We start from the raw sequence: 144179 nt of genomic DNA on the forward strand, positions 1-144179 counted from the left end.
AGAGCGCCGGTGGAAGTAAGCCAAGAGAACAGAAGGGTGGAAAGCTACAGTAGCTAAAGGAGGCGAGAATCCCCCCTCCTTCAATAGCTCTGGCCTTGTCAGATATGGTTATGCTTATTGGAGACACAGGCGAGGGGGGTCACTGCACCAGCATGCCTCAGAACATCATCGCGCCTGGGCAATGATAAGAATAGTGCACTGAATCATAGCTTACAGTGCAGTTATGTGTATGGATGATGCATGGTGGATGAATCGAAGATAACGCCAGGAAATTGGATGGGCCGGACACAGTTACACTTCTTCTCAGCGCAGGGTGTGTGTGTGTGTGTCGGGGGGGGGCACTATTATTCAAGGCTCAAGGATCCTTGGAAGGCAGAATTACACGTAAGAGGGGTTTAGGTTTCCTTTATTTGCTTCCTCTCCTCATTTTAGTGATTTCGAAACTTCAAGGTCTTCAAAGCTGTGGGTGTAAAGATGCTAAAGCTACGACTAAGTGCATTGTTTAGTCTATAACAGGAGTCTGTCTCCATTTTAAAATGAATGTGAATCAGTGTGCCATCATCTACAAAGCCCGCTTCAGCTGTGTTCCTCTCCACATTCTGCGAAGAAAGGAAGCAATTACCAACCAATCAGAGGCTGAATAAGGCAGGCCTTCAAGGAATGCAGATGGTGAATAAATCCATCGTTTTCGTAAAAGCATTAAAACTACCGTAAATAACAGGCTGCGCACCTGCTAATGGCTGTGAACGAGGTCATTGGTCATGCGTATGGGAGGGCACTTTAACATTTCCAAAGGTATCTTTTGCACACTTACTGCTAGTCTGCAATTGTTAAGCTACCGCATGCCCATGGTAGCACCAGAGCATAAGATTCCTAGTCTATCATATGAGGAAATAGTGAAAAACGGCAATTAGTACTTCACACAAAACCCATGTGACCGTGAACAACTGCTTATGTCCAGCCAAAACCCAAAGATATCTCATTAACAGTGATATTAAATAGAGAGGAACAGCAAATCTTACCGTTTGAGAAGCATGAACCAAAAAAATATTTGGCAGTTTTTGCGGTCCAACTAATTTTAAAGGATATGACAGATGTTTTTCTATAAGTGTTCAAATTGTGTGTAGTGCCGTAAAAAGTCCCACAACACAATAAAGACAGTAATGTACGACGGCGTATTAGGGCCAAGTATGAAAATAATAATAATGACGGACCCGGGGGAGGGGGGTAATATTAAGAGAAAAAAGTCGCAGATTTATGAGATTAACAAGTAGCAAATCTACGAGAAAAGCTATTTTTTTTTCTCAAAATATTACTCCCTTCACATGGGTCTGTATTTTTTATTTTTTTCCTCTAATACGCCGTCTCAGTGCCCATGCCAGTGTCTGAATCAATTATAATGTATAATATTGTTTAGAAAAGTAAATGAGGGAGTGTTTGCAGCCTAAATTCACCAATGTGTCTTTATACTTTTTGACTTCTTAACTTTTTCATGTAGCTGTCCTTCCAGGTCCAGGTCTGTCCTGCTTAGGACAGAAATGTTTAAAAGAGGGTCACACATTTTATTTTTAACACTATTTTCAGCAGCAGATGAATGCGAATTTGTCACGGTAGCATTTACATATATCAGCAGGACCGTGTGGGGGGTCGACTCAAAATAAACTGCAGTTCCACTGTGCATGATAATAAAAGAAAATGTCACCTAGCAACAGTGTGGCACATTGATGTGCAGCTCTGTGGCGCAGAGGGAATAGATGTATCAGACCACACAGACAACACGTCAGGAGGGTTAATTCAGTATTGGTGTTTGTCTTTCTACAGGACTTGTTGACAGTAAGAAAAAAAACCTCCAACACGACCCTTTAAACCAACAACTATCAAACTTCATTATGTGTAAATCAACAAGCACTAAATACATGTGACGTCTGATGAAGGTCGCCGCTCTGAAGACCAAAATAGCCTCTTGTTACTGACTTGTCACAGCAGGTAAAGCAGAAAGCGCAGGTGTAACGGAAGTGTTGCAGTAAGTCATGCCAGTGATGCAGCATGCGCGATAAAAAGACCTTGGAAATGGAACACCTCACTGGAATGAAGCCTTTATTAAGGTTATTAATTACACCTGTGCTTTTCCTGCCAGGACGTAAAACTGTCTGCAGTGAAAAAGGTCTCATCATTGACTTCGATCTTGGGTATTGGATGTTTTGGCTCACATTTCAAGCTGAGCCCTTAAGTCCTGCTTTTGAGAGACCCTGACTGTGACAGGCTGCTGCCCACCTGTCCCCCCCTGGAGCTGTGATTTACCGTGATTTAAGATTTCAGAACAACAAGCAAAGGGCAAATCAACAGTTATGAACCCACTTGAAAACATTAGCTTTTCATCCATTTTCTCACAGTACTCCATCCCATCTCCTCCCATCCCCATCCCCCCTCACTCCCTCTTTCACACCCTAATCGTTGAGACTTACAGAAAAATCAATTTCCACTACCCAGTGGAGAGGCCCAATGTTTCACCACTGTGTCTGATTGATGACGTGCAGATGCCATCTCACACCCTGCTGCCTTTTATAGCAGCTCTGAGTTGGTCGCCATTCAGCGCATTTTTATGGCAAATAATAACAGGAGATGTAATAGCTATTCCCCCTGGAGAGTAAATCTGAGCAGGGAGACAAGAGGATGGCCCGCCCAGACAGCTGGAGGACAGTCCCACATCAACAAGTTACTTAGGCTGAATGATTGGGTACATGGCTCTGAAGGGCTCGGGGCAATTCAACAATCAGACGTGAAGGCTGTTTCTGAGACCGCCGGCGTCCAATCTGAGCATTCACTTCTTAAGGTGACAACAAAGTCCACCACTTTAATACTGCAGAGAGGCCAGCTACTGATCTACGCTCAGGGACCCCTTTATCAGCTACACCTCAGCACTCCAGGCTGTCTCCACAAAGCCATTGACCACACATGGACGTGTGTTATCGAGGTGCATGCTAGGCGGTTGGTATTGTTGTTAAGATAGTCACCCTCCTGAGATTTTCACACATCCTCAGAAATTGATGTACAATAAAGCATTCCTTCACTGTCTGCTCTGTAAGACATATCTGAGGATGACCCGAGGCAGGAAACCAACAGGAAGGCCACACCTGCTCAAACAACAGCTCAGTGAAACACAGACTCAGATCTGTAAATAACAAGACCAGCCTCACCTTTACTACAGGGAAAGGGCAGAAGTCAGTTGAAGACCAACCAGCTCAAAAGAAGTATTAACAGATGAGGCTACAGTGGCATCATGACCAACAGAGTGCTCATCTGAAGGTTACAGCGGTCTAAACAGCAGTTCACTAAAGTAGACACGCTGGAATTAGTGGGTTCATTTGTTAAGGCTTAAAGATGTGATCAGTAAGATTTTCATCTAGTTAACACCGCTGACAGTGGCTGGTGTGCCGGTGGAGCCTGGTCGCCGCGTTTTGCTGCGTTTCATTGTAATTAGGCAACTTCTGTGTCAGGCTTGTAGTAAGGGCAGAAGTGTAAAAGGAACATGTGTGTGTATGGATTTAAGAGGGTAACATATAGGGGAGGGACTGGAAATAGAGAGGTGAATGTGTGTCGATAAAGTTTACAAAAGAGCAAAAAAAATAGCAACAATGAACGTGACAAGATGGAGGGTTCTGAAAGAACAGGCTTGCCTGCATTTACATCTTACTGCCAAAGAGGCCGCTAGAAACAAGCTATCTCAGATCTTACGGATTTAGAAAGATGAATGAGCAGCCGATAGCATGGGTGTTTATCACTCCCACAGATATGATGCGGTGTGGCCCTTCTCTACCGCTTAGTTTGCACAGTAGGCTGTTATCTGCTATTGTGTTGGTAAGCTGGACCACACATCCACGTCGCTCTCATCTGCTCTACAACACTAAATACAATCTTCTCCTAAAACCAACTGTAGTTTTGTACCCAGCAAAGTAACATTAGTTTTGTTTGAATTCAATGGGAGTGTTAAAAAGGGTCTTGACCAAGCTAAAAGGTGACCGTTACTACATACATTATGTGAATGGATGATTATAGCCTTCTGAACTTACTGGTAGGTGAGGCAGGCTTCTTCTAACCCATATCTATGAGGTTGATAACCACTGAATACGGCCGTTCAGGGGAGTGATTATGTAGCGAAAAGTTGCATTCAGTTACAGAGGCTGATGGACCAAAGGCTAGCCTGGAAGGGACGTCAGGATTTTGCTACTCTCCTCCTCTCCTCTATTTTGCCACAAACGAATCTACCTACTTACCAACCAACACCACCTTTCTGCAATAATACACTAATCAATCTCAGTTTGCCACTTGCTGCCGTCCCTGTTTTAATCCCCTGAACCAGCATGAGAAATCAGGGTAGCGAAGGAGCCTTGTTCCCCCTGGGAGCAAGGCACAAAATCTCCAGCTACCCTACAGATGCTCTAAGGGAAAAAAGGACTCGCTCTCAGTGCAAGTACCTTGGTTAAAAGAACAGATTACAGATTATTGGAAATGTCTTACCAAACAACCTCAGTTTGGTGTGTTGCAGCCAGTTGCGTGGCAGCTCTGTGTCACAGGTCCACACACAGAGCCCGGTGGCGTGGGCAGTGCTTTCTTGGCACATATGATGCCCATTAACAATATTGCTGGAATGTCACAGTGTACCTGAGCCTCGCTGCTAATCTTGTGCAACCACTTTAGTTTTAAAAGGAAGCGATGAGACTTTGGTCCACTACACCAACCTGCACCGTCTTTGTAAACAAGAAATCTTATTATTATACTGTATTTTATTATGTGTTTGCGTGGGGGTATCTATGTATATATGGGTCATCTATTGACTTGAATTATATGTAACATAAAATAGCTATCTACCTGTATGGAGTCATCAGGATTACTGATATTACTATTAATATCAGTAACAACAGTGATATCAATCCATCACTGTATATAATAACTCTCTCACCTCTGCCTGACAGAGAACTCTGGTCTCTCTACAGTTTTGTTGTATTTATTATTATTATTATTATTGTTATAGTATATTTTGCATATTTTGTTGTATATATTATTATTGTTTATAGCACACTGTACATTTTATATATACACTATGTATATATTGGATTCTATTTATGTTATGTACAAAGTGTTTATTTGCTGACTCACTACTGCTGCTGTTACAAAATAATTTCCCAGTCTGGGATCATTAAAGTCATTCTATTCTATTAATCTGACATTGTCATCATTGTATATAGTTATTAATGCAGTTACTATTACCACTATTATCATTATTATAGTTTCCTTTATTTAGATTTCTTGATTTATTTTTCTTTAATGTATTATTGTTATTTTGATTATCATTTGATAATTGATCACCATGAACTATGCTAACTACTGTCATTGTTAAAAATATCACAACTATTACTATACTGACTGGCACTTTACCCCCTTTTTTGTTTTTCTAGATAATAACTTTGAGATGTCGTGATTTAAGATGTCATAATGATGTTAATATGTTGGTGGTGTTTAAAATGGCAATGAAATAACAATAATAATATCTTCTTTTATCCAAATAACTTAGTTATGGCTATGTTATAATCACATTAAGTAATTTTGTTATGATGAATACTATCATGAATACTATCAATTATACTATTACTGTTGTCAGGACTATTATCCACTTACTATTGGCGTTATCACTATAAATACAATGTTACATCATATAATACTGTCACACATGTATACTGCACCACACTGACACCAGGAAAAATCAATGGTATTAGGTTAGTGATGTTTTAAATTTTGTTTATACATAAATGATGTCCTCTTCCTCCTGGATTTCACACACACACACACACACACACACACACACACACACACACACACACACACACACACACACACACACACACACACACACACACACACACACACACACACACACACACACACACACGTTTTTTCTGGGTGGGGGGGGGGGGGTTTGTTATCTCCAATGTGAACATGTTACCTCATGTCCCCAGATGACGTCTTTCCCTTGTTTTATCCTGTACCGTCGCACTTAAATCACTCAAATAAAAAATAAGACATCTTAACACCTCAAAGACTTAATGTCCTACTTAAAATGGACTTCACAGTTTTTAAGGACGACACTATTAAATGCTCTTAGGTCTTACTGCTTTTTTACAAGACTGAATAACAGCTCATGTAGAAGCTCCGTCTCTGCTTGATGCTTCCGCTCATTATCGATTACCTGATTTATTAAAAAATAAGGAGTGAGCCTTCCCACGCACACATACTGCTTAGTCTTAGCTGCTGATGTTTACTTGCTTAGACTGGGTGTGAAAATGTGTAGGAAAAGTATCAGCTGAAGGCATCTGTCTCCTATCTCTCTCTGCAATCCAATAATGCTGAAATGCAATAGAAATGTCAAATTGGATAGCGTCAGTCGCTGCGACGGGCACTGCAACTGCACCTACAGTAAGACAAACAACGCTTTAACAACCTTTATTTATCCGGGGAAAGGTTTCGCTGAGCGTGCAGTGTCTCACTGAGCACTTTCACACAGTCCCATGCACTCACACCTGGGAGCTGCCTGTCACACACAAATGCAACCTGCCGAGCAGCCCCAGCTGATGCAAATACAATGTTAAGGTCACTTTCGGTCTGACAGTCCAATAACTGCATCAGGTTTGTAATATTATCGGTCATTTGGTGCTGTCCTCTGCCTGTGTTACTGCAGTATTGGATGACTCAACTAAGACTGTAACCTCCCCATGACCTGCCACATTTCTGGGAATACAGACGGTGGTAACATGCGGGTGGGAGGAAATGCTGGTCGTCACCGGGGTCCCACTAGAACCAAATAGTTTTTTAGAACGCTTGCATTAGTGTGTGTGTGTGCTGTCGGACTGAGTAAACTGTCACCATAGCTAAAAAGGAATGAGGCAAAATACAAATCAGCCCAAGAATTGTCCTTTAAGATGCACTGCCAGCAATTGCGACTGGATGCTGGATCCAAAAATCGATGAAACCGATTCAAAAAGTACCCGTTTTATTTTTCCGAGTGCAGGGTATTTCTCATTAGCATGCGTGCAACAGCATCCAGATACCTGCAGTGACATCCTTCAATACAACAGCTTATACTCCACTATCACAAACTAGCGATCATCTCCACTATATTTTACCATAACAGTGATTTCAAGTCTCTTTTTTTGTTTATTGCGCATTGTACTGGGGGAGGAGAGGGACTTTTGAAATATCTCAAAATCTTTGGTTAATATAAGAGAACTATCTGCGTGCTCAGATACTAGATTCTTTCTTTCCTTACCATTAGAACTTAATAACATACATTTGCATTGCAGTTACAATATATGTTCTATTTCAAAGCAAGGAACATTGGAGGAAAAATGATTACCTATGATATTTTGTGTAAAAATATCTTTGCAGAAATACACAGTAAGTAAGGCGGTTGAGATGGGACCTAAATGATGTTGTCAGGTGTGTTCAGTTGAACATGGTGAACTGAAACAGGAAGCTGTACTCACCAGTTAGATAATCTACGTCTTTGGTTTCAACCATCACAGACCTGCAGAGTTGGACAATGAGCATATTGTGTGCCATTTGCTGATGTCACTGGGTATTAAAGTTGTCATTTTTCAAACACTTAAGTACTCAATGGCACCAACATGCAAGACGGCCGCCCAGTGCGGCTCTAAGTTGGAACTGGCCCAGTTTCTCATAGTGTCCCTCTTTTGCCTGCTTCTATTTATGTTTAGGCACGATTACAGTAACTACAACACGTCTTAAAGAAAATCTTCAATACGTTTCCGACCTCTGAGAAACATAAACAGGCAGGGTAAACATGGCGAAAGTTGGCCGGTGAATGTGTTTGAAGCGTCCTTAGAGACCAGCAGATCTCAGGCGAGCTAAACTGCTGTCAAGTTCATCGACAGCGGCTTTACACCACAGTGCACAAAGACAGCCCGAGTCCTGGCTGCAGGCTCCCGCTTTAAACAAGTCCAGAGCTTGCTATCGAACTCCTCTGGTCGTCAATATCGCCTCTGTCTCTCTTCACAGCTGTTAGCCATGGCAGAGAAAAGAGTTGGAGGGGGGTTTTGTGTAGTTGGAGAGACAAAGAGTTCTCATAACCAGGGGGAGGCAGAGGACTATTTAGTTTCAGAGAGTTTCTTTGTGAATAAGTCAAGAAGGAGACACTATCCAGCACCCTGCACATTCTTCACTCATGCTGGACTCTTTCTAACTGCAGCTCCAGCTCTGCTCCTTCACACCTTTACCAGAGCTATACATTTTCATGACACTTCATTAGATCCAGTGTGCAGCCACCAGGCAGACTCAAAGACCAGTGCTCCGTCCCACACCGCCTGTGATCCCTAAAGGGAGAATGAATTGTATTACTTTGAATTTCCTCACACCGTCGGCCTAAAGGGAACTCTGGTAGTTTTACAAATGGAGGCTGCATACCTGCTTTCAGACGCTGGTGGGAGAGAATCACTGGTGTTGATAAGGTTGCACAATACCATCATTTTAAACGTTGATATAATCATAGTTAAACCCAGGTACCTTTTAATGCCAGGGCAAAAGGAAAAAAATGTTCTAGGCACAGAAAATAGGATTATTGTTAGAACCTGCACACAGTGCTTTGTACAGACAAAAATGAACTTAACACGCAACAGTTGATTTTCCATCCGTGCAGCCTTGAGTTGAAAATCTGTATGTATTTTTTTTGAATAGCTTTGGTACTTTGAATAATATTATTCAATGTTGTTATCATACCACTTTAAACACATGGTTTTGACAACAAAGAATCAGTACTTTTGATAACCTTAGGTGAAGGCTACTACCTCTTTTATGGGAACTGTGGTTGTACATAAAGCGAACTAGACTCACAATGACCTTTATTTGTGAGTGATGTTTGAATATTAATGATTCGGGTAATTCAATGCTTTTACAAAAAATCTTTTCTATCCCGAGTGTGCTTTGGTTTGTGTGACTACACTCCAGACATGATGAGTGCTGGATAGAGCACTTAAGGGATCGCTCGAGGTCGGGGGAAGCTAAAGACGATGCATGGAAGTGGAATGACATCCAGAGGGGAGCTCTTGTGGAGGAATACAAGCTCAAAGATGGAGGAAACGCTAACAGGAGAGAGAAACAGGCCTGTGTCCCAGCAGGGGAGAGCATACTTGTGAATGTGTTGCTGTATCTCATCATTCCTCATGTCTTGGCTCAAGGTGCCGGGCCTGGGCGGCCTCATGTGACAACCTTAAAGGCTGATGGAGCATGAACCGCTGCATCCCCAGCCTCTGCTGCCAAGCCCTCTCCTTCCCTCATTTAAGGGCATTGTCTCCCAGTGAGTGTCATTTGTCACCATTGACTTGCTCCATGCAGAGACGCGTGCCGTTTGCCTGTGGCCCAGGCCCATTTCCACAGTTGGTAAACAGCTAAATCTCTCTCCCAATCAATGCAGCCTGTTTAACTTGAGCTATTGACTCACCTGCCTCAACAGACTTGAGAGGCTGAAAAATACAAACAAATTAGACGAGTGAGAAAGAACAACAGGAACGGCGATGCAGACTATGAAAAGTCACATTCTGAATAATGAGCTTGTGGCGTCAGGAGAGAAGAAAGGGACAGAACGGAGGGAAAGGAAGCAGGAGAATGAAAACAGAGGAGGAATGGATCAATATGAACAGATAATCACCAGGCCTCTGTCCCAATGTGTAAAGAGTGTGACATTGCAGAGGTGGGCACGGCAGGGAAGAGATCAATGGGCTGCTTTTTGTTGATCCGTAATCCTTAACTATCTATAAGTAATTAACCTTCACAGGAGAATGCTGGGCAAAAAAATAAATAGAGGAATGAAAGGGGGAATAGCAATGAGTACAAGTAGAACAGAAGCTACCTTGCACTGACCAGATAACAGCACAGAAAACCAAATTAATAGCCGTCTTCACTGCCGCCTCTGATATCTGCTAAATCTGATAGTTTTTTTTCTGTCAGAGGCTGCATTCACTGTGAATGGCTGCATCTCCCTGTAGTCCTACGATGAGGATCAATATAGAGCAGCTGCTGTTGGAACAAGCCATCCTATCTCAATTTGGGAGCAGATGTGCAAAATCCAAAGTGTTTCTGTGTTTTGTTCTGGTGTTAGATGAGAATCCAGTCTCATCTCATCCTCTCTGGCCTGATGAGTGCCTCCTCTCTCAAAGTATTTCCTGAAAAGATGGAGAAGGATCTTATTAGTCAGAGTCAGAGTGCCCTCTGTGGGCACATGAAGAAACACAAGGGGAGAGTTACACCCCTTACTTTTTTGTGTGGCTTTTTATGCCTTTATTTGACGGGGCAGCTGAAGGTTGATAGGAAATGGGGGAGAGAGAGAGAGAGGCAGAGAGAGGAGGCGACGTGCAGCGAAGGGCCGCAGGTCGGAGTCAAACCTGAGCTGCTGCAGCGAGGACTTCATCCCATGCCTTTTAACAGCAGGTGCGACCAAATGAACAGCATGTACTGTCGAATGAACACAGTGCGATCATAGTGGTATCTGTACAGGATTTAATGGCACACAGATGCCCATACAGTACATTATGATCATCTTAAATCCAATGTTACTTCTATCATTTCATGAGTAAACTTCAAAAAATGTTTAAGTTAATTAAAGGCGTAACCATGTTTGTCACATTAATACACAATGACACAACAGACTGGTGGGTTTTTCATACAGTGTGTGTAGTAAGAAATGTCATAAGTTATAACAATACGATTGCCGTGGAAAGCTTTTAGCAAGTGATCATGATGTTAAAAGCAGAGACGACGGTAAAAAAATGAGCTTTTTCGGATACTTTTCTCATAAACTTAGAACATGCCAGTGGAAAATTGTGTAATTCTACAACAATAATAAAACTGTTTCTTCTCAAAGGCTCTGCACTTCGTAGAGTCGAGTGCTTCTTCTCGGTTTGCCAGTGAGAAAAAGTGTCAAGTGTAAGTTCGTCTGCTGGAAACGGTTCTTCACCAGAATGGACACCTGAAGACAGAAAAAGTAATAATTCACTTAAGTCAAGCCTCGATGGCTGTCTCACTCCGCTTCATCTGTGATGTAGTAATACATTCTGAAATGTGGGGAAACCACAGCATGATGTGTGGACGGGGTTACTACAAACAAGCACCATATAAAAGCTGACATGACTGTACTTCCTGTGACGTATGCAATCTACTTTCACCATAATTTTGTTTGGCTCAGTCAACAGTTTTACGGTGGATTTCTGCTGCTCTGATTAAATCCGGAGGCAGAAAATACCAAACTGTCTGGCAAAAATTAAAAGCAAGCTCAAGCAGCAGTACTAACCATCCGATGTAGCACTGGCACAGGTTTTCATGTGACGTGGCTTGCTTGATGAGGAGCTCCACTTGTGTTGGCACGTCCAGTGTCTCATCGTGAGAGAAGTCTCGACCTGCGGGGGACAAACTCATCAAAGCACTAGACCTTTACCGGGAAGTTCAATCCGGTATGCCTTCTGTTTCAAGGACTTTAAACAGTGATGCTGAGGTACTTTTAGGACTGTTCAAGACCATTTCTCTACAGGAAGGAGGCGAGTTAACCTTCAGTATAATAATGGGACTAAAGAAACATCTGACATTTTTCTGTGCAGCATTTCTGCACTTAAGCATAGCGCTTTTTTGAGCAACTGAATAAAAAACAGAGAAAGAAAAGCCCCAGAATCCTCTACAATGTACTTATTTCACAATAAAGAGCTTTGGTTACATGGTAATTTACGATTTGTCAATTTACATTTGACCTGAGGAATTTTAACAAAGCTTAAAAGATATCTGTAGCCCATATCCTGCAGAAACATCTAGGGAAAAATATAATAAATAGCTGAACACTGAAAACACACAGCAGCTTTTTGTAGTACTACATCTATTTATTTAATGGTGTATTCGATTGGGAAGAATACAATATACACAGAAATGTACTATCACATGCAAGTATCATGGTGTTTAGAGTGGATGCTAGTTTGCAGCACCTGTCTCTCGAAGGGCCATTTATGAATCTATAAGTAGATCGTGCTTCTTGTGTGCTGCAGGACTCACCTGTGAGTTTGTCTCTCACTCTGTTGATAATCTGAATGGCTTTCTTGTTGAGGGCCTCGGGTTGTACCAAGCCATCTCCAACTAAACAACACACAAACGAGCTGCCATCAGCGATCACTAACAACTTGAGAAAAAGCAAGTGCAAGTGCTCTCTCCACGTCGAACCTCTTTCTGCAGCTCAAATCAAAGTCCCTTACAATAGCACAGCAGTTGCACCAATCATTCATGACTGCAGGAGAGCTCGCTATTGTAGTGGTAAAACAAGTGGAGAAATACTAGAATAATCCATGGATGACTCACTGAAGGAGTGGATGGACTCAGGCACTGTGGTCCCTGGTTTCTTGTGTGTGGTCTCTCCAAGGTCTATTCCCTCAAGAGCCTCTGCAGAGGAGACCGCACAGTCACAGGTTTAAACATGTTCAGACACTATTAAGCAGACCTTTCTACGGTTTGTAGCGTAGACTCACCCACTGACTGTCCCGCGGTGTACGAGTCTGTCCTGGTGCGGGAACGCTTGTTGCCTTTGGTGTTTGCTGTGGGTGAAACAGGACAGGTGAGTCTTTTCTTCCTTGACATCACAATTACCATATTTTATTTTTCTACCACACTGGAAGCAGCAGCAGCAGCATCGTTCTGACCTTTTCAAATGCAGAAGAATGAAGCAATATTCTGACCTTTACAAGAAGTTAAGACTATTCACTGGGAAACACTGATGTTACTACAAACAAAATCAATTTTGAGACTTTGGTCTATTAATCTTCCATAACATGTCTTATTTCAGATTAGTGGAAAGAAAATATTCATTGTACTACGCTTCTACACTTCCTCGTCTATTTGTGTCTGTCGATATCTCCTAGATTTACGAAAAACGTAATTTTTGAGGAATGGGAGGTTTTGCTGACAGTTTGAGAATCTAATGTTGTTACAAGATTTAGTCACAAGCTCTTTTTAATGCTTTTCATGGGTTAAAACTTTATAAAAACCCACACAGAGATGTAAAGATTCACCAATAGCACTGATTTATGAAGAAAAATAAAAATGACGAGTATACGAGGTTTCCGTCAGACAGCGAAGAATTTTAACTTATAATAAAAGAAAAATATTGTCTTAATGTTAGCAACCAACTGGGGAGGTTTCATGGTGATATCTATTGGTTAAACATTGAACTGTATTCACCTGGAGATCCTAATGGGGTGCAGATCATTCAGAAAGTGGTTACAGTAATGTAAAGGAAGGAAGAAAGAAATTGGGAGAAAACACTAATGGGCTTCTATCTAATGCACCCTGCAGTCCTTGTGCGTAAGTCAGAAACCATCAACAGTTAACAAACAGACCATTCGGGCACCAAATGGTGGTTTTATAATCACATTTTCACAAGGATTTTTGTAAAACAATTTCCTGCTTTTTATTAATTGAATTTAAACACAAATTCCTGGATCATTTTTATTTCTTCAAACAAATCCTGACCCATCATGGATAATATAAGTGATGAATTCTACCGTTGCTGACGCCAGGTCTTGCTTAAAGCAACCTTGACGATATGAGTAGAGCGAACGCCAGAGAAATTCATTCACTTGAATTTAACCATCGACCTTTAGATGTCTACACCGCTTCTTTAAGCGTTTGGTCAATTTCTCTCCCAAATACGAGTCAAATAGATTTCCGTTTGACTCCTGAGACAGCCCTTCAGTGTTTTAGCCCTTTCTCATTAAACTTAATGCTCCAAACTCTCAACCACCTCAAAAAAAGCTGTTTCTACTATAAGTGGAGTCATTTGCACTGACCATATATATTTTTCTAGGTTAACAAGGGTTCCCACACCTTTTCCAAGATCAAATTCAAGCACTTTCAAGGTGCATTTTTAAGCTTTTCCAGCACCTTACAGCTGTGGGCAATTACATATTTCAACAAATACATACATGTTGAAAACTATTATTTTTTTAATCACATTAAAAGAGATGGCATTATGCTACAAACCACTAAAATTGTGTTTTGTAATGCATTGAAATGAATGCAACTCCTATGCGATAGCTATTTGTTTTGTGTTGGATACAATTTCAAGCATTTTCAGTTACTTTATCCAATATTCAAACATTTTTCAAACCTTGAAAGCACAACATTAAAATTCAAGCATTTTCAAGGATTTCAAGCGCCTGTACGAACCCTGTAAAACATCAAGTGTTTATGTCATGGGATGCTTTTGTGGTTATTTCAGTGTGCCAAGTGTCATTTGTCTGTTGCCTATGTTCCCCACTGAAGCTTTGACCTGAAAGTGAACAGCTGATGATCACTTACTGTCCATGAGCCTCCAGTTGAGCAGCGGGTCGTAGACGAAAGCCTCCAGCACAGCCATGACACTGTCCCTGTGCTCCCTCAGCACCTCCATTACTGTGTGGCATGTGATCCGATAGTTACCGTCCAAGCCGGTCACCTGCAATCAGACGAGAACGAACCTCAAACATCACACGGTTATGTTTAATACTAGTGTCTTTGGTAGTTGAGAGTAGAGATGGGAATTGATCAGACTGAATTGACACCAATGCCATTATCAATTCTGCCCTTTTTGATTCCTGACCAATGTTCTGTGTGTAATAAAAGTAGGCCCACACATGTTTGCTGTTTTAATCTCTGAGTCTGAACAGTGTAGAAGAATTGAGAGAATATCTGTACAGTGTTCGTTTTCCTTTTGGTTTTCTGAGTCAAAGAAAAGAATCTGCTACGCCTGCCTGTGTGGTGCTAATGTCATTCTAACAGGATATTTATCCTCAGTAACAGGGGTGCTGCTCGCTTAGGAAGCGGTGCCACTCGTGAGTAAAGTGTCAAAAACGTGACATTTACTGCAGGTGTTTCCACCCTTTCAAAAACGATTTTACAACCATTACGAGCTGCACTGTTGTCATCTCTCTTTGTGAAATGAAGCCACGTTTTGGTACGTTTCTTCCACTCCGCCATGTCTCCTGTTTCAAAGAGCGTAGACGCATGAGTTGGATGTCATTGTTTTGCAATGTCCAGCTGTCAGGGAAACATGAAACTAATAAAAAGGAGTTGATAACCTTGGAGGCATACAATCGGACTATTTGGAACTGGTTCTCGATTCCCATCCCTTCATTGTGCTTTAAACACTTTTTAATCCCATTTCAGTGACTTATTTAAGAGATAATACAAATTCAACCTCTTACAATATTGAATCTTAATTCTTAATGTTTTCATTTGTAATTTATTTCCTTCATTGCTCATTTAAAAACGAAGCACAGTGAGTCATGACTTCTGATAGAACGCTGCACACTTGAAAGAGATTAATTATTATTCTGACGAAAAAATACAGGAGGCAGTGTGAGGGATTTTAACAGTTGCAGAAAAAACTAAAACTTAAGAGTCAAAAGATGTTTTGACTTTCCAAGCTGAAGTGAAGATTCTTTCGGCTGCTTACACTTTCTATGTGTTTATCACAGAGTGAGATACGGCAGAGTTGCATACCTCCATGGCGTTGGTCAGCATCCTCGTCAGTCTGAATGGGATCTTTTCAGGGAACTTCTCTCTGGTCATGGCGACCTGTTGAAAGTTGTAACGAGGGTCAGTCTCAGACGTAAAAATGTGTAAATGATGTTATTGAAAGAAAATCTCAAATTTCTTCTCACCTCAAAACAGTCTCCAAAGTCAATGTGGAGGATCTTTCCACTTAACCGATCTAACATCAAGTTGGATGGATGCCTAGAGAAAAAACATAATTTCCTTATTAATGTCTTTTGCTAACTGTCATTATTATTATTATTATAAAAATGTGTTTGAAATAATGCAATACTTAAATCTTTTGGCTGAGAAACTCACCTGTCACCCAGTCCGAGGATGTAGCCCACCATGGACATCACAGCCAAGGAGCGGGTGTAGTTGGTCCTCCTGTCGAACCACACCTGGAGGAGAGATAACATCTGCATGATGAGAGCTGCTCTGACTCACAATATTAGAGCAGTACTGTGTGGATAATGGCACAGAAATCTCTGGCATCGTTCCAGATCCTTTCACATACAGAACACACAGTACTAATGTTCCTAAAAATGGATTCAATTTGAAGGTCTGTTGTTTAAGTCCTGCCAAGTCATTGCTTTAGAAAGTAGGGCACACAACGGAGAAAACAGATTCTTCAGTTTTATTTAAACACCACTGCCTTTGCCTCAGTAATTAGAAAATGAGAGTCTGGATACACTTCTCCTCACTATGCATGAAATGAAAACAGTCTAGCCTCCTGGAAAAAATGTTCCCGTATGTGATCATTTCTATAAATGAACACTCTTGACATTTTACCACAGAAACAAAGAAATGTGAGGAGGGATGCTGAAAAGCCCACAAAAGTACACTCGTCACCTCAGAGCTGGGGCTCTTCAGCCACAAGAGCTTGGCCAGGTCATCTCCGGCTGTGTTGTTGACGGCATGCTCAAACACCTCCACTTTCTCCATCAGTGTCAGGTGGTCGTAATCTGGGGCCATCTGAAATACACAATTACAAAAACACACTTCATGTGTGAACAAAAACATCATGCTGTGAGTTAAACCAAGTTAAACCAAAAACAGCAACATTTAAACACTCCTAAAAGTGAATGGAAGAGTTCAATGAATGTAACATACAGTATGTCAATTTCTGCCTCTGGGGGTCTCTCAATCAAAACAATAACAAAACGCGCCGCTGGTGATGTGGTGAACCAGAGTGGGATTAAGGGACTTCTTGTCTTCATTACAGACAGCTTCTCCGGGTTAAGATTCCTTCAGAGTTCATCTTTCAGGAGGATTTTACCACAGAGGTCTGGGCTGGACGGATTAATACGGTTAAAAACACTGAATAAAGCAGTTTGACATTAAAAATCAGGGTTTCTCTGACGGCTGCGAGCTGAACTGCCGCTTACGTTTGCTCAGCTTTTTCCTCTGATAACCTGTATAAAAATAATCTGAGAAGATCCAGATGTCCCCAAAACATGATTTCCAAAAGATGATTAAAATACTTTCGTGTTCAACATGTTCACACATCTGCATTTATTTTGGGGGCTGCTAATTTTCTGCCTTTAATGTACTATGTATTGATCACAGCTACTGTATCATGTGCTTTTGAAAGGTTAATATAATTTCAAGAATATCAGATCAATTATGTCTGTCACAGACCGTTTGTCCTGAAGGAGAGTTTGAGAGAGCAGAGCACTTGACTAATTATTGAGCCAAAATGTCCAGTAAATATCTTAAACTAAACTTTAAAGAATGTAGATGAATCTAAATCCCAGGTATGTATTAAAAACAGATTAAGTATCAGAAAACAAACAAGACGTTACATGGTCTGTGTCGGTTGACACAAGGGTTTTTTTCTAGAAAATCTGACCAAGTTGCAGCAATAACTTCACTGCATGGTAACAGGTACTGTTGTAAGAAAAGTATGGAAGACAACGTGTGCAGTGGTCCTTCACCATCTCTAGTGACGCAGAGCTCAAACTAAACTGAAAAGGAAAATAAACACTGAGCATCAGACAAAAGAGATGCACACGTGATCACTGTTAAGTCTGAGAGTTTTTTTGTGAACATTGCTGTGGCAAAGTGTTCCACTTTATGTTTCATTATGCATGTCATTTCTCCTTTTGCATAATCTCAATAAAGTATTTTCAAAAAGTGAGTTCCCTGCACACCTGAGGCACAACAGAAAATAACTGGAATAATGTTTTACATTTAATGAAGTTTTAGATAAACACAGTGACACTCCAGAGGAGCACAATCGATCATTGTCTCACTCTCCCATCTTCATCATATTTCATCTAAGACTGATTAATGGCCTGGCTGAGTGAATGGTCAACTTAATATCTTGCCAGTTAGAAGGCTTAAACTGAATGCAATACATCATTAATAACACTATTAGTAAATTGAAAAACAAAAAATCTATTATTCAAAATGTGCCAACGGAAGAAAATGTGTGCACAGGACTCATTTCCATTAAAGGTTTAGTTACATCCCCCCCCTGTTCATTTACAGAGGGTCATTGCCTCTTCCTCCCTATTAGATAGACGCTTGATCTTATTTAAATGGAAGGCTGCTCCAAGTCTCCTCCATCACACCACCATTGGATTAGGGACGTTATGCAGAATGTTAAGTTGGAAAAAAATCAGATGTACCCTTAACGGCTCCATCAGCAGATTCTACTAAACCTGGGACCCTCTGATATCTTATGTGAACGATTCACCGGGTCTGGAACTGGATCTCTGTCTGTTTATACCTTCCCACGGTTGGTCCTGTAATAAGGAAAGTTAGGTGCACCTTCCACCCCCCCCCCCCCCCACCCCCAGCCTTTTTCCCCCTTTCAGTTTAATATAACTCTTCAAATTTTTCTTTTTACTATTATTCTTTTTGATATGTATTTATTTATCTTATTTTATATCCGTCTGTTGTCTGTGACAAGTCTGTCAGGTTGTTTTTGGGTTTGGTCTGTCTTTGTGGTTTTTTTTTGTTGGGATTGTTTTTGTATGGTTATTATTAAAATAGAGAATATGATGTTTTGATGTTTTATATGATAATTGGAAAATTACAAATAAAGTGTAAAAAAAAAAAAAAAAGATTTAGTTGCATTAATTTGTTCTCTCATCTGAGTGAATTTAGCCCCTGCATGTGTTTAACTCCACAGGACATGTTTTGGTTCAATTGTCACCGTTATTGATGAAGCTAGCTGCTAAGCAGGCGTCTTTGAAAATATGCCCAGACAAAGGGATTGTTGTTCATTTTCAGTTGGGTTATTTCTTTATCCTGTGATTAGAGGATTACTGACAGGGAGACATTTCCTGCTTGTCTACTCACAGTCAGACACGGTCTGATGTTTTTCATCCTGGTGACCAGTAAATCATTTCACAATTGGACATGATGCCATCACGACACTTGAACTTCAGTCCTATCTTTCTCCTGTAGTCTTCTTCAGTGTCCAGTTCTCAAACTACAGTGAATGTCAGGGTCTTAACCTGCTCTGTCTCTGCTTCCATGTGTCATCTGAAGCACTTTCACTTCCTGTCATAACATTTTAGTGAGGAAGATAATTGGGCCTTTCTGTGGCAAAGATATTTAGTTTAGTCATGACAATTAAGGACTTGTGAATGTGTTGTCATTAAAGAGTAATTGGTATTCATCAATAAAATCACTAAAAACAGATGCTTTCTCAGCTTTGATGAATCCATTTAGTATTTACCGTGGATGCTTTATATGAACATTTCCAAACGTTTTATACAGGGCCAACTGTTGGAAGACAACAGTGAATAACATGCAAGGACATAAGCTCATTTACACATAAATGTGTATTTAATAACAGGGCGTAATTAAAATCCATCCTGGGAATGCACTGTAACTGTTTCTAGCATCTTAATGTTGCCAGGTGAATTAACTGAAACTCTAATAATGTATAAAAACACATTTGTTGGCAGGAAATGCATATTTGAAGTGTTTACAGAGACCTAATGGATGTTGGTGGTTCCTCACCCTGAGCATGATGCGATGTTCAATGTTGAGCAAAATCTTTTTCTTCTCTCTGTAGTCTCTTATGAGAGCATGCAGGGTGTCACAGTGGGGCACCCAGCCAATCAGGCCTGAGTTTGTGGACAGGGGGATCACTGCGTAGCGCTGAATGCTGATGAAGGACACACAAAGACAAGAAAACACAAACAAACGCAAAATTCATTGCCACAGTTTCATCGTCCATAACCAGGAACACAACTGTTGGGGAATATCAAAGTGTGTGCGCTCTAAACGTGTGAAGTGTAGTCTACCTCAGAGTCCGTGTACGTGTGTGAACATGACTGTGTGTCTACCTGAGGTTCTTGCGTAGGGACGCAGGGTCGTTGGCCAGCAGTGTGTTGACTAGACCAAACAGCTGCATGACTCTCTCGTCCTGCCTCAGGTCCTCGTGGCCCTTCAACAAGAACATGAACTCGTGGCCATTGCTGCCTGCAGAGGGCACCGCAAAACACAACATTGATATACAGCACTGTTCTAAAAAAGGGTTAAATATAAGAATAGTTATATGGCTGGATTTGGCTGTACTGGCTGTTCTCAGGGTGCTCGCCTGCTGCTTCGCAGCTGCATCCCCATTAACTTCGCTCAAAGCAGCGTCTGGTGAGTTTGAGCAGGCAATTAATGATTTCATATGAACCCCATCACTCCTACAGTAAGCTTGATCCCGGTAATCCCTCACTTAATGGTCACCGTGGTTTGGAATGGCACTCCAAAACAACACATACTGTATGAGGGGTTGTGGTAAAATAATTCTGCCAAGAACAGACACGTGGCTTTATAAGAACATTCTGAAAGTACCTTGTGAAGTTCACATCAAGTTCTTTTGAACTGGCCAAGGCATTTTTTATATCAACTTATCCAGAGCGGAAAATATGCATCTATGCACTGGATGAACTGTGGCATTGACTCAATCCTCTTCAGCAGAATGACAGTGAGGAAAATGTATTAACTTATCTGAAGTACAGACAATGTCAATCTTCTTATTGTTCCGCTATCTGGTACTGTCAACAATATTCTAAACAGAGCACATTACAATTTCACCCACACCGTATTTATCATACTACATTTAATGGATTTAAGTGACACCTCGAGTGGAAAGAGTTGGACAGAGTTGGACAGAGTCCCTGTATTTTCCTCAGTGTGCTCCTAACGACAACCCCAGTAAGCAATGTATTGTGAGTCACTAGAGGGACAGAGCGCTGACAGTAAATCTAAGCGGCCTGTAGTGGCTGACAGGTCTTAATCTGAAGTCTTGCTCCAGAGGTCAGTTGATTTATTGGCTATCATCTTTTACAGAGTACGTCGTGTAACACTGATGGGATACATCAGAACAAGGTATCACAGTGTGCAGTGGAAAAGAGTGAAGTAGAGCGAAGCATTTGTGATTGATAATCTGCAGATTTGGCTTCAAGACAAGGTGACTTTACAGTGCTGTGCCATTTTAGAAGCACTTCAGTGTTGTATTTCATATCGCAAAGCAGAGTAGGGGACAAAATGTCAGAATTATTTATGTCTGAATTCAAATTAATGCCAATGGATGCCGGTGTTGGGAGGATTCCTGACAAATCGATCTGACCCGCATGCACCATTTCTCTCTGGATAGAAAATGAAAACGACATGTTTGGTTTTTAAAACTATACTTGTATTTACTTTATTGGCCCTTATTTGTGTCTGTATCATCCATTTTAAAAATAAAAAAAACGAGAAAGATCACATTACTTGTTTGGACCTTTGTAGAACTCAATAGAAAAGAGAATTTCCCCCAAAAAACATGTGTCATGATGTGTGCTCCCTGTCCTTTGTGCTTTTAGTAAGTCATTTTTGTGCTTTTTAGTTAATGACAGGTTTAAATTTGCTTCTGTTTGGAAAGAAGAATTTTTATTCTGGTGTATTATCCACACACAGAGCTTTGCCATGACTGATGAATTCAAAACTAATAGAGGCCTTGGAGCTGTTTGTTGTTTGGGTTAAGATTCCATTAATATTGAATTTTCTCTAATGCGACGGCCCACGCCTGCTGAAAGCATACAACTCTGACTACAGATATTCTTTCATCTATTTTCATAATATAATGGGTTCAGAGCCCAAGACCTGTGCGGTTTTCTGCTAGTCTTACCCATGATGGTGAGCTTGCGTGGGCGCTGTTTGGAGGTGATGACCTGCAAGGAGGGGGCGATGGACTGGATGCGAATGATGGGCTGGTTGGGGTCGTAAGTGCCTGGTACAGCCAGCTCCAGGTCACGACACATCAGCAGCTTTGGAGACACATATTGTAGCTCCAGGGAGGTCAGCTGCGTGAAAGGTTGATAAGGTGGGGATGTGACACAGGAAGAGACAATTAGTTTAAAGTCTGTTGTATAAAAGAAAAAAACTGCCAACAGTGCCTCAACCAATATGCAGTGTGTTACAGACAGACATTCGCTCATATCCAAGTATCCAAGTCTTATGTGCAAAACGTTGTTTATACACAACTTTTAATGAATCACTTCACTTTTCATGTCTCCATCAATACCTTAGATTAATCCTCTGCTTGTCAGCATCCAACCATCACTGACTTAAACTGCATCAAATCCATTCCAATGCTATTACGGTTGCATTCTGAATACTGATGTTTGGCTACTTCATCACAGCCTCACCATGCTGTGGATCTGCTGTTTGGATGCATCCTGGAGAGGGTTTATTTCTATGTTAATGCCCTGAGGGGGAATAAAATGCTCCCAGCATGTTATTATGTCGCTGTGTATTTCATGCTGCTTACTGTAATGTCACAGTAGGGAGCCTGACAGCAGGACTGTGCCACAATGTCAAATAGAATTGCCATCTCCATTTGCGAGAGCTCCTGCAAGAACTGTTTTTAATGTCACTCTTGGACGACACGATGATCGCTGCAGGGAAAGACAATTTCATCTTCGGTCCGGAAGCAACAAAACCTGTGTACATAAAGTTAAAGCCATCTACTCATGACTTACTAAACTGATTCTAAGTAGACCTCCTGTGTATCTGAATAGTGTTTCTGTGTTTAAGCTCATAAAGACAATACCCGTGTATACGGATCATTAAGGAAATATTAATGTGCATGTTATCATATCCCTCTGTTTGTAATATAAGAGAGCGTTTGTAAAAGTATTAAGAATCAGAATAAGAAATACTTAGTAGTATTAAGCTACTTAGTATATTTAGCTACTTATATACTTAGTAGTGAGTAATTATAAAGAAAACCGATGTTTACTATTGTATGCTGAGTGTATGATATCAAAATAGCCCATGATGTTCTGCCAGTCCTCTTTGACTTCCATCACTGTCTTCTCACATAGTTAAACATCTTTCAGCACTATTTTTGTAATCTTGTTTATATGACTTAACTCAGAGAAGGAAGATGAAAGATTGAGGAGCCTAAGAGAGTTTTACATCCATGTACATAAAGTAATGAGGTTTATAAGAAAAAGTACAACAGATTCAGTGTAGTGACTCCATGGTTTAACTCACCTGTGGCAGCTGTTTGGAGATGCGTCTGAAAACATGGTAGTAGAGGTCCCAGGCCTGGGTCAGGTCTTTCACGTTTCCAGAGCGCATGTACTTCCTGCACCAGTCCTGAGCCTCCATCAAGTCCCTGCCGTAAGCCTGGAGCATGAAGTGAGACAAACACACTCTGTCTCTGGACAATGACTCATTCAACTAATGAAAACGGTCGGCCAAAGCAGGACTATAAAACTGAATGTCAAGGCATTAAACTCTACACTGTTCCAACTTTATTAATCTAGGATTTAGGTAAGTATTTTGTATTTAATAGCGCACATCTGCAAAGGCAGTCTGAATGGAAACATCTGAACAGAGAGCATGGGTTGCTGCTTAGACTCATGGCTGTGAAGTAAATAGTCCTGTGTAGAAACTCACACTGGTGGTGAGTACATTTTACAGTGAATATAAAAACCTTCACCCATTGTTTAACATTGTGAATTAAGCTTTTTTTTTAATTTAATCAACAGAAAACAATGTTTTTAAAGTGAAAACACATCTAAGTCCCACAAAAGAGCACTTTCACCTTCCAGTAATTAAATGTTCCTTTAGTGAATTTAAATGAGAATTTCCACTGAATGTCTCAACAAAAGATTTCAAAAACCACGGCTTATATTGTGGCGTTATTTTTGCACACAAGACTGTTGTTGTGCGACTTTGAGTCCATGCTGGACAGGAGATATGCAGAGGCTTTAGTTTCTGCTGTTACACGAAACTAAACTCTAAATTCAATGCCAATGTGAGATGGCACGCACCTGGTTAAAAGAGGTCTCTTTGAGGGTCTGTGGTCCCCTCTCCATCATGGCATGTAGAGGCTCCAGCACAGCAAACATGCCCTTGACGTTGCGCTCGCCAAAGTAAAGACGTGATGCCTCTTCAAGACCCTCGTGCCACATCTCGTGCCACAAGATGGCCACTCGGATTAGCTCTTCACTCACCTGGGTGCAGAAAAACAAAGATTAAGAGGTTGGACTGTTCTCTCTTCGTGGGAAAGAGCTACATTTTGGACTACTTGAAGTTTTCTACCCTTATTGAGTAATGATGAATAGAAATGATTGAATCTCTGTACCATGATGGCCTGCTGAACCAGAGTGTTGCAGTGTTCACACATGTTCTTCAAGATCTTGTTAGCAGCATTGTGGCGGGCTGTGGTGGTGGACTTTGAGGCTACAGTCAGCGGGTAAATCAAAGCCTGGAGGTGAACAGAGGACAATCCAACAATCACTGACAGTACTGCTTTAAGTTAGGGTTTTTCTGATAGCGCTATTAGAAATGCCTCCAATAGTGAAGAAAGAACATCTCTATTTTAAGTTACCATTGGCGCAGACTTACTTGTGGATGATACCGTCCAATATCTGTTAGCAGCTGGTGGATGAGGCGACCCACCAGGGCTCGTGGAGTGTCGATTCGAGCTATGAGCTGAGGGATCACCTGCACAGGCAGAGAGATAAGAGTATTAAGAAAAAAAGAAACCTGGGTTTACCTGTGAATTATAAAATATAGCATTGACACAATAACTGCTCATATCAGCAAGAACTGACAACACAGTATTTTTTTTGTTGCTTCACACTGATATACGGTTGTTGCAGAGTAATAAATAAATACTTCTCTTTTCCATTCACTGTTTAACTGCTGGTTTTCTATGTCAACCTTTCGTTTTTTCAAAGTACAAAGAGACATTATGGTGGTGATTTAACCTTGGATTGCAAGCAAAAACGAAGGAAACGATTGCAAGAACAACAGGGGCAAAGAGGAGCGATAAAGAAGTACACTAAGTCCATTAAGCGGGAGTGCGCGGAGTGTTGTGGGAGTGTACAGGAAGCATGTGAGCAAGTCACCCAGCGTGTTGAGTGCGCCAGTAACCAGGGTTACCCATTTACCCAGCCCAAACCCTCCCACTTTCACATATAGAACAATTTTTTATCTCTAGGCTAACTGTGTGTGTGTGTGTGTGTGTGTGTGTGTGTGTGTGTGTGTGTGTGTGTGTGTGTGTGTGTGTGTGTGTGTGTGTGTGTGTGTGTGTGTTTTACCTGTAGCCAGGTGTCTATTTGAATGGTCTTAATACCCTCCACCAGGCCTTCATTCACTTCAGGCCAATGCCCATAGTCAAACCACAGAGTCAGAACCCTGAACAGTACAAAAAATAAAAGATAAAAAATTAATCAGAATCTTTTCTTTGCTTTATTATTAAGGATAGTGACATAGTGCAATCACAGTCAACCACTAGAGGTCCTCCTATCCTCACGCTCCACGGCTGCTGGGTCTCTTTTAATATGGGTGCAGTAATTTTGCTTGGACTACTTGCACAGTGTGTGCGTTACAGTCGTTTAACTCACCTGAGTGTGTCCTGCAGGTTATTTCCTCTGGACAGGGAAATGGAGCGGAAGAAACCTTGAACGGCAGGAACTGTGTACAGGAGCAACGTCTTCGAGAGGTCCTGTGGAGGGACCGCACACAAAAATGCTTTTTCCAGCCGAGAAAAAAGCTATTCTGGAGAACGAACTGTGCTGTTGGCAAGGTCTGATAAGTCACTATAATTCAGTGGTCAAATTTAATAATTTTTATAATATATAATCAGTACTTGGGACAGCTAAGATTAAGCAAAACTGACATGAATTGCGCAGGGATGTCTTTAAACTTGTGTTTTTTGAGTAATTATTTTAACCTTGGTTGGATTAAGGACAATACTTGATCACTGATGTGAAAAGGCCTTAATTCTCTCACCTCATTGACCTTTTTCTGTCCCGGCGAGGGCACAGGACTGTGGTCAGTGCTGTCAATCTCACTGTCGCTGTTGCTGGCTTCACTATTAGCACTGGCACCACTAGCGTGTCGCAGCTTCTTCTTATCATCACGTCCTTGGTTTTGGTGTTTGTAGTGCAACACCGCCTCGAAGTTCATCACCGCCCAGGCATGCCAGGCCTGCAGAAAGATGGTGCATACTGAGTGACACTGGAATTCTAAGGAGTGGTAACTGGAAATAACTTGCACGTTGACGTCATTTTCCAGTTTACTGAGGAACCGATACTTCCCGGGGGGCTCTAATTATTCATATACAGACATTATGAGTAGGAGTTCGTGAAGATGGATGGGAAGAGGAGTAAACATTAGTAAAGTGATATTGTAGCCTGCAGCAAAGGCAAAGACAAGAAGAGGCATAGCTGGTTTTAACTCTTCCATCAGCTCATATCTTTGATGCATCAGAAGAGGCACAAGTATAATAATCTGATGATAAAATAAATGAGCCGTTCGCAGGCAAAAACCTAAACCTAAACAAACAATGATGTGTTTGGTTAAAGGGCAATTGAATGGGTTCTAAGGTTTCTCTGGTGACACACCAGTGCCAGAGCAACCTTCTGCAGACACAGCTGGGATTTTACTGCGACCAGAGAAGTCAGAAGTGAAAGGTTAAGAGTTAAAAGGGAGATACTGACCTTGTACCAGTTGCGGTCATGCTCAGTGGAATGGCTGTAATACTGCAGAACCTTGGGGATGGTGCTCTCATTGATGCCTTGTAGACTGAGCTGCCACTCACCCAGCTTCAAGAAACATCTACATAAAGGAAAGAGCGAAAAAGAAAGACAATAGGGGACATTTCAGCTAAGATCCTTTGAATGCCTGCTTTTCTATCCAACAACATTGATTTTTACATTTCTACTTTCTTTAAGAAAAAATGCCTAACCTGCTGTGGCATTTTTCTCAGACCATTTGCAAAAAAATGAAGTGGTACCCAACCAAAGAAGCTCCTGTGACAAGACCTAGAACTTTCTTCTATAAATTAGTTGACATTTCCTGCAACTAAACACATAAAAAACCCATCTAAGGTATTTTAAGAATGTAAAAGTCTGAGGGCAGAGTTGTTAATAGAAGTTCTGCTGTAAAGACTACAACAACTACACTGTAACTAAGTGACTACAGGACAACATTAGCAATAGGGAATTAAAGGCACATACATGAGTTTATAACCATGCCTATGTTGTCATTGCTTACAGAGAATTTGGCAGTGACTTTCAGTACACCCGAAGGGCTGTCAATTACAAGGAGTGAAATTAATGATACAGGCCTTGGACATAATGCAGGTATGTATCAAAAGTATCACTACCTAACGCAGCAGTGTATTTATCCGCTGAAAGGTTCTGGGCTCACATTCGGGGATTTTCAATTATCCGAATCCTTCCTTTAATTGAACCTGACAGTGAGCTCTGTGACATCCCTTAGCTCCATCGATCAATCCACAAACACAGATGCTACACAGGGTTCATGGGGCCAAGACGAAAAATTCACATATAACTACGCTAAACTGTATTGTCGACCCATCCACAAGCAGTCTGAATACTGTTTGCAGAGGACCTCCAATAAATTGTCATTCGGGATTATGTAATTTCTTCTGAGTGCTTTTCCATGCGAGCGTACAGCTTGGGTTCAGCAGGTCTGTGCCAAACTGTTTCAGTTTGAAGTGTTTGTCCTTGTGATTCCTCGGTCGGGATGATAAAGTTTGACTTGATTTGGATACTGTTAACAGGTTGAACTTGTGGAGAAGAAGCAGGAGGAGGATGGGGTGTTCGGGGACGTTGGAACAACATGTTTTTTAAGAAAGGAGACGCCAGGGTTATTGATCCTAATAGCAGTGAAATGACACTGGATTCTTTGGGGAGAGGGTGGAGGCATCCATGTGATCGTGTGGATGAGTGTGTCTGACTGTGCAGTCCAGGTGTGCTCCATACCACACATCTGACCTGTATTCATGAAAGTGTGTCAGCACGTCTGGAAGGGACCCATCCTGACTGACATTACACAGGTGTTTTCCCCAACATGCATTCCTCACACAGACAGGGTCACTGTCTGGAAGATGCAAACGTGCAAAAAAGGACCTTCCGCCTGCTGTCACGCTTGTGTGTTGTCATTTATGATTTATGAGATGGGCGGGTGCACAAGACTTGTGTGTTTGTGCACAAGATCAGATGAGACTACTGTATGATTTGGTGTAAAAGGATTATACCTGTCTCCTCACAGGTTGCACCTCTTACTTGTTTGGAGTCATTTGACTATCACATACACATACAAAATGAAGTGCAGTCAAAGTGAAAACTCTCCTGCACTGGAGAGTAGTTAACATTCAAACCTAAATGAGACAGCTTTAGATATCCTCCTCAAATATTTTCATGAGCCCACAAGAGCATGCAAACAACAAGACTTTGAAGTCATTCCCAGCAATTTTTGGGAATACAAAACTTTCCATTCTCTAATCCCCTAAATCAGCGTCTATAAACACATGATAGTTATTTGAATGTCACGTTATTTAAAAATCTGGTGTTGTTGTTGACAACTGCTCGAAACAGACTCCAGGGGAAAGATGCCAAGGCTATGCCAGGGCTGTTAGCTGAAGTTCAAAAGGACCGAGTGGGAGAAGTGTAGGAGCAAACCACCAGCACTGTGGACGAGACACACCTGGTCTGTGATCCCTGTAGGCACTGTGCCATGTTCGGTTTGTGATAAGTAGCTGTGTGGGACAAACTGCCAAAAGCGGTGGTTTTAATTGAGAAGTCTGAGGCGAGACATCCAGAGAATCTGGCCAGTTTTGAAAAAGACCACAAGATGTCAATGGAATAATAAAAAGGTGTTATGCCAGGCTGGGTCATGCTCATGGAAAAGGAGCTGAACGTACCGCACATGACCCTCTGTGTTTACAACACAAGGGCACAAAATACGTGGTCACTTTTTCCCTCCGTCAGCATGTTGCTTTGTGTTTTCTCCATTATGCTGGAATGGGTGTACTGAGGCTGGAACGGAGGTACTTCTGAGACATAAACCACATCTAAGTGTATAATGACACACTGGCATTCCCCTCAGCAGCTTCACTAGTGTTATGCACCAAGGAAGAAAAGCCGTGGAGTCCGTCTCATCTGTGCATCCATCTGCAGAAATAAAATGGGAGTTTTCTTCAAAGCACTGACGGCAAATTCACAATGGATTGCGGCTGCTGATACTGTAACACCATGAACTGCGCATCACTTGCAGCCGTTATGTGGCCCGTTTCAAGTTTTGCAGCTGAGTGCAATTATCCACTTGGCAAAGAATGAATGTTGCCTTTGCACCTAGAACACAGTAGACAGGACAATGGCAGAGTGAAAAAGAAAAATGAAATGTCCAGAGCACGAGCTACAGGTCCTGACCGACGAGGTGCAGAGGCATTTCCATCAAATCTTTGTGAAAAGGACTTATTTGCAAAGGAAAGGGTCAAAATTAGCCAAATGTTATTTAAATATGTGCAAAAAACACAGGTAGAGAAGATGCTATTTAATTGGCAGCCTTGATGATGAGACAGTGAGCCAGCATGAACAATAGCAGGACCCTGAAGCTAAAGCCATCTTCAGCCATCATTCATTTAATGATTATTAACACCTGTGCTTTTCCTGCTGTGACATTAGTATATTGTTAATGAAAAATGTTTATGAGGTGGTGAGCTTCTTCTACTGTGTGCTCCCAGAAAAGAGCAGACCTGGCCATCAGTTTATGGAGCTCCTGCTTATGCTGTTGGTCCTCGGCTGCAATGGCGTGCTGGGCTTGCTGCTGCATCCCTTGCACAAAGTGCTGCATGTGCTGGAAGGCATCAATCTGGAGAGAGACAAAACAAATACCAACAGCAGGTAAAGACTCTGTAATTAAGGGAAATACGCAGTGGTCCTTTCTGAAATCGCTTTGAATTAAATACAAGCATGCGATTTGTGATAAACAGTGAGGAGACGGTGCTACTAGCACACTTATCAATCTGACAGTCTTGCCAGACATGGCATAACTACATGGTATTATTGCTTGTGACAATCTTACTGCTTCTACACAGCAGACTAATCCTGTCTAATACTGGACAGAACAACAACAGGCACTATTTTCTGTTCATATTAGTGTTGCTGGACTCACTGGGGAAGATCCTGTTTTGGTTGCTTGAACTCAATTACAATTGTGACATGGTGTTGTCTGATCCGGCCAAAGTAGAAGCAGCATCTGCTACATGCCAGGCAGCTTGCACAGATTTAGGATGTTGTCCACAGTGGAGAAAATTAGGGACGGGTATACTGTGAGCATGAGACAAGATCCAGATGGCATACATTCTATGGCCAGCATTTTGTATCTGTTTCACATGAAGTTCTAGAAAGGTTCGCGTGTATGATTAACTTTAAAATAATATATCAGGACAGAAATGTGAAACATTACTGTAGAATTTGTATCAGAAACTATTCAGGCTCTGATTTGTAAGTAATTAAATTCTAATCCTATTGCATGGTTATGACTCCGTAGCATGGTAAGCGTGCTGTATGTGTGTGGGGGTGGGGGGCGAATGGTGAGCAGTGCAGCTGGCCCTAGCAACAGCAACGCTTAGGCTCACACTTACCTAAGTTCCCTAATGAGACCTGCACTCTGGAGCCACAAACACTATTCAACACCTGGCAATAAATGTGGGTGTGTTTATGTGTGTTTCGGGGTGTGTATTCTGTGTCAATGTGCCTGTGCTTGTGCCTGTGTGCCTGTGTGCATGTGTGCGCCTTTGGACAAATGGCACAGGGCAGTGCAGTTCAATCCCCGGCTGCTACAGTATAATGTTAGGTCATCACTGCTGGTAGCTGAACGTTTGGAAGGTGTTCTTGTGCTGGATGGTAAGCCACAGAAAGCACAATCCATTCTTTGCAAACACTATTAATACCAGTATCAAGTGAGGCTTACTTCATCCACTATTGCCATGGAAACAAAAGATTAAAAACAACATGATTCCAAAGCTAACAGTTCAGTAGGTCTAACTGATCGACTCGAGCTTTTATAAGGGAAGATGCGAACCTCTCCAAAGTTACACAAGACTGAGCTATATTTATGAGTAAGTAAGTGATGCAAATTCAACCCAACTGCAATATCTGTAAGCAGCTGCAAATCCTGAAATACTGTAAGTCTTTCAGATCAATCACGTCAGTGACACTTTCCAATATTAAAGGTCCTATATTATGCTAATTTTCAGATCATTATTTGTATTTTTGGTTTCTACTTGAACATGTTTGCATGCTTAAAGCACATTATTTTCCCCTCGGTCTGAATATAAGTGTCTGTATCCACGATCCGTTTAAAACGCTCCGATTTAGTGCCTGTCTTTTTAAGTCCCCCTCCGGGAGAGAAGCCCAAGTCTGCTCTGATTGGTCAGCATTTCCAGATTTTCTACATCTGCGCTCTGGGCTTCTCTGCGCTGTCACTGCAGCGGGGATTTATTAAAACGGCCCATTCTACCTATATATAGTAAAGTTGTGACATCACACCTGTAAGGAGTCCTCGAACCAACTACGCTAAAAGTACATCTTTTCTTCCTCGAACTATCATTATATAATAGTCACCGGTGAATTCTTGTAAAGTTCTTTTTTTAATGATCACAGAACTCCTCTTCGTGATCCTGGTGGGACTGATTAATTGATCTAGACAATAAAATCACTAAGCTGGTTGCAATTTAAATGTTCCTTTTAAAGGATGTAGCTTGTTGGTGTTAATGTTTCTCAGGCTGTTTCCCTCACAATGTTAAATTAATTAGCTGTTTATGTCGCCAATCTTCGAGTAATTTAAACCCTCCTTATCCAACATATTTCAAACTCTGATTGTTGCCTCATGTTGCACAAAAACCTTCATATAATAACCATCAGAAATCTTTAAAGCGGACATGTTGCTCTGTGCTCCTAAAAAAGTACTGCCTGTACCTTAGTCTGGCATGATGACATACTGTATATACAGATTTTTTTAATCATAAAAAATCATAATTATATTTGAGTATATGTCAAATATAAATCCAAGCACACTGTACATACTGTTTACAATGTCGTATCCACCTCATGTTACATTATTCATACCATATTCATTCCAGCACCTTTTGCATGTTGGTGTGTGTGTGTGTGTGTGTGTGTGTGTGTGTGTGTGTGTGTGTGTGTGTGTGTGTGTGTGTGTGTGTGTGTGTGTGTGTGTAATGTGTTTCAGCTCTGTTTGTCTGTCTGTCACCAGGATTACAGAAAAACGACTGGCCTGATTTTCATGCAACTTGGTGGGATGATGTAGCCTGGGCCAAGGAAGAACACATTAAATTTTGGAGCAGATCAGAACCACAGGGCGGATGCACTTTCGTCAACACTACCAGATAGGGCATATGTGGTGAATTCATGTGGTGTGGGAACAATCAGATAAATGAGTTCCTGACTGGGAAAGTTCACACTGCATTAACATTGTGAGATAGGGCATCTCTTGGCAGAGGTCTGCGCTCTCAGAGTACCCTTCTAGTTGTCCTTGTTTTTAGCTGTATGTCTATTTCTGTGTAAATACACAGAGAGCAATGAAAGAAAAAAAAGAGTCCAGTTCCTTGTATGCGTTGACGTTCTTGGCCATTTAAATTGCTTCTGATCTGATTTATGACTAATATATAACTAATAAACAAAAATGACAAAATGTCGATTATAAACCATTGACTCAACACAACACGTTTGTTTGCTCCTACCTTGCGTGCACTCTTCCACATATACTTCATATAAGCATAGGTGACATGCGGGTGGGCTGTGGGCAGCGGGTGATCAAGCTGCTTGGAGGGGTCGACACCCAGAAGGAGTACCAGGGTCTTATGGGCCAGGGCCTGGAGGGACAAAGAGGGCCACATTCAGTAAAGGTTTACAGTTTAATAAGAACCCAGAAGGGTTTTAGGGACCCAAATCCACAAAGTGCTTGAACTTTTACAATAATAACATTTGTTTTTTTTTAAAGTAAAAAATGCCAAATAGGTCAGTGCATGAGTAACGGCTAAGGATTGTGTGAATAAAGAGCATTTTAAAAGACAAAGAGAGACAGAAAGTCTTAGCGGGGTCATTTTTTCCAAACCTTTGTAATCACATTTCCTGCTAAGTTTGACGCTGGCCAATCACCTCTCGTTTTTTAAGTGACATCATAGTTGGGGATTCTGCAACTTGAGTGTGTAGAGAGAAAAAATGGCGGATTGTCTGGCATCCGTTGCAATCAATTAGAACAACAGTGAGGTAGAGGATGGAAAATTGCACCACTTTAATTGTGCAGATATGCAGACTCAGGTTTCTAAACAGTGTGATTGAGGGTGCTGTTACTTTCATCAGCGCCAACTTAAAACAGGTTGAAATGAAGTTGGATTTCATGGCTGGAGTTCATGCTTGCACTTAACTCAGCTTCCCTTTTTTTCCATTTGACAAGACCAATTTAATCAGCTCTGATTTATTCCTCCTGAATGTTATGGGATTATAATTAATTATGCATGATCAGGGGTCAGGATTTGAGGAGACCAAGGGGCTTTGTGCAAACATGTCAATGTACTGACCAGGCGTCCGCTCTTGCCGCAGAGGCTGGCATACTTCAACCAAGTCCTCATGTCCTCGTGGGGGCTAATAACAAGCGATCTAACCATCAGGATCCTTTGCCAGTCCTCTACGATACGTTGACAACCCTAAAGAAAAACACACAAAGATCACATGGGACAGACGGTTAAATGCTTTACCCTTTTGGTACTGCCTTCAAAGAGAGGAACCTACTCGTTAAACTTTAGAGAATGAACACACGTGAGAGAGGGGTACAGTTGAAACCCAGGGGGGCTACTAATACTGCCAGAGGTCTCTGTCTTAAACATGTCCACACGTGAGTACATATTCACGTGCCAGAAAACTGGTCTGTTTTCATATGTCTGTAAATACCATTAGCTGACTTTTCCGATTAAATATTCTCTCAACCTCGACCTTCTCATTGTGATATAACAGTGCTGCAGGGTTATCCAGCTCTGATGAAAAATGTGCTGCATAATCCTCTCTGTATGATTTGAATTCAAGACATATCTACAGGGGGTTCACAAAATATAAACATTTCATGAAAAAGGATGCAACTTGATTATAACAACAAAGCTACAGGGAAGGGTAATATTAGGTTGCACGGCAACAGCAGCAACAAATGAGGTCTTGAAGAACTTTTTAACCAACATCATAACTAACAAAGAGTTTCAAAGATAATACAACCCATCTTTGTGTCTGAAAAGGGTATCGCAATTTTCCAAACCCATCATTCAATTTGACATTTGATTTTAAAGGTCACATTTTGATTCAATTTAAACTTTTTTTACTAGCACTGACAGCTATGCCATTTTAAGGCACCTGGATGCACCAGGAAGACAAAATCACCGATCCTGCTTTTGATGATCAAAATTTTAATTAAATTTAGATACATTTTTTATTTATAATGAAAATCGTGATACCCCTAGTGTCTGACGTGTTTAACTAACTTCCTGTTTAAGTTCTTTTCATGAAGTTTTGACCTTTTCTGAAAGTTTTTTGCTGTATTCCTTAGATGGCAAAAGTATGTAGCAAAGTATGTCGGGACGAGTCTTTTTTCGTAATCTGTTCACAGGCGGGAATTAAACATCACACTTTCTGAAGGGGGCTTAACATGATGGGATAAAAGGCTGAGTGCAGGTAGGATGTGCCAGGAGCTGTGTTCAGTGATTAGAAGTTTAGTCTGGGTTTAACTGCAAGAGATTACTGACATTATTCTGCCAAGAAGCTATAAATGGCAAATTATCCAGATCAAACAACTTGATTGAGAAAAACAGCTGTGTATCATGAGGGGCGTCATCATGGACATGTGGTCCATGGTGTACTGTGTAACCGCAACGTCCCTTGTTTGAATCCATCTGTGGAATCCACTGTTACACATCATCGCTCTGTCTTCCCACATTTCCTGTCTGCCTCTTGAATATATACCATCACATAAGACCAAAAATTCCCAAAAGGAACAATGAGATAAACCAAACTAATTATTAGTATACCAAATACATACACGCAGTCAATCTTCTGCCACACTATATCCATGTGTGAATGTTTGACTCTTACGCTGCCAAAGGGCCTGGAGAATGAATTAATATAAATTGGGCAGCTTGAGAATGGTGAAAATCATAATCACATGATTTTGGTCATTAATGAGATCATGATTATTTAACATGATTACCCATCGCCTTCAGACACATCATGCATTTATTTATTTATTAATTAAACATTTTTTTTTAAAAACATGTACACTGTTAAAAATGTGTGTGTAGAGGGAAACAGGTACCAGAAGTAGAAAAGGAACTTTTTCCAACAGGTAAGCTAAAAATGCCTCATGATTTGCTTTAGTGGAACAACTGAGACAGTAGAAAGAGCAGGGAACAAAAGAAAATCAATCATTTTGAACAGGAACTGAGGCTGTAGCGATACACTCATTTCCTGGTACGATACAAAACAGGATATTCAGCTCACGATACGATACATATGACGATACTCAGCCAACAATATGGTTCGATTTGACACGATTCAATACGATACACTTGCATAATTTAAAAAGGTTTTAAAGGGACCGTGGGATTTTGGTGACATCTTGTGAGTGTTCCATTGACTAGGACTGAATTAATACAAACTTAAAGAATCAATTACACAATATATGGCTCTGACTGGACAGCAGAGAGCAGTCACTTTGATTTAATGAACGCCAATCTAAACATGAATCTCTCACAAAGCTAACATCAGTAACAAACGTTGATAGTTTATGCAGCTGAACTTAACGCAGATGTTGCATTCTGTGATCCTTTTTTTTCAGCTCTGCCTGAAGTTTTTAAAGCCAAACAATATGACAAACGGTAATGTAACAGCAACAGAGGACAGGGGAGAAGTTAGTTTGAAGTTGGATATTAGGACAGTCTGGGTTTGTTGAATATCCAACTCAAAACTAACTTTGCCCCAGCTGCAGCAGCAGGTATCGTGCTCTCCCTGTCATCTGCGGAGTGTGGCCGCTCGCGCATCTCTGTGGGAGAGAATGACTTTCTGCTCCTGCTGTTAATGCAGTCTCAAATCTCGAGTCCCCATCACTGCTGGACAGACAGCTAGAAATGCTCTACAGCGACACTAGCGGCTGGCGGACCTAATAGCTCTTCCTGCAAAGCAAACGGGGGAGGAAATGGGCAGCCAGCAGAGTGCCAGTGGAATTTGAATGAGATTTAATGTATCAATACTTACGGCCAAAAATTAATACTTTCTGTGGAAACAAAATATCGATTTATATTGCAAAATCGATAAAATCGCTCAGCCCTGACAGCAACCTACAGCTAGTCCAAAATACCCATTCTGTTCTCACAGGGAAAGAAGTGCAGGAACTCACTCTGACACTTCTACCCACAAGTGTGGGATGCAGTGTTTTCATACATCCTTTGATGAGAGAGAGATACACAGTGGTATAAAGAAAAGGAAAAAGTAGATGAGCGGGACAGTGACTCCCTGACAGATGTGTGAGGTTAGCCTCCAATAAATCACTAGAGAGAGAAGAAACCTTTCAGGCGTGGCAGACCCAGTTCTGGGCCCATTATGTGCCCTGTCTGCTCAAGAAGACCCCTCTTGATCCCAAATACCTTCTCAAACCAACCTCCATCTGTTATGAATGGAAAAGTCAAGACGATCAAGAGTATCTTCATTTTACTGCACAGGGATTTGTGTTTGTGTGTGTGTGTGTGTGTGTGTGTGTGTGTGTGTGTGTGTGTGTGTGTGTGTGTGTGTGTGTGTGTGTGTGTGTGTGTGTGTGTGTGTGTGTGTGTGTGTGTTGGATGGATTCCATTAACCAGTCAAGCATATTTTATAGAAACTTTTGAAATGTTACAACGAAATTAGTTAGAGTTTGATGCATTTCTAACAGCTGGGTAATACCAGTAAACAGGGAAATGGGTGAAACTACATTTTTTCTTGGTTCTTGGTGCTGACTAATGTCAAGCTTATCTAAACAAAACAATTTACTCTAATTCTTTAATGCACCGACTAATAGTTGAACATTCATCGCACCCAAATGTATTACGTTATGCCTAATGCTTTTTCTCTGAACAAAAGCAATAGTAATGAAATGCAAATGATGGACAGTCAGTCATCCATATTTGTGCTCTGCATCTGTTGCTACAGAGTAGCACTCTCTGTGATTGGTCTCCTGGTTTTATGAATAAAACATTCCACTCCATTTTCTGTTGTTTTTATTTTTTTGTAAAAATGAGCCACAGATTGTCTTACGCCTGTATTATAACTTGTCATTTTTCATGCAGTCAAAGCAAGTGCTGTCTTTGTTTTGGATTATTTCCATCATTATCTCCTTCACTGTGACCTTCTGATGTGGACTGGCATCTGGATGCAGTAAGTGTACTGGCATTTGCACTCCATGCAGTGGCCTTTTATAAAACTCAAAATTTGATTTTGAGAAGAGTAGACTGAGGCTCTCTGGGCAAGCACATGCAGTCTTCAGACAAACACAATGTTCCTGTGCAGCGGTTAAGGTAAGGGTGACGCAGGTTGCTGGGATTTTCCAAGATGTCAGTGATATCTGAGCAGGAGATGAGTGACAGGAATGCCAACAGGGACTGAGAGCAAGAAGAATTATACATGCTGCATTAAACTGAGTATCTTGAATGCCATGGTATCAGCGATGGTGCATCACAGGTCAGGCTTATCAGTTTTTCTGCCTGACTTAAATTCTTCCCTCAATATGCACATACAAGGCTGAGACCTTTTAAACAATTACATTTGAATTCTGCTGTAAAAAGTCCAATATGGAAAAGATGAGCTTGAACAGTATTATCTTAGATCGAATGGCATTTGTCTCAAATTCCAAAGACTTGGAGGGTGTCAGGATTTTCCCCAACCGCTTGTGAATTTGTGGTTCTTTCACACATCCTGCTGTCTTATTTAACAACATGTACAACACTGCAATTCACAATTAATAATGATAATAAATAGTAACTGGAAACTTGCGATGGGATTACACCAGCCAAATGTCGGCCCAGGCACGTAAGGTTTGCACAGACCACGGCCATTTTCTGACTCAGTCTTCATTATGATCACAGTTACACACCTGTAATGTTTGGTGACGGTGAAGGTGAAAACAAAAGCAGCGCTGTCGTGGCTTGTAATCATGATCAGCTAAAATAAATAAATAGGAAGAGTTTAGATGGGGTCACAGCATGGGTTACACAAAACGAGCCAAGGGTCTTTTCATGGAGGCGTGGGGCAAGCGATCTTATTTTCTTTTTTTTAAATGTGCAGGTATTTTTTCCGCTGTGATTAAATTCAACATTTTTCCCTTGCATGACATTATGAGCTTCGGATCGAGTCAGAGGCAACAAAATAAAGACAGTGATGCATGTTTATATCAACCTCCTCTGCCACTGGGCTTGTCTAGTGAAAGCCCCCTGGGATGTGACAGGAAACATAGACACCCAGAAACAAAGGTGAAAGTGGTGGTTAACATGGTGCTGCCTACTTCAATCAGTAGGTAACATTAAAATTGGACTCATCACAGGATAAGATCCCCTTAATCGCTATTATGATAAGAATGAGGATCATGGGGAACACATTTGGTCACTTGTAGACTGGATTGTGTTCTTGTGGATTTATAAGCTGTAGCTCACGTGACCCATTCCTTTCTTTGGTGACGTAGCAGCAAGGTTGTAAGTGAAATTCTGTAGACAAATGAGACTAATTTGGTCAGGTCGTATCTAGTTTTGGCTACATGTGGAACATTGATTTTGTTCAAGCACCGTAAATAACACTTACCACAGCCCAACATGATTCTACTTTAAATTAACAAAAACATACTTTAAATTTACTTCCAAATAGAAAAAGAATCAGTAGCTGTTGCAGAATGGAACAGAAATTAATATACAAATCTACAAGATAGTGAATCCGCACCGAGATATTAGTGTGTGGATGTAGGGTGGTTGGCTTGTAATGTTTCCCATTAGTAACAGTAGTCCTTCCAACATCTGCTTTACGTTTGCAGTTCCACACGTGAGTGAATGAGAGTGTGTGTGTGTGTGTGTGTGTGTGTGTGTGTGTGTGTGTGTGTGTGTGTGTGTGTGTGTGTGTGTGTGTGTGTGTGTGTGTGTGTGTGTGTGTGTGTGTGTGTGTCCGTATATCATGCACTGCAGTTACCTGAAGCCTCTCCCACCATGTTTCTCGAATGATGTCCCTCCTCTCTGGCACCAGCTTATACTGGATCACCTCCTCTAGCTCTGACAGCATCTGGCAAGACACCATGGCCTGGAAACAAACAAACTCACATTCTTATCCACACATTCATGATTATTGTTGCTAAAGCTCCTTCTGTGCAAAATAAAAAGGACCATTAAACCTTGTAAATGGATCAGAATCTACGGCTGAATGCATTCAGCGACCCACTGGACCTTCTTGTGTGGCATCTGTCAGAAAAGGTTGGTCATCATTTGATGGCTTTGTTTACGGCTACCATTTGTCAAAACATTTAGAGTCTAGATGCCTACTGAAGTGTGTCTGCTACTCATGGCAACAACAGGAACATTATGTAAAATCAACTAGCTAATGATGTTGATAACCTGACAACATCTGTATTAGAGGAACACTGCTGCACTTCTTATTGGAAATAATACTTGGATAACTGCACATATAATAAAATGGGAGTGGAGAAACAATAAATATTTATGATTTGACATCTAAGGGAGCTGGATCAGAGAGTTAATCTTTTATAATCATCATCACTTTAGCCAGAGGTTAGATATTTTGGCTGACTCAGCGGAACACTTACCCCATAGGCTCGACTGTAGCTCTCTCCAGCCATGGCCGTCAGCTCAGCATCCAGGAGGTCTCTTGCTTTGTCAATACACTAAATGATGAAAAAAAACATGTACAATGTGATCTTTAAGACAGTGCAAGTATGAGGCATGAGACCAGCATTAATTACTAAATATGTAATATATATAAATATGTAGATATATAAATAAGGTAATTATGTGGGCCTGTTAGAAGGGGCCTGTAGCAGTGCAGAGATGGGGGGTTGGGGTATTTACTCAGGCTCTTCTGCTGGATGATAGAAAATCTTAGATTTGGGAAATACAGGTTTAATCTGTCACTTAACTTTAGCTGGCCTTACACCAAAAGACCTTTCAAGAGATTTCACTGCCGCAGACACATTTTTTTGTGTAAGAATAAAATCGTGAGAGTTTTACTAGGATCTAAGTTATATTGGACTGTAAGAAAGGAGGGGAAACTGATGAAGACGTGGAGTGAAAAACAGTGTCAGTGTTTATTTCGGCATGTATCTGATCCATCAACCAGCACTTATTTTAATGAAAAACTTTAATTTTTTAAACGGTTTGCCTCTCATTCCTACAGTCTTCTACCGTTAAAATAGTGCAGCTAACATCCAAACACAGTTTATCTTGGATTTAATTGATCTATGGATTGTATTGAGGCAGAATTGACAAGAATACTGTCGAAATATGACATGGTTTATCTTGTGTATCTAGAGTTGTGTGTTTTTTGCAGACACAAAAGGAAAGGTTACATGTTTTAAAAGGAGTTTGGCATATTATTTTTCACCAGGTGCAGGGTGAGAAATAATCTTAACAGGAATCTATTCTTCTTGCATAGAGTGGCCCTGCAACATCCCCCGTCTCTGCAAAAATCTTACAGTCTATGATAAAAAAAAAAAATTGCATTGTCTTTAGCTATGACAAGGTGTCAGACTTCAATCTTATCAAAGTCTTCTAGTGTATGCTTGACATAGTTTCCTTCCCCACATACTCCAACTCTTAGTAAAGCTAACAACAGCAATAATGGCATTTCCTCTTCAACATGAGGTTAGCATGACCCCAGAATGTACCATGACATGTTAGACTATCCTTAAACCTTCTTGCATCAGGACCAGCCGTACTAAACCCAGGAAAAAAAAACACTTTGTACAAATGAACGTAGGCATGAGATTGCTTGCCGCTCACACACTTTTCACTTAAGTGCAGCCAACAGCGACACATTAGTGCAGCTAGGAGTAGAACGCTTGCTTGTATAGCAAAAATGGTTTGATGCACTGCTGAGTGCCAATTGTTTTATGAGGAGGGAAATGAACTGTTTAGAGCAACAGTGTGAATGTTATATAACCACTGTTGTGGATGTCAAACGCATCGTTAAAACAGCCTAAGATGTGCATACAAACATTCAGACAAAGGAAGAGGAATTGCAGAGTCATAAAGAATAATTAAAAATAGGGGCCCTTAGTCATGGTTCCTGCCATGAGCATGATGCAAATTCCCAAACCTGTTCATGATGTTCAGCCAACCGTCAGAGTATGATCATGCCCTAGAAATGTTTTTCCTACCTTCTTATTTTTTCGCTCTCTTACTTTATATTACTGACTCATTTCTGAACCTCCAGTTCCCTGACATTTCGTAACAGGACTACACGTCTCCAAATTCAAGGATGCTGCAGACATTCCTTCGGCAAAGAACCCTGAGGTTAGGAAAAACAGTAACTGAGACAAAGAGCTGATCCAGAGCAGCAAAAGGGACAAACAAGGACACAAGTACTTTGGCTGAAAACATTCTGATTTCTTGGGCATCTACAGTCAATGTTTTTGGGAACTGTTATTAGTGGGAAGGTAAAATGAGGGAGGGTGCATGAGGAAGTTCTCTGAGGCCAGGACATACAGCTGTTTCAGAACAACTCCCACCAATTATTTTTTTTTTTGTGGGGAGGGAAAGGAGGAATGGCGTGCCTAAACACCTCTTCAGGCATGCACAACAAGAGGAGGGGTTATGGGAGGGTGGTTGGGACGAGGTGACAATGAGGCTGCTTCTTTACAGCCTCCCCTCAGTTATGGTCCTGTTTACTCCTGAATTACTGCGCAGGGGCCTCATTGGAAATGTGCAGTCCAGACGACTCCTGATAAATGCAGTGTCTGGCTTCTGGCAGCACAAACAAACTGTGACCCAATCTTTCATTCTCTTACATAAAGGTTGCACTTATGTACTTATAAAGTGTTAAATCCAATGAGATTACTTTATCATTACAGAGTGATATGAAGGCCTATATTTGAATGGTTAGGGCCAAATGAACCGCTAGAGGAAACGTAAAGTTCGTAAAAACCATGAGACAATTTACAAATCAAACGCTCACTGGAAGACTGGATACATCATGAACCTTGGCACAGTCACAGACTGCTTTACTGTGTGCGCTGTGTCTACACATCATCGCTGGAACAGACCAAACACTGAGATTTATAAAGCTAAAGGTAACCTGAACCATGCCACAAAGACACACGCCGACACTCTTGGAGCATATGTCTGGTTGTTGGGGGTGTAGAGGGAGGAAAGGAACAGCCCTATGAAATCAAAAGGACTTAAGTGTGAGGATTACCAACCACATCCGAAAGACTAGACTGAGCTCATGTTGACATTTAAGCTTTCATCCTCGCTCCATCTGCTTTTCATTCCTCTTCATTCATTAAGAGTGGCCTCATTGTCGCGAAGAGTCAAGCTAGTCTGCTTGCCCTATTCAGCTGATGTAGTATCCTATGAGCCACACCTGGATCTAATCAATTAGAGGAGGGAGGGCAGCAGTGGAGCGGCGAGGGGGCACAGAGAGCATGTCTCCCAGGATTTGTGGTGAAAAAAGGGACATGGAGGAAGAGTCCAGGGAAATTGGAGGTGCAGGTGTTCACTGGTGTCAGTATTGGAGCTTGTGTTCATTAGACGCACTGGCATCCAGCCTGAGCAAATCCATCTCCAGGGAAAATTAGCCCATCTAACGTCCCAACCTTCATCAAATGAGGAAAACACTAACCTGACCTCCACCAGACCTTGTTGACAGGCAGACAGGAGGGGCAACAGGCTCCATATTTTTTTTGAGACTGAATGCTTCGATGATTTACAATTTTAAGAGTTATATAACATTTTCACAGCAAGAAGGTACCACATTATAAAAGGGAAGAAACAAAACAAACCTTGTGCATTTTATTCCTTTTAATAAAAATCCTGAGGTGATGGGGGAATTTGATCCTGTCTGGAATAGCCCTAAAGCCATTTTATGTTTTTTTTTACTGGGTTTCCAATGTTTATAACTTTTCAGACCTTGCTATAAAGACTAATGAAATTTCCAGAAGTCATGAGAAATTCCCACGCCTTATGTCTTTATGAGAGGTTTTCCAAAAATATAGATTTTTAATGTATATGGAATGAGAGGGAATTGGATCAGTCGGGTGGGTTTGTGAGAGGTGGTGTTACCCACCTGCTGGGCCAATGAGAAGAGGTCCTGATGCAGGGCTAGCACTGCTCTGTAAAAGGCGCCATCGTGTGTGTCTCTTGGAATCATACATGTGTACTCCTCCATGCTGTCCCAGTGTCCTGGAATCAATCAATCAAGTTATGAAAAAGCACATAACAGGTTAAAGCAGCTTTTAATAATGACACAAATTGCTAATTAGCAGATGTCTTGAGATCTTACTCCAAGGTTTAGGTAGGACGTCATTGCCGTTTTAAACTACACTCTACCTCAGCTAGCTATAAATTATTGCAACATCAACAACTTGCTTCCTTACGACAACAATAAAAGATGGTCTTCAGATGGACAAACCTGCTGTCTCAGGGTTTACGATTGACTTTAAAAAGTCAAAGCCACAGACCGCAATCCTTGGAGGATGCTTCTGCAGTGTGGTCCCTGCTTTTCTCCACCATTCCACGTTATGATATGTCAATGTTATGACTGGATACCTTTCCCCGTCCCGTTACGTAAGGGGGACTTGGCAAGAACTGTTACTGTTTTCATTACTGCAGGGTTTGATTGCATTGTTGCACTGTCCGGCAGAGGATGGTGTGGAGGAGTGCTACTACATTGTTCATTGGTACCCTTTTCTTCCAAATATATAAAATTCGTTAGTTCATATTTGACATAAAGTCTTTGAGTGTTTACCTAGACCCCAGGCGGCCGCAGCAGCCATACGAGCCATCTTGGCTTGGGTTTCCTCGCTCACCAGAGTCCACTCCTCGCAGCACTGCTGGTGCAACTGGCCCCTGGAAAACATTAGCCACAGTCTTGAGATGGTAAAAAAAAACAGATCCAGATTGGTTCAGTCCCATGTAAAGATGCTGAAACCTGTTAATTAGAAACTGATCTCAGCCATCATCAGGTTCCCTAATTGATCAGGAAATCAGGTGCAGGGTATTATTGTAGACACAGCAGTATGGCTCCAGGGACTAACAATATACTCTGTGACGCAGTACAAAAAAGGATTGTTGTCAATAACTGAGCGCTCCATCATTGCCATCTCAAATGATTTTCATATCATATGGTGTCAAGAGCTGTGTAAAAAAAATTGAAAACTTTAGTGAAATTGCAAAAGCTGCAGCTTTTACAACTTATCTAAAGTTATTCTACACTGCACTGGTCAAATCTTTGGCTTCAACAGATAAAAAAAAACGTGTCTCAAGTTCAAGTCCTAATGATAATCTATACATGTAAGACATTAAATGTACTCCTGTGCCAGACAACAATTGAAAAAATCCTTCACCAGCATTCCAAACTAAGGATGAGAAGGACTTGGCTTCTTTTACATCTGCCATTATTTATTTTTTCATCTGTTCTCAAAGATGAGCATCTTAAATCAGTGTACCATGACTACCGTCCCATAATAGTTTGATAAAATCAAGAATCCCAGCAAACAGATGGATGTTCCTGTTGGGGTCACATGCATCTAACCAAGACTAAATCCTCATTAACAACAATCAGTTGCAGCATTGTCCAGAAGGAAATCAAACCCAAACGCATGTGTCTGTCAGGCAGGATGCTGCAGTGAGCTTAGATGAGGCAGAGAAGGAGAGAGGCACAGACAGAGAAAAAGAGAGAGGCAGGTTTGGATGGGGGTCAGTGAAGTGAAGCCGTTCTCCAGCTGCTTGGCTATCATATAACATGAAAGCAAACGGTACAAAAAGCTCCAGTACACTGGGCGTATGTGTGTGTCTGCAGCAGACAAACACAGAGTCCATTGGAAGGAAGAGTGGCAGTTTTAATTTGACTCAGCAGACCCATTATTCACATGTTTGGAATTTCAATGATAAGTTGCTCCAAAACATCTTAAAAGAGGCATTCATTTAGCAATGTAAAAGTATTTTGAAAGCCCTACGCTAGGACAAGCCATAGGTCCACCCACACAGGGGTTTCCACTTGTGCCTGAGTTTACGCCAACTGTGTTTGATTGGCATCTCCCTCACTCTCGTTAGTTTCCTTGTACCTGTTTTGGACGCCACGATGACTAACCATGACTCAGTTCCATTAAGTGGTCCAGTAAGCCATGACAGTGAGCCAGTGGACCCGGGAACCAGCTCACCTAAATGGAATGCAGTCGTTTTTAATATTATCAATTCAACCTGTGCTCTTCCTTCTATGATACGTCTAATGTGAAGTTCTATTAAATATACATTTTGGTGACATTACATTAATCACGTGAAATCTCTGCCCCACTTCAGCCTAAACCGAACCAAATCACCTTTAGTTTGTTTGTAATTTTCTATCTTTGTAAAACACCAAAAGTCACACAATAACACCAACGGATTAAGGCCGCCGTAGGTCAGGAACTCCTCTGTTCTGTGAGGTAAAATTACTGGGTTTTTTTTTTGCAATGAAGTCTGGTGTCTTTGACAAGATTATGCAACGCTGCAGTTTTCCCCATGTAAACTCAAACAGGGCTGTCTGACAGCAAGGTAAAGCGGTGAAATTATACACTTTTAGGTGTCTTAAATCATTTAGCTGCTACCGTCATCCACCTACAGCAGTACGCTGCTTAGCCTCTATGTCAGTACTCCTGTCTGCTTCTCCCAATGGACCGCCATCTACTGTGCGTAAAACACTGACAATGGAAAAGTACCTCATACGACCACCCTTCCCTTTAAGATTGATATTCAAGACACTAAATGTTTCTCCAATATTCAACTAATGTTTAACATCGACTGCGCCTGGGTTATTTGGATGAAATCCACATGACATCCACCAGTTTTAGATTACCGCAGAGAACAGAGATACAATAAGACTCTTTTCTTAACAGGGAACAATCTGACCCTTGTGCGATTTGCTTCGACAACTGACCCGGTCAACTGGTGTATCATCTCCGAGCCTTACTCATCCACAAATGCACAAAGACTCGCTTCAGCTGAGTCATTGTCTTGTAAAATGTCTGAATCATTTTCTTATGAAATGACTCACAGTGTACACAGCAATGGCACAAGTGGGCAGGTTACATAAGCCAATAAACATCTGCTTAGCGTCATGAGCTCTGTGACGACCCACATATTTGGATCCCTCTGACATCTTGTGACTTTCTTTTTCCCTAAAAAGTGCTCTTTGAAGATGGGCTGGGCTGAGCCTCCGCTGTGGCAAGCTCTTAGTGCTGGTGGATGCCCGTTTGTAAGTCAGGAATCATTAGGAATAGGCAGTCAAGCAAATAAAGAAATGGAAGCTGGCAACAAGTCTACAACCTCAGACACTCTTTATCCATTAGAGCTGAAGATAAAAACTGAAGAAACCAATTTCTTCTAATCTGATCTATTTTATCACTTCAGCTAATCACACAATACGTTTATACTAGAAAGCCCATGGCAGTATGTTTTAGAGAACTAACCTAAGGTAAATTGAATACAGTCAGCAAACATTTATACTGACTCACTAAGTGTTTTTATAGGAAAATACTTATCAATGAATCTAAAACCTGAAGGCAGGAACGGCAACCTGAAGGAATTGTTGCAGCCCTACTGAACTCTCAATAGATGTAACTCCTGACATACCATTCTCCCAGGGCTTCTAAGCAGCGCATTCTGCCCAGGATGAGCTCCGGGTCCTCTTTGTTCATGTCGATCTTCTTGTCGTATGCTACCAGGGCATCCTCCCACTCATGTAGCTTCTCATACCAAGTGGCTTGGATTTCCTAGCAGACAAATGCAGAAAGGAGTCACATGAAATTGAAACCCACATGGGTGGGTGAATTATGGGCTACTCCTATAAAGGTGCTATAATTGTAACTGATCGAAATGGGATGATGTGTTCAAATTCAAAATTTGATGCATCTGAATAGGCCTTTCTATGTCTCCTCACTGCCTTGTTGCTTGACTGAGCACTTGGACTGTGGACTGAGGCTGCAGGAGTCGTCCAAAATGGAACTCAAATCCTATGGGCACGATGAATCACGATGTTGGGCTCAGTTGGCGATGGACGCATTCTCTGCATTTCATTAAATAGCAAAAAAGTGTTTGTTAACCAGACCGTTTTAGAATTAAATACATTTGTTTGGGGTTTTTTTAAGGCAAAAGGAGTTTTGGAACGACAATCCTTGTGGTTTTCACGGTCAGACACAACTTTCATTATATTCGGTAGACATCTACCAGTGATTACGTGCAAAGATCTCTTCCAACCTTTGCTGAACTGAAGATTCCCAACCAGTTTACTAAACAGGGAAACCTTGCATCTTTTCACAGTAAAGATTTCCAAATGGTCACCTCATAAAAAGGTTCCTAGAAGTGCGGTGAAACTGTGTTTACTGAGCCTTTTCACTTTTAACATGCTTTTACAGTGAAACATAAATGCAGTTCACGAGGGCAGAAGGAAAGACCTTTTCCACAGGAGTCCTACTGGTTAGGGACAACATCTGACATGACTTCAGGCTAAAAATAACCACTTCATAAAATCAAGTGAATGCACTCTTTTAGAAAACCCTATGTTAAGGCAATATCTGTCACACAGCCCTGTTTTTGTCACAGTGTCTTCCCAATACTGTCCAAATACATTACATTTGTTCAGTTCAATTCATTCTCATGTCTACAGCTTTTCTCCAGTGTGTTGTTAATTTATATTGACTTTCCCTGTGTTAGTTTTTGATGTCAATGATGGACATGTATGCTTAAAAAAGAAGAAAGAAAGAAAAGGTTTTGTTTTGCTTTTTTATGTTAAAAAATAAATCACACAAATCATGTTCATGTAATGAAGTTATACCAAATACCCCAATGTCAATGCATGGCTTTAATTACCGGTGACAATAGAGAATCAGTGCTGATGATTGGTACTGATCCTAAAAAGACTATCCGGTACATCCAAGCAACAAGCAAACGAAAAACACAGTCACTAAATTATGAAATTTTGTTAACTGGGAGGGAGAAGGATAAGAACGTATGTAATTAATGTGGAAAATCTGTACGATGATGTCCAATGCACATCCACCGTTTGTTTCATATCTGGACCAGATCCATCTACACAGAACACTAAAAAACCCTGAGGAGTTTTCAGTAATATAAGGGAGGAGCAGTTCTATATATAGACAGAAAAAAGAATCCTTAAATAAAAACAGTGACACATGCAAGTCACATAACTTCTTTCAAATAGCACAAAGTAGTTTTTTTAAAGAAATATGCAACAGATAAACATAAAAGGAGTGCAAATATGCAAGAAAACGCAAACATCCTGTCTATTGGATGAAAAAGTCCATCATATTACTTCTTGCCTTTGACTACAGAGAGTAGCAGATGGTTTTTCCACATGCTGCACATTAAGAACAGGGTGTTCTGGAAGTATATGTCTCAATGGCCCTAATCCCCATGTTAAACTGCATGCAAGTGAAAGTTTATCCAAGAGACCACATATAACACAGCCCCTAAAAACGTATTTAGTCTGAAAATGCATTAAGAGACGTGAAGTGAGGGCTGTTGCTACAAGTATTAATGGCAAAATGTTTGTAGGATGTAGGATTGAAACAAAAGAGGAGTTTTAGTCCAAGTGTCTGTCTGAATGCAACCTGAGAAAATGACAAGGGGAAAAAAGCACTCACCAGTTCGCCGAAATGCTTCATGGCGTACTCCAGCACCCCGGATGCGGCTTCTGGCTGCTGCAGTTTATTGTTGATGCTGCAAGATATGACAAAAGCAAAGAAACACTTTTAGAACAATTTGAACACAAAACATAGAATACAACAATATGACCAATATCTCTGAATATACAGTATGTGGACAATGTGTAGATTCTGATTCCAGTGTTATTAGAGAAAAGCTATTTGTTAGGTCCAGCTTTGTCACAATTCATACATGACTTCAACAGCCAACCCACTATACAAGTTGAAAATACAGTACATATAATTCACAAATAAAATAGTTACAAAAAAATATGGTAGATTTGCACATCCTTGTGAGTGATTACACAGTTGGTTAACCAAGTAGATGCTGATAGTATGCCAAATGTCTAACTAACCTTTTCTGGGATGAAACGTTTGACATGTGTTGACATAGCTGAAGCTAACAAGGATTCAAGGAAGAAAATAATCCCTTTTCTCCCCAATTTGTTATGTAGTTGCCTTGCACTGAATTCCGTGTTACTGCTAACTCCAGTGTTGACCTGGGGAGGGTGTAGACATTAGGCAGAACCAGAAGGTTTGGGCTTTCCTTCCCAGATCCTACAATGCAGGTGCTAACCAAACAGCAGGAGCCAGAGGTGCGGATTACAAGGTTGTAATCCTTTACCAGATTCCCAACCACAAACACTGCAAACTGAGATTATCAGAATGCGGAACAAAGCCAGTGGAACCACTGCCCAGCATTGAACATAGGTTTCTCCAGGGCAGCGTGAGAATTGTGTCCCGAACCATCAATGTGATGTCAAGAGTCTTTTACCCAGTACTAAGTCAACTAAAGAAAACTGCTTCAATGCATTTTGGCAATGCAGAATAAATGTTTCCTCTTTCAGCAAAGGTGTTTATTGTGAAAAGTAAATGCACCTTTTGACATTTGTCAAGCTTGTTTGACATACGATGCGTTATCTGTCAAGACACCACAATTCCCGTTTGTGCACCCTCCACTCACCCGCACCGGCACCACATCTGGAAACACTCATATGAACCGTAAGTCTATTATATTTCCTCAACTGCAAAACCTGTGTGCAGCCACGGCCAATACATCTGTAAAATGTAGCGTTTGAAGAGTACTGGTATGCAGTGGAGTTACTGAGGACAGCAGGCGAAAGTTGATGAAGGATACTTGAGCATATATGACAGAAACCTGGTTCGACATAGGGTAAAGGCCAAAAGATGTGATGGAGTGGCACAGCGAGAGCTCATGCCAAAGCTTAGGAAGCTGCTGGTGCAGACCAGCATGATGACAGGTAAAATAACAAAAGATCACAACAGGAGCAGAAACCGAACACAATCTGACCACTGGAAATATCTTTTAAAAAACCCTCAGTCATTTCCCACACTCAATGCTCCGAGTTGCTTAACATGTGCCAATATGTGTCCCAAGAAATACTTGATGCAACTAAGGATGCACCAATCCCACTGACGCTCTCCTGAGAATGATTCCAGTGACCAAGTTCAGAGAAACTGACAGACACAGAGTCATGAATACCGGGGCTGTTTTTACTTTTACAATATAAAATCTGTGTGGAACCATTTGGGTTAAATCTTCTATATGTTACATAACATCATTTTTAACTGAAAGTGTCATACAACAACAGTCCATAACCAAGATACGTGATCCGAAAAGCAAACACTTGGTGTCTGTATGCAACAATGTCAGGTGGCTTGGCTTCAATCATGTGAGTGTGCAACAGAAATGTAGTGTCACAATAGCGAAGCCCTAAATCTGTAAGAGATATAAAATTTAAAAAAAGAGATTAGTTTAAGAGCATACCACATGGAATAGCCATTCATCCATGAGCTATAACCTGTCCTTTAGCTATGCAAGTGCTTATCCCTGCACCACCGAGGCGCCCTACATGAAATATTATGTTAGTAAATTAAAGTTATTGGCCAATTAAAGAATAACAGCTCTGAAGGGCTATTACAGAAACAGTTACAACAAGATCTTCAGTACTGATATACAAGTTTTAAGATCGCAAACTAAACCAAACTGTGATGCAAGATGTCCTTAATATCTTTCGCTCTTGCATGACAATCAATGCTGTCCTTTAACACACTGTAGTATTTGAAGTGATTTTTCAAAAGACACCAGTGTAAACAAATGACAGAGGGTGTGAAGACTTAAGGACCTGAAGGAAATCAAACTAGACAGAATGCGATTGCATAAAATGAGAGTGATCTCATTTTAGTAAATAAGCATTTGTCTGACTGCTCTATGCCATGCACTCTTTTAGAAACCGATTAAATCGCAATTCCACAGCCTTCAGTATACAACTACCATCCAGTTTCCTGACAAACACTGACGACATCAGATGAGTATGTTATGTATACTTTTAAATTGGACCAAAGAATTAGTACTTATCAAATTATGATATGATCGAATAATGAACTGCATCGCCTCCATGTCCCACCACACACAAGCTGCCGAGGTATGCTAAAGCTGCCCAGATGTGGTTTCATCTGAGGAGACAAATCAGAAAAAGGGCTTTCTCTCCTGCGGACCCTGGAGATTCCATTGTCCCTCAGCTGAAGCCATCTGGCTGCCAGCTCCAAGCACACACAATCTAAACACATCCAGATGACAAGGCTTACGTAAGGTTCTCCTCAAGTAAAAACTCCATCAAACTATTAGCAAGCAGAAAATGATTGAAACCGCTGTCAAGCCTCTCTCTCTCTCGTGCAGGGCCACAAGTGTTACTTCCTAACTGATTTGCTCATGTGAGACATGGACAAGTCCCTGAAAAGAGTTTAAGATTAAGTTGTATCAAATGTAAAACCGTCATGATGTATTATATCAGGCCATGTGTTGTGATCCTCAATCAGATTTCCTTGAGGTTTAAGTCAAAACTCTGAATGAGGTTAGCGTGCGGCTCTTTACCGCAGACTTTCAGGAGTAAAGATCCTTGGTACTTTCTTAAATGCACAAGGTCGGTCAGACTCTATAACGTAAATAAAATAGCCAAGAGTGAATTATACAACATATTTTACAGGACCAATTCAGACCTTTTACCTACATTTGGACAGAAAGAGAAGTAACAGATTGTCTTTCATCTTACCTTACGACTACAGATTTTATTGCCCCTTCTATTACAAAAACAGCACTGCATCATTGCTATTCAAACATCTCTGACCCGAGAAGAAAGAACAACAATCACCTTAAACAGACTCATACCTCTATATTTTAGACTAAACAAAAATATTTACAGTGATGGCATATGTTTCTGGCATATTTTAATTAGAAATGTTGACTGAATCTTTCATGTGGGACCTGGATAGAGGCACGCTGAAAATGTTTCAAAACAGAAAGAAACAAATCACTTACAGTCTACTCGTGTGTCTCAAGAGTATAGCACAAATGATTTATCACACTGCAAACTCTAGCAGCCATGTGTACATTATATTCTGATGAATATAATACAGTTAGCCGTGCTTACCTTGGGTCAGAAAGCACCAAGGGCAAGTACATATGCATATATTTTTTGCAAATGTTAAACTCTTGGAAGAAAATCCCCTCTACTCCAATTAAATAATCCATAATCCCACCTCAACTATTCTAAAGTGGCTTGGCTTCTTCATTGAGAGGACAGAACACGATCCCTGAGGAAATTGCAGATATTTCCCCCAAAGGAGGGTGCACCTCAGAGAGGAAAATTGGGCCTCACTACTGGACCTAATCTAATCTAATTAGGAAGATATCCACTTGATCCTTACTGATTTTTTGGCCCTCTTGCCAAGTGCTGACTCTATTCCTTAATGTTGAACATAATAACTTCAAAAGGGGTATGGCTATCAAAGACATTGAAGGAAAAGCTGAATGAAGAACCACTGAATTGATTCACTTCAGGTTTTAATGCTGTAAACATATTTGTAAGTTTGGATATTTTTTACTAAAAACATCTTATGTAATATTGCCAAATTTAATCAACAGGATTACTATGGATACACTGATATTGCATTGCCAAAGCGAGCACAAAAACAATTCCTCCAAGAAAAACAGTCAAATTCAAATATATAAAACAGTTTACTCACACGCAGAGGTTTAATATTAAAAATAACAACACAATATGAAATCACAAACAGATCACATTATTTAGGAAGAAGTGTATGTAAGGACAAAGTCTTGGAAATGGCCGTGAGGGAAGTTTGGAGGTGGAGCTGATCCACTGGGCAAGAAGTAAGTTTAGTCACTTTACAAGACGAAAAGCTGTTCATATACATTATAAAATGTTTGGTTCATGGTTTTATGTGGGTAAAGGTTGCTGAAGGCATGAATTTTGACACAGCCAAGTAGGCCGAGGCCTTACATGTGACTAAGGCTAGCCAAAACGGCAACTGCTGAGCTGTTCCATTACAGGCAGATCTTTCGGACAACTGAACCTTATGTTTGCTCCACTGCAGGAAAAGGGGGAAAGTGACACTAGCTGTCTAACTTTTCTTTGGACTTTGTGCCTAAAGAAGCGTTCATTTGTGCTGGCGGCCAAAATGCAATCAAAAATATTCCATGGCAGAATGAACCCAAATATCTAGCACCTTAAAGGAGTTGTTTCCATTGCGCAGGCCTTGTCTGAGCAGACTGCAGATTAGAAACACGTGGAGTAAGGTTTGCTAACGACACTCACTACACTGCTTCAACTGACTATCGTCTCTGAAACAAACACTCCCAAGGCAACAGGGTAGGAGAGGGTCCATCCAAGATGACCTCATGTTTACGAGAAAATATGTCAAGCAGTGTCTGTAACGGTCGCTACGGAGATCCGAGATGGAGACCTGTTTTACAAAACAACTACTTTATTCTGGCGAAAAGGTGGCACAAGGATGATAAATAAATCTTCAAAAACCCAGACAGACAGACAGACAGACAGACAAAATAAAGCTATTACACTTGAATCCTGCAAATGGGAACCATTTTCAAATAATTAAAGAATGCAAACTTCTAAAATGTAAGATTAATACTGCTTTTGAAGTGCTGAAAGTAAAGCATTTTTGCAAGATTGATGGTCTCTATAATAATACTATGATGGCCCTTTCTCCCCAAAACTCTCATTTTTGGGGAAATGGTTAGTTTCAAAGCATCCTCCATTGTTCATTGTATCACAGTGACCGGTGTAGCGTGAACAAGACTTGTTTTCCCTCTCTGTCCAGAATGAGTTGCACCGAATATCCCACTCAGACATCAGTCATGGGCAATTAGAAAATGATTGACATTAATGGGCCCAAAAGATTGCTATTTTTTCAGCTGGATATTTTTCTCAGCAGCAGGACTGAGCTTTGAAAGAAAATGATACCGTACGACTGTTGACCCGGGAATCAGACGACGAACGAAGGCAGAGTAAGGGAAGGCAGATTTATTTCTATAAGCCCTTTCAAATCTACATGCTTTACCTAAGGAAGTTCATTTAAACGTTTTAAAAGAAATTGAAGTAAATGAAAATAAAACTTAACTTTAACTTGAGACTAAAAATTAAAAGACAAAGTAACAAATGCCTGCATATCCAAATATGCAGCCTTTTGGTACGAAGAAGAAGAAGAAGAAGAAGAAGAAGAAGAAGAAGAAGAAGAAGAAGAAGAAGAAGAAGAAGAAGAAGAAGAAGAAGAAGAAGAAGAAGAAGAAGAAGAAGAAGAAGAAGAAGAAGAAGAAGAAGAAGAAGAAGAAGAAGAAGAAGAAGAAGAAGAAGAAGAAGAAGAAGAAGAAGAAGAAGAAGAAGAAGAAGAAGAAGAAGAAGAAGAAGAAGAAGAAGAGACCCTCCAAGTCACCTATGGACTGAGCTACTGCCCCCCCCTTTTTTTTTTTTTAAATAATACTGCTTTTTCAAAAAAAAAGCCAAAACAGCAGGATTATCTCAAACCATTTGAAGCCCACAGATATGATGCTTTCATTCATTTTGTGACATAACAAATGCCCCATCTTTCATTCTTGACAATATCTTAAAAATGTGTCATATGTCATATCATACCGTCTAAAAATGAGGACCTAAATCTTAAGCTTGTAATACATAAACAACATAAATCTTCGAGGCTTGCATACACACATCTATGGAAATAACGTGCAGCGTGTTGTCATTATGGAAAGCAGATCTTGGCCTCTGTTTGTCCTCAGAAACAGCAGTGCATCGCTGCATGAGATAAGCATGGAGGCACAGGAAGTGGTTACCTCACCCGCTTCCTTCCAGATTGCCCTGGGATGTGTGTGGCTAAAGGAGGGTTGAACTCATCTCTGACACCATCTGACTAGCCCTTTGTCTCTCATTTCTCTAAAAACGTCAAGACAAAAAGGTGGTTGTTCATCACTGAGCAGATGCCGCAGCATGGGGAAACACTTAGTATCCCTTGACTTTGAGACAATTTCTTCGAAATGACCAAAATCAGCTCCCCCGGTGAGAATTATCACGAAGCTTAGTACTCTGGAATGTGGCGTTAAACATAGGAAAAGGTCAAATAAGACATTATTACTTGCATTTTAATTGTTATACATAGAGAAAATAGGTCAAACAAACATCTATTGCATAATTTCACATATTTTTCAGTTTTTCTTTCTCCTCAGGGAAGTTAGGTGTGTTAGAAGGCCATTGAGACATCAGCCAAAGAAACCATTCCACCTATGTTTACACCACACTAACACCACGTTGGGACACCACTGCAGAATGTGTCTCCTGGGCTCCTCACCTTAAGGTCAAGAGGTCAACAGAACAAAGCCCCGGCCCCCCCTCATCGGAATGCTGCTGTTGTGGACAAAGAGATCTGTATGCTATGCTTTTGGAAAGACTTGAGTTTCTGCAGGAGACATATTGACTACATTTTCACTGAAAGTATCCATTAAATATTTCCGATGAAAGATGCCAGTTCTTTGATAGATTGACTTTGCTTTGTTCTATTGAAACTGAGTCATGCCGTAATAGATTTCTCGTCTAAACAATGGAAACAAGCAGTTGTCTCATTTAAACAAAGGTATTACTTCAGTCATGAAGGGGTTAGACGTCAGCCATTGGTCAAATAGGCAAAAGCATTTATATCATAGTATCTATAATTATAATGGTTACACTGTTCAAATGTATTGAGGAATTTGTTTTAAAAGAAGCAGTTCAAGGTTATACAGTTTTTTATGAAAAGTGACAGTTTTTTTTTTCTTTTTCACAGACTTTACTTAATAGCAAGACCTACTTCAATGACTGAGAAGACTCCACAAAGCTAAACCACTTCATGTTTAGCAAAACAAATTCCCCAAATGTCGGCACAAGTGGTTTTTGTTTTGTCCTGGTCATGACAACAATTTTTACATTTGAGTGTCACGAAACATCTCTGAAGCAGTGCCACATGGCCAACTGTGCTTACACAAAGGAGGGGGGGGGGGGGGCGATTCTAAAAGGCTAGCAGTTAATCCATCCTTTTTCCCCTCCAGTACTGTTTGTCCCAGCTACTGGATTGAGCCGACGGACGCTGCCTGACCTGCATACACCGCGCGACAACAGACGCCACCTGGTAGCCATCACCAGTTTAAGCCACCAGGCCTCTTAAAGGCCTGCCTGGGCAAGTCTGCCACTCTTAAGAGCTGGATACTCCAGTGCATACCGTCTCCTTCATTATGGAAAATATGGAACAGTTTATTTCACCACTATACGTGACCAGATTTAACTGAGCTGCAGGTCATTATCCATTGTAAGATTTTAAAATTCAAATCCATGGTAACTCAGCCTCTTGCCTTAGATGTTTAAAATTAAGGTAATATCCATCCCATGGTGGTTTTATAATAGTTTAGGGGGATTGTCAAATCAAACTGTGCCAACACTTAAGCTTAACTGTGAATAAGTAACTGCTGTTATTATCTGATTCTATCTAGTATCCATTTTGTGATTAATAAATCCAGCAAACCTGGTTGCTTTCTTACATTAGTAAACAAAATGCTACATTTGGCTAAATAATGATCAGACAGTGAATCACAGTGAGTCCATTTCCAATTTCCATCCTCTAACGTGTTTAGATAAACAAAATATAAATTGTTCACCACGTCAAGGAAATATAATTTTTTCAAGCCAAATCCATAGAATTTAACAATTCAAACTGCGGATCTTGTGTGCAGACAGAGCTGACAGGTGGAAGAGGTTACCTTTAATAAAGATTATGTAATTCAAAGTATTGAGATAGAAGCCCTGGAATCCACTGGCTCCTGCTTTCACCTCCAGCCTTTCCTGTAATCGAACCCATGAGTGCTTCACTGACAGCTTGGCCCCGGTGGTCACCGTTTGATTACAGAACGTTTTTCCAGTGTATTTAGGGACACAAAAGACGTCTGTGAGATTGTTCTGACTAAAAACACTTTGTTTTGTCAGCTCACACCTATCAAAGATAGATGACTTTTGCAATTAGCAGAACCTGGTATACAATGTGTCTTACAGGGGAAAGGAAAAAATCTGTTCAATGAAATGTGTGGGCTTCCCGAGGAAGTCATATAAAGAAGGGGGCTTTGGTTAAAGTTTAGTGAATAGGAGGGAGCCATGCATTCTTCACATAGAGCCTGGTGAGACATCGTTAGAGGGTAAATGCTGTTTTTGAAGAAGCTGTTTTGAAGGGAAAAACAGCGTGATGCTTAACATATAAAACAGCATCCATCTGGACTTTCCTGTACTAGCACTGAATGACAGAGTCCAGGACCAGAGGAAAGTGATGCCGCTGGGATGCATTGCTGGAGCGTGAGATGTGACTGAAAGAGCAGTTAGGGCAATGAGAAAATCCAGGAAGGCAAATTATCCACATTTTTCCAAAAGAGACTGACGCACATCACTGACTTAAGGTTAAGATTTACAGGGAGGTCAATAGGCAGCACGCACCAACAAACATTACATTATTAATGTAACATTACTATTTCGAAACATCCTTCAACTGAAGAAATGTTACTGAGACAAGAGCAAAGGTAAAAAATAGAGCAAACATTCAGATTCCCTTAAATGTGAGACCTGTAAACTTTCTGCTGGTGGATATTATCTAAAGATTTTAAAATAGAATGGAAAGGTGAGACTAAACATACAGGAGAACATTATGTGGTGACTTACCCTGCAATCATCACATTTGTTTGTGGTTGTATGCTAAAACCAGCAGTAGGTACATATGACTGAGCCATAAAACTATTGAGGTTAACCATAACATTATGGAGAGTTGTTGTTATTTTTTGACAAAGAAAGGAAATTGAGAGGAGGATCATGTTTATGATCTAACCAGAGTGCAGCATTTTGTCTGGCAATTAAAACCATCGCAACAAACTGAACATGAAAGAAACCTATTACGTTTGTATAAAGACGACAAATGGCTTATTACTCCCATATGCATCTTACGAATCAAACAAATACAGGAAACTAAAAGCACATGTCAACATTCAAGCAAAAAAAAAAGAGCAGATGGGAAATTGCAAAGTGGTGACCAGTTGTAAGAAGAAGCAAAATACTCCAGAAAAGGAAGTGATATACACATCCAAATCTTTAGCTTCAACACTGTGAAACATCAAAGCAATAACAGAATGTTTCATAATATTTGGGAATTTGTGCTCCGAATTGCAGCTCCCATGACACAAAGATGATTCTGAGCAGAACGATCAAAACTCTTTCTTTATTCGTTTGTCGGAGCAAGTAAGGAAAAGTGAGGGACAGTTGCAAAATCATTTGGCAGAAGGGGCACAAAAAACCTTTGAATGATGAGAGATTATGTAGTAAAATAAAAGATGATGGCAACAGTGACAAGTTTTATTTTTGCTCCAAAGATGTGATATTAGCTTTTGCTTACACGAGATGACTTACTGACTCAGTATTGGGGTATACTTCAATGCACCTAAGCTGGCCTGTACAGTACATGGGAGTATACAATTATAAACGAGAAATTCAAATGCAAGTCATGGCATCGACATGGGAAAAAAATCACTCAACACAAACTTTTAAAAATGTTAACAGCCAGGGGACCTGACACCAGCTTTTGGTAGCCGAAAAGGTAAACAATTATAGTCTATACCTTCTAGTATATTAAGCAATTTGGATACTATGCAGTTATGTAAAGTTAATACTTCATCTCCTCTCTGCAGGTAAGAGTTTTATATTGCAGAGTGAGACAGAGTGACAGTAAAGTGTTTATCCTTCATATCAGCTCGCTCTGAGCCGTTTCAATGAATTCACGCTAAATATCACAATACGGGCGCACGAGAGGAGAATGACAGCTCACTTTACCGCAGTGATTATCTAGCGACAATTCCTTATTTTTCTAACACTCATTGGCCTGCAAAAGATTAATTTAACTTGTAAAAAAAGAGCCAATTTTACTGGTCGCGCATGAAAAATTCAGATTTCAAATTTTGGTCGCAAAATGTCTGGGGCCCTGGTTACTGACGTAGAGTCAATGTCTACGCATCAACTCTGATGAAATTGTGAAACTAGCGCCGATCAAATATGTAATATTCTGTTACTGTACTGTAAAAAACCATGCCCCGCCAACCAGTAGAGCAAATTAGATCGAGGGGGCTCTCTGATTGGTTGTCGGTCGGATGCAGTTAATCTAGCACACGCCATTAGGAGCCCACAGAGAGAGGGAGAGCTACATAGATTTTCAGTAAATCCGTTTGTTTTTCATGAAAGTTACTGTAACATCTTCAGCATTAAGGTTTCTCCACAGCCAAACAACTTAATTTGCATCGCCATCGTCTCAAACGGATGCCTGTGTGCACACTGCCCGACTGACGTATTTATTTAAGTAAACAAAGGCAAAAAGTTTGGCCACTTCCTCAAAATGGTTGCAACCTGGCAACTGTTACTGTTGTGCCCTGACAAATGTTTTGAAATCATGTCTTGAATTAGTGTATAAAGGGGTACTCCAGTGATTTTGTGCCGCACCTCCGTGACATTCTTGGAATCGCACAACAAAAAAATGTTTAATGGTCAAAATGTGTGCTGCTGCGACTAAAATATTCCCACTAGCAGATGTTTAATTTTATAATGTCGACATCTCAACCACAAGCACCCATTTTATGCATCCACTTCCCGGTGCACACCAGACACAAGGCAACGTAATGCTAACAATGGCATAAACATCAATCGATGCGATTGTTAGTTTACATGTATGCCTGCGTGTATAAATAAGTTAATTATGGCTACATGCAATGTGCTAGTTAGTCATCAATGGGGTGGCAAATGTGTTTACTTACTATGCTGAATGTTGCCCTACACCAACTGGCCCTATTCACCGCAATCAAACTTAATTGAATATGCACACATAACTTACAGTGATGCAAAAAATACTACAAAAATTTAAAATATCAGGTGGTGTAACTCAAGTAGCAATCCAGCCTAAAATACACCAGCCATAAACAGCAGGTATATTTGTTTAAATGTAATTGCAGTAATGGGTCAAGGGCGACCTTCAACATAGTAAGTAAATGTATATTAGTCAGTCTTGTGAACATACAGTTCAGGTATTTAGGCCTAGTAATAAATGTCTATGTTATTACATTGTTTTTCAGTTTTATTTTAAGCCTAGAATGTGAAACCTAACAAAACAAATGTTTTACAAGGAAACCAGTAACTTATTTTAAGAAACCTATCTTATTTTCTCTGTTGTGTATGGTATTGAGCTTTAATAACCATTTCTTATCCGATTACTTGAGTAATCGATTGAATAATCGATACAATACTCGATTACGAAAATAATCGATAGCTGCAGCCCCAGCTCAGGGTTGTGGTTTCATACATATACAGTGCTTTACTGTCAACATTTTTTCTCGTCTAAGCATGTGCTAAAACCTCAATCCCTGCCTTTTTTCGGGAACTTGATTCCTGGCCATGTGGAGTTAGGAAAAGCCATAACGTTCAGGTAAAAACGGACAGGAATGTCCTTGTTCAGCTATGTCAGGGTTAGTACTGTTACGCACGACTCCCAGTATTTACAGCATACTCTGGCACTTCATCATAGCAGTTCATCTATTTTGCACAGCAATGATCACACATGGCTAAGTATCATAAAAGTCATGCATGATCTGCTGTCTTGATGCCCAAAGAATACACCCCGCAAAACCCCATAACCACCCCTTTGGCCTAATCTCTAAGAGTGTCTGGGCTGGCAGCTCCTCTGGGAAGCTGGGATGAGATAGAAATTCCACAGAGTGGAGATTCAAAACAGCCTCTCTGATGTCTGACATTGCATCAGTATTATTTTCACCCCCAGCCAGTGATTGGCATGTTAGACATTTTAAGAGGGAAGAAGACCCAAAAGCAGGAATTTTGCAAACAAAAGGCCTCATTCACCAACCGTTAGGAAAAGACATCTTCTTAAGTAGTTTTTTAAAAAAGATTCTGGCATTCATCAATGTTTTCTTTTTTGGGATTTGTTATAAGAACAGATTCTACACACACCCAAAGGCACAGGATCAACTGTAGGATCAACTGGCGTCCTCTTGAATTGACAGGGATAATGGGATTCTTCATTATGAGAAAAAATCTGTGGTTTAAGAACACACATCATGAATCTGACGTAGACTTTTCTTAGGACCTTTCTCAAGAACAAATTTATGAGGGAAGATTGTGGTGAATGACGGCCAATGTCAATGAGCCACACAAACAGCACATTTAGCAGCAAGGTGGGTCAAACCACCAGTGAACGCCACAAGGATGCCACTTTCACTGGTACAAGGCTGCTTTGTATCTCCCACAATTGTAGGTGTTAAAAATGTGGCTCCAACTGCAGTGACCATTTTATGTTTCTATGAGTGTTTCCTTCCAACAATATACTGTATTACAAAAACACTGGGTGAATTAGCCCATTGAACCTGCTTCTTCAGAGCTCCTTTATACCCAGTTTAGACAGGCACTATGGCTGTTAGCGACGCTCCCGGATTTCTCCAGGAGTTCTTTAGTAGTTGTTACTCGAAAAAAATTGTCTCGATGGCTTGTTTCATGTATGTACATGCTGAAAAAGACCATTGGATGCTTTTGTGCCAAACGTGCACTTTAAAGACCATTTAATTCTACAGACATAACTAAGCAACCAGTTTAACAAAGATTCCTAATTTATTTATCTCAATTTACACTGAGTGTTGAACTCTAAGTGCACTCATTTATACACATCAAAAAAACTAAGAGCAAAAGTAATAATCATATCAATGTGCAGGGAATTTCTCAGTTAAACTTAAGATTAAAAAAAAATTACTGATCTTCTTTTCATCTTTTCAGTTTGCATGACTTCAGACACAATTGTCAACTCGTTATACTCAGTTAACATGTTTGGTCTGACATTTCTTGCATTCTAAATCATGGGGTAGGGATATTTGATTTCACCAAACTTATCACAAATCCTGATTGGGAAACGAGCCATCACACTAAAGCATGCCACGGATCAACTCACAGTACGAATAGTAAGTGTAAGTAGACCCCAACTTGGTTGTGATTGGCCAGTGAGTTCAGTCCCTAGGGCATGCACTCAAGGTCAACAGTAAAGAGAGAGACAGGGCCGGGCAGCCGGTAAAAACTTTATGGATTCTCTGACAGTCCATCGGCCCACCACTACAGTGGCTCCTGGTATGCCAGATGGCCAGTACACCACTTGAACAAAGTTAAAACAAACTACCATGTCGGCCGTCTATGTAAACGCACAGCTTGACAACACCATTAGTCCCGCCCATGGCGCTTACTGGCTAATCGTTAGGCACCTGCTCATTGGCTTTAACTGTTTTTTCAACCAAGTTACCACAGTTTCATGTCACGATGCCGAACATATTAGTCATCTCAATGGAGTTGGCAGTTTCACAGGTCTGAGGAAACTATTCAGATTGAGTAAGAAAGTAAAATGGAATATTATCGAGGATATTTGCCAAATTTAAGTGTTTCCTGTGCTTACTGTGTGTTCTTTTAAATATTTTTTTTGTAGTGGTAATGCAACATGAAAACCAATGTCAGTGTTGCCTGTGGTATAACACAGAAGAGGAAATAAAGCAGCCTTCTGTTATTCATCAAAGCCACAAGAATATCACTTCATTCTGTTGTTCTGTGGTTCTCCAGTGGGAAACAGTATACCATTTTAACTACTTAAAAAATGCAGTACATGTGTGATGGCAAAAATTTAAGCCTTTACACATGTAGACAGCATATTCAGTCTTTGCCTCCTGTTCTATCCCGAACAAATTCTTTCCGTTTTAATATAAACTGTATTTTGGCCTAATTCTATCCTGAAGGTTTCACTAAGCCTTTCTCCTTGTATCAACAGCCTTTTGAAATGTGATGCTTAAAAGGCTCTGTGGAAAACATGTCTGTTTCAACATCTGCCAAAAAGGGTAGCATCAATAGACAGTTAACCTACAATTAAGAGTACTTAGTGACTTCACACGTCCCTTGGCATGTGAAGACCAAATTTACCGAAGAATGGTTAGCCCTAAGGATATAGTAAAATCTGTCATTAACAGGGTAATTTAAGTGCGATGACGGTAAGGAAATTACATACAACTGCTCTCAAGACTAGTACAACTATATGCATGTTGAAACAAAGTTGCTGTATAGCTAAATAACTTTAAAAGAAATATAGTTAAAGTATTCAAGAGTTGGCTTTTTTCACACTATACTAAATGGCTTGTAACTGTAATTGCAACGGATTCAGACAGTAGCCCTCGTTTTCCTCAGCTCCATATGTTGCCCTTCCAGGCAAAGGCAAAATACATTAATGCCCAGAAACCTTCAACACCTGAAAAAGAGAGGAGAAAAGTGGACAAAAACTCTGTGGAATGAGTGAAAGTAAGGTGAGGGGAGAGGGGAGAGGAGTGGGGGAGTTAGGAGTGGGAGGAGGGATGGGAAAGGTCTTCCACCCTGAAGGTTGGAGAGGGTCAGCACGGTTACTGACGCGCACCGGGAGAGAGGGGGAGGACCCACATGCACAATATTTAAGATGTTCAAACAGAGGAGAGTTTCACTGAGGACATAAGACCGAGCCTGGGTGAGCCTTTGTTCAAAGAGGAGCTCCAACTCAACTGGTCAGTCAAAGCTTTTGACCGTTTCATATTTCCAGCAAAGACCCTCTACAGGGATCGACTACTTCTCAACACTGTACGCGATCAAAAGATTTGGGAAAATCTAGAACTTTTATATAGAAAATGGGAAAAGTGAATGTAAGCGTAGTGGCTCTAGGGCTTACACTGCTCCTTCTGGCAGAGACATGGGCCCAGAGTCCCAGGAAGAGACTGGCACCTCCAAAGCCTCCCAAGGCTCAGTGCTGCGATGATGTGCGCTCTCTCAAGGTTCAGGTGGCCAATCTGACCAGTCTCCTCGAGGAGATGAGTCGCAAGCAGGAGACAGACTTGATGAGCGTTGTGAGGCAAATAATGGAACTCGACAAGCAGAACCGGCAGCAAGAAGCTCGGGTCACAGAGGCAGAGAGCAAGTACTCCGAGATCAACAACCGTGTGGAGATCATGCAGCTGCAAACCTTGCAATCTGCTACTCAGACTTCCTCAGGTGAGCATCTACTCTTTGTAGCAGCTGTTCATAGAGTAGGAATTAAATTACATATTAACCAAAGTTGTGTGCTTTGCTGGGGTTACTGTCATAACATTTCAAAAATAGCAGGAATAAGTTGCAGTTTAACAATTATTTTTGCTAAATTGAAGTCACACGAAAGCAATTTACAAAAACAAAATGGTCGTGGAGAGTTTGTAAAATATTTACACATGGTAAAACAGACCCATCCGTGCCTCGAGTTCATATGCAAACTACCTCCCTCTTTCACTCTTCAGCCTGTTGAGCAGTTGCTGTCAAATTTACACTCTATTATTTCCACACATGGACCAGGATTTTAGGTCTGACTGAAATTAAAATGTACCGTTTGTCTACCAACCTTTTCAGCCTGTCTCAATTTTGCACTTATCAGTTTTATCTTGAATCAATTATGAGGTCTTCTTTTTATTGGGAAGAGTACCAATTTTTTAACTGTGTACTTCTGAGTATCATCTGAGTATCAACATTTTCCAAAACAGAACTCAAATATGCCAACTATTTTGTACATAAGACATATATTTATTTTAGCTGTGGAAAAACTATAATCACCTTTGTCCATTGCTCCATGGGTCTCATAAAAACTGCTATGAATTTGCAGTGGGATAGATTACAGTGCACACACTTATCTGAGCTGCCCAACAGCAGTCAAAAGCATTAATTTGGGGCAGGAGTCCCATCTGCAGGGTTGTCAATAAAGAGCTCCATCAAAGCCAAATCATCTCAACTCAACTTTAACACCCTACAAATCAGCACTGGCTGCTGCAGAGAAGTTAACCAGGAATGACATAGTTTATTATTTCAATACCTTAACTGTGTGGTCTAGCAGGGCCACATTCATGTCACTGGCAAAGGGAACACAGAGGCCTTCTTTATTCTTAAAAACTTGAGTAAATTAGAGACAGGAGGGTAGAACAGGAAGGGATGCAAAGATTAGAAGAAGTGGAAGGTTTCCATCTTTTTTTTCTATTTCACCGACTTTTCAAAGTATTGAGCTCAGTGCTCCATAGTGAGCTCATAGCCCAATTAATGGCATCGCCATACAGAAGTAACAGAGGGGAACTAAGCAAGAATCTGAGCCATGCTGTGCATATTCCTCTGTTGTTGATCTATTTTGCTTTTGGCGGGGGTAAAGGTTACTTTTTTCATCTGCACAATCACTCAGATATCCATAAAGCTGCTAGAATTTATGACATTCACATTTTTATAAACTGCATATGGTTTTAGCATAACCAAAGTTTTCTTTTTTTTCCAGATGCTATATATGACTGCGCATCCCTGTACAGCAAGAACTACAAGATCTCCGGCGAGTACAAACTGCCTAAAGATGAGTTTCTGGGTACACCTGAGCTGAGCGTAAGTTATACCTCAGTGTCTTCTTTCAGTCATTTTTGGTCGAGCATGGTCAGGCATCTGCATTCTATAACATTTTGGTCTATACGTTTAGGTCTTCTGTGATATGGAGTCAAATGGAGGTGGTTGGACTCTGATCCAAAGGCGCAAAGTCGGCCTGACATCATTCAACCGTGACTGGAAGCAGTACAAAAATGGATTCGGATCAATCCGCGGAGACTTCTGGCTGGGCAACGACCACATCTTTCGTCTAACAAGACAGCCCAGTGTGCTCAGGATTGAGATGGAGGTACGTGTTGGAAAACATGGCAGTCATGTAAACTTGGGTTGAGACGCTTAAGAGCAAGAATAAAGGTAATGCGTGCATAAACCATTTCATTAGCCTTAAGTTAGAGGGCATAAACACAGAACCAATTTGTTCCTATGAGTACTGAGCATGAGAAAATTAATAAATCAAACTAACTTTTAGAGACGCTTTAGAGACAGACCATGAGAGCCAATACTCCCAGGTTCTATAATTGTCCCTCTCTATATCATGTTATGTATTTTCCATTGCAGGACTGGGAAGGAGAGACACGCTATGCAGAGTATGGCTTTTTCACTGTGAGTAATGAGCTGAACAGCTACAAGCTTTTCCTTGCCAACTACAGTGGGAACGCCGGAGACTCCCTGCGCTACCACAACAACACCAACTTCAGCACCAACAACAAGGACAACGACAAATGTGTGGATCACTGCGCTTCCCTACGCAAAGGTAAATTATGTGAGCCACCAAAACCCACAGACAAACAATCCATGTAGTCATTCAGAGCAAGATACATATTTTACTCCTGTTAACCCTCATCTTTCCATCTTTGCCTCAACTCCTTCCAGGTGGTTACTGGTACAACTGCTGCACTGACTCAAACTTGAATGGTGTTTTTTACCGCTACGGTCAGCACACAAACACGAAAGCAGATGGGATCACTTGGTACGGCTGGCACGGGTCCAACTACTCCCTCAAGAAAGTGGAGATGAAGGTCCGGCCAGTGGATTTTCGACCATAAGTGCTTCAGCTGTGTGTCCTGGACCAACATCATACGCATGAATGCTGCGAGATTTCACTAATACCTGTTCAACCAACATGTGTCTTTCCCCTGACTGCGAAAGGAATAAGGAAATAAGGAAAATGTAGTTTGTGATGGTCTGGTTAAGTTTCAGTCACATGAACGAGTAATGATTTTGCCGTGTTTGATTGTAAATTGTAGTTAATTTTGTGTATTTATCAGTAAAATATTTTATTTTTCAAAGGCTTTGATAGATGCTCTTAACCACTGACCCGTACGGGTGACTGGGTTTTGATTCCTTCTCTCATTTGTCTTGAAAGCACTAGAATATACGTTTTAGTTAACACAAGCCATCTATGGATAGTAGCAAGAATCAGTCCAGAGTGGTCTGGTTAGCGCATAAATCATTAAGGACTGCTAAGAACTAATTAAAAGTTGTGAGTTGCTGGAATGGGATTACCCACCAAAGGTATTTCCTATTAACTACGTTGCATTTTATTGTAAAACCCAAACCATTGATGATGGAAATATGTTATTTGTAAAATGTGTACAGCTCTGTAATTATGTTGTTTTATGTGATAGAAAATAAACATATTTTTTAAAAGAAAAAAAAACAAGTCTCAAATAGGTTCAACATTCCTCTCTTCCATTCCTCTTCCATTCCTCTCACAGATGAGATGCCACAAACTCAATGGAAGTCAAAAAGGCAAAGCGGGGTCCTGTGTCCATTCATGTCCAAAAATAGCAACATATTTGCCTTGAGCCACTGACCTCTGACTCGTGGGTCAGCTACTGACATCCTGGCCAAAAGGTCCAAGGGCACCTAAGCCAACTGCAGGAATGAAGACCACACACAAACTCTATACTGCTGTTGAGTTAAATGTCTATAGGTTTACTACCTTGACAACCATAACAGCATTTCCTTGAACCAACAAAAAACTCCATAGATCATTCAAATGCCTACAGACAGGGAGCGTTGCCTATACAACCCTAGTGGTAGGCTGAGTGAAATGCTCTTTCTTTTACCAGATGACGCATCCAGTCAGAGTAAACATCTAATTAAAGCTGGACGTTTATCTCTCCTCTTTAGAAGAAATTACAGTGGCAGTGGCAGTGGAATGAAGGACACCAAAAGGAGACCTTTGGACGGTGACAAATGACCAGGTCTTTCTATTCTAAGCTTTCAAAGTATTCAAACTTGTGCCCCAGTGACAAACGCAGACCTTGAACAGTGTTGGGTGGTGTAAGTGCACCTTTGAGGTCAGTTGAACACACAACACGATTCTAATAACTAGCATGCTTCACCTTGAAAACCCAAGTGCTGTAAATGGAATTTATATTTGCATTTATGGATGATTAAACTTTAGTTCAGGCAGGTAGTCAGAAGTTGTAGTTATTATTTGATGAAGATATTTATGTAAAAGGTGAATCTGACTTGACCACTGGGCTTCTTTGATGGGTATTAAATCATAGACACTATAGTGCGGAAATGGATTCTAGTATCTAAAGACTATCCAAATATTGTAATGGCCTAGTTGAACTTAATTACATTATATAGCTATCCTGCTATTTACATTTACATAAACCTTTATATAGTATGTAATATAAATATACAGTATATATACACAGGTATATACACAGTATTATATGTCTGTGTATGTCTATGTGTCTTAATACTAATAATGTGTATGAGGTGTTCTTTTTCTCAGACAGGTGTAATCCACACACCTGTTTCAATCATAGCAGAAGTGGAACACCCTAAGGTTAGCAAAGGTAGTACATTGCGTGTCTACTGGGTTGCGTTACATTGTACATGTGTTCCTGCTATTGTGTCCACCCCCCTTCTATTCATGCATTGGATCAATTTAGGGAGTAAAATCATGCACAAAAGCCACCCTGCATGGCTAGCAGAAGATGGGATTTTGATTAACAATTTCCAGCCCTCTATACATCTAAACATACTAGACATTATTTACATTTCCAAGCAATTCCATAGTCTCTGGTAACATTATGGCCATACATATATTATTAACGCATGGTCCAGATGCAACATAGCCCAGCTAAAGTCTCTACAGTGGCAATGGAACCACTAAATTCATTGTTACTCTACTCCTTTACACAGATTTTATAATTGCTATCACACAGTTTTCACCCCAATAGAGATTGTGAAAGTTCAACGGAATTTAACAAAAACAAGCTGCTAATCCAGTTCAATTTAAAGACACTGCATGATGTACCAATAACACCACAGGCCAAATGCTCAATTAACAATGTTCCTCCGTTGTTGGGGAAAAACGGGGAAAATGTGACCAATTTCCTGGCTCTAACCAAAGCTGTGGGGTCAGAGTGTCAGACCACAAACTACTTATTTTGATTTTCGTAAAATCCCTAACACTTTATTCGTACCAGTTACAACTCATAAAATGCTTGCTATTATGAGTATATCATCTACCCTCAATTTTAACTCAAGTTCCATATTAGAGAATACAAAAAACAACCCCCAAAAGAATTGCAAACTCATCTACAAACACCATGACTCATCAAGTACTCAAACAGCAGTGACGATGCCTCCTCATCATCATCATCAAAAAGTGCATCAGATATGAACAGGTTTTTCACAGCGGTGACATAGTAGAGCCAGTTTTACGTAGGGCCTTTTGCACACCAGCCTCTAGATCTTTTATGGGAAATCCTGGAGAGGTGAGAACCAGATGGCAATATTGAAAACACCAGAGTGCCGGCTCCCATCATTCATCATCATCAAGGCTCCTGAGAAATTGAAAACAGGCCCCTGAGAAACACAAGTCCAGACACTCGTAGATGAAAAGGAGGCAAGCGTCCAATTAGATGCCTGGAAAACAGATTTCTCCATGCCATGCCAAAGGCATAGAAATAAAGAAGGATGAGAAAAGGGGATGGAAAAGATGACAGATGGTATCAAAAGCCTATGGGAGGATTTGTGTAATATCATTTTTTGTGTATTTATGAGAATAAAAATTGACTGAGATGAGTCAAATGTTTGTCTTTAAGCAATAACTTCTAATGCAATCCCAGAGGCACCTGTCAAACCTAGTTTTTGTGACAAAGATGAATTTACACCAGCATAAAGAGACTTTCCAGTGACACTGAAGTTACCAGGAAATTATTTATTACGAGAAACTCCTGACTTTGAGGAAGCTAAATGTTTATTTGATTCTACTATAAGGTAAATAAAAGGTCCTCGAGGCAGCAGCCACGGGCTCGACTCCGACCTGCGGCCCTTGCTGCATGCCTTCCCCTCTCTCTCTCTCTCTCTCAACCTATTTCCTGTTTGTCCTATTTAATAAAGGCTTGAAAAACTGCCTCAAAAATCATCTTTAAAATGGAACTGCTTTTGATCCCCATCCTTAACAGCAGCACAAAAGTTCTATAGAATTAGACGGACGAACACTTTGAAGATTTGTATCTGTACCTTAGTTATGGCGTTGAAAAATGGACAGAAACATCATGATGTCACAGTGAAGTTGACCTATGGGATTTAAATGTAATCACTTCTATACTTATATGTGAAATGTTGTCATGAATTGCATAGGAATTCTTTAATTATGACCAAAATGTGTTTTGTGATCTCACAGTGACCTTTGACCTCCAAAACCTAATCAGTTCATCCTTGAACCCAAGTGGACATTTGTGGAAAATTTGAATAAACTCACTCCAGGAGTTTCTAGGAGGTGCTGCTGACAGACAGAGAACCTAAAAACATTTTGCCTCGGGTCACAGCTGGAACCAGAGCAGGGAATCAGGGAGTTTGCTTCTGAGGGTTTTCAGACTGCCTACCTGATAAGAGACTCCAGGATGAGAGGCGAAGGACCTTTCTGAAACTCTAGCTCTTTGTAGTGCAGGGCCTTGGCGTAGGCACGACATTTGGCAGCTCTCTCGCCAAGCAGTACAATGCCATTATCATCTCTGAGGGGCAGAGGCCCCTGGAAAAAGGGAACAAATATTAATTAGACTTGTATAAAACAACCAAAGTTGTTTCCCTAATCAAATGAAACTTGAATGAACAGTTGTCTGGGACATCCTCTATCGGCAATTAGTAATGTTTGCAACATCAATAGAACAGTTCAAGTCTCTCTGACTGTATCCAACTACATTATAACGCAATTACTGTGAGTGACAGAAATAAGGTAGTTTTATGTAGCAATTGAGTAAACGTGCAGAAGGGTGTCTGGTATCCTACACATAACAGATGCCCTTTTTTCCACTGGTCCAAAATAGGACTCTGCTGCAGCCGCACAGCTGGTGGTAACCCTGCTGAAATGCTATATTATGACCCAGCCATGACGGTCTCTGCCCTCAACATAACAGTATCGTCACTAATTAGCTCAACATGTGTGGTCAAACAGTGGACTAGTGAGAAAGTGCCATCTTGAAAGGCTTTCTCTGTTGATCATATAGCTTTTTATTTTATTTTTTATTTGAATGGTCGATAACTGACTTGTACTGAAAATGTTCTATCTAGCTATTTTATTTGTTTTTATTTAATCTTTATTTAAACGGTCAACAATTGACTGCTACTGAACATGATGTTTATTTATTTTTTATTTTTTATTTATTCTTTATTTTCTCAAAAATGTATTATCAACCTGCACGCAGTTGATTTTCTTTTCCATTGTATCATCTGTGAAGCCTTGGATTGAAAGTACTGACTGCCTTTTTTGTATAGCTTTGAAAGCCTCAATACTATTAAATGTGGATATTGAATAATCCTAAACATTAGGGATTGAGAAAGTATTAAGTGACAAGCCCTAAAGCAATTTCAGTCAAAAGCAACGAGACTTGGGTATTTGTCTAGGAAGACGTTTCACCTCTCATCCAAGAGGCTTCATCAGTTCGTGTACGCATCTGACCAGGCTGGGACTGGACCAGGACCAGGACCAGGCTGGGACTGGTCAGATGCCTCTTGGATGAGAGGTTAACCAAATCCAGTTGCTTTTGACTGAAATTGCTTTGGGGATAACAATGACCTGGACCAATGAGAACATTCACAGGCTTATTAAGTGTCAACACTTTTAACAACCTTAGTCGGAATGTTTTATGATTAGCTCTCTTATTGCTACTTTTATCTGACGGTTTGGATTAACTTCAAACCTACCACACAAAATCCATTTAGATAACACCTTCTACTCTGCTGTTTATCTACTGAAGACCACCTGGACTGTGCCAACATCATAGTTGCTAATGGCACATGGTGACGATGTATTGAATTGTAAGATTGGCAAATGAGACTTGTTTTTGCATTAATACATTTACTATCTGAGCGCCTCTATGTAGGTTCTGTGTTTTGCAATCATATACTCTGTTTTTCCTTTGGTTCATCATTTGAATTTTCTAGCAGATGCATTAACTCAAAGCCATGAATACCTTCACACACAACTTAGTGTGAAGTAATGTTGATGACAAAGAAAGTCATAAAAAGAAAAGAGCCAAGTGAACAACCATCGTTGTTTCCACATTGAAACAGATGAGGTCTGAAAACCACTGAATTGCCAGCTGGAGACCCAAGTAAAGCCTATTTACAATTGGTATTTCAACATCATGCAGTGCATGTAATAACATGCAAATCCAATTGGCATCCACTTTTTGTTCCACAAACAGACTGGAAGTTAATTTAGGTATGGTATGGTATGGTACAAATAACCCCCGTAGATTTATGATGGGCCGTTTAAGATAAATTCTACAAGGCTGGAAAAGCTGTGTTTATCACCTCTTTAAAATGCACTACCTAATATCAAACCTTCAATTAAGAACATTTCACGTAAGATTACCTAATAAAACATGAGGTGAGCTTCAGTCTAAATTGCACAGTACATTAAACTACAATGATTCGGTGGTTTAATGTAGCTGCTGCAGTTCAACGCTTACCTTGTCACTGTGCTCCATGAACTCTGCCAGGTTGAGCAGAGTCTGTGTGACCTCAGCAATGTCCTGGGAGATAAGAGCTAACTCAATGCTGCGGATGAGCTCATCCTGCTGGTCTTCACTCAGCTCAGACCAACAAGACAGGAAGGCTGCATTGAACAGATCCCTGTGGACAACAGTAACAGAATTTACACATTTACTAAAGAAAAAGCAAAATGCGTGACACGATATTCAAATTTCGATATAATAACAGCAGCTGGCTTTAACTGAATTTCGAAGACCAATACATTATTAAGTAGCAAGATTATTTTTATAGCTTGTCAAAAGGATCACTGTATAACAAGCTGGAAGGTTTTGTACCCAACACTAGCTGTGCAAAGTGCAAAGACAGAGCTTCAAATTATTTTATATATCTGCGTTAATATGGCGATTTTGTAAATGTCTTTAGCTGTTGTTGTCTATCATGGATGTGGACTATGGGAAAAACTGAGACAAGAAAATATAAATTAAAGGAATAGGCGGCAGTGTTTCCCCTAGGATGGAGTTGTAGCAACGGAGGTGAAGCACGCACGCGAGAAAAAAACCTGGGCCTTTTCTTTTCTTTTGTGCGCAGTTACTCAACTGGAAATTAAAACGTGATTTGACAAACAAGCAGTTATGAGTGAACCATATTACCGAGTGTTCATTTTGACTGCCATTCTAAAAATAAGGGATAGTCAGTCACGTGTTCCAATCAAGTGATTGCATTTACTGTTCTTTTACTGTGCGACACTGGAAATTGCAGTGCTGTTTTCTCTTCAGCGAAGGATAAAATCTGATCAGCAGATACACGTGTCCTGACAGCATGCGACACGAGCTAGTGTCAGCGGTCAAATTAGTTTGGGCACATTGCTTCTGATTTTACTATCTGGCAACGAGCGACGCAGCTGAACTGTTATTCTCGTTGCACACGTTGAAAGCGCCATGATGGACGAAGAACAGCTGATTCATAAAGTTGAAATAATTAATTAAATAAAAGAGACCTTCTCATTTTACTACAAAACCTTAGTGAATGTGTTGTTGTTGCTCCACAGGCTAGATAAGTGAGGAAGTAATGAGTGTCCCTGTCTGTCTGTGTGCCTGTCTGTGTGTGTGGGAGCTTTGCAATAGTCTGATGCTTGCGTTCTGTTAGGACACGGACGGAGACCACTCTCCTCTGGTTAGAAAAACGAAAAAATATTTAATTTAATAAAATTGTTATTTCTAATTAATATAATTCAACGGCGGCGATCAAATTCCTGGAGCAGTGCACTTCGGCTGCTGGATGCCTGTAGGAGACACAATGGAGGGAGGAGGAAGTGAGCTGGAGAGGAAGACTCGAAAGAAGTGGTGTACCTGGCGAGAGGGATGTAGGTTTGGGCCAGTGACCAGCATGACCGCAGGGCTGGGGAAGATGACTCCTTGAGCAGGACGACACTCAAGCGCCTCAGCCACTCCAGCCAATCATCTTTGGACACCTTCCTAGCGGCACCCCAAGCCTGTGAAGAGAGAAAAATCATCCATCTATGAAGTCACTGGGAACTACGTGGGAGCAACACTTTTCACCAGACCAGACCAGAGTGTCACAGGTGTGTGTGTGGGATGATCTGGCTGAGATGCAGACATAAATCTTTTGTTTTGAATGCAACAGCATTCAAAACAAAAGATTGCCTCATTTGGTGTTTAAATGTCACTACAAGTAACCTATGGGCTTGAACACAGAGCTGTGTACACAATCACAAAACCTACAGTCAACAACTGCATGCCAGTGAAACAAACTGAACTTGTGTGTTACGTTTCACCATGAAACTATAAATCAGAAAACAGTTTTGAAATCTTTATTATCTCCCCTGACCTTCTGAAGTGCGGTAGTGCTGACATGAAGCTTTTTCATAGGCCCTGCCTCCACCGGCCCGCTGACCAGAGCGTCACCTTGGTTACCACGAAGCTGGCGATGTTGGAAGATTAGAGAGTCCTCTTCCTCCTCAGCCAGAGTGTAGCCCTACAACAGCCACACACACACAGCCCACCCACAGACAAACTGTTGAGCCAGGTCTCAAAACATGTTCCATGAATGTAGAAGTGCATTTCCTTCCTGAGGGAGAACTGTTGATAAACATTGCTTGGTAGTGATTAGCTTATGATGCATTGTACATACCAAATGTTTTATTTATTTGTGATTATGTAATCTATTGCTTGACCATGTGCAGTTACTCTGTGTCATGAAGGGCTATAATGCTCGGGCCTGACTGGGCAAGAGGCAATTCATTTAGGAGACATGTTGGAAACGTGTATAGTATAAATTGCTTTATTATGTTTTTGAGAATACCTGTATATCTTGGGAATGACTCACCTTCACAATGCGACATATGAGTATGTCATAACGCTGGTGGTTGATCCTGTGCTTCAGCATCACTTTGTTTACCATGGGGATAAAGATCTGGTACTGAAAACAAGGTGAGAGGGAAAAAGAGTAAATAAAAGGGTGTATGCGTGCTTTCTGTGGTTTAGTCTGGCTACCTACGAAGCCAGAAGCCAAATAACTGGGTAACCTACACTTGTCCCTAACCACAGTGGGCCTCAGATCAAAAGCTTTCCTTGCACGTTTGTTGCCAGACGAGGCTGCACGTGGTGAGGCTTTATGGATAAGGGAGGAGACGGCTCAAGAGGGGCAAACGTGACCTCATCCACTCTCAAAAACACCACCCCCCGCCACCAAACGTTCAATGACATCAGCAGTCTGGCAGGAAGTAATAAAAACTGGAGGGGGTGGAGGGTTACCGAAATGCTGTTCACATGAAGCCAGCAGTAGGGAGGCTGGAAGCAGTCTTTAGCTACATCTAAAGGGAGCCCTGGGGACAGCTACAGCTACCTTTTTCCCCAGCTGGAACACGAGTGAGGACAGGGTGTCCATAGAGGTGGGGCGCAGCTCAGGCGTGCTGTCAAGTGTCCGAACAATCGGGTGGATAATGCGGGAAGCATAGTCTGTGAAGTCTAGGGACTCTGTCAGACGATCCAGTGTCTCCAAGGCAACCCTGAGCCACAGAGGAAAAACAGATCAACACAAAATACTCAGTTTCACATAAACATCAGTAGGAGAGAGACACACTGCCTGCTCCAAGGGATTTAACAGTGCACATAAAAAGGTTATGCTGTTAAGACGACGACCAGTGAAACTCCTTCTGGTATCACAGGGTTAGTACAGTTAAAAAAAAGAAAACAATACTTCTGGGGTGCAAGTACTGTATATATACACAATCATAATCAGATTTAGGTGATAATACAACAAAGATGAATTGATAGAATTTACTGTTGTGTGAGATCCAGTGACAAATGAATTTGAACTACATTCAAAACTAAGACTACATGAGCACAGGGACAACCATGATGAGCACTGACTTGCGGGCTTGAAGAGGCACATCATTGGCATCAAACAGCTTGACAATGGGTGGCAGCAGCAAGTGCAGGTAGTCGTCTAGGTTGGCACCAAATAGTTGGATGGCGTTGAGCATCTGCAAAGGAATGCACACACTGCTCAGTCCCAAATACAGCAATCGTACAAGCAGATCATGTTAATGACCCTGTTATGGTTAAACGGTCTTTTTCAGGAATCCCCAAAGAAAAACTGGGTGGTGTTTTATTTCAGGATGGTGCAGGCGCACACGCTAACCTCCCAGGAAAATTCTGCATTGCTATGACTGAATGAGTCAGTTATAGCAATGCAGGTCGCTTCACAGCACACGGACTTTAAAATATAATACAGTGGCGTAGAGCTACAAATACGGTATATCTCCAGTACAAACACCCTGGTTTGATTCTCAATGGAGATCTTATATTATATTTTATCTTTTCTTTGGCAAAGAATTCAAACTAATTAAATCATATGAACAAAAAAACAACAACAAACACAGTTGTCAAATAAAACAAATGACTGATATATAAACTGGGTGCCCCTACACTGCGATTTTAAGCTCTACCAAACCATAGGTAACAAGTGTGAGAAAACCACGGTGTGCTCTACCCAAAAATGCCACCCCTATATTGAACCGTTTGATAAAGTGAACAAGATTTGATAGACCAAACTTGCACTGTGTAATTAAGATTGGGGGGAACCCAACTCAGTCATTACAAAATTACCTTTTAATCAGAATCTGGTGGTCCTTGCCAGTTAAAATAATGCATAGTGTATTTACTGTATGTCATAGCTGAGATGGGAGCTTATGTTATTTTTATGTTTCCAATGCAAAGGTTAATGGGATTCTAAATGGTTTCACTGTTAAAGAGCACAGACATGTCTCTTAACTTGTATTCATACATCGCCTTGTTTAATTTCTAATGGTTCGACACCCAATGCGCTTCAAAGCTGTCATGACAAAACATGAATTCATGTATGAATAGTTGTAAATTCATAAAATGATCACTGAGGTTGCAGGGCTGACTGGGCTGTGTGGTTGTTTGTTGAGAAGGGCTTCTGTTGTTTCATCTTAATGTTCACGTCATGTTGTGGGCAGCATGTGTGAAGAGCGTGCATGGACAGATGGTGGTCTTAAAGGATGACGTACGTTGCAGTGCATAAACTAACCCCGGCCCCCAACACGCACCATGACCACTTCCGCTCTTTCCCAGCACCTCCACCCCCACGTCTAAATTGCGCACGGCGAGACAGCAGGAAGCCGAGGTGGAGGTGTACAAGTGTGTATGTGTGCTGGGGGGGAGCTCCTGATGGAAGTATGTTTTTCTTTTCTTTTCCTTTGGACTAGAGGGTAACCCTATTCCCAGTTCCCCCATTCTCTGACCCCCATCCTGTGCTAAAGATTAAGCTCCAGACCCCAGCCTGAGTTATAGACTATCCAGACTGTGGGCTGCTGGGTTATCTAATACTGCACACTCTGAGATAAAACAGCACCAGAGAATAGAGCACTAGATGGCCGTGCTTTTTATGATTCTGTCTGTTCCATAACCATGATTTAGGGTTTGAGGGAAAACCCAGACAACTACTGGCAGCGGCTGCTGAAAGAGGAGAGAGTGTTAGCTACAGGTCTATGCTGTCTTTGAACTGCTGTATTACAAGTGAATGGCTTAGAGCTGAATGTTCTTGATGGATATCGTCGGAAACCGCAAACAGAAACCAGCACCTCAATAAGTCAACTATGGGCTGAGCTCCTGTGCTTTCTGAAAGAGTGTGGAGTGACAGGAGTACTTTCAAAACACCCCTCCTCTTGGCAGTAGTAGGAAAATTAAGTTCTCTACTCAAATAACAACTCAAATCTGACATATGATCTTTTCAATCCTGTTAGTGCTCTTTCTCCACCAGAAATATGACACACAACATGTCATTTTCTCATCATTCATCAGTACAGAGTCAAAGTTAAAACAAAGTTACATAACACATTATCTGGGGGCATGCTATACTGGGGCGTGCATATATTGTTATCGTATTATTTGCTCTAAACTTTAGCTCCTCTCTATTAGAGCTAACTTATATTTCTGTGAACTACGAAGGTATTTAAATGGGTCAATAATCTTTACTCTTGCACCGGGTTTGTCCTGCTTGGACAATTCATACGGCACACAATTCACCTGCTCAAATGTATTCAGCATGAATTCAGCAAAATAGCATCCCTCCGTCTTTGCTGCTTGTATTTCATCATGCGGTTTCAGAATTCCATTCAATTAGATGGAAATCCGAACCCTGCTCCATGAATGAGAAGTGAATTCCTGTCTGAATGTGCCATCAGGCTGGTCGGAAATGTTTGAATATCTATTTTTTACATTGGTATTTAATGTGTGCAGAATCGTTTTCCTTCTCACAAAACAAATGTTTCATGTCCTAAATATTTTATAGCCTGTGTTGTTTAAATCTTTGCATGCTAGCTTGCAGTCTTTTCTGGTGCATTGCTGCATTTATAAGTGCATTTCTGTCACAAGTGCTGATTGGTGGCACAGCGTTTCACCGTGATCAGGAATGTGTATCATAGAGCTTGCATGCTTGTGTTCGTACGTGACCCACCAATAAAAACAATGTTCCAAAGCGCTGTGGTCAAGAACGCCACGCGCTACCTTTAACTCTCACGTCAGTAATCAAACTTTGCTTTCATTTAGATCTGATTAAATGCAATCAAGCCACTTGCTACAAAAGGACTAAGATCATTGCATCAGCTGTTTTACCTTCATCTAATTGTGATTTATCAGGTTATTAACTGTATCTACATCAATACATCTCAAACTTCATGGTCCCAGGACTCAAAAGCCTGCAGCTATCTGATGTACTGATGTACTGTACACAAAGGAAATTGTGTTGAAGGGGATCTTTTATACTCTTTTTCAGGTTCCTACATGTATTTGTGTTTCTACTAGAACATGTTTACATGCTTTAACATTCGAAAACCACTTTTTTTCTCATACTGCTCATGGCTGCTGCAGCTGTATTCACCCTCTGTCTGAGACGCTCTGTTACAGCGCCTGTCTATTTTAATCCCCCCTCCCGATAAGCCCAGTCTTCTCTGATTAGTTAGCACTTCCTGGTCTCCGTACTACTGCAGAGGACTGACGGCCTCTATTCACGGCCAGTGTATAGTGGGATTTTCTACGATCAAGCGACACAAATAAAGTCTTCTGAACGAAACACAACACAGCCCGACATGTGGCAGCAGGACTGTGATACGAAATTAGGGAGCAATGAACAACAAAAACAACCAAAACTAAGCTCTGTCTACTCTGTTGTGAACAGCAGCATGTTAGACCGGAGCTGTGTGTTGCTGTGGACGTGCCCGGCATGCTTTTCCTGGAGCAGATGACCTTATTTGAGAGAGGCTTGATGTCAGGACATTACGCTTGACTACTTTTCTCTACTTTCTCTGAACATTAAAAAACGTATCTACTTCAGGCAGTACTGAATATTCGCCATGCATATCGATAGGAAAGAGAGAGATAGAAATAAGCTTTGAACTGACAGCACTGGTTACATTGAGTAAAAGGCAACACTAAGAAATTGACAGTGACTGTACAAAATGGAAAATGTCACATTGCCCAAGGACTTAAATCATGATGGAATATGCAGGGAGCGCATCATTAAAAAGTACACTCACTCTCTGATGACACTGCATATATGCACTGGGCTACGCAGGCAGTCTGTTTTTTTCCCACAATAATTGAATTTTGTTTTTATTTTACTCTGCTGCGTAAGGATTCATGGCAGTATTGACCTGTTTCAAAACAATATTTATATTTCTTAATCCACATCTGAGGGTTCTGGAAGCACATTTTTTAAAGCTCTTCCAGCTCTGTGACCACAATTTAAATTCCAGCCTCACTGGATCCATTGCTGTAACCGCTCAATTTGTTAAATCTTTATTGTATTTATTTTTTAAATTCAATATTTATGTTTCGGTTTCTTCTTGCCTGATACATTCAGTAAGTTCTACTGCTGCAATAGATTAATCTATACACAAATCTGGCATGTTTAACATCAAATGTAACAGTTGATTTTTATGATGGTACTTTCACTTTCACACATGGAGCTGTATTGAATATTCTATTTCTCATCTTATCATGAACAAAAATGTTGTTTTACTCCAAAAGAAAATGTGAATTGTGAATAAATTTAGGAGTAACAGCAGCTTTTCTTCAGCCACTTTCTTTGTATTGAATGGGGAACCCTTTGGTGTGCACCTCAATCACAAACTTTTACATTTAAGGAAAATAATGAGACACACTTAACCAGTCACACCGAAGGATTGGTGATTTTTGTCATTTGTCATCTGATCTTGCCACCTTGCACTGACCTTGATGGTAACACTGCGCCCGGTGCTGTTGTCGTGCATGAAGACACGCAACATGTGTGGGATAAGCTGAGGCAGGTAGAGCTTGAACTCTCCACCCAGAGCCACCACAATCTGCTCGATCAGGAGGATGATGGTGTTCTGCATGGGATTGTTTGGTGTCCAGTACTCCTACAGGACAGAACATAAGATGTCGGCATGAATTACAATCATATGCAGTATTTCTTCAAAACACGATAAAGAATACGGTTCTTGCCTTCTATAGCACACAAGTGAAACACATCCTGCTATTTTACAGCTCTAAAAAGGGATTGCAATACTATCAGGCAAATGCGCACTATAGAAATGCAAGATTATGAGTACCTCTCTCCCACTTTGCCACCTATTGAATAACAATTAAATAATATTAGGAAGTTAGAGGATCCCATGGCCAAAATCCTCTTCAGTGTTATCTTACAAAATGCACAAAACTAATAATCCCTAATCTAACAGACAGATGTGACTGTTGTGAGTTGGATTGTACCAATTAGAGGGACCTTCACGCAAGTCCAACTTCTGAATATATATATATTTTTTTATATTTAGAGGGTACATCAAAAGAACTTAGTACAAAGCACTATGCCATCCATCTTGGTCTTGTATAGTGCTTGTGTGGGTCTGAAGAATTGGTCTAAAATGTCTTTCCATCAGTGAGCTGAGTGAGAGAGACATTTGCACAGATTTCTCTCTGGAAATGCAAAGCTTTCACGTGCCAGAGGCAGAGAGGACTGTCACGATACTCGATGGCGAGGAATGGAGACAATTTCCTGTCAACTGGGACTGACATCATGTCTGTGTGGCTTATGACACCGTTTTGGAAAATCTAGGCATGGCCACTGTGTACATTAGGGATAATAGCAACTAGAGTTAAGGTGGAAGAGTTAAGGTGGAAGACTTAAAGTCACGCAATACGTCAATCAGTCAATGGGCTTCAGCTGTGAGATCTGGCGGAGGTGTTTTGTCAGTGACCAGAGGTTTGAAGCAGCCCCCAACTTCCTGCTTTCCCTGCTTGTGGCAGCTGACTAGAAAGCAAGTGAATGTACATCCTGAATGGCTATTCCAGCCCCCTCATCTGGATGCAAGAGCTGAGCTGGAGAAAAACTGAATAGATTCTTTGTTTCACTCGCCATTTATTAACTCAGAGGCACTTGAGGCGCAGTGGTCCGGTTCTCTCAATTACTTTCTTCAAGAGGAGTTTCTGCCGTCGCAAAGGTGCCGGTAACAGTGTTACCGAGATAATGCTACAAGGACAGTCATATGATATTTTGTGCCTTGCTATATGATTATGTGCTAGACAAGTGTGTTTGTGCAAGTGCAAGGACTATGGCTATAGCAGGTGTTCCACATCATGTGATAAGGGGGAATGAAACAATGAGCCAAACTAAAAGGCGAACTATATTAACACTATCCAAATAACATGTTTTTCTCCCTCTTCCAGTCCCACAGCCTCTTTAATCTTGTTGTAAGTACCACACCACACATGATGTGTACTGCTGTGTGACATGGGGCCAGACTTCATCCAGGGGCCCTGAGCACATTACTCCTAATGAGAGAAGTGGAGAGCACAACTGAGTGCAATTAAGAGTTTGCAGCTGTTTGCCTGACTCACGGGAAAATGAGTGCGGCTGGATGATCAGTGTTAAGGGATTAGAGTTGTGTGTGTGTTTGTGTGTGTGTTTCTGTGTGTGTTACTGTGTGTGTTACTGTGTGTGTGTGTGTGTGTGTGTGTGGGGGGGGGGGGGGGGGTGTTGACACAGTTACTCACTCTGATGAGGGTGAAGATGTCGTCCATGTAAGGGCGGATGTGGATCTTCACAAAGCATACCACCATTCCCATCTGCTGGAAGAGGAACTGGAGAACAAAACGAGCACAGAAAGAAAAGGAGATGTTATAAACCAAAAGTAAACAAGATAACAAATCACCCAGACAGCCTCTTTCCTTCTATTCTGTAGTGCTACCTACCTCTCGGATACTGGCATCACAGACCCGTATGACATTGAGGAAAGTGGGCATGACCTGTGGCAAGAACTGGACACACTTGAGGCCCAGAGATTTAAAGATGAAGGTGACAGCCTGGACCACCATAGTATGGTGGTTGGAGAGTGAAGGGTCTCTCAGAATGCGCATCAGAGTGACGATTGCCACGGCAGGGTAAAACTCATCCAAGGGCAGGTTGCCCATGTTCACTAGCATCTCACTGGTGCTGTAGTCGGCTACGAGGAAGAGACAACAGGGAAATTTCATTATTTTCGCTATAAATTTATCATGAAACGCTTTCAGGAACAAATGGCTGCATGGTGTGCAACAAAACAGACGTCTTGGCTATATTTTTTTGAATAACTTTACCCTGAAAAAATCACTGTTAAGCGCCTCACACTGAAACAAGTAGCACCCCTTGACACATAAAACCATGATTCACATTTTTACTGACATGCTGAGATGCTTTAGATGGAAGCAGGGTACACAGTATCACATCGTGTATAGGCTGCGTCTGTTCTTCAAAATCCGCCTGTTCCAAAGGTTCCCTCTAAATACAGCTGAAAATTACAGCTTCTTTGGATCAAACGTTAAGGACAAACCCTATATCTCCTTTGATGCTCTCAATATTGCACAAGCCATCATATTATGGTCAGACTTTTTAAAAAAGGTGCATTGAGATAGTCCTTGTAAACTTGTAAAGATGTGAATATGACAAAGTTATATACACCAGGTGTTTGTTATTATTGTCATTATCCCACTAACCTCCAGTCCGCTAAAGTAAACGCTACACCTTACTGGCTGAGGCAACAGCTCTCAACACGAGCCACTGCATTATCCAAATTTAATACAGCATAGAAATATCTAATAAAATCAACATATTGGTCCCTTAATTAGAGCCCAATTTTTCCTACCATATACATTTGAGAAATAATAGCATACATAGCTTAAGAGTATGAGTATGTAGCCCTGAATTAAAATGAAATACATAGAAAATTAAATACTAGAAGTGTGATTTATGGGGAAGAGGAAACTCTTGTTTTGGACCACAGATTTTGACTTTAACTTACTGTGTGAGGACAGCACTGTCAGCCTTGTGATTATGTAGGACAGATGGCTATGCCATTATGACAACCAGAGACCATTAGTCAGGCAATTATTCTCCAGTGTGTAAGTTTGAGAATATCAACAGTGAGTTATGGCATCCCAGACCCCCCTGCACTCCAAATAAATCAACACCTCCTTGCTCACACTAAATGCAGCTGAAAGTGCTTCTGTTTCTGGCTATAAAGTTTGACAACAATAATAGGCTGATGGGAGCGGAGAGCTGATATTGTTGCTTTTGGCTTGCTGACCTCCTGTCAGTTCTGGCACCGACCTGTATTATAGCAGTGGACAACAAATCGAAAAAGGATTTTTATTTTATTTCTTAATACAACAGAGCTGGATTGCAGTAGTTGATGACTATGCCATGGTGTGTTTAGTCTTGTTAAAACCCCAAGAACTATGGAAAAAATAACTTTATTTGCCAACATAAACATCATACTATTCCTGTTTTGGGATAATTAACTACCTCATAATGCCAACACAAGAATGAAATTAACCCAAAAGAGAAACAGTACGATGTTGATGTTGGCAAATAAAGTAATTTTTTCCATATTTCTTGGGGTTTAAACAAAAGTAGACACCAAAGCACTACAATAGGTCAGCTACAGTTACAGATTTAATTACATTAAGTACAGGATATGTATGAGCTTTACTAAGAAGAGTACATTAAAATATATTAATTAATTATATTAATAGTGGATTTTTTTTTCACTGTTTTTATTCATTACACATGCAAAAATGATCTATACATATATTAAATGGAGAGATATGAGAGCGAGGGGCGCTCCGAAAGCAGTTCACCTACATACTTGGTCCGTACGTGGGACTTGAACCTGAAACCCTCCAGTTCAGCAGAGGACTTGAACATATTAGCACGTCAATTTTTGGCACAATGCAACATCATTGTAAGCTCATATTCCCGATTGTTGGAACATGATGAGTTAAGGCCCTGAATGTGTGTGCTAGTGCAAGTCCAATGTTTGACACAGATGACGACACAAGAACCAGCATTCGTCACCACTGATTTTTTTTATGTCTATTTGGTGTGGGCTTAGTACTTCGGCACTTAGTACTTCAATTCACTTTGCAATCACCGAAATTGAAGATAAGATGACAGAGTTGCTGTCCTATAGTATTTTAAAAAGCTGTGAAGCATTTTGGTAAACCTTTACAACGCAGCTTTCCTGGATCATGTCTCACCCACACCAACTTGCTCAGGCTAACCTTTCTTTTACTTCCAAACTGTCTGGTCTGAACACCCAGTAATTCCCACTTTTACCCTAAAATTTTGGATGTGCATGTGATCTGTAATGAGCCACTTCAGGATCACCCATAAGTACAGGAGAATCTAAAGTGCCACATGAGGGTTGCAGCAGTCATGCCCAAAATTAGTGAGCACAATTTTATGTATTTCTTAAAAGAAACCAAGCGACAGTGGTGGTCTTTTCAACATTAACGATGCATATTTATTTTTTAAATGAGTATTTTTATTAATGTGTTTTGTGACAGGCAGTGCATATGGGGTCAGTCTTTCCATTTATTTATACAGAGCGATTGGATTTTACAAGGCATCTGAGTATACAGACGTCTGGCATTCAGTGTTTCACTGGCCTTCTGCAGGAGTACAGTTTCAGCTGCACCACTTGTCTCCCATTAGATTCTAGACAAAACAGCTCAGCAATGAGCCTCGAGCTAAAGAGGGTAGCATTGGATCTTTTATTATTCCAGCCTTCACCAGGTCTAGATTAATAGCGGTGACAGATAGCTACATGTATCTTTACAGCCCACAAACGGGCATCAGTGTAGCTAAGTGAGGCAGCAGTGATGCAGTAACTCTTTAGTTGTGTGGGGGGAAAAGTCATCTGTTTCTAGCCATAACAACAGATGCAGCAAGAGGGAATATCCACCCTTTCATCCATTTTTGGACCCTGACAGGTGAAGAGATGAGCTTATCCAATGACCTCCCATGTAACAATATACATGCAAATAAATATTACTCATGCTCCAGACACTGACCCTGACAAATCTGCCAACAGATGTACAGCCTCCAAATTCTGGTCACAGCACATTTACCCGGAGAACAAACTGGTAAAACTATTAGAATAATATCCAAGATCGCATTCTGAGACACTGTGACTGGGTCAGACGAGTGGGGACCTGCGTTGGCCATTTTTATTGTCATAATATTATGAATCTTCAACATCTCCAGAGGATAATGGCCTTTAAGTGACAGCATGACCTTTCAAAAGGGGTAGGACCTGATAAGTGAAATGTTATATTTATTTTGTAGTTTATTTATGTTGTTTATGAGAATAATATGAGATTTTTTTTGTTCGAAGAAAAAAAAAAAAAGCACCACATCAGGTCAAGACAGGTCAAAACCTCCTGAATTGCCATGAGAGTTTGTAATGCTAACAGCAGTCAACAGTGGATGAATAATGGTTTTGGTGACAACATGCCCTTCCATGAGATCTATTTTCAGCATAAGCTCAACAGTTTTTACCCCTCGACTGCTAAAGCTCTAAAAAAACATTGAAAAAAACCCCAATGCAGCCTATTGCTTGGGCTCCTGGCGTAAGACTGTTACAACTTATTATTATTATGAACTGTCGTGTTCAAAGTTATAACCGCTGGTAAGAAGAGTACACGTTAAATACGCTTCCCCCTTTATACACTCACAGCTTATCCCAACCGTAGCACTCTTTGCGGCAACACAATATAATATATTTAGTTGCCTTTTGAAGCTAAAATTCCTATCATACAGGAAATGAAAAGGGTTATACCGTCCAGCACCAAAACAACCTGACTTCAATGTATTCAGCCATCGGTGTCCAAAAGAAAATCCAGTGGGTCAAAGTCAGAGCGTCAGAGGAGGAGGGGGAAGATTGGTGGAAAAGAATATGATCCAGATGTTTAAACTGGTATAACTCAGTAATGACAGTCTTTTTGACATGAAATAATCTTTCCATGGAGATAATGCCAAGATAAGAAAATGCCCCAGTTTCCTTCTGTCACATACAGCTCATGCTTTGATTTTATGGTATTAATGTGAAAAGACGACGATGATGGATATACACATATGCATATATGGACTGCATCAGTATCAACGCTGACGTAAATCATTTACAATTATTAATCTATGAAACAGATGCTTGAAGAGATGTGGGTCACTTTAAATTAAATATCTTCACTCCAGTACATTTCCCTCTGAACTGGTAGACCCAAATTTTGGAGTTGGTTGTAGATCTGACAGAAACCAGAAATAAGATCCCAGAGAACCATCCAACAAATCTCAGAACTAAAGCCATAGTTGCTGGTGACTTTTCAAATAAAGGGGCGTCACAGAGATACCACTTGAGTGTGCTCTATCTCTAACAAGTTGTAGATACCGTACCTGTGTTTTTGGTTTTGTCAGATTCAGCAATTCAAGTTATTGAGGATGAAATCAGTCCTCCTCTCCAGACTGATCATATTCTGACCAAAGAACAATTGTGCTGCAAGATTTCAAAAGTGTTTTAATCCCAGCTCTTTCCGCAGCACTGACCTATAACCAACGGAGGGGATTCTGTGTGTGTATTCAAGTTAAACATGAAAATGTGTATAACTCTATTTCATTTTTCACTAATGTTCAATTGAGTGAAGTATTAAATTCTCATATTAATCTGAGCAGCTGCTAAATCATATGATCTGTGACTCTCTCGGTTGTTTTGCATCACTAAATCATTCAGTATGACAAAAATGGAGGCAATTTAATCTTTAGCTGGTATTTTAGAAATCCAAATATTGCACAAAAACTGCCAAATCAAATTATGACCGACTGCAAATGCCTTGTTTTACATCTCAGATCCCTTTTCTGAAGGACATTTACATGAATCTTCTAAAATGCTACGCCACTTCTTCAAGTTTTATGACCTTTAAAACTGGAGTTGTTGGGTCCAATAAACACAATTGAACAGACCTACAACCAATCAGAGGGACGGAACATATGACGTAGCGCTGATCAGATTTCAGATCAGGTTTTTGCAATGAGAAATCGAAAACAACACTTGAACAGAAAGTTCAGAATCAGCTGCAGCCATCTTGGCCATCAAAATGGCTCAACGGCGCTCCCCCCCGCGAAGGTGTGATGGAAAATTGCAACCAAAACTGTGGTTAGTAATAGTGGCCTACCTGAGTCTTGACTGGACTTGGACTCAGAGAGACTGACGGCAGAGGCGTCTCGTGACTGGTCTATCATGCCAATGTTCACCTTGTGCTTGTAAGGGTCCAGGGCTCCGAGAAGACCCAGTACACGGATAGCCTGTTGGACACAGCACACACAGTTAGCAATGTTACACTGAATGGTGTTTATCCTCTGGAGCATATATATAATAGCACCGAAAGCTTCATCAACACTTTCAGACTTGACTTTGATTTGACTGCCAAGGTTGTTAGAAATATATTCAAGATCATTGTCTATTGTCATGATGAAAGAAAGGGTTCTCATCAAAACTTCCAGTCCATAGACTTCCTAAGATTGTAATTTTTACTGTAGATGTAAATATATGAGTTCCAAATATCGGTCACCTGTCTCCTTGATTATTAATATCAGTCGACCCATAGTGCTGGAGTCAATGTGCACGTGCAACACACTTAACACAGTGACAATGCACTCTCCAAGACTCATGATGTAATTGGCAAAGGAGCAAACTTTGACAATTATCACTTCCATCACAGCTCAAGACTTAGGAAAAAGTTCCATATAATTATGGAAAATGTGCATAGCCTCATATTGCAAGTATTTTGCGATTATAATTCACCAGTCAAAGTCAATACAACTAAACAGACCTTCTTTTGTTTAGTATATGTTGACAGGTAGTGTTTCTGGCCTCATATTGAGTCACTAAAGGAAAGATTTGGGTTCACACTCCTACTAAAAAAACGGTGGGGAAAAGAAGGGGTGCATACTTCTCTCCTGATGCCCTGGTTTTGTTCCGTCTTGAGGAAGTTGAGCAGCACCTCCAAAAGGGAGGGGTATTTGCGGTACGGCTCCACAACATAACCTGTACTCGCCACCTGCTGGCCCAAGGTCCACAGCGCCACCTGGTGGAAAGTCAAAGGGGACATTCTCTTTGAACATTGCCACTGATAGAGAGGTTATAGAAAAATGTAGACAGATTAGGATTTGTTATATGTGTGAAGTCCGGCTGCGTAAATTGTTTTGTGTTACACTGTGAGAAAGTGACCTTTCACGCAGTGCATGCTGAGGTGAGACAGCGAGACGGCGGATAGCTATGGGAAAAGCTGAGATAACATTCTGTGTTTTAAAAATATATAACCATGACAACTCTTTCTCTTTCACCTGACTGGGTTCACAAAGACTGACTTCAGAACATGTTAGACACTGATTTGAAGTGTACTGTCTTCCTCCTCTCTTCTAGTGCAAGAATAAATGTAATCTTATTATAACTTGATTTTGATTCCAAACTGGTCCTTATGTTAAGATTTTTTCTAACATGAAGCCTAAAGCATAATGTTTGAGATGCACTTTTTTGCATTACTTCACCATCCTTGTAATAAAAAGTACCATTTCATTTTATTTTGATTTGTTGTATTTTTGTCGTTCCATCTTATTTGTATTAACAGGTGAAAATAAAACTTACAAACATTAACCGTCTGTCCCCCCCTGCTATCAGTTCACATTCAGTCCCTTATTGAAAAGTCATACGGCTAGTTAGTTATAGTTATATGGGTGGTTGATATATGGGTGGATGATATGGCCAAAGTTATATGGGTGGGTGATATGGCCAAAATCTTCTATCCCAATATAGGTCATCTCATATCTCGATAACAATATTTATCACGATACGGCATGTTATCTGTTAATTCAATCAATAAATAGTCTACGTATATGACATAACCAAATGATAAAGCCTATTGTTCTATACTATATATATATATACTGTGTGAATTAAACACTTGACAAATGAAAAGTAGACTATTTTCTCTTTTCATTAACAACTTTAATGCCAAATAAACATTAGATTTTCTGTAAAATTGAGCTAATGTGCTTATTATTATCAATTCAGACAATGTTATTGTTATTAATGTAACAGGAAATACCGGAAGCTCAGTGCTCTCAAAGTGCTTTCTTAGTTACTTTAAACGTTTCTAGATGGCATCCAGTTATGTTTACTGAAGTAGACGTGTGTTTACTGTCCCCAAGAAATATTTTACAGAACTTGGATTAGTGCTGAGGAGAAATTAGAAAACGAGGAAAACTAGAACCAGATGACGCAGATGCTTATTTTCTTGGCGTACCTGACGTTTGGCCAGTGAGGAAGAGTCCTGCAGCATGTCCATGATGATTGGAAAAAGCTCGTCCATCCACTTCCTCATCTCCAGGCCACTCACCTGACAGGGTAGGCACAGGAGAACCAATCAAAACCAAGGAAATCTCACACCCTGCCCAGTTTTTTGCCACTAAGATCTTTGAACATCTAAAAAAGGGGAGCATTACAAAGCTCCAGTTTGGGTGGTGATGGTGGGTTTGCTGCTTTTTTGATACCAGTACAAGTTTTTTTTTTTTACAAAGCATACAAGTTGACATGGCATTTAATGACTCTTGTCTGTGTTCCCTACATTTTTTGTTTCCTGTGCTGGTTCCTGATCAGCTGAGCTTTGGGTCTCTTCCTGCATGGAGTCAATCATGAACACTTTGGTCTACTTTAATACCTCCTGTCTGCAGAGTCTGCTTTCATTTAATTTTGTTTTCCTGACCCCTCTGTGGGGGCCATCTAACCACCTGGATGGGGTGGAGTAAGGTACATATCCATTGGTGGGGCTCTACCCTCCCTGACCTATTCACCTCAGAGAAGGACACACTCAGATTGCCTGCATTTAAATAGTTCATGTGAGAGATTAAAAAAATGCAATAATGTGCACAGGGCAGCAATTATGTTGAGATTTATTGGGTTTCATTAAGCAGCAGCAAGAGAATCAATATAATACACAGGCCTTCAAGAAAATGAAACTCTCAGCCTTACCTGGGCCAACTCGCCGATGGTCGCAAGGACACTAATGACCACTCCAGGGTTGGGGTCTGGGTCTTTCAGCTTAAGGATGAGAGCCTGCAAAAGGAAAAGGTAACAGGGTCACTTCATCTATTGAAACCCAATGATCCCCGTTAATTTAAAAATCAGAAGAAAAAAAAACATCTTTTGAGCGCTTCAGGAAATTAGACTTTAATGGGATTAAAAGAGTCCTCCTATAACATTGAATTCTTTATTTTACTTCACAAGACCTGTAAACAGTAGTGGTCGACTGATATGGGTTCTTCAAAGGCCGATAACCATATTAAGAGAGCAGGGCGGCCGATAGCGGATATACATGGCTGTTATCATGTTTGTTTTTCTTTAATGAGAGTGAATACCACAATGTAATAATACTGATAAAACAAATGAGACACAAAATTGCTGAACATAAATGAACATTTATTTAACCCTGTTATTGTCTGCGTTGTCTCTGTTTGGTCTGTTTGGTCTGTTTATTTGTTTATTGCCTTTAACTTGCATGAGTCAACACAACCACAATCATCCCAAATGACTATCTGATATTTTACTCATTGGTAGTAGAAGTGGGGGCTGGGGACACCCATAAAAGAGTTTTTCAGCCACACTAGCTATTTTAGCTGGTTGAAGGCTTGCCTCTGCAGACATTATCGTTTGTCGTCCCCGTGAGTGCAGTCAATGCCAATTATCTCAAAATGTCATTAATCGGCCGACTGAGTAATTGGTCTATCACTAGTATTATCATTATCATTATTACAATTATTATTATTATTATTATTATTATTCAGAGAAAGTCAACTGAGTGCACATGCTCCTCTCAATTAACAACCTAGTTTTCATTCATACACCTTTACAATGGAGAACTTGCAGACTTGTACCTTGAGGATGGGCTCCATATATGGCCGTATGAGGCGGGGGGCGTTGGACACGAGATGACCAAGCATTCGAGCACTCTGTTCTTTGTTCCTGCCGACACCGCTGTGCTCCAACTCTGTTAAGATCTGCAACGTTCACAGTTAAGTTTAAAGCAACCACTCTTCTCTATCTGGAACAAAGGGTTAGGGTTAGGTTAATGCATAGTGTATATAATAGTGTCATGGGAGGAAGGTCTTATGAAATAAAACCTTTACTCTGTCTTATAGAGGAAATCTTTGGATGTTTAAGATATGCATAATACCACAGCCTTTGCTGCCATCTAAAGGTGTCCAATTGAAACAACAAGTGATATTTTCAAGTAGAATAAACATGTATTGATAGATGTGCATGATGGTAGAAATCTTAATTTTGTGTTTTTATTTACCATAATTTCCTTTTACAGGAGTAACCACAGTGGAAACCATCGCCATGCCATTATAAAAGCTGACTGGACAGACTGTAACCCAGATCTGAACATTAAATGGGAAAATTTGAGACTTGTACTTCAGCTGTTAAACATCTGGCGTTGATCTTAGCAGGGATGTCGAAATACCAAATTGTGTGAGGGAAGAAAATGCCAAAAAGTGCCAATAAGGAAGTGAGGGAGATTGTTTCAATCTTTTTAGTTGGAAAAGTGGGACAAAAATCCATATAGAACCTTTAATACAATCATTAAACTACTCATAGTGTCCATCCGTTGTGCCTCTCCTACCTGGATGAGCATCTTGCGTAGGAAGGGCATGACAAACGCAGGGTTCATGCTGCTGAGGCGTCCGATTGTGCAGATGGCCAGCTCTCTGATCTCAAACACCTCGTCGTTCAATGCAACAAACAGGGCCTGCAAGTTCTCAGCCTGGGCGAGATGAGCGTCGAAACGCTCATCAAGTGATGCAAGCACACAGTATCGAATGTCTGGATCTGCAGAACAGGGAAGTGAAAAAAGTCAGTCCTTTTGACTCAACCTTTATCATCATGGGTCATCACAGCTGTTAACGGGTACCACAAATGCGACATTTCTTATAATCAAATGCTGTCTTGAGAAATTGCATTCTCATAACTTTCACACTACATCATTACCACTTTCAAACTATACTCATATCATGTTACTATTATACCTTCCCTCCCCTTTTTTTTATTCTTTCATGCGTTACCTGGGTCTGTAATGCCAACAACTAGCAGCTTGCTGAGCACATCTGCAACAACCTGCACAGCAGTCTGGCTGACAACATGGCCGCTAATCAGGTGGATAGAGGGAGTAAGGAGGCGTGAGCAGGTCCGAGCAGCCTCCATCCGGATTTCCTTGTGTTCACTGTTCAGGAAGTGATCAGCACAGTGGCGCACAAACTGGGTGAGGGAGTGTCCTGGAAATAGAACAAAGAGTCAAACTACCTTTTAGATAGGTAAATTAAGGCAAGTAACTGCAGTAATGTAGATAATCATAAGCATGTATTTTTGCACTAATGAATGCATGTGTAAAACTAGCGTAACCACAGCTTGTTTTTGCACCAAAAGGCAAACCCACCCCACCATCCACTAGAAGGTGACAACATCAGTGGTTCGCTGTCTCAAGCTCCATGGGTCCGGTCCAGGAAACATGTACATACCCATCAACAAAACCACTCCAGCCATTTCTGCAGTTCACTTAAAGCGTTACTTTACCCATTTACCTGCGATCAAATGGGTAATTTCTTACAGACCATGTGCTCTCCTCCCTGTTGTGGCTCAAATCGAATATATCTGATAGTGTATTCAATTTAAAAACAACACTTTTTCCATCTTCACTGAATGTACGATGCGCAGGAACCGAGGCATTAACTGCATCAGTTATTTCTTTCCAGGCTTTATGATTTTTAGGGCTGTAATGCCTATATTTAAAATCAATTTGCTCTACTGACCAAATCTAAGATAAAGGGACTTTGGTTTATTACAACAGAAATGGAGGTGTGAGCATTTTTTTCAGACTGTGGATTCTCCTTCCCTATGTTTCTTTGAAAATAAACACAAAAACTGAAACTTGATAGTCTTCTTTAAATCTGTGTCTTCTGCAAGGTTCTTGCCTTCAAACTCAAAGCTTCCCAGTGTGCGTAGGGCCAGTGTGATGCTGCCCACATCACTGGCCTCGGGGATGTTTGTAAGGCTTGGCGAGGACAGCTGGTGAGCCAGGCCTTTGGGCATGCCGGGGTGACGCAGCGGCTTGTGCATCAACACCAGAGACAGCATCTTTAGCAGGCCGTCCTGGATGTCCTTCTTCAACTGGGGGATTTGACGACTCAGGTCGTACAGCACTGCTGTCAGCGCAGGACTGGATGAACAGGACAAAATGGACAAATATCCCAATATCATCATCAGTGTCATCTTAGGTGTGGGCAAAGAAGTGCATTGTGGTGTTTTTATAAATCAAGCCCAAAAATCTAATCTAAGCAATGATAAAACCCTGTTAGATGAACTATTCAGCATAGTGGTGAAACCATTCTGTAGTACCTGAGGCCCACAGCCAGCATTGGCTCCAGAAGCTCCTTGATGTCTGGTTGGATGCTGGGACCCATGGCTCTGGAAAGCATGCTGATACAAGTGAACACTGTGGCGTCCACCTGCATGGTCTTCTGCCTCCTGACAAGGGAAAAACACATGCGGTCATGGTAAGTCTCTTTTCTTTTCATTTCATAGTACCGGTAAGTATCCCAAAATTCAACAAGCACTTGGAGATCTTAAAACATGTGAAGCAGCGATTATATTAGAGCCCAGTGAGAAAAGAAAAGCATACAAAAACTGTGTGGCAAGACAATAACTATTACAATACAACAAAATAAAAAAATAAATGACAAATCAAACATATTGACATCTGCATATAAATAAATATAATTGACAGTAAACAGAGACACACATGCACACAAATACAGGATAAACTGTACGCATATGTATGTATGTATATATGTATGTATATATATATATATATATATATATATATATATATATATATATGTATGTATATATATATATATATATATACAGTATATATGTATGTATGTATGTATGTATGTATGTGTATATATATATATATATGTATGTATGTATGTATGTATGTATGTATGTATGTATGTATATATATATATGTATGTATGTATGTATGTATGTATATATTTGTGTATATATATATATATATTTAAATAATATAAATCAATGTTATGTTTGTATTACTGTTTAGTGTCTACTTTATACATATTTGGACAAATTGTATAAGTATGTGTTACTGACACTCTCACACCAATATAGCCTTTTGAATTGAATTGAGCAATGTCATGTATTTCATTACTGACTTGTGTGCAAAGTCCTTTGGTGGCAGGGCCGCCTTGATGATCTCAAGGATCTTTGTGAGGTACGGTTGGATTTCTGTCCTGACGGCCACCACCAGCAGCCCCAGAGCCTGGAAAGCTGCCGTCCTCTCCTTCTCCTTCTTCAGACAGGCCAGCAGGTAGCCCATAGTGTCAGAAAGGTATTGGTCTGCAAAGTGGATGGAACAACCACAGTGCAAATGGTTAAACACAGATTTAGGGATTTGTAGGCTGCAAGACATATACCAACAGACTGAGACAAACTGCAAGCAATATATCAAAAAAATCCCATTGATATTAGGACAGCAGATATATTTCTGGGGAAAAAATGCATGGCTGCATGTGATTGTTTTCAGCTGGGTTACATTCAAACATTAACTTGTCCCACCTGTAAAGGTATTTGGCTGGAAGGCAGCCAGGCGTGGCAGGAGGTTGAGGATAGTCATCTGGATAAGAGGGTTTTTACTGGTCCTGTATTTTAGCACCCACCGACATACCTGGACAAAGCACATAAACACTTGTGTCAACTATGCTTTATCAGGTGCTCAAAACAGCACTGGCCTTAACCTTTTACACATACTTGTTCAATCTCATGATCCTGCTGCAATGTCAAAAAATATTTTTAATGTGACTTTTGAAGGAAAAATACGACTTACGACTTTCGTCCTATGAACCAGCCATTAAACAAAAACACTAAGCTAGGATGCAGGTAAAAGTGTAGAGCTGCAATGTTGGGGTAAGGGTTGACGTTTGTGCCAGATGTAAGAGAATGGGACAAATGGACAACCCCGAAAACATAATGCCTCTGACTGTCATGGGTGCAAAGGCATGAAAAACAAATAATTAACACAACAATTGTGCGATCAAGCAATCACCAAAACAACTTTTGCCTTCTAGGAAAGGGCCAGACCTCTCCTGTAAACTCCACCTGGTCAAATCGTTCCTCCATCAGCTCCCGGCAGTATCGACTTTCCACCAGCAAGCTCTTGGCAGGTGCTGGGGTGGCTCCGAAGCTGAGGAAGCCCTGAGGCGTGCTGTAGCCCAGCAGACCCAAGAGGGCGTTTGACTGCTGTGGCTGCACAGACTGGAAGCTAGTGAAGGGTGTGATGTGTCGGGGCTTTGCTCCAAATCCCATCAGCTCCTTGCAGTATTTATCATGGACCAGCTGCTGCTGAGTGATCTCCTCCATCTCCTCACGCATGCGCTGTCATAGAGACGATACAGTGAGAGGAATGTTTTGTTTGTGGATCTTAGACTGTTTCCACAGTGAATTCAGCCCTCACCTCTCCTTCCATGCTGCTGATGCGAACCAGCTCATTCAGAATCAGAAGAGCACCATGGACCCTGTCCTCACGATTCATTCCTTTCTCTTTGGCCAAAGTCTCATCGAAGCCTTTCTCTGCCTCCTCAAAGGTTTGCTGTGACAGAAAAGACAAACACTCATGTTTCCGATAACAGTGACATAAGCGTTCCCTGGTAAATCCATGTACGTAAGATACTTCTTTAGGGAGATCACAGGAATGTCTTACTTTGTACCACTGTGGTTTCTGCATTTCCTTGGTCTCCCTCTGTGTGGTGAGGATGAGAGAGGCTCGCAGTGCGGCTACAGCCCCCTCCCGGATGGCCTGCTTGGGGTCCCATACTGCGTAAAAGATGTTGTCAAAGAAGGGCTGCACTTGCTGAAAGAAGAAGGTGGGTGCGCTTACAGCCAGCTCCCTCAACACCAACACCTGGAAAAGATAGGAAATAATTGTATGACTAGTCATTAATTGCCTTTTTTGGGGTTTGTTTCTTTTCATTGTAAATCAGACATCATTATTTCAAAGTTCTAAAGTTCATCTCTTAGAATTAATCAATGTGCAACTGGAAAATAATATTGTGTTTACTGTAATAACTATGTGACCTTCAACTTTAACAACTAGTAACTTCTTTGTGATTATCTTCATTATTTCTTCTCTCTGTGCTGAATAAACATCATCTGTATATATCACATTAATATATTTAGTTGCTTCAAGCTGCTCCTTTTCTATTCATCAGGTCAACAATCAAGTCAAGGAATCTGGGGGTGAAATACTGTGAGTTAATGTGTTTGGATAAAATTGTGCCGTTTAAATGAAAGTACTCCAGATATCTTTGTGATTGTGATTAGCCATGGACGTGAGCTCGACCTTGCCCATAGAAAATAGACTTGTTTTAATCAACCTATTTGAAGACACTCATTCTGGCTGCAAATCAGAACAGCATCTAAACTCATCTTACAGAGAAAACCATCAGTTTGCCCTGTTTTTTGGCAGGAAATTGAACAATCAAAAACGAAAAGAGACATCAAATTTTTAAGGGTTAATAGAAGTGTTTATGCCAAATATTCTTGTGGCCTCAAACATTTCCATTCTGCATGCTGATGTCTGCGCAGAGTAAGCATGAATACGGTGCTGCTTGAAAGTATATGAACCCTGTCACTTTTTCAAATTAATAATGAAGAAAAATCTTTCAGCAAAAATCATATATTTAAAAATAAGGGGGTTATTTTCTCCTGTCGCCCGAGCAATGTGGGAGTTCTCAATCCTGGGAAAGGTAGACCAGCCATGAATATATGCCTGATGCTGCTTTACAAGGTAAAAACAACAAACTCAAGTCTTGAGTCAAACCATCCTCTGCCCTCATCCCCAACACATAAACACAACCAAGAAGTGGTGGTATTTCAACAACAAACAACACAGGCCCTGGCCGGCCAGTGACTGAGTGGTTAGAGCAGCCGCCTATGTGAAGGTCCTCAAGGCAGCGGCCACAGCTTTGACTCTGACCTGCGGCCCTTTGCTGCATGTCCACCCCCCACCCCCCCCCCCCCCCCTCTCTCTCACCCCATTTCCTTTCTGTCCTATCTATTAAAGGCTTGAAAACTGCCAAAAAAAATCTTTTAAAAAACAAAGAAACAACACAGCCCCTGCTGACTGCCAGTCACTTACTGAAGCATGGCGTCTTCCTTCATTTCTGTCTGCTCCCAGCCACTCCAAGGCCCTCTTCACCTCAAACTCCACATACTCAGCAGTAAAGGTGTCCCCTGCCATAGACAAGTGTCCCATGGCTTTAGAGGCCATCTCCATCACCACAGGGTCGCTGGAGGGGAGCAGGTTGCGCAGGTAATTGGCAAAACGGCTGATCCTGGTGGCATTGCCTCCCTCGACTCCAATCAGACTCACTGGAACAAATGATTGAGTCACAGTAACATACCGTTTAACACATACATATTTAAATGTGACATACATCAAGAGCAGTAGGTTATATCAAGCTAATTCCACCAGACCTAAATTGAGTCAAAAGTTGTAAGTGAGTTTAATTTAGTAAACTTGGCGCAGAAATGTTTGTGGCTTACCGATGGCGAGAATCCCTCCTTTCTTCTCATTCACATCAGAGCTGGATACCAGCTCAAATATGTGGTGGTTCAACTCATCGTAGAATGTAGTGGCTTCATCTTGGCTTAACTGTGGAAGGTGCGAAACCAGTATCACAAAAAATGTAAACAGAAAAGGCTAAACTGGGGATGTTAGTTTTTTTACATTGCCATAAAAGTTAAGTGTCTAAAAATTCTTCAGTCTGGGGCGACTGTGGCTCAGTGGAAGAGTGGGTTGTCCTCCATTCAAGAGATTGGCGGTTTCAACACCTCCCCCGGTCCACATGCCGAAGTGTCCTTGGGCAAGACACTGAACCCGTGCTGTGCATTGGTGTGTAAATGTGGTGTGAATGGTCAGATTAGATTAGATGGTATGTAGATGTCCACTGCCATCAGTGTGAATAAATGGGTGAATGTGACAAACACTGTGAAAGCGCCTTGAGTAGTCAGAAGACTAGAAAGACGCTATACGTACAAGTAAGTATAAGTACAAGTCCATTTACCATTTAAATCCACTCCTAAAACAGTGTAAAAAGCTGACCGCTCTATAGCTTTTTCTATTACATCCATGTTTCCTTTATCAGTTACCTCTCTGAGCTCTGTAGTCACATAGTGCTGCAGATCTTTGGCAGATTTGGCTCTGGTGTCTTCATTTCGGCTCTTCAGCCCACTGATAAACTGCTGCAGCACAGTGGCTGTGCCTGACATGATCACCATTTGGATGGCCTGGTCTGCAAAGAGAAAACAAATGAAATGTCTTTACTAAAAACGATGTGGGTTACTATTAAAACAAATGCAATTACGAAAATGAATAACAAGTAGAACGGCCATACTTGGAAAGAAAGTGTATGTGTCCTGGGTTGTTTACACAGGTCAGTGTTGTTGTTAGCTGACGTTACAGCTAATGGTAGCTAGCGTGTCATATTAGCTTGTCAACCTTGGTAATCAGCAACATATTAAACAAAAACATTACACTCAATGAGAGAGATAATATCCTGTATGCTGCACCACTAGTATAACACTGACACGTCCCAGCTGTAGGTCAGGCACAGGCTAATTCAAAGCCTCGAGTGTATCATGCTGGTTGTGTTTCGCTAATGTTAGCTATTACCGATATCTTTATTAGCAAAGTCTTAGCAAGATAGTAAAGTCGCTTTGCACCACTTACGTGTTTCTAGTAATATGTCGGCCACTTAATTGCTATTCAGCTCTTGCAGAATATCTCTCATTGTACTGTTATCTTGACAGCACAGGGAAATGTTAGCTAGCTAATGGTATCGCTGAGTTTGTCCGTCTCCACCAAGGTACGTACATGAAAACTTCACAAGCGTCGTGTTGCGCTGAGTAGCCTGCGCAGAGCTGGACGCACGTCGCTTCCAGTCAGACGTTGGGAATAAAAATATGTACATGTGCATAAACCTCAAAAGAAACATATTTGATACGTTTTTGAGAAAAATACTAATACTAATATATGAATATAAAATAAAGATGTTTTCTTTTTCCTTCACTGCACACTTCCAACACTTCACTTTGTAATGCGATGTAATGTGTAAAAAGCAGGTCTATGGTCTTTTTAAAAAAAAAACTTTTTATGAATAATCCACTGAAATAAAATGCAATTTACATAGGCAGATTATATTGGCATAATCCAACAGTTATAATCACACTGTAAGTGAGGACAGTGAGTTTGAGGGAAGTGACAGCAAGAATAAGGTTTGAGAGGCAGAAAAATACTAGTTTGCTCCCAATTTCTTAGTCCCTGAATAATATAATACATCTATAGTATAATCTTCATCATACAGAATAAGAACCAATTTGAAACAGAGTGTTGTAACCAAGTGTAGGGTGGAAGTAAGACGTTTTAGAGAGTGCAATACAAATGTCAACATGTTGTTCATTGCAATAAGCCTACTCATATTGAGAAAAATAAAAAAAAACAACCTCCTGTGAAAACAAATAAAAAATAAAATACACCTAAACTCCCACAGTAGAGAACATGCCATAATTTCAGCTCTCTGCACCACATGTTGTAATACTGAGACTACAACTGTGCTGGCTGCAGAGAACACGTTCTGAACAAATATTATATATAAAAACCAAATTAATATCTAATGTTTTCACCAAATGAATGTTCTGAAACTGAAACTCTGATTTTTCACTTCCCTTATAGCACAGCGTTGCCCTGATCTAAAACAAAAACTCCTCGGCCGGGGGAGGGCAAGAGTAACAATTTAGATCATTGGTACATTATCAGAGAGCCTTCCTATGAATTACCATAATGTGTGCAGTAGAGGTTTAATTTTGTTCTAATTTGAATATATTTCCAGAACAGATATGTGGTTTTTTCGAGAGGGAATTTGGGATATTTTTTTAATCACTCCATAAATCATTTATTCATTCATCTTCAACCGCTTGTCCCTATTGGGGTCGGGGGGGGGGGGGGGGGGCTGGAGCCGATCCCAGCTGACATAGGGCGTGAGGCGGGGTCCACCCTGGACAGGACGCCAGTTTATCACAGGGCACATAGAGACAAACAGAGACAGACAACCATTCACACCTACGGACAATTTTAGAGTCACCAATGTACCTATCACGTGCATGATTTTGGACTGTTGGAGGAAACCGGAGAACCCGGAGAAAACCCACGCAGACACGGGGAGAACATGCAAACTCCACACAGAAGGGCCCCAATTTAAAATAAAAATTAAAAAAACAGTTTTCATTAATAAAATACCGTATAAATCAGGCAATGAATTACAGGCCTATATGAACATAGCCTGCTGTGAAAACTTTATAGAATATAGATAGAGATGAAACCAGAAAGTTAGGCAAGTGTAGTAGAAATCTATAAATACAAAGTGACAAAGTGTAGTAAAATAAACACCTACATATATTTGTGTTTTTTTATCCACTAGTCTGAATTGAAAGCAGACAAAAAGTTGCCTAAAATTTTAATGCATGCAAAATATATATTGCCTTTAGGTCTGACCTTCAGAAGGGAGTTTTACCCTGACAACTTGACTGACCTGACAGCAAATGTGTCACTTATTTACCTTTGATTTTCTGTAAACTGAAGATAATCTTTCGTTTTCATAACACAACATCAAGGGATTCTGGAGTCTGAAGGCTGTACTACTGCCGATACCTTTTATATTTCCATCTGCTCTCCGCTGAGTAAAGGTTTGACCTTGGCGTAGTTTCGGTTTTTCAATGAGGCGATATGTGTTCCAAGAATCATGTCAAGAATGTATATTTTACTAAATTTCAACTTTGATTTCATGATTGAATAATTAACCAAAATTTCACTGAATAAAATGGCCACACCGAACACAACTCAAGGGCACCCATTATTTCAACAGCAGAAAAAGTTAAAGAAATGAAATGTTTTGATGTGTCAAGTAGAAGTTAATCAATGGAAAACTTTCTAAACCATGTGTAAAGTAGCTTTATATTTTTACACTCGATATTCATATTTTTGACTGGTCTACAGGACTGGATTGACTGGATTCTAACCTGTACTAACACACTAACATCCTGACACTTATTCTTCTTTTACACTTTATTCTTGTTGATAGGTTAAAATGTTTTTGTATAGTTGCACTGTCGTTATTTGCTGCTCTGTGTGCCCTGAATAGCCCCCCGGGGACAAATAAAGTTTTTTGAATTGAATTGAATTGAAGTAGAAGGGGTCAGGGGGAGCTCAAATAAAGAGCCTTGATTGGTGTGATGGTGTAAATTGATGCCTTGCAGAAACATTTATATCAATACAACACAGATGTCTTCAATAAAAAAGTCTAGTCATTTTATTTAAATTTGACGTGTTTAATTACATAGTTGTATACATTTATATTAACCTAAAGACAACAGAACACACTCCTGTTTTTCACTCTATAATGATGCTTAAGATGAGCATTCTCATCCCAACCAGCTCCTCACTGCCAATCGGCACACGGACCACTCAGACTGTGAACAAACAGCATAGCAAAACACAGTGAAGGTCCAAGGGCCACAACCATTTCATGTATAGGCAGGTTTATTTTAAGTTAGGCTGGTCTTGCATCCCACCAAGATGTGTTAGAGGGTTGCTGGAGCTGCACACTGGAGACAGGCTGGATCCTCTCCATACCAGAGATGTAGGTTGGTTGGGGAGGGCAGGACATCATATGTGCCTCTAATGATGAAGCTTAGCCTATTAGCCTCTGTGCTCCAGAGCTTGTTCCATGTGATTCTCCTCCTCTCCACCCCCTCCCACTTCATCCAGCGACCTTGCTTAGCTTGGGAGACTGCTTTGGCACACCTGTCTGCACTTCCTCCACAACCATGTGCCACCGTATGGTTGGGGTAGCCTTTTGCCATGTGGGTGTTGTTGCTTTCAAGCCAATTCCCCCTCTGCCATGTTGGACATGCCCCACTTTATCCCAGTGTCTAAGGGCGGTCAGTGCAACTGTGACTGCTGCAGATGGCTTTCATTTCCTCCCCGTTGCCAGGGTTGGAGCAGCACCTCCGACAAATGATCCCGGGATCCAGTGAGAGTCATTTCCAGCCTTGATTTGGCAGGTTTGTACTCCTCCACCAGGCTTGAGATTGGTAGGGGGAGGGCTCCTTTGCCATACAGACCACCTCCTCACCCGTGCATTCACCAGTCTCTCCAGATGTTGGCATGGGATAGAGTGACCTCATAAATCAACATTGGCCACATAAGACGGGGTAGTAGTCCAAACTGAAAGCACAACAGTTCAATTTAATTAAACACAGCTGTGTTCCAACCATTTTAAGGATGATCCAAAGAAATGGACAGCACCTGAGTTAAATATACAAATGTCACAGCAAAGGGTCTGAATACTTATAGCCATGTGATATTTTAGTTTTTGTTTTTTAATAAATTTGCAAAAACTTCTACAATTCTGTGTTTTTCCATCAAAATGGGGTGCTGTGTGTACATTAATGAGGGGGAAAAAAATCAACTTTAATGATTTTTACAAATGGCTGCAAATTAACAAACAGTGAAAAAATTCAAATGTTAACATAATTAGTAAGATATTATGTTATTAAGATATTATGAAATTTGCATATTTAGTAAAACATTTTGGAAAAAACTGTAATACTTAAAAAAAATATTGTTTTAATGTCAGTATTCAACTTGCAAAGTTTCATAATATCTATAACTTCAAAAAATTCCCCAATTGACCTGCAAGGTCTCGCTTAAACCAAGGTCCCGATTTGCCACCTGTAGCTTTCATGCAGCCACGGCGGATATTCTATAAAATCCTGAACAATAAAACATAACAATATTTTTGAATAAATCAAGTAATTCATAATTTGTTCTCTAATTTTGATCTCCAGTGTTTACCTCCACACTTTTGACAACAAAAACAATATGTTTAAGTATTAAAAGCAGGCAACAAATGTACATAGCATTGAGCTTCTGCACAAGACAGGAAACAAAATAAAGTGGCATTCAGTTAATGACAATGGTAAACACAAAATATTGGATTCAATAGAGAGCAGAGGTGCCCCATACACAGAGGCTCAAAGTCCTCTCCGCAATCTTCAGCTGTCCTGATAAATGAACCCACAAGCAGATGTAGGCAGTGTGCAAATAACTGATGTTCAGCCTGAGGGGGGAGACATTGTCCATGTCATCAACCAGTTTTTATTGCTGAGAGGATTTTACCCGACTGCATGTAGCTCTGTGACTGAAAAGTGCCAATTTTCCACAGTGCAACACAATAATTAAACCAAAGCTAAATGTCAAAAGCCTTTTCAGCATCAAAATGAACCATGATTGTCGTTGTCTTTTTCATTCATGCCATCATTATGCCGAGGTCACGGTATGATAGATGTTCTCTCTTTTATGTAAGCATTTCATGCCCATGCAGTGAGTGAGCAACATGTTTCAGTGTGCTTCTTTGTTTGGAAGAGCTGGGCCATCTTTCAAACCACCTGGCCTCCTACTGAAAAGGAAACAACTGAAGTCTCGATGGACATATTTCATTGGACTCATCTGCACCAACTGCCTTACTGCAGTCCGACAAGCAGGGAGAATCAGGTACCTCTATTTAAAATATGTCTAATACTGTACTTCTGCCACTAGTTCCAGACTTTCATTAACACAATGAAAGCATCACACAACACATGATTGTCCTCCCTGAGACAATCATGTGAATGTGAGTCCAGCAGGTGTCAGTCGTATCATCACTCAAAACGTTTTTTGTTTTTTTTGAATGTTGAATTCAACTCTGATTTCTTCTGAGTTAACAACCATAGCAGAATTGAAGTCTGATGAGCCTTGTTGAGCCCTGCAGTTGAAAAAGAAGTGGAAAGAGGCTGGAAACACCACCTAATATGAAGGATAATAACACACACAAGCATCCGGTTAAAGCAGTTACTGCTCTTAGTGAACGGCGGACTTGATTTAGCTTGACACACGCAGTAAAATTGACTTCTGGCAATGACTGTAAGAATCTTAAGCTTTTATTCAGAAGAGCTCTTTATTCTACTAAAATAATATTTAGACTTTATACAATGTTATAATCCAAATTTTTCTCTTAGGAGTGTAGATTAATGGGTCCTTTTTTTCCTTTTCAGTAAAATAATAATTAATTAAATGTAGAACTTGAGGCAGTCCAGCATATAAAGTTTATGCATTTCGGGGGGTTGTATCCATGTGGTTGAATGCACTTATTGTTAGTCGCTTTGGATAATCAGGGTCAGCTATGTGATATAATGTATTGAATTTATATTTTGTGTCGTCTTGTATAATGAATGAACCTTTTTTAAATCATTCTATAACATAAGCAAATAAATGGGAGCATAAAGGCAAATGTGGTAAATCCATTTATTTTTTGTTATTGCACATTCAATTGGTGTGTGATTTGGTAATTAACAGGCATAGTTAAGTTAGTTAATTAAACCCCAATCAGGTCATAGTCTAACAGTATGTGTCTGTGTGTGTGATGTGGTTTTGCAGGAGGAGGAGAAGCTCAAAGACAGACAGCAGCCTTACAGCACTTTACATGGAGAAAATGAGAGGGTGAGGGAGTGAGAGGGTGGGAAAAAGGAAATGCAGCAACACTAGGAGGGGGTGCACTGCTGATCCCGACTTTTGCACCCGATGGCTCCTCTCCCTCTCTCAGGCACGGCCAAGCCAGACATGTTTCACTGATGAAACATCCGTTCACTCAATCGGCAAAACTCACCTTTCTTTCGGACATGCGCTTTCACTGGAGAGTTTGTGAGCATGTCAGTGTGTGTGTGTGTGAGCATGTCAGTTTGTGTGTGTGTGTGTGTGTGTGTGTGTGTGTGTGTGTGTGTGTGTGTGTGTGTGTGTGTGTGTGTGTGTGTGTGTGTGTGTGTGTGTGTGTGTGTGTGTGTGTGTGACTGTGTATGTGTGTGTGTGTGTGTGTGTGTGTGTGTGTGTGTGTGTGTGTGTGTGTGTGTGTGTGTGTGTGTGTGTGTGTGTGTGTGTGTGTGTGAGAGACAGAGAGATAGAGAAGAGAGAGAAATAAAGAGAGGGGGAGGGTGCTTTAGGGAGATGAAACACACATGCAGTCACTTGACTTCAGCACACACATAAAACAACTCGAGTACCACAAAAGCATGCACACTCACAGCCACAAAGGGCTCTTGTCCTAACAGGCAGCCGGCCTCCTCGGCTAAGTGACAGACAGGATGTTGGGAGCACTTTCATCAGTCTTTGATTCCATTTCCGTCGCTCCTGTTTATTTTGTGTTTCGCTTAATCACTCAGCTGTGCTTTTGAAATATTTCCCCCTATGATGGAGCCTGTCATTCCAGCTAGATTGGAGGAGGAAAGAGTTAGGAGGTTGAAAAGGTGAGCTTATTCCTCCACCCACCTTATTCATCTACCGTCCGTCAATCCCTTAATGCTTCCAACCTTCTTTATTCCCACCCTCTGTCACGCACATCATGATTTACTCTCCACCACCTTGTCTTCTTTCCCCTTCCCCATTTCATTCCTCCACGAGTTCTCAGGATTTTTCCTCAGCAGAAGGAGGGATTTGGTATGAGTCACAGATTCCTGGGCAAGGATTCATAAGTTAACATCTGCTTCTAGATGCTAGGGGCGGCTCTCATCCCCTACCTGGCCACAGCCCAACTCTGCATCCTGGCCTGGATATATCTAATCACCTGCACAGGCAACATACCTATGGATGTGTTAAGTATGACACTACTAAAAAGACTACTTTGGAAGCAATTTTATATATATATATATATATATATATATATATATATATATATATATATATATAAAAAAGAATATTAATAATGAAAAGTTGAAAGAAAGAAGAAATGATGCATAGTGATGGTTGTCAAGCAAAAATGGTAACAAGAGTGGTCTGTGCACAGTGTTGGATGACGATCACTGATCTGTGAATCTCTAAAATTCATAATGACTTAATGAATAATCTTCTATATCCTTTTAATGGATACAGGTACTAGAACTAGAAACTAGAACTAAAAAGCCTTTATTGTCATTGTACAGAACAGTGTGCTAAATGTGCCGCTACTGACAACAGTGCAAGAAAAGATCCAACACGCACACCAATATATACCACACATTCAGTAGAATATACTTGTGTGTGTGTGTGCCTGTGTGTGTGTGTGCCTGTGTGTGCCTGTGTGTGTGTGTGTGTGTGTGTGTGTGTGTGTGTGTGTGTGTGTGTGTGTGTGTGTGTGTGTGTGTGTGTGTGTGTGTGTGTGTGTGTGTGTGTGTGTGCACGCACACAAAATTGATGGATATTGCTCTTAAGGTGAGGTAAGGTGAGTCACCCAGGGAAAGAAGCTGTTCTTTAGCCTGTAAAGAAGTAAGGAAGGTGGGATGGGAAGGGTCTTTTATGTCTTACCTAGCTTTGCAGAGGCACTGTAATGATGACTTCCAGGAAAAGCAGGGGACAGTTTCTGCTGTTTTAAATAACTTCTGCAGAGCTTTTCTGCCCGCTGCTGGACAGCTCCCACACCACACTGTGATGCTGTATGAGAGAACAGACAAGATGGTGCAGCGGTAGAAAGACTCCAGCTGCTGGGACTTTTTAACCACTGCTCGGGTGTTGGCTGACCAGGAGAAGTCCCCGGGGATGCGTGTCCCCAGGAACTAGATATGTGGAATGGGAGAGGTTCTGCTCTCCCCATCTCTTTTGTTTTGTGGATATTGAGTGACAGATTGTTTCTGGAGCGCCACTCTGACAGCTTCTGCAACTCATCTCTGTTTGCCCATTCATCTCCAGTTATTGTACCCGGTGTACCTGTGGTGTCGTCTATGAATTTTATGATGGTGTTTGAGTAGGTCCAAACTAAGCTCATCTGACTGAATGGAATCAGCACAGCCGGTCAGATGAAAATGTGCAAATTGGCACAGAGATAGTAGAGTGTGTAATAAGCTAATGCATCTGGACTGGACATTTTGGGTCAAGCCAAGTCTGCAGAAGAGGAAGCCATGATGAGGCTGCACTTCCTTGTCATAGTGCTTAGTTTGTCTTTTGGCACAGTGCTCAGCTCCGTGACTTAGGAAGGGCAGCCACCCACCCACCCAACCACACACACACACACACACACACACACACACACACACACACACACATACAGATCAAACTCTAATCAATGCATCACGGTGCAGGGAAAGCTGCAACGAGCTTCTGTAAATGAGGAAACTCTATGACACTGAGTTCCTGTACATCAAAAAGTCTTTAATCAGGTAGCGTAACAGTGAACACTGGCGCCTCTGGTTTAAACAGTGTTTGTGTTTTCATGGAGACATTACTCATCATATCTACTACAGGCCTTTGTCTTCCTAAAGGTAATCCTGTTGTTTTAGTGAAATGTAATACATCAAACCGAGAGGAGGTGACACGGTGCATTAAACGTGAATTGGAGTAGTCAATTTTCCATCAAAATGTATCTCATTACACATCTAACAACAGAAGAAGCCAACAGGTACAGAATATAAAATCAGCTCAACAGTGGGGACCAAACCACTTGGAGTCAGACAGGTCTTTATCTTGCTATTCATCTGCAGTGGCGTGATTGTGGGCGTTCACAGTGGACTCATTTCCTAATGGACTCTGGCGAACGCCTGCCAAAGCGCATGCTGGGGAATGGATGAATGCTACCCATTAGATGAAATGGCCGTCTGTATATTGTGGCCACTCTGCATAAACGAGCAGGAGCTGGATGAGAGCAGATGGATGGAGAGGTCTCGGAACCGACTAATAGTAATGAAAGCTGGCTTGCTATCGTTCTCTGCCACCCTGCAGTCAATATGCACAGTGAATGGTTCACAGCAGGTTTTAGACACAGTGATTGACAGGAAACTCCCACTGACATATTGCGTTTGACATTTGGTAACCCCAATTTAGGAGATTTTTCATGGTTTAGAAAAGTCCTTATTATCTTGATTCTACTTTCATCTGAGCTTATGTGCTTGTGTGGCAGTAACATTACACACTAAATCCCCTCTCTGAGGCAATAGAGTCGCCATGTGTGGCATGAGAAGTGAGGGGACTTCATCTGGTTCCCTATCTATAATGAAGCAGACAGTCTACATGGTGTTTCTCACTGACACTGCTTTATCTTGTCCCTACTCGAAGTTATCTATGGCAAACCATTCAGATAAGACAGATACTGATGATGGTGGAAAACCTTGCGGACCATGAGGCTGGCATTTTTATTGGAAATTAACACGTAAGGACATTGCATATTTGGGCCTGCACAAGTCCACCACAATGTACCCAGGCGTTTACCAGCAAGGAACATTTCAGCTCTGCTCAAACTAAAAGAGAGAGCTGGAGAGAGAGAGAAAAAAATGAAGTGGGAGAGGCTCCACAGAGCATTGAACTATCTGACATTCCAGTTAAATGCACAAGGATAAAACCAGGTGTGAAACCGCCTCTCCTGTTTAGACTTGACGCCACAAAGCAGAGGGCCATCTGGCAAACTGTCAGACAGCTAAACACAGTCTCCTTGCTGCAGCTCTTATACCTCTACTTTATCACGGGACAGTGGTGCTGCTATTGGAGGAATATAATGTGGCACTGGAAAACACCTAATTTCCCTCTAAACTTTCCATCTAGCTAGTCTGTAAGCAAACAGCGTATGGAATGACTGTAGACATCATTTGGATATAAAATGCTCTATACTTTCATCTAAAAAAACTAGCTTAGCACTATTTGTGTCTAATGTCTGATATCCAATTGAATGCTGTTATTGACACACCACACCTTTTTTGCAAAACCAGTCAACTTTGAATGAATCTGCTAAAAGACGGTCTAATCGCGCCGAAATAGATTTGAAATAAGCAGAAACACACAAGTGAAGAAGCTATTTCCTTATACAAATGCAGTGAGCCATTACAGGTATTTCATAGATGGCAGTTTAACATGGACCTGATGAAATTCATACAGTTTCTTAGATACATAAGCGAATGGGGATGTCTGCCCTTATGGCAAAAATAATAAAGACTGAAGTTAACCATCTGACAATGGTCCCTTGCCGCAAGAGGATTAGTATCTAAAATAACCAATGAAGTCTCTAAAGCTTTTCAGATTGCACTGTTGATGCTCTGTTTCATAAACCTGAGGAAGTCTTCAGTCATGTCCTGTATATTTATGCTTTCCTTGGCATGCGTAGACCTCCCTGCTCCTCTTACTCTACAATTTCCACACGCAAACTCTATGTATGACGCCTGACAGTGAACATGTGTTCAACCAGTGTTTGACCATTCATGTCAGACTTGTTGGTATTAAGGAAAATCCACTGGGGTTCGATGTCTTGGTCTGCAGCTGTACTCCAGCATTACCAGTAATATTTATTGCATGTCCACGCAGGACCAACTTTGGGGCTCCACTTCTCGGTTATTATCTATGATTTCACTGGGATTGGTTTGCAAGCTTTCCTGTTATTCAATTGTCATCTTAGCTTATTAATATCTATGCTATACTGTATCTTGCCTCATTTGTTTCCCTCCACCACTCCGCCACCACTAATGTCATCGCCTGTCTTTGGCTCCCTAGAGGATCTTCTATTGGCTGCTATTGTTAGGGATCTAGGGTGAAATTATTTTAATATTCTCCATTATTTTTCACTTGTGGTGTCTGCCCTGATTGAAATTCAACTTCACATCATATTGAAGTACCTATGCCGATTAGAGGAGTGGGTTCTAAAACAGGGGGCTAAAACCTGAGTATGGTAATCGTATGGTACGACTAGACTCGACCCTACTTGACTTTCTCCCCCTTTTTGAACTTTCCAGTAGCAAAAATTGAGAAGAGTACCTGTTACTTTTTTGGTACTACCTAAGGCAAAATTTCAAGTGAGCTGAGCCAGTACTAGAAGGTGGAATTAAAATTGGAGACCAATGATTGGTCAGAGAGAACCTATACTAGAGCAACACGGGAAACCCAGCACTTTTGAGCTGCCAAGATAGCATCAATAGCGAACGCATTTCTTTATTTACTCTCTGTACATAAAGTGCAGACGTTCCTCTGTTAGGTTGCCGATGAAAAGGAAAGGTTTCAGTGAGTGTCACATTGAAGATGATCACTTCACTATTGTGATTAGCTGTGAATCCCACCTACACTGAGGGGTTATTATCTATGATGGAACACGAAAAGTACTTCTGTCAAAAAAGTGGATCGAGTCGTGTCGAGTAGATCTGTTCCGTACAGTTGAAACAAGGCATTAGTCATTATAGTTCAGATCTAGTCTGACTGGATGTACAGTGCTGGGATAGAACCTGAAATTCTGTAAGCCAGACAGTAGATATAATACACATGCAAAGAAAAAATACACATGCAAAGAAAAAAAGAAGAAAAAAAACATTTGAATTTCCCTTGCGGATAAATAAAAGTAATTCTTCTTCTTCTTCTTCTTCTTCTTCTTCTTCTTCAAAGGTACCGCTGCCTGGAGTTGGGATAAATGCTCAACCCTTAAAACGATATAGCAAAAGACACGTCAAACTTAAAAAAACCCTAACATTTTGGGGACTTTGTTTTTTTTTTGACACAACTTGGTTTGCATAAAACCTGCATCATTCTGATACAACTCACATAATAGAGATCTGTCTGCATACACATACAAAAAACAAAGCCATAATGACTGATTACTGACTGAAAAACTGATTATTGTAAGCACATCACCAGTTCATCCACAGCCAGGTCTGCCGCACCGGGAGACAGCAGAAAGAGGGCCGGCTGTTCTGTAGTGTAGGAAACTGGACACCCTGTCTGTGGTCTAAGGGCAGAGAGATGCCAGGCAGGCGAAGCTCACTCCTCTGTTCTCATGCTGATACAGTACCTGATAAAGAGGACTGGGCCTGTCCTCTGGAAAAACAAAAGAACTACAGCATCCTCTTTTGATAACGCTGGAATGTCTCAGTGTATGTGTGTACTTGCGAAGAAGTGTGTTGCAAATTGAGCAATGCTGGTGGGCGGGCGTGTGTCTGTACATTATCTATAAGAGCAGTGTAAAACATACCATGATAAATGATGACACACTATCAGGATAAAGTATGTCGAAACAGAGCACTATATTGAATGTGGAGAATAGCTTTAGCAGAAGTGGTGCATTATTTATGTAACACACACTGAAAGGTATCACTTACATGACACAAACACAAGCCCAATGGCTGGATTGGTTTTCGGTACTGCACTGCACAGTGATTGTCTGGCTGACCGTGATGCAGTGATACAGAGGGGTGCAGCGATGCAGCTGCCTCTGTGAAATGCAGCTCCTGGGCTTTGCATACAATTTGGCTGCTAATGTTGCATCTCGGGTTACACCTCCTTCTTTCCAATGACACACGTCTGAATACACAGTCAACTTTTTCCAGCTGCTCTGTGTAAGCCATCATCATAAGTATAACTCATCAAAATAGATCATAATAAAAGACTCCATCTGACTGGATCCATCACTGTCATAACTGTGAGAAGAACCGATTGGCCGCTGTGAGTTTCTTGAAGATAGATTCAGTTTGACACTGCTGAGAGAAAGCATTTCATGTTGATATTTCACACTTTCAGATTTGACCCTTCAAATAGTAGCTTTGCAAAGACTGTAAATAGGCGTTGTCACAAGAAGGCAAAGGCATCAAGTGGTTCTTAAACCAACTTAGAGTGTGAAATTGACATATGTGACAAGAGGGGGAAAAAAGCACACAAAACATACAATCTTTTTTAGTACAGCTCCATGTCAGCCAGTAAATCCCCTCTGAGGAAATTGATTCATAAAAGAGCCTATGAAATGTCTTCTTTCACTCACATACTTGTTAAAGCGTGTTTACTTTCTGGGACTTTTGTGTTGAAATACTCGTGGGAGGAGGAGGGCTGTCAAGAGATAAATGGAAGTGAGGGGACGTGATTGTTCGTGTGCTCTGGCGAGTTTCACATTATGAGAGATGTTTTGATAATCATGTTTGGTGTACACAGAGAAAGACAGCTGATAATCTGCAGCGGTGCTCGATGTTTGTCTCATGAATGAGAACATTCACAGGCTTGTCTCAAGGATGTTTTCCTGATACAGAAAATGATTAACGTCTAAAAATGCAAACTGCCCCTGTCACGCTTTCGCACTCAGCATTCGACTTGTGTTTTTGAAAGGTTGATTTACATTTACACACATTTACCAAATTAATAAATAACGTTGAAGGGGGAAAGAACTTGTAAACCAGTTTTTACACTATTTGGGTAATTTTAAGTGAGATTCTTGCAACAACGTTTTCTTATTAATCACATTTGCCAGGATAATAAACATATAGACAGTAGTTTTATATAGCGTTTGTATCGTAGATTCTTATTGGTGGGGACAGTGAGATGGGTCATTATTGCAAAATGAACCCCGACAGTGTGATGCAGGACCCCGATGTGAAGCCAAAACTAATTTGCAATAAAGTCAGGTCGCTCCACATGATCCCTTACTCAATTAGCTAGCTGTTAACTAGTAGACTAAGCTGCTGTGCTTATGTGACTGACCAATGGGTCTCCATGTTTGTTGAGCAGGCAATAAAAGTCCATACAGATATGGAAGTGAGTGTTGGACCTTGTCTGACACGACAACATATTGCAGACTGAAGGAGAGCTACAGTGGTTACACAAGCAAAGAACAACACAAAGAACTGTTGCAAACCTCCACATGCAAAGTATTCTTAATTTAGAGGTGGGATGAAATAGGCTATGCGTCATACTCTGAAAACTCCACCCACCGGAGGGGAAAACAATCTGCACCACAATATGCAACCAAGGGCTGAAACGCTAACACAATTCCTGTAAACCGCTCAAACTATTAGATTTTAGCAGGTTAAAGGATTAATTTAGCAATAAACAGTATGTCTGTATGCACATACCGCATCATATATGGAATGTCCCGTATATTGGGCCTTGTTTATTTGTCTCATACGTAACCTCTCTTGTCTTGTTTATTGAATGCTACGCTAGTCTAACCACAACAACAACAGCAGCAGTGCTGATCACTACTTCACAATCATTGACGACACCGGTCATCATCCAATCACAGCCCCACGTCGCACATCAGTATACATTAAATAAATGTGCAAATTACAGCAATGTGTGACGCTGCTGAGTCGACTTGGAATATGTAAATAGGCTACAGATTCAACTACAATAGATAAACCTGCAAAAAAAAAAAAAACTGCACAGCTGCAACAAACTATGTGAAGTTAAAAAGAGGTTAAGCCCGTCAGCGGTGACTCAGCAAAAGCCTTCTGTACTTTATGTCGCCGGAAATTTTAAGTTGGCCAAGGAGGTGAGATTGACTTGACCCAACATGCTTCCAAGGAAATGCACAAGAAGCACACACAGGCTAAAGGTGCAAGCAATATCGGTGTATTCTTCGGGGCAGCTACTGTGGAAACTGACAAAACAGCAGCAAGTGAAGCCTCATACATCTATCACACTACTTGTCATATTGCAGACTATTCCAATCTGCCAGCAATGGGTCTGCTGGCCAAACTCGTCATTAACGGTTATGCTGCCTTCACTTGTAATCGGGAATCTGGAACTTGTTTCGTCTTCTTAAAGGCTTTGTTTCCATCAACTGGTTCGGCTGATGTCCACCAGCTAGTCACTAGATGTGTCTGTACGTGTTTGGTGCTGGGCAGGTGTACTTTAGATTTAAAATAGCTTTTTGGTTAAAAACAGCTGCCTGTAACAACAGGAAACAGGGCAGATCAGAGAGAATAAAGAAAATGTCTGGAATAGGAAGCTGAAATAAACTGAGAGATGCTCAAATGGTACAGTAGCGTTACCTGAGTTTTTTTTTTAATATCGTATCCCAAAACAGTCTTAAATTTATCTTAACCGTAAACTAAACCAAAAAAACCTTAGTTCTTTTTTCCCAAAAGCGACAGCAGCAATTCTTGTCTGACAACAACTTACAGATACATTCAAAATAATTTATATACATAATAACATGCAGTGGAGATGCGTTTGGTCTGTGGGCGTACTAACTAGTTATTACTGCTATATAATGAAGCTTATTTGGATGCGAAAGCCAATGAAAATGATATTTAAAGCAGTGCAGTCGGTCTGCCGTTCACTTTCAGTGGAGCAGCTCCAAGTCGTATAGCCAGATGATACTACAGATTATGTCATTTGTTGATTTGAGAGATTATATGTGTTGTATTGATTTCTTTGCACAGAGGAATAGTGAAGCGTGTGTTCTCCTTGAATTAAAACAACACATTTGGTTCTCACATCAGCTGTATAAAGAAAATGAAAAGCACTGACAAACACCATTTTTCTTTCAAAACCCTAACTCAGCTGTCAGAGGCCTACTTGAGCAAATATCCTCTCTAGCAACGGTGCATAACCCAGCCTGTCATTTCCCCAGGAATAGAAGGGTAGTTAAAATTACAGCTTTTGAGGAGTGGAAATTTACGCAGTGTCTGTTCTTAAAAAGGAGCTCTAACAAAATAGCCATATGGTAACATTTGTGGATTCAACCATGGGAAGTTTTATGATATAAGGGGAATCTTTAATGACACATGACATGGCGTGTGTGTAGCATCCGCCTATTCAGCTGTAGAGTTCAGTTTTAGTTTTTGCAGTCACTTTCTATAGTGAATGCTTTGAATGAGATTTCCAAATTTGATAAGGGTTTGACGAGATTAAAACTGTGGACCAGAGAGTATCTAGTTATTCTGTACCAGTGCTATACTCCAATATCATGGTGCTGACATTTAAGAGACAGGTCTTTAACAGCCTTGCTGCTCAAGAACATTTTAAGAATCCAATAAAGTTCCTAGATCTAAGTTTGGGAGCTAAAGTCCAAGTTTTCAAGTGGTACAACATTGGATGAGGCAAAATTAGGCCCTTGAAAAACCTTAAATGACATTAAGTTCTAATTCAAAAGTTCCAATAAATGTTAAAATATGCCGTGAATTTAAATTGAAATGGATTGAACGCTGAATGCATTGAAATGGGTCATTCGGAGTCAGAAAAACAAGGTGTAATCTTTAAAAATGAAAATATTATTTCCTGATAGATATTAGAGTCGGGCGATATGTTAAAATTTTTCACCTGGCCACCGTCAGCCGAGCAAAGAGCGATTGTCGATGTATTCGCCTAGGTGTGTATTCAGCGAAGCCAGCACCTAGTCAATCTGAGTTAGTTGAAATAAACTCCTCAAATCACAGAGTAAGATGTGAAAAGTCACAGAAAAACCACCAGACGCCACTGAAACCAACTCATTTTAAAACTAGAATTTTTAACTATGCTCTGGTTTGGTTGAAATTAATCCTTAATTCACAAATTATGGTGTGAAAATGTGCATGCCCTAAATGTAGTTTTTCCCCGCTGTCTGGGGAGAGGCTCCTATGGCTCGTTCTTGGCCCAAAAATCACCTCCAAAAACTACAACTGGCAATGTACTCAGTCATTCTTCCAGTCGCCCAATCTTACCTATCCATCAGACATGCTGTAACATTTATTTAGACTTGTGTTTGCAGTCCAAAAGTCACTCTCCTTTAACTCTTTTTGGCCTCCACCAACTCCTTAGAAACAGCTGCCTCTTTAGATGGTAAGTGCTCCATTACGTTCACACGGTAGTTTCAAATTGTCCACTTCTTTATGCTTAACAGAACCTTGAAACCAGTGAGGTTGATCCATGAGACCTGCGATCGTGAAACAAAACGTTGCGGGCTGTAAAACCAAAAAGCTAATATAGAAATGCTATACAGCTGAGGAGAACGGCAGAATTGTGTGATAACTTCCTGTGGATTTGTCCCTATGAGCAACAGCTTTCACACTATATATAGAGATGCACCGATCCGATAACCAGATCAGATATCGGCTCCGATATTGACTAATTCACTGGATTGGTCAAGTCATTTCTTTTTCATTAATATCATACACAGCAATACAGTCACAGGGATGTAGTCCCTTCAATTCAAATAACATTAAATACATTTATATCTGTGTTCATTTGGTACCTTTTTTTTAACAAGGCTAAATGTTTTAATGTCAAACCTGATGCTTACACTCACATGGCAAGGTATACGGTTCATTCATTCAACAGTAGTATCGGATCGGTATCGAGTATTGGCCGATACGCTCAGCCAAGGTATCGGCATCGAATTCGATCAGAAAAAAACCTGGATCGGTACATCTCTAATTATATATACTTAATGGATCCATTGTTAAAGTAAAAATATTGATTAGTTCAGTTTTAAGATAATAAGTATTAAGTGATACCCCTTTATTGCTTTTTTCATGTGACCATTCTGTATGTAAAATCCTATCTGAAAGTCTAGATTAGGAGAAAACATCAGAGGACTATTCAGGTCCAATACTTTATAAACTGACAGTCTGGTGAGCTGGATCTACCGTAGTAATAGATTCCACTGGTGCCGTGCAGGCAATTTTACAAGACAAAATGTGTTATTTATAATACAATATAGCTAATCACCGTGATAGACAACAATAAATATTGCTCATCGTTTATTGATAAATGACTCCATACAGGACTCACACATTCTGAAATATTGAGTTTGGAAGAGCGTGGAGACTTTTAAAGTCCATTGAACTCATGTTGTTGATAAAGTTGTTCCTAAAGCCTTTGGGGGCGGCAGCAGCTCAGTCCATAGGTGGCTTGGCTGGGAACGGTAGGGTCGCTGGTTCAAGTCCCTGTATGGAGCATGGACTGGTGGCTGGAGAGGTGCCAGTTCATCTCCTGGGCACTGCCGAGGTGCTGTTGAGCAAGGCACCGAACCCCCAACTGCTCGGGGCACTGGTTTCTAGCAGCCCCCTCGCTCTAACATCTCTCCTTAATTGCATTTATAGGTCCTGTCTGTGCATGTGTGTGTATTTCGGGCCTGTGTGTGTAACATGTATGATAATAAGAGTGAAAAAATTAAATTTCCCCGTGCGGGATAAATAAAGTAATTCTTCTTCTTACGGTCCTGAGCTCTGCCTCCTCCTGCCTGCAGATCTGAGGGGAGTCAGTGGCACCATACATCTAAAATCATTTTGAATTGGAGCAATATGTAATCACTGTATATTAGAACCACTGTATGTTGAATGTGATAAATGACAACACAGCATAGTGAATGTTGTGCTTATGAGCTCAATGGCTTGTTGTGTTACTCGATGTGGTGTCTTAAATATCTAATGCTCTGTCTGTTATGAAATAGGTCTGAAGGCTAGAGGTAGGCTACTGCATATGACTGCATATCCTGCTCACATCATGCCAAATTTCACAATCAACCCTGCTATCAATCCTCCCCCTGCTCCTGCTGACTTCATGCAATATCTGGGGCTCGCAGCTGATGGGAACTTGAGGTAGAGACAGTGTCTATCCGACTGGGGGCGACGTCGGACAGCCACTTTCTGCAGGCATCCCAGCGTGAATCCCCCCCTCCTTCACTACCCACCTCACCCTCACTTCACTTGTGGGATCAGCAATTCAGATCGCATGCAAATTCAGGAGCGTCACTGTGGATGTGTGTGTGTGTGTGTGTGTGTGAGAGAGAGAGAGAGAGAGAGAGAGAGAGAGAGGGGAAAAAGAGGTGGAGAGAGAAGTGCAGTTGCATTCCTGGAGAGAGAGATCCCTGCCCCTTCCTCCTCCTTCCGCCTCCTTCCTCTCTTTCCTCCTTGTCTCCTAGCCGGCGGCGGCACAGAGGGATTTTCAACCCGGGCTGCAGATGCGGGAGACAGGGCTGCAGAGTGAAAGATACGCCGGTAGTCCGTAGGGGAAGTTGTGGAAAGGAGCAACATTTTAAACGCATTCGTAAAGAGTTTGGAGTTTATTTTCGGTCGCTCCGGGCGGTAGAATTTTCATTGAAAGAAAGTTTACTTTTTGAGTTACATCCGTGTGGTCATGGGTTCCCAGCGGACACTCGGGGCTGGCCGGACAGGGCTGCTTCTGGCGGGGCTGCTCGTAGCTCTGTGGCACCGCTGCGCCGCGAGTTGCCCGGAGAGAGACTTGGAGGACAGGGAAGAGGAGGCCAACATAGTTTTGACCGGCACCGTGGACGAAATAATTAACATGGACCCGGTGCATAATACCTATTCTTGCAAGGTAAGTGTTTTTATGTGTGGTTTTCTGCAACTGTGGTCGAGCGAAGTATCCGCAGAAGCGCGTTGCTTCAGGGGACAGACACCTGCTCCTTGCGCGAAAACTCGCCTACTAATAGGGTCTAAGTGGACTATTAGAAGTCACATTATCGCTTAATACCTTTACTCTCGTGTACCTGATGGAAGCCATTACCACCGGTGTCCAGTTCAACTCTCTTAAAGGTTTCAACAGCTTGCCTGAAAGGAAAAAAAAAAACATTTTACAAACTCATTCATCCAGAAGCGTTTGGCAGTAGTTACATGGACACCGACAGTGCATCCAATTTCCGTTCAGAAATAGATAAGATGGTGTTTTAAAAAAAAAAAAAATCTGCTTACCAATTACATAGCTACAAGGGAGGCATAACCGACCTTGTAATCATCCCAAACATGCTGCAGTGAGAAGCTGGCCCCTGGCTCTATAGCTCTCACTTGATTTCTAGTCATAAATGTTGGAAACATGCAACTTCAGTGGCTGCAAAAGGAGAGATTCTGATTCTGAAAATCGTGATTTATTCTGTGGCGTTGCCATCCCTAACTAGAGATTTATGACTTGTGGTCATAATGTCCCTCGGGATATAAAAAAGTCCACAACATGCAATAAGATGATAATAAATTACCACATAAACACTACACAGTACAGTGATTTGTGATTGTAAGAGACAATAACATGCCCGTACCCACCCCCCAGTAGATATCACAGGCAAGTGCTGCAAGGTGTGCCTAAAGCAATACAGATGTAGCCTTTTGTCATACCTTACAGTGTCATTAGTCACTCATGTGAAACCTGTGCGTGATAGACCTGACAATGTAAATTTCCCACTCTAATGACACAGAAACATTATGTCTCTGACTAATAGACCACATAATAGCGCACGGTGAAAAGGAAAACATCCACAGTTCCACAAATAAGCACCTTTTCACTTTTCCGGATGCAGCCTTCCCTCGTCCTCATTTTAAAGCCATTCATCGTGAAACTAACTTTTGCCTCATCATGGACTTGTGGTAGACCACTCTATAATCTGTCAGAATAAACAAGTGGTGTTTGGTCAGCTCTCTCGCTGCACGTTTCCTCAGCACCCACATGCTTCCTGACCCCCGGTGAATTAGTTGAGTAGATTAGAGGCGCGCGGCTCTCCCCCGGTACCAGAAAACCACCACCAAGCTCTGAATTCACTGACAAGGCGTCTAACATGTAGCGGAAGGGGCGAGCTTTCTCATGACTGTGCATAAAGCAGACTTTACTGCAATTCCTGTGATGCACTATCTATGGGTGTATGCGTATCTTTTGTTTGACATGTATTCTAGTAGATATAATCACTTAAGAATGAGTGTTCTTACATTAATGACGGGGTGTTTTTGTAGCACAGGTGTAAATAAAATTCTTGGTAAATATTTGAACAGTAAAGTCCGGCTGTCATCACAAAAACACACATTTCCATTGGAGGAACCTTGATTCAGATGAGCAGTCGGACAGGGGCCCCAAATCTCTAGCAGCACCCCTGCTCACGCTTGCATATAAATTAAAATATGATGTGTGTTTATTGTTTTGACTAAATGCTTAAGTAGCTTAAGCTGCCTTTCTGTTGTCGTTTGGTCAAAGGTCAGGGTGTGGCGCTACTTGAAAGGAAAGACCAACGTCAACCGCGAAATTCTCCTGGATGGCGGCAACAAGTTGATGATTGGCGGCTTTGGCAACCCCGGGATCTGCGACAACCAGGTAGCCACGGGGGACACGCGCATATTCTTTCTCAACCCTTCACCGGAGGCCATGGGGCCTGAACACAAGAATGAACTCATGCTCAACTCAAGTCTGATGAGGATTACCCTACGCAACCTGGAGGACGTGGAGCACTGTGTGGAAGGTAAGCTGCCAGTTTGTTAAGAGTGAAATCTGATCTATGTCTTCTATGGGATGGACTATACAGCACATGTTGTTGGGAGTCTAAAAAAGTAGTTCTAAGAATGATAAGCATGTATGGGAGTTCAGTTTTTTAAGTTTAGCAGGGCTTATCATTTCCATTTGATAGTTCAATTTGCTGTGACCTATATCCATATTTTGGTCTACCTGTGTGAAATTCACTATAGGATCCATGCTGTAGCTTCTCACAGTAATTGTAAATCACTTAGCAGCAAGGATTTCATACACCGGTGGCTGCTGAAATTACATAGCCTCAGGCCCACAGCGTCAAAGTTTCCCAGAACTCCCTGAAACAAGGACACCTGACTCATTTTAGGAGCTTTGTTGCCATGGTGAAGCTCTAGCCTTTCCCAGTGTAGCCTCGAGGAAGGTGTGTCCGATTAATACCCTGAGGACATGGGTTGAGTGGTTAAGGGATGATTCCCGACCTTTGCACCCTGTAGCTGTGCTATTTTATTAAGTCAGTGGTAAAACTGAAACACTTACACACACATAAACACATGACGTGTGAGCTTAACGCAGGTTCAAACCCTTTGAACGTCACTGTAAAAGAAACACTAAATGACTTACTACACAGAGACAAAGAAGCAGGCGATGAATGAACAGATCAAACTTTCCCACACACCAAAATTGCTTTAAACATAGTGTTCAATGAGCTTTTAAAATGTGGAATGAGTGATGTGTTTCAAAGGTTATTACTGTTTATTCAATTGATTTGCAAACAATAATCATAGTCTGAAAAGAGTTAGTTAAATACTTGTATTCCTCTGAGTCCTTTTTTGGTTATGAAGTAATCTGTCAGGCTCTTATGAGACGAACCACACAGCCATGACTAATAAATCTCAGCATCTACCGTGACTGTGAGACTGTAGCAGCCTCTGCCCCCATTGCCAGTGAGCAGTGAGATTGCTGCTGTTTAACTTTTACTGGTGCTTGACAATGTTGGCAGCTGTTCAAAGTTTGAATCTAACACTTAAAGCGGCCGGGAGCACCAGGGGGAAATGAATCAAAGCACGAATCGCCTTATTGAGGGCTTTCTGAGGCAATCACTGTTTCAGAGGTGCAGGGTCTATTTTCTGGGTACTTTCCTCTGAACATTTTTGGGTAGCAGGATGTTCCAATGGATGGCTCTTGTTTGCAGTGTTAAGTTGCATTTGGCACACACATAAAACTTCTTCTGTTTGTCTGTCCAGGCACGAAACACTGCACTGCTAACCTTTTTATTCACCCCCCTTTTCTTCTTTTTGGACTCCTGTTGTGGAAAGGGGAGTTTCTTGGCTCTGACAAACTGTGTAGAATGTGCCCTTTTTGTTTATGGGTTTTGTACTTCAAGAGGGTTTAATGTCACCTGAATTTTTCATATCACCATATAGTTCAAGGAATAGCGGTAAGGAAAAAAATTCAAGAAGTCATCAGACAGAAGACAAAAGACAGGAATCATGTTTTAAAGACCTGAACATTTTATCTTATACACTGATTTTCCAATAAGTAATATCCTGGGACAATTGTCAGGTTCAGCCCCACCATGAAATCTGCATGGGGGGGTTAGATTGGCCCCAATAATGAACTTGCATGCCTTCATCCAGTCGAGAATGAGCTTTGAGACTCATTCTACTGCAGAGTTTTAATTAAGAGAGTCAAGTCAGATCCCATCCGTTCTGTGCAACCACTACCCCCAGCGGGACAAGACTCTACCTGCCGCAGTACTCATTGTACCCTCCTCTGCTTTCTCCTCATTCTTGACATTTTCGATAGCTAGGATAGACTCAGGAATGCCTGGCAGAGAGCTAGGTGGGGAGGCGCATTGTCTGAGGTGGAAGAAAAAAGGCTTTGTGTGAGCTCCTTGCCACCAAGATTTTTAAGAAGGACACAGACACAAAGGAACATAAGATGAGTCATGTAGAAACAAAGGAAAAACGGAGGAATATTTTGTACATGTGAGGACGTGGGGCGTGAGGGATGTTGTGTTTGCTTTGGCATATTTGTTAGAATTTGGATCAGTGCCGCGTGAAGACAGATTTCTTCAGGCATTACATTTCACACTCTTTCTACCCCTGTGCTCTTCCCACTGGGCGGTGGCACTTCAGGGCTACTCAGTCCATGTGTGCGATCACTTGGATATAGGCTTTCATCTGCCACAGAGCGGCCCTCCCGAGAGAAGTGTTTACAAGATCTCAGTAAACACTTGCCGTGCCCACCAGCGCTTAGAATGAAACAGAATGTGACAGAACAGAACCATAAGAATCTCCCCAGTTTTGGTTTCCTGATTATTTTCACTTATTGGCGTCAATACTGGCATTTCTGCGGTTGGAATATGAGTCTGAAATACTAATACCAACTCTTCAATTCAAAGAGTACCACCTCTGCATCAATGGATTTGCACCTTGTCAGGGCCGATAAACAGAGGAGAGAATCTCTTCCTTTGTCTTCAGCTACCATTCAGTGAAATGTTACCAAAGTCAGTCGTGCGGTGCAGAGTTGACAGATAATGAGTCACAATTAAACACAGACATTTGCTGTGTCTTTAGAGACACAAAGAAAGTCATGTCTTTTTAAAAGTAGATTAAGGTGCAATCAAACACATTGTCCTTCAGATTTTTGTAAAGATGTAAGAAGTTGAAATGTATGTGTTGTGTTTATTATCATTTCCATTTCCCCCAGTGCGTTGTTAATGGCAACAAAGAGAGAAGGCGGAGGTGTTGTGGGTTTGGAAGAGAGGAAGCCCTCTTGATGGAGAAGTGTTGAGCGTACAGGGAGATCTTATCCGTCTTGGTTTGTTTATCAGCTGCTTTTGTTTCAGTCCTTGATGACTTGATGCCAGCGTCTTTCCCTCAAGGCTGAGATGAAGCAACAAAGGGCCGTTTCTTCCGTATGTCTTCATCTCTTCCTCTCCTTCCCTTTTTTTTATCCGTCTCTTTTTTAGAGGAGGGGAGATGAACCAGTCAGAAGTCAGTGCAGAGTCATGCAACAGCTGCATCAAAGATCTTCTCTTTGTCCCTTTCTGCTGCATCTATTTAAATACATAATACTGAGTGCAGCTAGTGTGCTCCACTGCTTGGACAATCAAAAGTCCTTGTGGGATGTTAATGAGCACCGTTTTATTGCTCAACATACCACTGATTCTTTATGATCTGTGTGTACAGCAGCCCAGAGGCTCACTGGTAATGGGGTTAGCCAGGCTTGCTGAGAACCTGATGGGGGTCCTGATTCGCCAGCAGGTGGTCTTGCTTAATGATGGGCGAGCAGACAGTCCTGTGGAATGCTCCTCGGGGTGGGTGGGATGTGGGATGACTGTTTGAGCCCCCCCCCTTCTCCTTCAACGAATGAGCCTAGGCCTCATGGGAAACTTTGAGCTTTTTTCCCACTGTTTGTGCAAGGAGGAGGCCCGGAATCGTCAGGAATTCCTTACCTGCACAAGCTCCTACCTGGCTGCCTCCTCCCTCCTCACCTTCATGATATGTGAGGAGATAATGGTGAAACGATAAGGGCAAAGGAGAGGAGTGAACACTTCACTTTTTAGCTATGCTATCGACTTTTTCATAACGTAAATGCCAATCATCCACAGGGCAATTGACTCCAGTGTTTCAAGAACAATTAAAGACCTACTGAAAAATGCAGGGCTCACTCCCCAGCTGTAGTTAATCAGTGACTCAATGCCCTGGAAGACACTCATGCAATGTTGAGAGTATGTTGATAAGCCAGCCCAGGTTTACTACCAGGATTTTTTTTTAGCAGAGTTGCCATCTGAGCTGAACTGAGATCCTAATGTGTCTCATGCTACTTTATAATGGTCTTAACATTAGCCTGTCTCATAACGTACATGGCTACATGTGACTTCTTGAGCCCATAACCCTTTATTTCATAAAATTGATCAATTAAAATCATTTCCACTGAGTTTAGCGGAGGCAGGATTTCAGTCGAGGTGGTCCGTCTCTGCTACAAAACATTCTGGGAAATCTTGCAGGAAGTTGTTTGCCCTATAATTTAAATATCAGGCTCCACTACCACCTGTTTATGTTTTAATCTTACTAAGACATTCTAGAGACGGATTACAACATCGCTAGTGCACACTTCCCAGACATAAAAACATATGGCTTGTGGGTAATTCTGAAGCGGAAATGTAGTTTATTTTATTGTGGCTCTTGAAAGTGTGTGAGAACTCTAAGCAGACAGGTGACTGAACTAAAGCACTGGGATCTTTATCCGGCCCATGTCCACAAGCAGCCTTTTGTCTTCAGCAAGGAGAAGTCAAGAAGACCGACTTTAAGGATTGGATTTTTCTCAGGGTTCTTGAATGGGAGAGTTAATTTGCTCGGTGTTGAGGTATTCTACAAAGGTGTAGCCCTGGTAATGTGTATCCTGTATGGCTTCTGTCAAAGCATTTATGCACTGGAGTGAACAGAATTGGACAAATGGAACGGCTTGATGGAAGGCTTTGATGAAAAAAGCAACAAAGGCTTGAAGGGAGAAACGAGACCAATGGACCTGTTTGCCAGCTAGCCCGCAGTCTCCAGAGTTAGTGCACATTTTCAATTTTAATTAAAAATGCGGGAGCGGAGAGAGCCTGCTTGGCATAGCGATAAAGGACTCAGAAAATTAAAAAGCCACGAAAGATGGAAGAGAGTAATGGAAGAATGGACCACTTAACCAGAGTCTGTTCACCTTGGCTCATATCCCAGCCCGAACCAGGAGTGTGTCACACTCATGCTGATAAGGATCATAGATGGTATTGATAGTAGGTGAAGATACCTACATGTAGTGACGTGCCTGTCACTTAAGTGAGATGTTGACATGCCCACAGTGTACATATAGACATACTATGTAACATCTATCCTGTCCAAATATAATGTCTATCCTGTAATGAGGCAGTCAAAATGTATTATTATTATTTTTTTGTTAATATGAGCTCAATGCAGTTAGACATGATTTAACTTTGTTCCCTTGAGTAGTAAAATATCTGTATAATGCTCCTTGTATTACACAGAACCCTGCTTTTCTCCAGGCCAAAAGAAAACATCGTAATACTTCTCTTATGAAAGTTCAGGAAGATTCAGAAGCATTTCTTATACGGACATGCACAAGATCTCTAACATTGCATCTTTTCGCCGCTGTGGTTGGAAGAAGGTCTCTGAATCAAAATTAATTCTAAAATGCATCATGATCAAGCCATTTAGTAATCCATTTGACGGTAAAGCTGAGCAGTGTTGTTTTGAACCTCCCAACATTGAAAAGACAATGTAAAGTTAGCTGGTGTCGAAATCCAAGTTAAGCTCTTATTTAGTTTGGGAACAGGAAAGTGGAACTGATCTGGGAGGGACTTGGGTGTACAGTGACCCGGAAACCTCCCTCTTCTATTCCAGACATAAAGAGCTCAGAGCAGCAGTCTGCATGAGATCTGGGCTCCCTCGGGGGAACTGGATCCATGTCAAAATTCTTGCTCCAAAACCGCATTTCTGGTGCAGGGCAGCTGCCATGGCAAGTGTGGCTACTTACTGTCAACACGCCAGACACATCAGGTTTAGAGTTTAGGTTTTGGTGGGCACCCAGGGGCATAGTAGAAGCCCTAATGTGATTTGTATTTAGGTCAGAATCGGCTGTCACTCCTGAGCGCCTCAGATGAAGAGAAAAAAAGGGAGGAAAGTGTTTTTTTGTACCCTGTGAATTCTTTTTGTTGTCGGATACATGAGGGACTTCTTTGATAAACTTTTTCTCTGAAAATAGTTTGGCAAACTATTATGCTTACTTAGTGTGCTTCCTCTTTTAATAGAAAGCAGACAACTGCATATACCTAACACCTAAACTTCAGTCAGCTTTCCCTAGATGGGTGTATGTCAGCAGCATATGCCAGCAGTACTTAAGTGATTTTCCTTTCAGAATTTACTTATTTTAATTGTATCAATAGTTTTACCTTTTTGGATTTGTCTGACAGTCTCACCCATCAGAACCTTTCCAGGTTGAGAGTTGAAGAACATATTTTATGGAAATGACCCCACGGTTGGATACGACATAATACAAGAAGAACTTGGTTCTGAGGTTAATCACGTCCTGTCACCTTCTGGATGTGAGCTGGAGATGCATTAAATTAGACCTATCATGCTCCATGTTGTCCCGTGGTATGCACTTGTTATATGCCCACATTGAGATACATGGCAATGAGGCTAATTATATAAAGCTGTGTATCCTTGTTCCCAGGCTTCTCTAGCTATATTTGGACTAGTTTGGATGATAGCAATACTTTAAATTAGGACCCTGACAAGTTATGTTTAACCAACCATATTACACCTGATTTTAAAATGCTGTTAAAACAACCTCAGCCCTTCTGGGCTCTAAGTCAGTGACAAGAGCATTAGAGAGGTCTGATACTGTGATGTTGGGCTATAAAGCCTGGCTCAAAGTTGGAGTTCCAGTTCATCACAAAGGTGTTTAATTGTGCTCTGTGCAGAGTATGGGCAAAGGTTAGTGCCAATTTTAATGTTGATGGTATCTGACTGTTGCAACAATGTAAACTTTAGTTGTTTGTACTGTTTGTCGGTAATTTGTAAGGAGTCCCACAAAAATGAGAGGCTATTGCTCAAGTGGCTGCCCTTGAAATAAAAATAAAGAATAGTTGTGCCAAATCACGTACCTAAACTTACCTAAAATATTGCTGAACGTAACTTTGAGTCTAACCCTATGCATTGCTTGATTTAACACAATCTACATTACAGTGCTGCACATGCAGGAAGCAGGGGAGACTTGACACTTGGGGGTCCCACGTACACAAACAAATCATGGGATGTATAGGCTTTTCCCGTGCTATTTTGCCCCTCATACGACATCCTAGTCTCTGTAACTTCCTTTCCTCTCCCTATCAGTCTGTTAAGCCCTATTTGGACGGGATTAGTTAAACGTGGGGACGTGGGGTAAAATAATTTTCCCTCAGGACGTCTGAAATCACAAGATATTATAAACTAACTAAACACGAAACTAAATGACAGAACCGGTTATCTAAACAAAGTGATAAGAGTGCTCCTTCAAGCTCCTCCATGCTCAAAAATTTGTGGAAACTACGTATTAACAGGATATGATGGAATATCAACATATGGTTTACAGAGTGTCCTATTCGGACTGGACTAGTTTTACCTGAGGTATTCTTTCCGTTTTACAGAAAGAAAAATCAGCCTAATTTTTACTGAGATTCTCCGGAATAATTACTAACATGAACTTAAACCTCTGGTAAAAATGACCTTATCCCAGGTCCCCACGTAAAAAATGAATCCCGTCCACACAGGGCTGTCACGGTGAAGTCAGGATTACCACCCCTCCTTCCTCTGTGACATGTCCTCCCTGTTTCCTTCTGCGTTTGTGTGTGCTATTATCTCTGTATCTCCTTCAGGTGACATCTTCAATCATATTCTCACAATCTGATGATGACCTGCACGTGTCTGTCTGTCATCATGTGTGCATGTGGAGGTGTCCCGTGCTTACATGTTTTGGTTGATCGTGGATGTTTCTTTGAACCATTTTTGAGGCAGCTGTTTGCTGACCCCTCATATTTTAGGTTTTATGTCTCCATTCTTACCTTTAACACACTTTCAAGTTTAACCTTTTTTTGCCCTACCCGTATTCCCACTCCCGACTGCCCTCTTCTCTATTCTCACAGTCGTCATCTTCCTCCTCCCATCTCACAACGGTTCCACCTGTAATTAGCCTGGAATCCCATGTCCCGTAAAGCTGTCATAATCATAACAACCAGGTGCAGTTTGTGCAGACCTGACAACGGCCTCTGATCTAATTCCATGTCCCCCTCTCTGTGTTTCTGTCAGCTTCCTCAAGAACAACCACATTTTTAAAAGGCAGTTAGATGATGCTGCGTTATAAGAATGTGCATCTTTTTGGATTTAAGTAGGAAGTCATGTAGAAATTTTTGTGGCTCCAGAGGAAGCTTTGAGAAGTCTGATAAATGCCTCAAGTGATGTGACCTAAGTCAGAGTTAGTTGGCTCTAAAGACTACAAGAACTACAAAACAAACTGGGGTGTGTAGAGTTAGAAAGAAGTGAGCTTACCAGACGCTCCTCATCTTTGCTTGAGGCTAGCTGCAGGCTACATTAGTGGCTACTAGCAGAACACACCTGAATCTTCAACCAAACTGTCTGTGGACATGTTGCATTGTGGGTAAGGTAGGCTCCTTTTTTGGAATAAAAAAGATATCTGGTTGCGCAGTGTCAATTTTGATTTATTTTTTTTAACTGTCGACCATGATGTGTAATTAATGCTCTTTTAATCTGTGTCCAAATGATTGATAGGTGTCGTGTGTATTGATCAAGGAAATTTGCTTTTGGGAATAAACCAAGATGAGAAACTGGAAATGTAATGCCTTCTAAGATGTTAAACTTTCCTTTGTTTCCTTTAGTTATGGAATTTGTGACAACTCTTAAGATGACAACTCTCCTGAGAGATGAAACCTCTTAGGAATTTCCCCCTCTCCCTCTCTCCCTCTCTGCTTGCCCTCCAGGCTGACAGATTTGTCTGGCTCGAGGAAGGCACTCGGCCTGCCCCTGTTGTTTTAGCCAACAATGGCAAGGACGTGATGGCTTTCAGAGACAAACAGAGATATCTGGCAGAGGATGTCTCACTAGCTTGAGCATGTATCTGCACACACACACACACACACACACACACACACACACACACACACACACACACACACACACACACACACACACACACACACACACACACACACACACACACACACACACACACTAACAGACTTTACTATCTCCCCATCAGAATGAGACATAAACATAATGCAGTATGTGTCGCTCTATCTGACCTAGCCATTGCATTGTGATTGCTTTCAACAATGAACAGTCTCCAAAGTAATGACTGAACTTCCTTCTTCACAGGGTAATCAGCTCACACAGATAAGGGATGTTTCCATAAGGCATTTGGGTTGGGGTAGTAGCTCTATCTGGCCACATTAATCATTTGTTTAAAATTAGCAAATGGAAGCTAAAGGAGCAAAAAACCAACACTACTGGAGCTAAGAAAGTTAACAGTGGCAACTGGTGCCAATGAAAAAGCTGCATATTCTAATATTTGCAATTAGTTTTTTAATACACTTAAACAGCTCATTCTAAAACTGGTATGATATGTTGTAAATATAGTATAAGCAATTGCAATTAATGGCCAGAATCTGTGAGTCTAATAATTTAAAATGATCTTACTAACCTTATCAGAAGAAAATGACTAATGTGAAAAATAACTGCACTGGCAAAAGGCATCAGCATGCAGGGCCAGCTGACAGACATGGCAATTCAAGGGTGTATAATGTAAATAACACAGGCTCTGAGACACATGGAGCACGTATACGTTATGGTTGTGTATTGCCTCCATCCTCACGATACGATACATATTACAATACAGAGGCCATGATATGATACAATATGATACAATACGATATGATACGATGCGATACGATACAATGCGTAATGCTGGTGTTGATTTGACAATGTCCTAGGGCTGAGTATCACCACTGATAGCCCGATCTGATTAAGTTCTGGTTCACAAGGTCCTGATTTGATTTCTGATTGGATTTGATTTGAATAGGGATATTTCAGTTACAAAACCAATTTTCTAAGAGAACTCATGCTGTAAACTGTACAAGGAACCCTCTAACCTGGTGCATCATAAAATATGAATGTTTTCATTAAAAATTGACCCCAAAGTAGTTGCATTATTGTACCTTTTTATTTAACATGAACACACTTCAGCAGTTAACATGGTAAAGTGCACCTCTACAGTGCACCACCACTTAGTAGCAGTATTGAGTGACATTTGCATCTTAAGGTCAGAGGTCAAGGGACATCCTTTGAAAATGGTCGGCCAGTATTTCCCTCGCCAAATTCTATCCTGACTTTGGAGCGTTTTTTAACCCCCTCCCTAAAGAGCGAGCATGACACGGTTGGTACCAGTGGATTCTGTTTGTCATCTAGTTTCATATGATACCAATATCAATATTTCTTTTTGTTAATCGATATCAGATCATTTAAATGAAGATTGATTTTATTTGGAAAATCAATTTTTTTGAAACCCATGCCCTAATAGAGATACATGCATTTAATGGATCTTCGCACCATAACGGTTTCTGTGTGTTTTTTTTGGTGCTGTATATCCTGTAGAACCCATTTTGTTCACTGTTTGAGGGATTAAGTGCAACTACAAGAAAGGTAAACAGTTTTACAACAGAGAAAGTGTGACTGGTAATACAGCAGTGACTAAGGAAAGAAAGAGGCGAAGTCCAAGATTAAAGAGCATGAGTGATGGAGGGTCGGAAACAGCCAGGACAGGGTGGCCGGAGAAAGAGAAAGAGGAAATGGATAAAAAGACTGAATAGAGTAAGGAGAAAAAAACAAGGTTGGCTAAAAGTAAGAGCATGTTAAACGGGATGGAAGGAATATAGGAAGATGAGAATGTTGGAATAAGATGAGGCGATATAACTCCATTGCTTATAGGGGACACATCTCAAAATCTCAGGACATAAAACTGACACTATTAGGATTCTCTACTTTGGGCGAGCTCTTCCTTCTCAATGGTTCTCTTGTTATTGCACTAGCAGCTCCATGAAGCCTGGACCAGCAAATAGATTTTCGGTATTGTCTCTTTTACTCTTGCACTGTACTGGAACTATACAGAAAAAAAGGAAGTAGACTTGTAGCGAGTGCCATGAGGCAGCTCTTGGCATTTTCCAGCAGAAGCATGGCGCCTCAAAGAGTCTTGGCCTGAGGGAACAAGTTCTATCACAGACTGCAAGCTGTTGCCAGAGGTATGCCCGGATCAGCCTCTCCAAATTCCCCCTTATTGTCACTCTGAAGTCCCTTGCACCGAAGAATCTAGACACTGTCACCTTATTACCATATAGCACTGTCAGCCATTTTGAAATCCCCCCCAATCCTCTTGTGACCACTAGAGCAGCATCAACTACAAAAAAGTTTTCTACATCCCCCTTTTAGAGAGATGATTTTCCCTCTGCTCTGTGTTTGGGGAGAAGGCATGCCTGATATCTGGCATGGGCTCATAGAGAAATATATGGGCATTGAGATGGATGGAGGTGTTGAATGTGGTTTGTACTGATCTAGTAGTTTTGCAACCGACTTTGCCTGCTTGAACAGGTCATCAGGAAAAGAGTACCGCGGATAAATCAGGCCTTCCTTTTTAGGCTGTGCTCCGCAGGACAAACTTGTACCTGTTTGCAAGTGCGCTGCAGTGTTTCTTTGTAAATGACAGAACAACATTAATCTTTTAGAGCCAGATATTAGTCATGTAAAGTTCAAAGAGTTCTGCTGAAAGTCAAGTTCAAAAGCTAGTCATAAAGCATTGGAGGCATATTATGACCTTGTCAAGCATGCTATAGTTACCAGGAGTGGGTATTGCATGGGAAAAAATGACCTGTGTTGACATTGACACAGACGATGACAGATGACATGCTGCCATGCTGCCATAATACAGAATATCCATGTGTGGATCTTCAGAGAGAGAAACCGCCGGCAGGGAGAGTTTGTTGTAAGGCGTAGCTTTGTGTTATCCAAAGGTTTTTTAATAAAAATAAGGGTTTTGTGCATTTCCAAATTGTGCCGACAAAACATGGAGCTACACTCTGCGCAGCTTTCATAGACTAGCGTTCCTGTTAGATAGGACAGGCTAAAGTTGGGGTTAGTTGTGTTACAAATGGAACCTAACACTCTGGACACACTGCACCTTGCAGACCATCGGGTCTGCAGTTTTACCGGGACACTTCTGCCAGCCAAAGAGGAGAAGACATTCTACCAGAGGACATTTTCCTCAAGAAAAATGCTGAAGCTAAAGTTACTGTGTTGACCTGCATCAGTAGCTATACACGAAGGCATGGCAGGATAATGAAGACCCCTCCTATAATACCAATCCGAGCCTGTCAGTGACGAAACAAATACTTTTAGTTGTGTATATTGATGGAGCAGAGTGGCCCCGTTCGATGCAGGCTGCAGTGCCCACGCTCAATGCTGGAACAATTTCAAATTTCTAAAAAGTTGTTGCCACTTTCATACATGGGGAAATCGGGTTGAATATATAACCAAATTGCCCTTTAATTGATGGGATTTTCTCCAGACTTCTATAAGCTTGATAGAAATAGAGTTCTGGCTACAGGGTTAGCAAAATATACATTGTCTTTTATGATTCCTGCAGTTGACTGCCTTGAGGTCATCAGTGCATAGTCACTCATCATGCACAGATCAAGTTCCAGCATGTGATTCAGTGAATGAGAAAATGTGAAATGTCATGTGTATTATTGGCTCCCTGCAAACATTTGCTTTGGTTTTTATCTCAGATGAAAGGAGTCTAAAAGTGCTCCAAGGGTTTGATGTATCTCTGGTATAAAGTTGTTCTAGAATTACAGTAAAGTCCTCTGGATTTAACTACATTTTTTGGTCTGAGTACGACTGTGAGCAATCATTTTATATCTTTGATAAATGAGAAATGTTAAGGGAACTCTGCCAACACAGATAACGCCGATATTATTTTCCCTTATCCACACTTGATCTTGATCGGGCCTTGGATACAAAATTCCCACTTGAACTCCCCCAGGTCTTTTTCTACCCGTTGACTTCCAGGGCCTCACTCTGGTCCCAACAGGTTTCAGGCTGGTGCAGGACTATCTCCCCTTTGAGTTAAGCAAGAGTGGAAGGCAGCAGGTCAGCCTCCAGTTATCCTTCACCTGAGGCCAAAGGGAGTGTGAATGTCGGTTAGGGGCTGAAGGGGTGAAATTGGGGTCACCGTGTTCACACCCCTCAATGGAACCCATGACACATTCCAAGTCTTAGATCAGGCAGAAATCCACATTCTTTTCCAACAACTGCACAGTTATGATGACGACATTTCTCCTCTTTTTTTAATGAAGCAGAACATTGCAGGAGTGTTCCTCAGACAATCATCTTTTTCACGATTCTTGTTGACCTCTTTACTCTTTAGACTCTCCAAAATAAAATAAAAGCTGATCACTTGGCTGACCCAAGTCTTAACAAGTCTGCCGTATTGATATTAGGATGTGTGTGTGTATATGTTTGTGCATATGCCCATAAGTACATTCAACCCCCTCTTCTTCTTTTCATTGCTTTATTGGTGCTTTAGTGGTGCATTTGTTGCTCCCAGTCAGGTCGCATCTTTTTCTTTGTTTATGTGTGTGTGTGTGTTTCTGCATGTCTGTCTGTATGTGAGTCACCCTTAAACACACTTCTCCCTCTATGTCTTTCTTTCTGTCTCCCAGTATGGCTCTCTCTTTCTCTGTTCAGTCTGTGCAGATTGAACTTGCTGGTTACGATGCTAGCGGAATCTTGATCAGCCCCAATTTACATCTAGACAATGGTCGGAGCTGAGAGGCGATTCCTCTCCTCTTTTTCCTCCCATTTCCCCTCCTTGAACCCCCTATTCCTTCTGCTTCTATGTCTTTGCCAACAGCCCCTGCCCCCCCCCTCCTCCTGTATTGTGTTTTTAGGAAGATGGTTGTCTTGAGAGACAGGAACTAAAGGATGGAGAGGGTGCCTCTTCAACAGTAGACTAAACTCAATGCTTCTGGACTTCATCTGTGCTCCTGATAATGAACTCCACCCACTTGTCAGTGCATACACACGCACTCTCTCTTATGTGAAAGCTTAAACAAGCATTTGATGGCACAGCCAGCCTCCGGTCATGCCGTCTGTCTGTAATTTCTTGCACCGTGCATATATGACATGACACAGTACCGTCAATTAACATAATCTTCATTTGGCATCAATTCTGTTGTCATATATATTCAAATACTGATCCTCTTTGATAGAATGTACCCTCACAAATTACAGGCTGTTCTGTGCACAAGCATAAGGCATCTCAGATTTGACTAAGTGCTGCAAACTAAAAGTGACCTGGCATAATAATTGCTGTTTAGACTAATTGGATGTAAGGAGACAGCTAGTTGGAGAGGCCTGTCAGGGTGCACTTACACTGTAAAAAATCATTGCATTCCCAGTCGCTTTAGTTTAAGTCAAGTCAATGGTTTTATGGAAAAACATGTGAATGTGGACTACGACATTCAGTAATCCCTGTAGCACTTTATCATCGTGGGGAGTTGGCTCATTTGCTGTCCAGGTGCTTTGCTTACCAGGGACTGAAAGGAAGGTTGAAATCTGTTTTGTATCTGTCGGTGTGTTTACTGAAGAGAATAGTCCTGCATGTTTGATTTACTCATATGTTAGTGTCTTAGCTGGCTAGCTACGAGTATTCAGGAAAGTAATTACTTTTTAAACAAGCAGTGAGTGATTGATCACGTTCTTCAAGGAACTTGATGAATGCTATGAATATCTACAGGTCTAAAGCTCAGCTCACGGTGGCCTGCTGTGACTGATACTACGCTCAGGAGTAACTAAACTAATTAGAGATAAGGTCCAAATCAAACAAATCAAGGACAGAGTAGTATATCACCATGCAAACCACTGAAATAACACATTTGTTTTATTTGCTTTGTTTGGCTTGAGATTGAGACTGTCTAGCCGGTGTGTTTCTGCAGCCTGTCAAGTGACCTGTTACATTATAATAAAATATCAGCAGCAGTTCAAGAAACATTTCAGTCGTTCCCATTATTCAACATCTCCGTCAACAATGTATGCCCATACTGTGGTCTGGTTTTGCTTCTGGGAGAGTGAGGATCTTTTTCTGAATGCACCTAAATGAAGAAATGCCAGAAAAGTTAGATCATTCAGTACAGAGATGATTCAGTGCAGGTGTAGCTGTTTAGAGAATGTCTGTGAAACAAAGGGTATATATTGAAGCACAATAAATCCACAAATTTGTAGCTGAATAACTACATTTGAAACAGGTGGAGTTTCCATTGCAAGTTAAGTCTTTTGATACTGAACTGCTTGTTTCATTGAAAGAATGATCCGTCTTTATCATCCCATCCTCTGAGACTTCAGCCCCTGTGACACCTGACGCCTGACGCATAACTAATGTTATCTCTAATAGAAAATAGTAACAAATAGGAAGGGTGGCCACCAAGCCACGGGGTTGAGAGACATTCTGCCTTAAAGTTTACAGTTGGTGTATTACCTGCAGTCAGTCACAGCCGCTGTGTTTTGGATTTGCTTGCTTGAGCCCCGCCAGCGCTTCTTTGAAGAAGCCGAAATGAGACCCACCATGCAAATCACCTGGTTGGTTTGAGATGAAGCGCCGACAGTACCGATAAAGGGTGAAGCTTTATCACTTCCTCTCCAAGGATAACTGATAGAGTCTGAAGTTTATTAAAAAAAGCCCCTTTTCCCGAGAGTGCCCTTTTTCCATTTTAGCTTTAATAATGGAGATGTGCTGGATGCGATGACGCAGAGAAGTGTAGATTCCCCATTCTTGTGTGTTTCGGTGTGTGCTTCTGTGTGCACATCCATTTTCAATCCGTGTCTGTTCGCTAGTACACATGAATGAAGGGGAGCGACAGTCTTTTTCTCTCAGACACCAGGGCAGAGTATGAAACCTCCCGAGAGCGAGCAGACGGCTTTTTTAATTTCGCTCCCCCTCCACCGGCGGTCGACTGAATTAACAGGAATTGAAATGGGCCTAGAAGAAAGACGTCTTTTTCATCAACAGCAAACTTTGAGACCAAACTCACTTATCTGTTGAGCACTGAAAGGGAGACTGGATTCAGCCTATGGTGGGTGGGATTTTTCTTCTACTATTGTATCTGCCAGTGCGGTGTTTAGCGAGGATGGTGGAATACGCACTCAGCATTGGAGCAGATTGTAAATTATCACCCTCAGGCCACAGCCAGAGCCTCTCTTTATAGATCAGTGTTGACAAAGGCTCGAGGACAGCTTCTGGTGTGGTGTGGAGGATGGTTGGGGGGGGCATCCTTTGTTACTGACTTCTTGTCTTTTTGAACCTTCCCCTCCCAACCACCTGTCTTCCATCATGGCCAATTATCAAAGCTCTGGAGTTGAGCTCAGCGTGCACACTTCCCTGCTCCGGACTGTGAATATGATATGCTTCATGCAAAATAAAATGCTTTTGGAGGAGGTGTTGCTAAAGAGAATGGCCCACCTTGGAAAAGCAACCTCAAGTTCATGGAAGGTGGAACCGAAAGGATTATGGAGAGGGACCATGGGGTATCTGGAGAATCAGGCTATTGTTGCGGCCTGCTCATCAAAGCGTTAAAATAGTTCTGAAAGAGAAAGGGGGAAGACGGGTATTATAGGTATACTGCTGTTCTATCCCACACAAACACACACACACACACACACACACACACACACACACACACACACACACACACACACACACACACACACACACACACACACACACACACACACTATATTTATTTATCTACACAATTGTATTTATGTAAGCCTTATTCATTCTGTTACTTCACAAACCAAACCCTCTTAAGATCATAACCTTTGGGATAATTATCAGGATTCTTTTGGGGGTCTTTGTTTCTACCAAACTTTCCAGAGATCACTTGTCAAACAAGTGGAGTCAGCGGTGTTTTACGCCTTTAATTTTAAGGTCTTAGCTTAATTTTTAACGTTTTCTTCATCTATTCAGCCTTAGTGGTTATACTAACTTGACTGCTTGGATCGTAAAAACAGGTCGGTCCTGGTGGGCTTGTGGTGGGAGAGTCAGAGAGACCCACACATGCACTCACCCTAGCACACTTCATCCTGCCCATTCTGGGTTAGGGGGACAGGTTCTCATGTCGGGAGATTATTCACGGGGATTTCGTTCTAAATGAGGTGAAGTTATTGCTCTCTGTGAAGCAGGTCTCTCAGAAGCTGCTGCCAGGGCTCGAGCTGCTGCTTTTTGTTCTGCTTCTCTTTGTTGGCCTGCATGGCAGAGTAACTTGACCCCGGACCTGACAGGCGCTCAACTCAAAGAAAAAGCCTTTTTTAGCAGTGACTTTAAGTTTTAGGGAGTGTTTATTACGGTGAAAGTGTGTACAGCAGCAGCAGCAGATCCTCTTCTATTTATTTCTTGTCCAAATACTTGGCTCTCACATGGATGTCCCATATTCACAAACATTCAAAGATCGCTTTTGTGCTTGAAATTTGTAATGATTAAATTTGTTAATCTCAAGTCAGTTATCAAGCAAAAATGCAAACATGTCGTGGCTCTTGTTTCTCAAATGTGACTGTGTGTGCTTCCTTTTGGAGGGTTTGGAAAGACAAGAAATGAAATTCACCACTTTCTGTCAGATTGTTTTAAGAGGGAGGTAGAATAAAGGCAGATGGCCTACTGGCGTTTGTCTAAACTTGGAAAGCGGAAACCATGAAGTATGACATTTCCCAGTTAGCACAACTTAGCACTGACTTTCCACATTCTTCACGTAGTCCTCAGAGGAAGGGATTGCGTGTTGCGTAGCTCTGGGTATTTGCTCTTTTCAGCGCTGGCTGTCTGCCTTTCTGTGGGCCTGTGAGTTTGTGGAAGTACTTGTGTGGTCATTCAGTAGTGCTGTAAATTCTTGCATGCACAAACACTGCGCCACTGTGATGTCTGGACCGCAGGGTTATTCAACATTTCAAGACACTCATGTGAGATAGGACTCTTATGTGCATGTACAGCATGCCAACAAGAAATGTACACAAACTCCTGCTCCTCTCCTTTCAAACTCTTCGCCATCCTTTAAGTCCCCTCCTGGCCTCCAAGTCATCTGCAAACATTATGAGCATACTCGATGCAATGACTGGTGGAGGATGTTTGCGCAGGACTGTTATCAGTTTTCAATACACGTTCAGTCATTCAGATTACTTCAGCGGAATAGCGGCCAAATGCAAACATCCCAGTTAATTTTTTCCATTGCAGATTTATCCACTTGCTTCATTCCTTTCCAACTTGGGAGTGTCCTGTTCTGCTCTGTCGCTCACAGGGGCCTGAAGCGTGAGGGGACTCACAGGGGGAGGACGTTTGTGGGGCAGAGCCAGGCTACATTTGGAGCCCTTCCCTGACTGGGGGAAGGGGGTGTGTTAGCTGTAGTTGGGGGTTCTCTCCTGCTGTTTGGCCTGCCCTTTTGTCTTCCTAATGACCTGGCCGCGTAAAGTTAGCCGCTCTATTCAGGAGGCATTAAGGGTCATTTTACCTGACGAGGGCCATTTCCCCCACCACTAGCCTGGGGGAAGGTAGGTGTTTGAGAGGTTCCTCTCAGCTGGAAAGCCACAGTGCCTTTTGGAGTGCAGTATTAACCATATTCCAACCAAATATTACATCTTTACCGCTTTAGTTGAGCTTAAGGGGGTAGATGCTTGCTTGACACATATGGTTGAACCTGGACCCTTCAATTGAGGGTTGACTGATGCTACATCCATAGTACAAAGTTTTCATTGTAAAACATTTTTTTTGCCATGTTAATGTGTTGCGTCCAAACTACTCACATGTTTCTGGGTTGAATTGGAAAATTACGGAGTATCTCGACCTCTGGTACAGTAAATGGCGCTCCTTCTGCTTCCCCTTTGTTAAAAATTACAAGCGGCCGACTTTTGGACAGAATTACGACAGAAACGGCTCTTTGTGGTAGTGATGTTACTTTCCATGGCAAAGTCATCTTTAGGCTTAAAGGTAAAGTTGTTTTCCGGCAGTTATAACCAACAGAGCATGAGCAGACACGAAACCCGATAGTAATATGGAATCAGGTTTTTAAACTGCATGTAAACGCATTGAGTCATTGTCAGTCAGTATTATCAGTTGGCTAGACATTGCATATCTTATATGATTTCCTCCTTCTTGTGGCGCCGCTCCTTTCCCATCGCCATGGCTTCACTTTGTGATGGATAATGCTCCTGTTACCGCTCTAATATGTCGCTGTATTTGCTTTGCAGTTTTACACCTCCACCTTTATACCCCTTTACTCCACCTTGTCATCGGTCCAAGCATTGCCCAAACAAGGCTGTTCCTCCTCCATAGTACTTTCAACCCCAGAGTGATGTTGGCTAATCTGGTTCCACTGTCACACAGATTCCCAGTGTACATGAAAGATTATGTGATATGTGCGTTTTTTGGTGTGTTAATATGGATGGAGATTATTTCTGATACACAGCTAAAATGCTTGTGTGGATGAAGATTGTTTTCGTTTTAAAACGCTATTTTATAATGAAAGGGTAGTTGTGTGGATGTAGCCTGATTGCACCACACAACTGCTCAGTATCCACTACTTTTATAAATGCTATAGACATTGCTTCCAACTGCAGGAATGCTGAGGTTAAACATCAGTCTCGTTCTTACCGGTCCCACAGATGCTCCTAAAGCATCTGTTGTGCCAGGGACTGAAAGTGTCCTTATCAATCATGTTTAATCAACTTACATGGACATTTATGGGACAAATGGACAGGCAGAGAAACCCTGGGCTTTTAGAGTCCTGGCAGCATACCAGAAAGACATTGAATCTATTTGAGAGGGCTACTCAGACATATTGATTCACCCTCTATAAAATGTACAGAATCTCTTTCAGTGTACAGGTAGATGTCCAGGATGCATAAAGCATGAAGTCACATTACCATTAATAATTTTACTATGGCCAAACCTTCCTGTAAACATCAGTTTCTATAAGTCAAAACTGGAGTAAAGCCAACCTGATTAACAGAGCGAGATTACTCTCTTTGAAACTACTGCAGCCTGATTTCTTTAAGTAATTTGATTCTGTGCATAAACCCAAAAGGTCACATTGACAACAACAACACAGAGAATCCATATGCAAACATACGTATATGGGTAGCACTAGGTAGAACTAGAACTGTCTGGAAAAACAAAAGATTTTTAGGGAAAGACAACACAGATATGAGACATCTTTGCTTTATTCACACCATCACCCTGACCTGGTTATTCATACTGATCAGTTTATGATACTATCCTAAATGCACTGAGTCTTACGGCACTAGCATGAGCCTTCTCATTAGTATTCAGTTGGCATCTTGTGGTTTGGCGCTCTAGTACCTGCTCGGTTGCTAAGGAATTGGAACTTAGGTAATGAAATGCCCATCGCTGACGGGGGCACTTGATTGTGATGAGAGTGAGAGAGTGGGGCCAAGTGAGAGGGAATGGGAACTAGAGCGAGGGACAGGGCTTTGGATGGGCCCAAGTGAACATTGAACACATGGAGCAGGGAGCTGAAGGAGAATAAGTGGCAAGGCTGCTGCTGCTGGAACTGATCCATCACCTGAGGAAGGGTCTGACTAGTCCATTTACAGAGTATTCTCTCCACAAGTCTTAATTCCCAAGAATATAAAGAGGGGCTGGTTGAAATCCCACCTTTAATATTTTAGGAATTTAGTATGTGCCTATTAACCCAGTTATCAGAAAGATTGGCTTTTGTTCGCTCTCTTTCCCTGTCCTCCCCTTCATCTCTTCATGTCATTTCTGTCTGTTCAAGTCCTCTAGTTGTTTTTTTCTCTTTCCCCTACAGACATCTCCACCCTTTTGCTAAACCTCCACACCTATACACAGTCACCTGAGTATCTACAAACAGCACTTGCTCATTATCTTCAGAGCTTCCGCACCACTTAGGCTCCATTACCTTCAGGCCTCCCACAATCTATGACCTTTGCTCTTACTTTTTGACCCCTGTCCTTCGATTCTTCCCAGCATTGTCCTGACCTCACGGTGATGCATTGACTACATTCATGCTTAAAAAACTAGCAAGACATAACAATACTCCTCTGTATGTCACCTGCCTGCTCATTTATTATTAACCACTTCTGGGGACGCTGACAGGCGGGTTGGGATCTTTTATTATGTTCTTCATATAAGTAACGGCTCAAGTTAACAATGAAACCTGAGCAGACTATTAGTTGAGTATTTGTGCCTCTGTTGACTTTTGGACATTTCTCAAATTCCTCCCTCCATTCATGTTTCGTGTGTATGTCGTCACGTGTCAGTGCACCACTGGCCCTGTTCTGGTGTACAATACAGTGAATCCTGCACTCAAATATAAAAGAGTGCATGATCCTGCTGTCACTTGTCATTTCCTATGTGGCATTGAAATTCTTTGAATTCTCTTTGAGTGCTGACACATGGGGCTGCAATTAATGCTCATTGTCATAACCAATGAATCGGTCGGGAGAGTGACTGCTCATGATAATACCCAAGGGGGCACCTTCAGATTGCCGTTTTTGGTCCAACGAACAAACTCAAAATCAAAAATATGTTAAATGATATAAAATGGAAAAGCAGCAAATTCTCACTTTGAGAAGCTGGAACCAGACAACATTTTTGCATGCAGAGAGTTGTTATCCATTAAATTCTGTGATTAATCAAATAATTGTTTCAGAATTACTGATGCATGAGTAATCTAATAATCTTCACAGTTTTGTAATAAACAAATGGAAGTTAATGTTGGAAGATGAAGATGATGGATTGGAAGATTAAAACTCACAAATAAACTTGATACAGTTTTGCACCTCCTCACCATTTTGTTTTTATTTCTTCCCAATTTTTTCCCCTCCCTTTAAATCCTAGACCTGTTATCTAACTACATCTATTGTGCGCGTACGTTTGATGGATGATTTTGCTCTTTCTTTCTCTGAAACTCCCTGCTTAGCCCATATGATTCACTTATTCTCCCAACATCAAACACCATGGGAGAAATTGATTGAAGTAGCATGCCCACTAAATTGCTACCTGTAACATGGAGGTTTTAACTAAAACCTGTGTTGTAGACACAGGTGTTTTCTTAGCAACAGAAAGGGGGAAGAATGGGGATGAGGGAACACTATTGAGCCTGGAGGTGGAGGTTTTCGGTGTAGAATATCCAGTCGAACACGCCAAATTCAGTCTTTTTCCTCACCTGTTCCATGTGGGAAGCCACATACAAAAGTCCTACTCCAGTCTGAATAGGTTGAGAGAGTGTATTGTGCAGGCAAACAGATAAGGGTGAGTGCACAGAGTCAGTCCTGTGCCTACAATAGACGATAAAGCAGCATGATGAAGACATCGTGTAAAAGTGCCAACTGGGTCGTGATTCTCACCGGTGAGATCTCTGAACGGTTACATAGTTCTGTTTGCTACAGGCTCTTTCAATTTTTATATTTATGTAAAGTCTGAGGATTTTTATTGCACACTTCGTGGCCAATATTATATTAATCTCCAAACATTACACAAATAGGAAATTGTTGAACATCTCTGTCCATCAAATTTGGCTCACCGCAGGCTCTGTTGTTACAGGAATTGGCTCCCATCCAGCCTCAAGAGCATTCATGAGGTTGGCCATTGGTATTGCGGGACAAGATCTGTCTCGCAGTCAGCATTCTTGTTTAAGCTAAAGGTGTTGCTCGGGGTTGAGGTCAGGTCTCTGTGTAGGCTAGTTTAGTTCTTCCACACCAAGCGTAGAAAAGCATTTCTTTATGGACCTGGCTTTGCACACAGGGAAGGGTCATGATGAAAGAGGAAAGGGTGTTCCCAACTTTTGCCACGATAAAATTATTGTCCAAATCATATTTTTTTGATGTGGCATAACTAAAGTCCAAATGCTTGAAAACAACCCCAGCCCAAACCAGCGAGAAATCACTGTGAACTTGAGTTTTAGATCATGCTGTCGGTGATGTGTCCATGTGTTTTTTCTGGTACTCATCACAGAACTGACACCTGCTTGCCTGGGCGCGAGTAGTTAATTCCAAGATCGAGGGATTTCATCAATTCCTCAAGGGCCAATCAATACTTGTTTTTCCAAATCTATTTTTAGAACGCAATACACCTTCCTGAGGGAATAATGATGCACAGTCATACAGCAAACCCAACACCTAATGCATATTCTCAGTCAAAACAGTCACAGTTACGCTTTAAGGATTTCTTTTTTCTCAACCACTTTCTCAACTTCAAAACATTGTTTTCATATAAAACGTAATTCAATTTGTGTTCACATTCTGTTAAAAAATCAGCCCCACTGTGGAGAACAGGCACTCCGCGGGCACAAAGGTGGCAGGTATCAGAAGGTGCTGCTTTGCCAGAATGCTCTGTATTTTGTACCGGTGCCTGTTGGACTTCCACCACTCCTGTGGGGTTTGCTGAGGATGAATGCATGGCTCACTGAAACAAGCTTCTAGCTCGTTGACATCCATATTTTCTAACTAGTCATCCCAAAGAGGGTGTCCAGTGCCTTTGCGCTTGCAGCGGCCTTGACCGTCACTGCTTTCTCCCGCCATATAGTTTCACAGGAACCCCGTCATGTAGGTCACACATCTTCTCTTGGATAGTGAGAAGTGAGTTTGTGTCTCTGGTCAAGTGCAGAAGCAAGAGGTGCTGTGCGCGCACACAAAAAAAACTTGGGATATCTGCGTCTGTTGTAATTGAAGTGTGGGTGTGAACAAATCCCACTCCGTGAGTCACCTATTTTCTCTTGCAGGCCTTT

At 41.2% G+C, this 144179-nt stretch overlaps 3 protein-coding genes across 8 annotated transcripts in view; 2 read left to right on the forward strand and 1 right to left on the reverse strand.

Annotated features, from left to right (window-relative positions):
* Window positions 1-10617: 10617 nt before the first annotated feature.
* Window positions 10618-99603, reverse strand: mtor (mechanistic target of rapamycin kinase). Its single transcript, XM_083919474.1, has 58 exons — window positions 99479-99603; window positions 98899-99041; window positions 98293-98401; window positions 97886-98118; window positions 96449-96649; window positions 96203-96337; window positions 95848-96123; window positions 95308-95416; window positions 94905-95088; window positions 94069-94197; window positions 93645-93889; window positions 92739-92948; window positions 92300-92505; window positions 91551-91673; window positions 90649-90732; window positions 89924-90016; window positions 88571-88705; window positions 87794-87923; window positions 82502-82752; window positions 82304-82390; window positions 80503-80670; window positions 76118-76230; window positions 75591-75753; window positions 75072-75164; window positions 74574-74720; window positions 74075-74217; window positions 72704-72866; window positions 70616-70761; window positions 48826-48901; window positions 46796-46935; window positions 43932-44032; window positions 43251-43366; window positions 39775-39852; window positions 39147-39254; window positions 33488-33613; window positions 32648-32779; window positions 29636-29751; window positions 26571-26688; window positions 25861-26058; window positions 25473-25573; window positions 25167-25263; window positions 24469-24567; window positions 24206-24328; window positions 23892-24074; window positions 23107-23241; window positions 21737-21911; window positions 19917-20052; window positions 19588-19735; window positions 16462-16584; window positions 15928-16010; window positions 15738-15810; window positions 15577-15651; window positions 14395-14530; window positions 12567-12632; window positions 12400-12480; window positions 12100-12180; window positions 11354-11459; window positions 10618-11032 (listed from the first exon to the last, which is right to left on the reverse strand). The coding sequence occupies exons 2-58, from the start codon at window positions 99025-99027 to the stop codon at window positions 11017-11019; spliced, it is 7551 nt and encodes a 2516-aa protein (XP_083775600.1). The 5' UTR covers window positions 99028-99041; window positions 99479-99603; the 3' UTR covers window positions 10618-11016.
* On the forward strand, window positions 63833-67401 carry angptl7 (angiopoietin-like 7). Its single transcript, XM_083919605.1, has 5 exons — window positions 63833-64364; window positions 65656-65756; window positions 65848-66042; window positions 66312-66507; window positions 66627-67401. The coding sequence occupies exons 1-5, from the start codon at window positions 64004-64006 to the stop codon at window positions 66797-66799; spliced, it is 1026 nt and encodes a 341-aa protein (XP_083775731.1). The 5' UTR covers window positions 63833-64003; the 3' UTR covers window positions 66800-67401.
* Window positions 99604-118467: 18864 nt separating the features above from the next.
* Window positions 118468-144179, forward strand: part of agrn (agrin) — a 256975-nt gene continuing 231263 nt past the window's right edge. For 5 of the 6 annotated variants that reach the window (XM_083920018.1, XM_083920020.1, XM_083920024.1 and 2 more), the window contains exons 1-2: window positions 118468-118855; window positions 120494-120755. In XM_083920018.1, coding sequence (XP_083776144.1) covers window positions 118655-118855; window positions 120494-120755 — 463 coding nt within the window. In that variant the 5' untranslated portion in view covers window positions 118468-118654. Of the gene's footprint in view, window positions 118860-120493; window positions 120756-144179 lie in introns of all 6 variants that reach the window. The other variant, XM_083920022.1, reaches the window with a different exon arrangement.

The sequence above is a fragment of the Echiichthys vipera genome (assembly GCF_963691815.1).
Source record: "Echiichthys vipera genome assembly, chromosome: 9".
NCBI lineage: Eukaryota > Metazoa > Chordata > Actinopteri > Perciformes > Trachinidae > Echiichthys > Echiichthys vipera.

Excerpts from the sequence above, each read along its gene's own strand:
- angptl7 (XM_083919605.1), top strand. The coding sequence starts at position 64,004 with ATGGGAAAAGTGAATGTAAGCGTAGTGGCTCTAGGGCTTACACTGCTC. Across the intron at positions 64,365-65,655 it reads TGCTACTCAGACTTCCTCAG|ATGCTATATATGACTGCGCA; the intron begins GTGAGCATCTAC and ends TTTTTTTTCCAG. Across the intron at positions 66,508-66,626 it reads CTGCGCTTCCCTACGCAAAG|GTGGTTACTGGTACAACTGC; the intron begins GTAAATTATGTG and ends AACTCCTTCCAG.
- mtor (XM_083919474.1), bottom strand. The coding sequence starts at position 99,027 with ATGGTGATCATGTCAGGCACAGCCACTGTGCTGCAGCAGTTTATCAGT. Across the intron at positions 82,391-82,501 it reads GTGATGCCAGTATCCGAGAG|TTCCTCTTCCAGCAGATGGG; the intron begins GTAGGTAGCACT and ends TTTGTTCTCCAG. Across the intron at positions 21,912-23,106 it reads TCTCCAAACAGCTGCCACAG|CTGACCTCCCTGGAGCTACA; the intron begins GTGAGTTAAACC and ends CCTTTCACGCAG.